This window comes from Harpia harpyja, chromosome 19, assembly GCF_026419915.1.
Source record: "Harpia harpyja isolate bHarHar1 chromosome 19, bHarHar1 primary haplotype, whole genome shotgun sequence".
NCBI classification, from domain to species: domain Eukaryota; kingdom Metazoa; phylum Chordata; class Aves; order Accipitriformes; family Accipitridae; genus Harpia; species Harpia harpyja.
Window position 1 is genome coordinate 3744927 of NC_068958.1, and position 138155 is coordinate 3883081.

The window sequence follows — 138155 nt, forward strand, 5'->3', positions numbered from 1 at the left end:
CCAAGCAGGAGATCTAGCTGCAGTCGTGGGGAAGTGCAAGTGAGAAGACAACCCTGTTGTCGTGCTTGGAGAGGGGAAAAAAGGGTTTGAATCAAAGGCTCAGCTTTGCTTTCCCGTGCTGGGCTTTGCTTTGTTCTGTGGCTTCGCTTCCCCCCCCTCGGCTATCAGATCCTCTCCCCAGAGGAAGCTGGCAGCCGTGCCTGCTCTGGAGGCATTGCGCGGCTATTGTGTCTGCACAGATGGACAAACAAACCGGCCGTGGGCTCGGGGCGCTGGGGGCAGCCCCCTAGTCCAGCCCTGCATGCCTTGGGCTGGGGGGGGGTTTGTCGCATCCTTTCTAGCATGGTCCCCAGGGTCAAGGACTGCGGGGAAGCGTGATCTGTTGTAGCAGGAAAACAGGAAACGGCGCTGGTGGCAGGAATTTGTTTCATTTAGCGTGTCGTGTCCCAGGGAGGTGTGGGGCCGAGGCTTGTTGCATCACACTGCCGGAGGCTGGGTCTCGAGCAGCCACACGCCAGGCGACCCTGTCCTCCTTCATTAGCTAAGGTGTCTTTGCGGGGAGTCCTTGCACCCCAAGTGGGACTGGGTGTCACGGGGTCTGCCATCACCCCTGACGTACCCGTGTCCAACTCCGCTGGGGTCGGGGCACTGTGGATGCCATCGGGGAATGGGTCAGGATGTATCCAAGCAGAAGGTAATGCCCATTGCACATTCCGCTACTCCAGCTCCAATATAAACATGTCCTGCTGATGGTGACTCTAGGGTGGGTGCACAATGTGGGCCCTTGCCCCATGCTGTGCCCCGCACCTGCCTGGGGGGTCCTGGGTGCCCTAGGGGATGCCTAGGCTGTGAACCCGATCTTTGCTAGTCCAGACGCCCCATGCAGTGCAGATTGGCTCCCTGCATTGTGTGCCAAAGAAGAAAGGGCCAGGGATCGTTCATGCAGCCTGTGGGCGCAGTGCCGTGATGGGGAGGAGTGCATGGCCAGGTCCAGCGGGACGCCCTGTGTTATCTGCGCTCAAACATCTGCGCCGCACTGTTACACCAGTGTTTACTCTGTAAAGACACGCCGTGGCAGCCACGGGTTTTGCTCCAGGATGCCTTCCTGCGCGGCGGGCGCTTGAAATCCTTGCTGCTGCTGGGCTGCTGTGGTGGGAAGTGCCAGGGTTGGATTTCTGGTTCCTGGCTCTGAATCGCTGCCTGTGGATGCATCAACCTGTCCCATGGCTGCACGGGTCCTGGCAAGCTGCATCTGGGGGAGCGGTGCCCGGTCGGAGAACTGCCTGGGTCCGCATGCCCCCTCGGACCCGAGCACTGGCCCCACTGCTCACCCAGAGCAGCCACCGCCCCGAGGCCCAGAAAGCCCTGCCTTCACCCGCTGATCATCCGCCAGACTGCCAGGTGGCCCTTGTATAAACCGTACTTGTGTTCCTGGGGAAACAATGCTGCTCGCATTGTTTAGGGCTGAAATAGTGTCCTGGAGAGCCTTGGAGCCCTTGGAAAGCTCTGGCATTCTATAAATATAGAGACACAGCTGGGAAGGGGGAATGGAGCTTGCGACAGTTGGTAGAAGGAAGGTTTCTGCCCATCTCCAGGTTGTCTCGCACTTGCTTGCGGTCCTGGGTCATCTGGACCACAGGGAGCCACGGCCAAGGTGCCAGCTTAGCATCCTTCGCCCGCGGCCAGACCCGGGGTTGCTGAGAAAGGACTGCGCCTGCCTGGGAGGACCTTCACGGGGCTCCTGGTTGCGACCTGCACCCCTCCCCGTGCGCACACAACTGCAGGCACACGCACACGCGCCCCACTCCCAGCCCCGCTCACACCAGCTCCCGTTTCCTCCCCGAGGCGGCCACAGCAGGCGGGATTAGTGATTTATTAATGAAGCGGAGTGACTGTGCCGCTGGGGCGTGCCAGGCGGAAATGTCTGCTCGGAGAGATTGGATAACCCTCTGGCCTGTTTCCCTTTGCAGCCTTCAAACGGCCGCAGCTCCCAGAAGCACCATATCCTTTTCCTCTTGCTGCCGGCTCGCTCCCTCCCTGGGGCAGGCTGGCTGCCACTGAAGGCAGAGGGGGGATGCAGGGACGTCCTCGCTCAGCCCAGAGGGGTAAAACGCCATGGTGGGAGCTGCTCAGGGAAGGGACAGGTTCATGAGTTGATTCTGGAAGTGATGTGCAGGGTGATGTGAGCCCTCCCTCCTGCACCCATGGGGTGTGGGAGTCCCACCGCCTCCACCAGCCTTTCTCTGAGTCCCGTGTCTGCACCCGAGTCATCTGGACTTGGGTTACTTTAGGGGATGTGGGGAACAGCTTTGCTCTTGGGCTGGGCTGGGTGGCAGCTAGTTCAGGCTCACAGGTAGGGTTTCAAAAGGAAAGATGCAAACTGCAGTACTTTTGATAGAGTTTCTTGGGGGAATAATTTAATTTAGTATGTCCTATGCAGTGGGCATCTGCTTTGGGCTCATAAGCATATGCACAAACATCCCAAAGCCAGTCAAAACCAAACTGTACAGACAGTTTTTGTAGCCTTCCAACCTGGGAGACCAGAGCTTTGCTTTGCACCCACAAACCTCAAACCCCAGACTCTGTACGAGGTATTCAGAAGGTAGATAAATGTTCCCTGAAGCCCTTGTCCGAGTGTACGGCCTCGGCCCATACGGGGGAGGGCAGGACCTCTGCTCTCTTGAGTTTAGCATCTGATCAGTGGCACCAGTTACAGGATCATCTTTTGTTATTTGGTTGCCACAAGATCCATAATTTGTTTATTATAATAATTGGTGATAACAGATATTGCCATTCCAGTTGCTCTAGGAATAAAGCTGTGTTTAACTCTGGGGAACTCTAAAAGTAAACAACCAGAGAAGAACTAGCTCAGTGAGCAATCGCTCTTGGGCTGAAATCTTGCCTGGGAAAACTGCAGCCAGGAGCAAATATTTATGGCTGAACTGTAAACGCCTGTGAGGAAAGCTTTTATATCGGGAGCCACAGCTGTCCATGCCGTGCCAGTGTACGCTCTGCTCCCATGCTGGGTGGGCTCTGGACTATGTACACCAGGACCTGTCTTCAAGGTGCTTGGGCCTCCACTTTATGATAAACATAAAAAAAGTCTTGCTCCAACAAAGATGCATTACCTGGGGTTTCCAGGCATGGAGAGCCAGTGGCAATGCAGCGTGTCCCCAGCGTGGCTGGAACCTCAGGCCATTGAGCGTGGAAGGAATGTCTGTGCACCCGCACGCACGCACGTGGCCTGTGCATCCCGCAGCAGCTCTGCTACGGCCCGCGGCCGGCTCCTGCCCACCTCTGTCAGCACAAACTGCTTCCAGGAAATGGGCTGGGAGAGGAAACAAGCACTAATGAAGAATCCCTTGGTGAAAAATGTGTTTCTAGGACCGTTAGATTATTTTGTCCTTGAGAGGCGGGGGAGGGAGATAATAAAAACGGCCTCGTTGCATTCCAGCCTTGGCTTTGGGGATGCTGATGCTGTGCTATCCAAGGGCCCTGTCTGGGGGTGCCCCATCGCCCTCTTGTTCCTATCGAGCCCCCCCTTGCCCTGTGCTGCTGTGGGAGCAAAAGCATCTGCTGCAGGGCTGCTGCTCTGCAACCGTGTGCTGCTCCTGCATCTGCCCTGCCTGCTCCTGGCTTTGGGGTCCGGGGGGTCCCACCTTGTCCCCATCGTGCAGCATCCCTGGAAGGGTCATCCTGCCCCGGTCCTCAGCTCGCGGCAAATGCAGCACTGGCTCCATGACGAGCAGCAGCCCCAGGGCCTTGGGCAGAGCTGAGGGACCAGCTGGTTGCTGTTATCCTGTACCGGGGAGGAAAGGGCATTGACTTAGATTTTTACTGAACAGAAACAGGGGTGGTCATAGGGTGAGCTGCATCCAAAGAGCCAAACCCAGAGTCCGCTTTTGAGAAGGAGCCTGGGGAAAAATATAGCCTAATTTAAAAGGTGGAAGTGCTCCTTTCAGATCAGAAGGGTCCCTCTGGGATTTATGCAGGGGACAGCAGTCCCTGGGGGGTACCCTGGGCTGGCTCAGCAGGCACCAGGCCAGGGACAGGCAAGTGGCAGGGACTGTCACAGCCATGAAATGCCCTGTGAGCACCCTCCGGCCATGGGCTGGGGCATTTGCTGAGGCTGGCAGGGACCAGTGCTGTGCCAGGAGCTGAAGGCACATGTAGGACAGTAGTCAGCACTGGGGCTGCTTGCTGGGGCTTGCTGGGTTCCTGAGTGGCATTTTCTCTGTGAGCCCCCGACTGCCTTTCATCTCCCGCACTCGGGAGTGACTCAGGCCAGGAAACCGGGAGACGTGGCGGCCTGTTTCCACCACGTTGGGATGACTTGCGTGTCCTCCTCAGGCTCCCGTGGCAGCTCCCAGCCCGGGGCTGCCGGCCGCTCTGCACACTGGGTTGCCCGGAGCATCCACGCCCCAGCTGAGCCGGCAGCGTGCTGCGGGCAGCGCGGCCGCTCGGCGTTTCGTGGGCGGACGGCAGCAACGACATTCCTTCGGAGATGGGACGTTTCTGCTCAGGAAGGCCTGAAAAAAGCCAGGGACAAAGGGGGGAAGTGATGGCGGCTCTATCTGGAGTTATCTTGCCGCTGCACTTGTGGGGGCCGCTGAGTGACAGCGCTTTTCTGTTTCACTCCTGAGAGTCAGGAAACACTCATCTCCGCCGGCTCCCTTCCTGCCCTGCCTTGCCCCGCGCTGCGGTTCGGCGGGCCCCGGGCAGGGGGACGGAGCCCGGCCGCCTCTCCCGGCGGTGCCTGGTGTCGGTGGGCACCGCTGAGGAAGCCCTGTGGGTCCCTGTGCCAGCGCATCCTAAATCTCCAAAGCTAAAGTGCAGAAGCCAAGTGGGCTTCTCGTATGTGGAGCAGCTCATCAGCCAGGGTGTCAATGGAGCGTAAATGCCTTTTACCCAAACTAGCTTGCTCCAGCGGGTGGGAAATCGGTCAAACAGCCCCAGTCAGCTTGAAGAGCCCCAAACCAGCTGCTTTCCACCGTTTCCTCACTCTTGTTAGTTCATTTAAATCAGATCATTTCTCTGACTTGGCTTCTCAGCAGAACCCTGAGTGAGGAAAGCCGGTAGCGGCACCGCTGGCAGTCTGCTGGCTCCCGGCCCCCCGCGCCGCGGGGCGGCAGCGAGGGTAGGAAAGGGCAGGGCATCGCATGTGGTCCCCCGGCTGGCGGGCACACGAGCCTGGGATGGGGGACCAACCAGCCCAGCCGTGCCACTGAGCTGCTGGAAGCCGGCACATCGCAGGGCTGGAGGAGGGAAATGAAGCCCCGTTCCTGCATCCAAACTGGCCCTGGGGGGACCCGGGGACGACTGCGCAAGGAGGGGATCCCCCCCAGCACAGCGTTAGTGCAGGGTGCAGGACCATCGTATCATCTTCCCTGAAATGGGAAACGAAGGAGTAGCAGTAAAAGGATGTTTAGCTTAACCCTGTCTGCTTTGGAGTATCCTGTGCTGAAATGTTGCTTTACAGCTTCTTCCAGAGCATGCTCAGCGCTGGATGCCAGCAATGCACCTGGGACTTCAATAGAAACAAAGGAATCTGTTTTTTCTCCCTTTAGGAGTGGAAGAATCGCAATAATATTTTCAGTTGGAAAGACTGTTTTTTCCACCATGGAAAAAGTGTTTTATTTTGGCTAATAATACTTAGCATGTCTCGAGCCAAAACCAGCCCCAAAGGTGTTGGCTGGACTGAGCTATAGCTTCTCCTGCTTTCCTGCTGCCTCTGTTTCAGTGAAGCACGGTCTGCCTGGCCTGGTGTCGTGGGGCCCTTGGTGCCAGCGGTGGGACAGGAATAAGGATTTCTCTTGCCCGTGTGCTCAGAGCCAGCGCACAAACCCCAGGTCCTGCCGTGGAGACCTGAAGGAAGGAGTTTATACAGTATAACAAAACACAATGGGAAACAGGTTTCTCACTAGAGCGAGTTTCAACACTCACCCTTAAACTGGTGTTTAAGGTGCATTTCAGTATCTTTCAAACAAGTTTTTTGTACAGCTCACTTGTCAGCCAGGTTCTTTGCCAGTGCTGCCCCAGCCAGGAGATCCCACATGGCTCCGGTGTGATTTCAACCCCACTTTTATTACTTTTACAACCGTGTTTGGTCTCATTTGCTTTGCTGTTGCAAACAGCAGGTTTGACAAGGCACCATTTGCAGCAGCTTCTCCAGCACGTGGGATTGATAAAGAGCAGCAGCGATAGCCTCAGCCCTGCGAGAGCTGAGCTGCCAGCCCTGAGCGAAGGGGAAGGGAGGCAATTAAGAAGCCAGCGGGAAAGCAAGTGATTTCTGTCACTGCCGCTCCATGCCTCGGCTCAGCATGAAATTGCAGCGGCCACAGGGGTCAGGGAGCCTTGGGAAGCTGCGGCAGCGTGTCTCCAGGCTGGGGAGGGCAGGGTGTGCTACACTGCAAGGATCTGCTCTTCCTGGAGTGATTTTTAGGGATCTCCATTTCTGGGGCAAGTTCAACCAGGGGGGTTGTAGCCAGGCCCTACTTCCAGGTAGTGAAAATACCATTGCTGGAGAATCTGGTTTCCTTTTCAGGCTTTTTAAAATTATTTGAACACAGAAGTTTCCACAGCGACTTACAGATTTGGAAATGTGGGCGTTGTGTTTTCGGTGACATTATGGACTTCAGAGAGTTGCCACATTTCAGATCTGAAACAGAGACGTTTGCTTGGGCACAGACTGGGGTGCACAGCCCACTGCTAACCCCACTGTGTCCAGAGATGGGGTACGGTCTCCTCCGCTGCTCCCTCGCTCTGAGCTGGTGTCGGCTCCCTGTGATGGAAATGTCACAGCGACTGGCTGCAAACCTGCCACAGTCTGTGGGCTGAGCAGTTCTACACTAATAACAGATTTTTCTAGGGCCAAGTTCCTAAAGTCCCGCAAAAACAGGGCTTTGTCATGGAAATGCTGAGACGACATTAATGGCAGTGTCCTGAACACAACTCTAATTAAAGAGAGGAAGGAGAACTGAAGCAGGATGTCCTGTTTGGCTGCCCAGGATGGAAAGCTTGTCACAAATACAGTGCATTCTCGTACTTTGTCTCCGTCCCTCTGCACAAGGCTTTCCCAGATTCTGCAAACATTCATTTTCTTATCTCTCCTGGATTCTTGTTTCTTTTCTTTTGAAATAGCTCCTCACAAGAATGTTTTTTCTCTGCTGTATTCCCCACCGAGCTCTCAAACACACCAATCAAACAAATGTCATCTCCTCGAACACAAAGTGAATGTGCTTTTTATTCCTTGAACAAAATCACTTGGGCACAATAGCTGGTTGGCTCCGCACAAAGAAACTTTCCTATTAACCTCTCAGAATAAGCTCTGGCAAGCAAGCAGGGACAGGCAAATCAAAGCTGGGAGCAAGATGGCAAATGTTTCCTTTCGAAAACAGGCTTTCCACTGAATTAGCCCAGGGTATGTCACAACCGATCTCCGAGCTGCTTCCTATGATAGCAGAAAAATAAATCAAAATCAAAACAAAGCCCAAAAAAGAAAAAAAAGGAATTCAGAAGTAACAGACAAATAATTTAGTTCACTGTGCCACAGGAATCCTGATCCAACTGATTTTTGTGCTCATATAGAACTTATTGAGTGTTGGTGGCTTTGCACCTGGGACTAGTCTCACTAAAGCTCAAATTTAAAGCTGATACTTGAGCTCAAAGCACTGTCCCAGCAGCGCTCTCCTGCAAATCCCGGATGCAAAATCTGGTATGTTTATGGAAAATAAGATGCACGATCCGAACTGAAGCGTTCATTTGTGCAGCAGGAGGAACCGGGCACGTGACGATGTGCTGCTCCAATGACTTATTTCTCTGCTACCAACTGGCTGATCTAGATGTTATCGCTCCCGCTGTGACATTGGCTGCGGTGCCTTTGCTGACGTGCTCGTTTGCCTGGAGTGCAGACCCTCTCTGGGCTGGCGCCAGGGAGGCAGCAGCTCCAGGGCTGGTGTGCAGGGTGGATTTCTATGAATAAAGCAACTGAAGGCTCCCTGCGGCACGCTGGGCTGGCACAGCCTCCAGCAGCCTCACTGAGCCCTGGGTCCTCCAGGAGTTGAGGGAAAGTGCCCTTTCACTGCTCAATGAAAGTTGGGTCGTTCCCAGGGTTTCTGCTAGACGAGTTGTCTCCTCTCTGTTGGGGCACTCGGGTGACACTCACCTGCCTGGAGTGGGGTAGAAATCCTGATGTCTGTGCACAGCCCTGGTTGGGACTGAATTCTGCTGCCTTCTGATGGGCAAAGCAAGGAGTGGGGAGGGAATGAGCTTACTGCAATCCCACAGGGGATCTTGCAGCCCTACGGGTGATGTGGACCTCAGGGCTTCTCTCATTGCACCTCCAGCTCTGCCACTATCCCTGGCCTTGCACAAACACTCATGACCCTGTGACGATCCACCCTGCTCGGAGTCCCCATGGGGCACAGCCTGCCTGGTCCCACCACAGTAGCGCTTGTCCTCCCAGTCTGGCCTGGACTCGCAAACCCAGTGCCGTGACTCTGCTAAACCCATCCTTCCTGTGAAGGGAACAAAAAACCTGCTGGTACCCAGCCTTACACATCCAACTCCACCAACACCAGCTCCGGGCTCTTCAAATAACCCACCACTGGCTTTTACACTGCAAACCAGCAGTGCCTCTGTGTCATCAGCCTGACTGTTACGCAGCACTTTCTCTTGGCCGATGGGGATTGCCCCACCAGGGAAAGCCAGCAGGTACGAGCAAGGTGAACTGGGATTTGTGTTGTCTTTTCCCTGACCATGCCCTGAGGGTGCCCTCTGGGCTCTCCTGGACTTTGCGCCTTTCCCTTGTCCTTCTGCAGCCCTCCTTCTCCTCGAGCCCTTGCTCAGAGGGTGCATTCCTGCAGAGCTATGTACACATCCCCCACATTGCTGGCACTGCTCCGAGAGCCTGTCCCCGACACACCGGCATGACTGTGAGCTGTCGCAGTGACTAGGGGAAAGTTTAAGCCTCCTCATTCTTGCAGGTTAATGAATTACCTTTATGCACCAAGGTGCTGGCTGGGAGTTTAAGGGGAACAGAAATAAGAATAGAAAACCACGGGGCTGGCAAATTCCTATGCACATGGTGCACCGTAATCCTTGCCTCCTCCATATACCACTCACACCGCTCTTCTGCTGACATCCTGGGCTGGACCTGGGGATGGGCTCACCCAGCTTGGCTCCCTTGGTGTCAACAGACCCATAAGCAGAACCTGAGTTTCACTCAGGCTTCACGTGGGGGGGCTTGGTCTGAAACTTTTGGTAGTAAAAGGTAAAAATGCGTGTTGGAGGTGGTAGCGGCAGTGGAGGCGAGGGACCAGACCTGCTGCAGAGAGCTGGAGGATGACACCATTTCCTCATGCAGTGAGTCATCGAAGCCACGGCATTTCCAGATGCACCTTTGCCCAGCGCCAGGCTCTGCAGACGTATGACCTTAGCAGAGATGATGCCCGACCCATTCAGAAGCGATTGTGTTTGTCCCTCTGGCTCTCCATCGGCTCCGGTTTTGTCCCTCTGAGTGCTGGCGGGGGCATCCCTCCAGCTGCACGCATTGAGGCCGGACAACTCTGGAGAAGAAAAGTGGAAGCCTGCCAAGATATATTTGGAGAACCGCAGCTTTAGTATCGAGAGGTGATTTCATCCGAGCTCAGCTGTGAGGTGTCCGTGATGTGCTGTCAGGGGACTCCGCACCCGGGTTGCTTTGCTCCGGGGTAAGTCACCGGAGCCAGGTGAGCCGCTGGGCAGGCAGGCTGGCTCTGGCCAAACTCGGTGAGGCTGCCTGCCTGGATAAAACCAGGATGGAGGCAAAAAGAGAGCACAAAATAATCTATTTAACCATTAGGCCACAATCATCCTTCCTGCAGTGATCGCAGAGGAGCTCCCCCCGGGAGAAATTTGGCCCATTTTGTCTAATTAGTTTCTTTCCTGCTGACACTTGCTGACATTTGCTGCTGACATTGCCCAGCCGCGGCTTCACGTTCTGAGCAAATATTTTGCTTGGATGGGAGAAAATCAGCTCCGAGGAGTTTGTGTGAGTATGTGGGAACCCAAACTGGAGCTGGATCCCCTGTGCTCCCTTGGGCCCCTGCTTATTACCTGCGGCCCTGGAGGAAAGTGGGCCTGGGAAAGCGATGCTCTTGCTGCAGCCTGCACAATGCGAGCTGTTAACCTGAGCTCTGGTTTTAGGGTAGAAACCCCTCATGCAGGTTTGTGCCGGGGATTTGGCACAGGTCTGACTGATGCTGTGAAAAGTGGTGAGAAGGAGGGAAGGGCGATGAGTCCCTCGGCTGCAGCGGGTTATAAGCTAATGCTCTTTACTCAGGGTTGCTCTGGCAAAGCGCTGGGTACCATGGGGAGGTCGCAGACTGTGGTACTCACCTCGACTGGTTCTGGGGCTGCCTGCCTCAAACATCCTAAAGTGCTTCGTGCCCTTGGAGATAGGATGCTTAAGCATCCTATCGAGGTCTAAACCCCTGTATTCACCAGCTCTGGAGCTTCCTTGGGAATCTGGCTTGCATGGGGGGAAGAAAGAAATACAGAGAAAAACACTCTGTGGGTATTCAGGGCCCACTAAAATGGAGACTAAAATGGTGAGGACTGAAATGGTTAGGACTCATAGATGAGACCACACAGATAATGTATTGACAGTTAGTCAAGACCCTGAGGCCTCAGTTCACATCCTCTTCCCAGGGAAGCTGGGAGAGGGTTTTTTGGTTGACTGAAAAGGGACCAAAAATGGTGGGGCCAGTGTGAGGTCTTGACCACATAACAGGTTGAGTTGATGCCCTGCCTGCTTGTACAGACAGCTATAAGTAGGACTTTTGGGGAGAAAGGCAAGGGGATCCACTAAATCACATCCACCAAATCTCATCTGACCCACTAGCCTGGCAGCACTGGGGAGGGACAAAGAGAAAAATGGTAACTATTTTGCAGAAAACCCCAGGGACAGTCCCTCCCAGCCAGGAACTGTTGACAGGTTTCAGTGACGCTGTTCACCTAGGATAACTAATTGGGGAGCACGCGGTGCAGCGTTTGCAGTCGGGCCCCGCCGCCGAAGGATGGCGCGAGCAATTGCGGGAGCCCTTTGTCAGGAAAAAGCCTTTATGACTATATTTGTGCAGGCAGCTCTAAATGCTCAGACCTTTATTCTTTCAGGCTTTTAAACTAAAGGTCATTTTCTCTTCCCTTCCAGAAAAAAAAAAAAAAGAAAAAAAAAGTGAATTCCTCTTGACGCAGATCCCCTTCCCCTCTGGATGGGAGTTCAATTGTTCTTGCAAGCAAGCTTCAAATCTGCCCCTCGCATTCACTTCCTTTTTCCTGCCCGAAAGGAAACAGAGATTTCTGACTGTGTGAACTAGTCCTTTATTTAAGGATACAAGAAAATAGCTAAATGCTAATTCAGTGTAGCGCTATGCACTTTAGCATGCTGCATGGCAAAACAAAAGAAAGAGAAACATATCCCCGCCCTTCCCAGTTGAATTGTAAACTGCACACTGATTTGAGTATAATGGGTATTTATGAAAGTTATACTAAAACATTTACTGAAGTCCAATGCAAACCAAAAACTTCAGTCAGGAAGTTTTTAGCTACCAAAAATAATCACCAGGCCCTGGCTAATATTTTTAACGATCATGCGTTCTTGGGAATTTCCTCTTCCCTCCATGGAGATAAGTGATTAAACAAAATAAAGGCAGTGGCCATTTTGATACACTGCAACATGTCAGAGAAGAGACGTATCAACAGTTCTTTTTTTGTATCTTTTTCCTCAGCCTTGACTTCTGCATTCACTGTCTGACTTTTAGGCTGAATTCCACTTCTCTATTATGTTGCTGAAAACCAGTGAAGTCAGCAGAAAAGCCATGAAAGTTTCTTGGGTAGGACTTTTAAGCCAAGGTATTAGATCCACTAAAGGGCCGATCTATTACACGCCTTATTAATTTTACAAAAAAGACATTGAGTGCTATTCAGCTGCATGTTATTTGGCTTAATCATTTCTGTAGAATGCTGTTAGTGTAATGTCCTGTCCATTCTTCAGGTCTTCTCCATGGAGACCTCCTCTGGACTTAGTCCCACACAATGAGATCAGAACCGGCCTTTTGAGTGCATTTTTCAATACACCAAGTATTTTTGACATAGAAAACTTTTAATCAGTTGTAAGTGTTTTGTTCTGCAACTGGGCAGTTTTAAAATTTCAATTATTGTTGTCTGTAATGACCAGTAAGAGTTGCTGGGAAAGGGAGTGTCAGCTGCAGGCAGGGAGGAGGAGGGCTCTTAGTCCTCAGGACTTTGGTGGAGGATGGAAAAGCCCAGAAGACGTTGCCTTCTCAGGATCTAACACCATTTTGTGCCATGCAGATAGCTTTGTTGTGGTGAGAAGGAAATGTTTCCCCTTTTGGTGCCTTCACCCAGAAGCCAGCATTGTGTGAGCCAGCATGAAGGTGCTGCTCAAGCCTCCGGCTTTAGGCACCGGGAGGTTCGTGCCTCTGCACCACCTGAATCGCACAACTGCTCTGGTGTGGTGCATGGCTCTTTTGTCAGACCTTTCAAAGGGATGGCTTTTATTCCTTATCCTCTATTTTCATGATACGCCTTTTCCTCCCAGTCATTCCTGATGGTGTTGCATAAGGATTTCATAGAAATAAATGGTCACCGAAGGTCTTCCAAACCATGGCCCTTGTAGGGGAGGGGAGAGCACAAAGAGAAGAGCTGAACTCCCAGGTGGTGATAAATCATCCTGGAGAAATCCAGCTCGTCCTTTTCAAACACACACTTATGTCAAGGACATTAAGGTACGTGGCTTGTTGCAATAAGGTACAGTTTTCACTGACTCATTAAAACAAAGGTTAATCTTGATTAGCTCTCAAGATGTTCGTGTATCACCAAAGCAACCCATTAAGCTTTGAAGCAGGGAGAGGACGTTTGCTTTTTGCATCCTCAGAATGAAGGCAGGTCTGTGGTGGTCCTCACTTGCTTGATCATTTGGTATTACTTTGTGGGGAGAATTAAAAATGCATATGTTGGATCTTTGCTGAAAGAAAAGTTCTGCATTTAGGATTTGAACTCTGTTGTCAAAGGATAGTAAAAATAGAAGGATGACTGTAATTGTATCCATCTGTAGAGATGCTCCTGGTGCAAGAAAGGGGCAGCTGGATTAACTGAATGAAATTTTGGCAGTGGAAAATGTTCTCCCATCTTTCTGTGCTGGTGGGAGCTGGCTCCAAGGCAGGCACCAGGGATGTGCAGGGACTGCATCTCCTCGTACCTCAGGGAGTCGGGGGGGAACGTGCCATTTTTCCCAGCCCAGTAAGGAGCCCAGGCACTTGGGTCCCTATTTGGTCTGTGATAATTCTTCTCTGTAGGGACGTGCAATGAGAGAGGCTCTCACAGCCCAGTCCTCCAAGCTGAGGAAACCTGCTTTGTCCTTGCATGGACACGGAGACACTGAAACCCCTGCAGTGTAGATCTAATCCACCCTGTGTGTCTTTCCATTGCACATGGGTTTCAAAAAGATACGGTCTTGCTCAAATATTTTCTGAATGCCTGATACCTTTCTGCTGCAAGGGGAGGTATCTGTGAGCGATACAAAGCTGCTCCGGCAGGACAACACTGAAACCTTATCTCACACCAAAGGGCAGATAAAGGAACATTTTACCAAGCTGGCTTAGCAAAAGAGAGGCTCTGGGCTTTTTCCTGTCTCTGTTCTTGATGCTATCACAAAAGCAGCAGCAAGGCATGGCCACATCCCCGACCTTGGGTACACAGGGGTCCCAGTGGTACCCCAGACTGCACTGCTGCAGAGCAGGGGAGTTTGTCCCCCAGGCCAGGGTTAGCTGCCTGTGTGCAAGACAGCAACTTGCACAATATTTAGTCTACGCTCCCTGTCTCCCTCACTTTCTCCCTCTCTCTTATGAGGCTTTCCTTGAACTCTTTGTCAAGAGCAAGAGTGAGAGGGGAGGCTGAGCCTGCAGGGTCGCTCAGATGAAGCACACCAAGGGCTGGTGTGCCACTCAGCCTGCCTGCGCAGGAGCTGCCCACCGCCGGTCTTACAGCAATGTATTTTTCACGGGAAATCACACACAGGCTCTCCTGGTAACTAATACACAGTCCTTGGCAGCTATGTGTGTGGGAGTGCTTCAGTAGTGTCTTGAGGCAGCTCTGATTCAGGAAAGTACAGATGTACAAGGTGCTTTATGGTAAGGTCTGGCTGATCTTTTGGTGCCAGTCTTAATTTTTGCTGGAGTTGATTAATGGGCCTGGACAAGCTGACCTTGATGATACAAGCTTGCTGGCGCTGAGGTTCCCCCGCACCTCTGACACAGCACAGAAGCACTTGCAGGGTTTTAAGAATGCGCTCAAGCATTGCCTGCGATAGAAACACCTCCCTGGCTGGGGGCTGTGTCCCGCACGTAGCCTTTGCTTTGGCTTATTTCCATGTTAGAGACGCCCTGGAAGAACCTGCCAATCTTCTGTTTGAAACACTACTTAAAGTTGGCATTATAGAGGTCAGCCTCTAGCTTTCTGTCATCACAACCCCAACTCCTTGTGCAACAAGGTGTTGAATATCTAATTAACAAATTGGTAGCAATTAGCCTTTGGTGTTAATGAGCAGCTGCTAGTACCAATGGGAGGGAGAGGAGACCTTATAGGTGTCAGGACACCTTGAAAAATGTCTTTATTGCAAAAGTGGAGACTTCCATGAGGAACGAGAGACGTGCACAAAGAGGAGGGCTTTACCCAAAGTGGGCCCAAGCTGACTTGTCCTGGGGAAGAGACCCAGCCGCTCTCCGGTGGCATCTGCAGCCTCCAGTCCTGGCAGTGTTGGCAGCGGATCCAGCCATCCCTAGATGATGTTGCATGGTGCTTCCCAAGTGTTGAAAATGGGGAGTCTTTTTGACTCTTACTGTCGGAGATAAAATAAGCATTTACTGTGATATAAAAAAATCTAGAGACACAAAAAGCCTTGGGCAAGCTGAAACAACAGAGAAAGACCTCAGAAGAGGCAGCTACCCCAAAGCATCTCTTCTTTACCTCTCTTTATGATCTTTTTTTTAAATGAAAAGACTAATAATCAAAGAGCTGAGGGAACAAATATTCCCCAAACAGCTCTGCCAAAAGAGCCTTCCCCAGTGCTGTTTCTCTGTGCCTGGCGGGAGGGTCCCAGTGACATCACACAGCATCATCGTGTGCCACAGCTCACGGCCTCCCCAGATACTTCACCGGCAAGGTTTTGTTTTAACAATAATGCTTTTTTTAACCCTTAGGGAAATTTGAGTGGGAAAAATACAATTTCAACTAATCATTCAAATTTCAGGGCTCTAAATTTCAAAACTCAATTTTTGAACTGGGGGACTTTGATAGTTTCAGAGGAACTTTTTTCCTGAATTCCGATTTCTCTGAAATCTGCAACATTCTCTGTAAAGCGTGGATAAAATTCCTTTTCATAGAAGATTTTCACCAGGAGAAGACAGATCTGTTTCCCAGCCAGGCTGCGGTTGCCTGCCAGACTCCTGAGGCTCTCCCTGCACAGCGAGAAGCGCTAATGGAGAATACAATCTCTGAACTTGATTAATTACGTCTGCACTGCGCGGGTATTCCCACGGCACCCTCAAAACTTCTTGGTCCTGCCCCGGAGTGCAGGAGGCACACCGTAATCTCCGGGCTGGACTCTGCCTAACGCTGTCCCCTGTTGTTTTCACCAGCATCCTCTCCAAAAGAACAGGCTGGAAAACGGCCAAGTAGGGTTTAGAGGTGCCACTCCTCCACAGCAGCTCATGAGATCTGGGCGTGCAAGACCTGGTGCTTCACGATAAATATCAGCAAGGGGATGAGTTGGCTGGGGTGCAGCTCATCCAGGGTGTGGTGGGCTGAACAGGGCATGTAAGAAATGCCCCCAGTGCTGAAACCTGACTGCTGGTGGTCTTGCATTGGTACTGGTAGCTCTGAGCATCCTGGCCATGGCATGGGCACGCTGCAGAGCAGCGCCAGCACCTGGCTCTAGGTCCCCGCAGGTGCCCTGTGCATCCCATGTGCGGCATCTTCTGCAGCTGGAGAAATCAAGAGGTTGTTAAAGCATGAGGATGGCAACCTGGGTTCAGCGGAGGACGAGCAGTGAAAGGTTTTGCTTTTCCTCCCCCGCTCCCCAAAGAGGTTCAGGATTGAAATACTGTTTCCTCTTACACTTTCAGGCTCAAGCAAGCATCTGCTTCTTCTACTGAGAAAAGAATTAAACCCAGTGAAAGCTCATGACACCTAAAATTAGCAGTTAAATTTATGTAGCAGGTTTCATGCAGGAATCTAAAACCAGTTCATGGATGTTACTCGAGCAAGCAGCACAACATCCCTGTGATGGGACTGGTGCTTTTATTATCCACTGATGAGAAAGCAGGCAAGGGACGGTAAAATAGTTTTTCCATGGAGAATACAGGAAGTGGGTGGAAACAGCACCCGGGCGGCCTGGATCCCATGCCCCTGCCCGATGGCCAGGGACCATTCCCAGATGCAGTGTGCTCCCCAAGAAGAAGTCATCGCTCAAGGATTTGGAGTGGCCAAGCCTGGAAACAGTTGGCATGGTGTTTCTAAATCTGACGAAGGTCTGGGCCAGCTCTCTGGGGGTGCAGCAGCGCTTTACGCTGGCTGAGGCTCTGACCCTGTCCCTCTGCAAGCAGCCTGCGCACCCCTGCCAGGCAGGGCTGGGCTGCCCTCGGCTCAGTGCACTGGCAAAAGCTGTACAGACTGAAGGCAGAGTTTTTGCCATCTGATTTTGAGTGCTGCTTGGTAATTGACTTTATTATTTAAAGTATCAAATGTTGCTGTGGGACAGCATTTTCCCTGATACTCGTTGGTATGCTGATTAGACCCTGACTGACTGCAACGTCACAGCGAATGGCAGCAGGTTAGCAGAGAGCAGCACAAAAAGGCCAGTAAAACAAACCAGGCAGGACTTAGTTTCTCAGGAGTAGCTGAGACTCGGAGGGAAAAGACACACTTAAGAGAAAAGTTCCTGCAGCAAAACCATGGAGAAAAACCGATCATAAAACAAACACGGCCTCAAACTTAAAGGGATCGGCATGGGCAGGGGGTATTCAACGGCAGCCACATCAGCTGACAGGAGAGCAGCATGCCACGCTAATTGACTAGTGCTAATGAGGAGCTAAAGCCCCCTCCATCCCCCTACTCAATTCACGCCTGACAGGCCCTGAATGCCGCTGAGCCAGGGCAGAGCAACGGAGCGGGCTGCACGGCCTTTGGAAAAGCACGTGTCCCCGCTCGGGGCTGCCTGCCCATCTGCGTGTTCTGCCCACTACCACCTGCCACCGTGGGCTACCAAAAAGATGACCTTGTGATGGGCTGGGGAGGCTGCCGGGGAGCCTGCGCCTCGGCGTGTGCCAGAAGGGATGCCGGCAGGAGGTTTGGGGATGACAGGGACGTGCAGGCAGAGGCAGGGCTGTGGGCATGGTCCCGTATGGGCAGGCGTGCGGCACCAACGCCCTGTGGCTCCCTCCCTCCCTCTCGCACACCGTAACTGAGCCTTGGCTGATGCCCAGGTTTTCCCCAACACCGACTTCCACAGGAGGCTAGCGGCGGCTCTGCAAGACGAAGCGTCACAATTTCAAATTTAAAAATACCCGTTCATATGGCCCTTGCTGACCGCTTCCCACTCCAGCAGCTACTACTAAAGACACTAAAGACTGGGTAAACAGGAAACGTTTTCCACACATCCCGTTTCACTCCTGCAGCTCCGCTGCCAAGGCCAGAGCAGTCCCGCTCCGTGCCGGGCTCTGCGTGCACATGGAGGTGTGGGCGGCCGATGTCCCAGCCATGCACCGTGACCTGCGTTCGTCCTGGGGCAGAGGACACGGGAGACATGGCATAGGACCAAGTGGTGGTTGCTGCAACTGGTAAAATTTGGGTCTAGAGTTTTTCCCAAAGTTCATAGGCTTCAGTTTTGTGGGAGGATGCTAGGAGCCTTTGTGAAGGCTCTGTACATTGCAGGATTGAGCCTTTGTGTCTGCTGATGGTGGAGAAAGCTGTCGGCTCTGGACCTGAGTTTCCAGTGTCCAGCCTCTCTGATGTGAAAGGAGCATCCAGTGCTGCCTCTTCTCGCAGGCAGCACATGCTGTCCGTGCAAGCCCTGTAACTTTCCATAGCAAGCTGCTGCTTAAAACTCAGCTCTGCACTGAGCACAAAAATGGATGGAGATAGATCCTCCCTACAGGTTAATGTAGCATGCACGCACAAACATACACGGCGTTTCATACACAACTGAGCACAAACACACGCTTGTGCCTAGAAGTGACTCCCCTGGACAGTTGCACTCCCGTGGAGTCCGTCAGCTGGCAACGCTTGCAGCAAGCAGCACGCAATATAAAGTCACCTATTGCTGGAGAGAGTGATGGGCGGCAGAAAACAGCCTTTAAGAACACGTCTGCCAAGGAAAACAAGTGGGGTCTTTCTTTAGCCATGCATTTATATAAATAAACACAGGAATATTTTGCAACTCCCAAGGGACTTGCCCAGAGTAATATTTTGCTGAATAAGGGTGGGAGTAATCCTCTGCTCACCGTAAGCCTGCGCACAAGCACTCTGCGCTGCCCAGACCGGGAGGACCCAGGCGTGTGCGGCACGAGCCGGGGACACGGCTCGGCTCCGGGGGAGCCCCAGACGACACGCGTCCCCAGACCCACGCCGCGCGCTCTGCCGAGCCAGGAGGAAAGCAGACGTGCTGCCGTGGGCGGCAGCAGGCAGCAACGGCCTGGCAGCCATGGGGCCACTCGCTTGGCAGCCTGATCGTGTCCTCTGTGAGAATCAAGAAACAATTACCACCTTCACAGCCCTCGTGTTCCAAAATGCCTCCTTTCCTGCCATGAAGTCTGGATCAAAGTTTCAAATTCCAATCAAAAAGTGTACCATTCCTCCTTTGGCTACCCAGAGCCAAGGTCACACATCCACATATATTAAATTTGAAATCGCAGTGAGCTTTGCACCAGAACAGCCTTGAAAATTACAAAGTTGGGGCAGCTGTTTCCACGCCTCTCTCTGCTGCCCAGTGCTGAAGACGCCATCTTTTCTGCATGATGTCCTGCCGGTTTAGTGGCCCGAACTGCGTGTACCTCGCTCTTTCCCAAGACAGGGACAGTGTGACGGGGGTGACAAGCCATCCAACAAACTGACTGACCGCTGTGTTGTAACCCAAATTTCAGGGGCTCACAAATACCCCAGAACCTGCTCCGCTGGTGCCTAACATCAACATGGACCCCTCTCGAGAAGATGGCCGCCGGCCTCGCCACGCTTGCCGCGGGCTGTGAGGGAGGCCCCAGCGCTGCGGGGTTCCCCACTGGCCCCCTGTCCGTCCCCTCCGAGGGGGAATGAGAGGCGGCTGCGGTGGGGGCTGCCGAAACGTGCCCCGTGCCAGTGAGGCAGGAGGGCGGGGGGCCAGCAGCCATCTTAGGCCTGGCGTGAGGTGCAGGCGGGGAGCCCAGGCGGGCAGCCCTCTCCCTCCCCGCGTCCCCGGGGACGCGTGGCTGCCTCCTCTCCGTTTCGGCACCCCGTGGCCGTCCCCGGTGGGCACGGTGTAGGGGTGCCGCCCCGCGGCCCCTCTCCCCCTCTGGGCGCGGGGCGGCCGTGTTTGTTCTCCTCGCGGCGCCCGTTATCAGCGCACAACACACACAGGAAGTCCTGTCTGGGATTGTCCATCCCCGGCCTGATTTATACAGGAAGAAAAGCATAAAAAGCCGCCCTTCCACCTCGGCAGCCACCTCCTGCCTGTGCGCGGCCGGCGGCCGGCCATGCCGGGGGTGCGAGGCGGGTGCCCGGGCCCGCCAGACCCAGGGCGGTCAAGCGGGGATGGCCGCCGGGAGCCGTCGGGGAGGACGGCGGCGGGGCTGCTCCCGGCGCAGCGGGGGACGGCGGGGCGCCGCAGGTACCGTACGAGCCGCAGCCGTCGCCGCAGCGGGGATGGGGTGGACGGGGATGGGGAGCCGGCGCTGGGAGGAGTGGGATTGTGTCCTCGCCGGGCCAGACCCTGCAAGCTCCGGGTGGGTTTTTGCCCCAGCTCAGGCAGAGATGATGGTGGGATCCTCGGGGGCCGGTTGAACACACAGCACGGGCAAAGGGCTGCCGGAGCGAACGGGTTTTTAAAGCATGCTTCGGCTGCTCCCGGCGGGGCTGGCTCTGCTGTCAGCCACGCACGTGCTGAGCTGAGGAGCGTCTCCAGCGCTGGTTTGCTCAGAGCGGAGCTCAACCTGCAGCACTATTCTTTTTAATTCACCCCACTGGCACTCAGGCTGTTTTCTAGGAGCGGAGAACTCAGAGGGTAAATTTTACCTCCTGTGCGTGTAGAGGAAGGCTGCAAACGCTTGCACAAATACCTGCGAGATAGCTGGAAATTCTCAGCAAATCTCCTTTCTTTCCATAACTCATTCTCTTTTTCCATCTGCCTGCTCTCTGAACACCTCTGATACGACACCACGTTGTTCATCCTTCTGCCCGTGCTCCCCCCATCTGCTCTCTCTCCTCTCTGCACAGCACGTGGCGGTGCCGCTCGCTCTCGGTGCGGCAGGACCCTGATCCGTGACACCGCGCTGCTCATTTCAGATTGCACCGCAGCAGAGTTTGGCCCCCGGACGCGGGCAGGACGCGGGGCTGGACGTGGCTGCGGGCAGGGACCATCCCTGCTATCGCACACACCTGAGGCTTGCCCTGGCTAACGGCCGAGCCTGGAGCGTGCCGGTGTGTGCACACCAGGAGCTCAGCAAAGCCTCTCTAATTTATAAGCACGGAGCTGGGTGATTTGCATGGTATCTGTTTTCAGCTACCTGCAGACCCGTGCGTCCCGCCATCCTAATCTGTGGCATTACACAAGGCAGGCAGGAGGCTTTCTGTGAGGCACCTGGGGTATTTTGGGATAAAAGGCTGGCTGTGGGTAGGAGCAGCTGGGATACCCAGGCACTGGCTGGCTGTGCGGGAATATGGAGCAGGACCACACCAGTGAATGGCTCTCGGTAGAAATAACCAAGCAAACTTTTTCCCAGGGTCTAACATTCATGGAATCAATTCACTGGGCAGAGAATCAAACATAATAAGAACTAACAAGGCTTTGTCAGTGATAAAATTAAAAGCGGATTGGGAAGCTCTGCCACCGCTTGGGAAGCTGTGCGAGACAGAAGCCCAGATGCGGTGGCTGGACCCTGAGCCTTCTCGAAAATCCGCCTCTCCTCTGGGTAGCAGCAGAAAACACCGAGTCTGCCCTGTCAGATTTTTAATGTTGTTCCCCGTGACCCAGCATTCATTCTTCCAATTGAGTTAGTCCCCCACTACGCTGTTAAACTACCAGCTCTGAACAAGTTTCCCTAGAGGTAAGGAAGAGAAATTGAATCTGGGCTGCAGGCTCATTTGAGCCATTTCCCAGACTCTACTGCTGCAGATGGGGCTGGCTCTGGGGAGACAGATTTACAAACTGCAACAAATTAGAGTAAACGAACCTGACTCACAGTCACACCAGCAGCAGAAGGGCATGGCGAAACACAAGGGAAGATTTAACTTGAGGTTTCAGACCAGACAGAGAAAGAAAAGGGTCTCTGCAAGCAGAAGAGGATGATCAGAAACGTTATTTAATTCTCCGTCCTCTCTTCCAAAGTGAACGCTTGGATTCCCGTCCTGCCCCTAGCCTGGGAGGTGACTGCAGAGGGGAGCTCAACTTAGTGCAGGGTTTCTGGAGCTGGAGACTTTCTCCTGATAGAGAAGGATAATCAGAGCAAAAACCAGTCTTGTGAGAGATGCTCTCTCCTGAGCTGCTCACCGGGATGGCTGTGACGAAGGGACCGAGCCATGCATGCAAATCACAGAGATTCCCACCGCGCTTCCCGTGCGCTTCTTGGGGAGTGATTCACTGGGAAAACGCAGAGGGGAACGGCGGGGTGGGGGACCATTCCCTGCTGACTAATGCCACTTTTTGCCAGGGAAATTTCACAGAAAGCCGCGAAATTCAGTTTATTCCTGGGTGAGATGAATCATTTCCCAGCTTTTACACAGCAGCCATTACTGCCTCCTCTAAATGTAAATAAGAACTCATCTGCGTGCCCATAAGAGAAAATAAACCTGGCTACAGGGCATTGCCCTGTTCACGCATTTGTTTTTGCACAACTGCAGCTAGGCTGCTGTATGTCTCTGTGGTCACATTAAGTTATAACATACTGGTCCTGAGACACTTAGTGCTTGTGAAGTCCTTACTCAGGCAAAAAAAAACAACTTTGTGGGAATCAGATCTCAGTTGTAATATGCATAGCACTGGGCAACTGGTGTCAACAGACTGAGAGCTATGGGCCAAGTACTCTTCTTGGTTTGACCTGCTTTGATCCCACTGACATCAATGGACTCCTCTCGATTTCCACTGAGATAACTGGTCTTCAGCTGACGCAACCGAGAACAATATGGGACATAATAGAATAGTGGGAGGCTGTTTTTCCTTACAGAGCTCTGCAGAACAGGGGCGGCTCCAAAGCCTAAACTTAAGTGTAAAGTTTACAGGCAGCCTTATAAAAAGCCTGAGCAGAAGAGTGTGTCCTAAAGCAGGAAAAGCCATTCCCCCTTTTTTCAGAAGCACCAAAAATTCCTATTGCTTTAGCAAGTGCTTCCAGTTCTGTGCAAGACCCCTGCGGAGGCCAGCGAGAGCCCATTGTACACAGCAGGTATGGGGTCAGCCATGGCTTGTAGAGCTGAAAAGTTTTGCATCTGTATGTGTGTCACTCTTCCATCTGTCTCCCCATCCATCTATCTCCATCTGCCACTTCAGCACCTCTGGCCCCAGTTTGGGGAAGCGCTCGTGTGCTCGGGCATGTCCCATTTACTGTGATGGGCTGTAAGCACTCCTCTCTTAAGAGAGGGCTCCTGATGTGGAACCTTAGCGCTGATCTCCTATTAATTCTCCTCTGTTAATCATTCCTTTTTCACGCCTACAGAGCCAGAGCAAAGTTGAGTCCCCCCCACCCCAGCCCCAGACACCCTCACACCCTCCGGGCTCACCTACCACACAGGGGACTGGCTGGAAGCCCAGCACACACCTCCAGCCCTCAATCCACCACGGATGCTCTCAGCGTCACGTCGGATCTGTCTCCACTGCCCGGGCGGGTGCGATGTGCTTGGCAGATCTGCGGGATGGGCTTTAGGAAATGGGGAGGGGGGTGAAAATGTCACCTTTGCAGCCAGCCCGGTGCTCAGCCTGAGACCTGCTCCTGGGCCAGCACTCAGCGTGCCTCGTAGCTCACACTGGTGGTAAAACCAGTGGGAGACAAGGAGATTTCGACACTGTTAAATCCGAGAGGGAGGTTGGGCAGAAACATTTCTTTCTTGGCCTGGAGACAAGCATTAATATTAGATGTCGTGGGAGTACTCTTCTAGTGTGCAAGGGAGAAAGCTTTGGAGGAAACATGTAAAACACCGGTCCAGGGAGGACTTCAAATTCAGACAAACTTGCAGTCAGGAGCCAAAATCCCATACTGCCTTTGTCAGAAGCTCATCACGCCGATATTAACAGAGCCAACAGATCTGATCTTCCCCCACTCTGAACTGGCATAACTCCTCTGCTTTCAAGGGAACTTTGCCAGGCAGTGTCCTGGGGGATTTCCTCCCTTCATAATGAATATTAGCATATAAGACACTGAACCCTCCCTAAGAGCAGAGGATTAAATGCTCTTTTAATGGGCTATATGCAGTTCTTAAGCAGCTGATGTGGGCACTTGCTTGAGCAAAGATTTGACCCAGTAAATGGAACTGAAGAGCAAACATTTTGCAATTAAAATACTTGCAGAACTTTAAAATGCTGAGTGTACTTAGGGAATAATTGCCTACTGGCTGAGAAGGCTTTAATGGAGACCCTGAAAGGCGGCTTGCTTAGTCCTGTGCCAGTTGGTGTTGTCCCACAAGGAGCTGAAAGATGAGTGCCACTCATGCTGGGTGCCAATGAGTCCATCCCCTTTCTCGCCATCAAATTTATACTTGGGATCCCAGGGACTTGTGCAAAGGTTGCCTGGGCAGTTAGGGGTCTTTGTCCTTAAATGAGTGTGTGTATATACTGAAGATGGTAAAATATAGTGTTGGGGTACAGCAGATGGGATCACAAATCAGTGTAAGGGAACTTGGATACACCCAGGAGAATGTCAGCAGGAATGTGGCACCCCATTCTCTTGGATTCTTGGAAATTCCCAGCCTTGGGCACTGGGGAAACTGCTGGAGGGGATAGCTTGGTGTTCAGCAAAGCCCTGGCACTGCGTTAGGTGGAACCAGAGCTTCTGATCTGCTCAGCCCTTGCTCATATCCCTGCCTGCTCAACCCCAAAGGGTGCAAAGGCACCGTGGGTCTGCCTGGCCTTTCCCACCCCAGTCACAGCACAGTGACCTACACTGCAAGCTCGTGTGAGCAAGGGGAGGATCAGGACCCATAGGATGCTCCTAAAACACCCGCTGTGCAGCCTGCACTGCACAGCAGGGCAGGGATGGGCCTCCCTGTGCCCTACCACCGGTATCATGATGTCCATGCCTCTCTGGCACACCAGCGAGCCTTTGTGGTGTGAGCTCAGTGCCAATGCCATACACGGGTACTCTGTAGCCGCGATCCTGCTTTCATCCTCCACCCTGCTCTGCAAGGACCTTTGGGAGCATCCAGGGAATGCCACACCAGGTCCATGGGCAAGGGCTGGGTCACTGATTTCTGTCTGCATGACAAGGGGAGTGTAACAGTGGGCTTTTTCTGTTCTGACAGTAAGAAACCAAGATGCTCCTTAAGGAAAGGATCCCTGCCCAGGACAAATGATGGAGCACTGCGGATAAGGTGAGTGTCTTGGCTGCAAAATGAGATCCTGCGCTTTCAGTATGGTCAGATGGAGCAGCTTTCCATTGGCTTCAAAATGCATTTTGCAATTATTAAACAAGTTGAGTATCAGGCTCTTCATCTCCGCAATACTCCAGAATAAACAGTAACACTCTCTGCCTAGTAAGATAATTACCGTCCCTTCAAGGCTCTTGGGAAAAGTTGCCTGTGCTTCGTGCTTATGAGATTAAGTGAGCTGAAATCATTCCCCAGAGGTAGGCTGGATCCAGACAGAGCGAGCAAACCTGTTTGTGCCATGTGAGATGCTGTGTAACACGGAGTTGTGCTTCCACCACCATCAGCAAGCCTTTCCCTTGCTGCTGGGAGGGATTCTGTCTCCCACGCGCTCCGTCCTCCCTGGCAATGGAGCTCCGTCTTCACCAGCTTGTCCCAGAGCTGATTCCCCTCTGCTCTGCTCCCTTCCTGAGGGAGGATCTCACCAAAGCAGTTTATGCTCTTTTTATGTGGGTCCACCTGAGAGCCCCACACCAGCACATTTAGCACCCATCAGCTGCCCCGGAGGGTGCAGCATGACGTGAGACAACTCCAGTTCCATCAGCAACCTCAGTGCATCCATGAGGAAATACAGGGGATGGGCCAGTGATCTCAGTTGCTCTTTTGGAGCCATTATTGTTTAACTGGTAAATATTTCTTTTAAATGCCTACATGCTTTCAAAAAAATTGCAAAGCTTAATGGGAACAAATATTCCCAGGGGGTTGTATCCTGCCATTCATTTGCACATCAGACCCCTGCTATCTTTAAGGCTGGTTCTGTGCACGGGCAGGCGCCTAAGTCATTTTAAAAACAATAAGCCTCTATGCTCTAATTTCCCAGAGAAAAATGTAGACAAAACAAGTGGCATTTTGGCACAAACTGAACTGCAGAATTTGCTTTGATAAATAACCAGGCATTTAACTGGAGAAGCCTGTAGGCAGCTGGGGGATCGGCCTGCCTGATCTGTCCCCAGGCAGGTGTTGGCAAGCCAGCGGAGCTGCACCCTGAGTGGGTCTGTGTGTTGAATTTGGGCGTCTCTCTGGGTCAATCCTCACACTGCTCCACAGCTACGGGGGCGTCTGAGGAATACTTTAAGCATCCTTTAGGGCTCGCTGGAAACCAGCCTCCCCGTCCTGGCAGTTCATCGCCTGCTTCTGGAGGACTTTGCTGTAGTAATGAGCTCAGGGGGATTAACAGGGCACGGCAGGAGGCTATGGGCCAGTATGGCGTGTTAGGTCTCTAACCTAGGGAAAGTTGATGTCTCCTCTTATAATTATATGTCCTCTTGGGGAGTGCAGAACCAGCTACAGTATTTTTTAGCAAGGAGAAATAAATTTGCCCTGGCCACTGCACTGGTGATGGACCATTTCACCTGGGAGTCTGAACACCCCTGGGCGAGGGGCTGGGGGCTATGCTGGGATCTCCTTCTCTTGCCATTAATCCCCTGCCCACCCAGGCGAGCTGGTCTGTGGGGGGGGCCAGGGACCTTGTGTCCCTGTAGCATAGGGCATGCAGGAACGGGCTGGCGGGGCTGCGGGGCTCAGCCTGCCGTAGGGAGTCTGCAGGTAAGGCTCCAGACCAACGCCAGGGCAGGGATCCCCTGCAATCCCACCGCCACCGGGGTCAGGACGGCAGTGACAACATATGGGGCACAACGCCAGTATGTGCCCCCCACCCTGGGCTGGGCTTCTCTGGGAGGGGGGGTCCTGCCCTGTCCCTGCACGTCCCCCCAGGACCAGACTTCTCCGGGGGGAGTCCTGCCCTGTCCCTGCACGTCCCCCCAGGACCAGACTTCTCTGGGTGGGGGGTCCCCCCAGGACCAGACTTCTCCAGGGGGTCCTGCCCCGTCCCTGCACGTCCCCCCAGAACCAGACTTCTCTGGGAGGTCCTGCCCTGTCCTTGCACGTCCCCCCAGAACCAGACTTCTCTGGGTGGGGGGTCCCCCCAGGACCAGACTTCTCCGGAGGGGGTCCTGCCCTGTCCCTGCACGTCCCCCCAGGACCAGACTTCCCCGGGGGGGTCCTGCCCCGTCCCTGCACGTCCCCCCAGGACCAGACTTCTCCGGGGGGTCCTGCCCTGTCCCTACACATCCCCCCAGGACCAGACTTCTCCGGGGGGTCCTGCCCTGTCCTTGCACGTCCCCCCAGAACCAGACTTCTCTGGGTGGGGGGTCCCCCCAGGACCAGACTTCTCTGGGGGGTCCTGCCCTGTCCTTGCACGTCCCCCCAGAACCAGACTTCTCTGGGTGGGGGGTCCCCCCAGGACCAGACTTCTCCGGGGGGTCCTGCCCTGTCCCTGCACATCCCCCCAGGACCAGACTTCCCCGGGGGGGTCCTGCCCCGTCCCTGCACGTCCCCCGGGGCTCCGGGGCACCTCGGCGGGGGGCGCGGGGGCAGGTGGCGGCTGGCGGGGGCCGGCGGGGCGGGGGCAGGCGGAGGCTCCCCGAGCCCCGGCGCTTCCCCCCCGGCCGGGAGGCTCCGCTTTCCTCCCCGCCGGGAGCTCATTGGGCCGGGGCGGAGGGACCGGCTCGGGCCGGGGGAGGAAATGTGCGCGGGGGGCCGCGGCGCGGCTCCCACTCCGCGGCTCCGGCACCGCCACCGGTGAGTCCCGGCGGGCGCCCGGCACGGCCGGGGAAGGGGCGGGCGGGGGGGGGCAGCGGCCGCATCCTCCGGCGGGGAGGGACGGGGACGGGGACGGGGACGGGGGGCGGCTGCGGCGGCAGGGCTGCGGGCAGTACCCGGACCGGCGGGCGGGGCTCCGCCTGCCCCGGGGGGGGGTGCAGCGCCCGGGGGAGCGGGGGTCGGCCTGCCGGAGGACCGGGGTGGGCATCCCCACGCCCTGCTCCGCGGTGGCCGTGTCCCTGCTGATGGGAGCCGTGTCCCTGCCGATGGGAGCCGTGTCCCTGCGCCCTGCTCCGCGGTGCCGTACCCCCGCAGCCTGCTCCGCGGCGTCCCCTTCCCTCGTCCCCAAGTCGCGCCCGGGTCCCTGTGCCTGTGCTCCGCGGTGCCTGCATGCCAGCCTGCGCAGAGAGCAGCTGGAGGTGGTTTGTAAGGGAAAATCCGTCTCCCTGCTGCTGATGCTGACCCTCTCCAGGAGGGTTGGGCTCTAAGGGCACAGACCAGCTCCGGTGCGCGGTTGGGAGCAGCGGTTTCACCTGCAGAACCAGGCCGGGCTGTTTGAAAAAGCGCAGCTACCGTGAGGGTAATTGAATCCTCTTGAGGGACTGGATTCTCTTGCACCACTTTGCAGACAGACCCCGATTCCTACTGCTGCCATCAGCTGGAGTTGTAGCCTTGGTTTCATGGGCAGAGCTGGACGAAGCGCTGTTCACCCACACGGTGGGTTGTATTTTTCCCGTTGGTGGCCGTGGTGGGTTAGGCAAGAGCAGACTCAGGAGAGTAATGGGAACGTTTCTGGCTGGTGGGAGAGGGACCCCCAGACTCAGAGGAGCACATGGCCAGCCGAGGAGACCGCTGCCCCTTGAAACAGCAGAAGCTGAGATGCACCCACATAGTTTCACTTGCCAGACCATGGGGCTTCACCTCTTCATCTGAGACACTAGAAAGGCAGTGACAAAACCCTCTTTTTTTTCTTAAGCATGAAAGATTTTCCTTAAGTTATGTGCTTTAAAAGAGGAGTATTAGAATAGGTAGTGGCAACAGGTTGGAGGATCTTCAGTGGCTTTAAAAAGGCTGATTTTCATAAGCTCATAAAAAAGACAAGTACAGACTATCATATTTTCCACTTTTGAAACTTTTTCTGGTATGAAGCAACCATAATTTTATGACCCAGAGGGATACTCTGACCACTTGAGGTAGGGCAATGCCGCTCCATTTCAAAGCGAAAAAACAAACTGTCTATATTTTAGGCTTGTGCCCTGTATTTCTTGCCTTCCCCACAGGGAAAGCTCCCACAGCACTCACGGGAATCCTGTGGGAGAGTGGAGATGGTTGGCAGAGTCTGACTTACAGACTTCTGGAGAAGCACCGCTAGTCTAGGGATCTGTGATTGTGAGGAAAATATGTGTCCCAGTATAGCCCTGGGAAAAGCTGGCTGGCTGAGCAGTGGGGAGTTAGTACGCCTCTGTACACTAGTGTCCCTGGGATGTCTCCAGGAGGACTGGGGAGAATGAAGGTTTCTTCACTATTTTTTTAAAACTTTCCTGCAGGTCAACCAAGATTTGATTTCCTGATGGTGGAGCTACCATATATTAATCATTAGAAGATGAAATTTATTGCTACGTTTGGAGGAAAATGGAGGACTACAGGCTTTACGTCACCAAAATCCTCCTTACATCCTCAAAGCTGGGCTTGCACGGAGGTTAAGATGGGCCCGGGCATCTGCAGCTCCCTCCTGGGCTGTGGCTCCATGGGAATAGCTCGTACCACTGTAGGAGCAGGGTGGGCACGTTGCTATCCCTCACTGTCCTGGAGCCAGACCCTCAGCTTCTGAGTCCCTGGCTGGGTGAGGAGGGGAAGGGGCTGCTCAGCCAGCCATCTGCCTCACTCAGCGCTATCACTGCATGGAAACATGCACAAGACGTTTGATATTAAGGGGCAGGAAGGCACCAGGCTGGTTTCTCTCCAGATGCAGGTCTGCATCTCTCCATGCCTCAGTTTCGTCACCTGCACAAAGGAAAAGATGATACTGAGTCCCTTGGAGAAGGGCTTTGAGACCTGCAGCATCTACAGATTTGAGACGGTTATCCCTAACAATTTGGCTCGGAGTTAGGAATTGTCCCAAAGGAGTTTGGGGATGAACCTGCAACTCTCCAGTCCAATCCCACCCCACATCACCTGGGGATTTTAGAAAGTTCATTTGCAGCTCACCATATTTGCAGTTTCAGAAGGATGTTTCGTTTTGTGTTGCCTCCCCATAAAGCTACTCCTTTCCCAAGGTTTAATTGGAAAGACTGATTCTTTCTTTAATTGGCATATATTTAAGGTGGCTTGCTTTATTTCTTCCTGCTTTGACTGCTGCCATCCGGAGGCCAACTGTTTTGTTTAAATTAGATATTGTTTAAATTAGATATCATTATCGACCTCCTTCAGCCTTGTGTCATATTTGTCCTCTGCTAGAAAATCAAAGCCTCTTTATTCGCGACTTGGTTAGTACTGACTCTGCAGACAGTACATATGGCCCTTACAGCTCTTTTCTCTGGCAAGAACTTGTATTTTAAAGAGAAGAAGATCAGATTTCAGTGTGTTATGTGGTGGGAAAATGCAGCTTTACAATTCTGTATGGATTAAGAATTACAGGCCATTGTTTTGCCCTCGCTGCCTGGAATTGGCAGCGTATTTCAGAGCGACACAGGTCCCTTCCCTACCACTTGGTCCCCGGTGCCGTGAGAGCATCTCCTACGTGCCGGGCCAGGCATGCCCCTGGGGTAAATCACTGCCATGCCGGTGACTGGAGTGGAGCAAAGCTGGTTTATGCCTGGAGGAGCACCCGCCTTGCCAGGGGTTCACTGGTCCCTCGTGTCCCCTCTTCCCCTGTGCTTTGGCATGTCACGCTGCTCTGTTGCCACCAAGTGTGCTCCTGCCCCAGCCCCTTGCGCTGCCCTCGGAGGGTCTCTGCACACCCAACGCCGTCGCTCTTACCACGGGAGTGGGGGCTGGCCCTGTCCCCACAGCTCCATCAGATGTCACCGGCCGGGGACAGATGCCACACGTTCACACCGCTCTTCTCTTGGTTGCAGGGTTCCCCGCTGAAGGGCGAGACATGCGGTAGGAGCCAGCGCATCCCACCGAAGAGCGAGACTCGGTCGTGCCGCACAGCCTGGGGTGCAGCGGGAGGGACAGGACATGCGCCGCATCGGCTGCCTCCTCTCGGGACTCCTCTTCATCCTCAGTGTGACCAGCACGGACGGCTTTGCCCGGGCAGGGTAAGCCCCCTTTTTGTCTGCATCTCCCGGGTTTGCCCACCTGCACGTCACGGCAAGGCGCATCCTCTCTGGGTGATGAAGAGCCCTGTTCAGCCCGCTGGCTGCACGTGCATAGGCAGCTCGTCGGGCTGGCGAGGAGGCAGGAAAAGGCTCTGCTGAGTCCTCCTGACGCAGCCGGGACTCGGCAGCCCTTCGCTGGTGTTTGTTTTGTCACTGAAGCAAAAAAACCTCTCAGAGAAAATGCCCTGACTCCATTTAGCTCCATGCAGGGGACACAAAGACACTCTGGGCTTTTTGTCCGGGAGGGTCAAAAGCTGATCAGGCCCTGAGCTGTTCATTAATTATTATTGTCTCTTTCAAGCACGTCCTTGCACAAAAATATGCGCGCAGTCTTGCTATCACACCAGTCAAGCCTTGCAAACAAGCCATTAAAGGAGGATGCAGCCCCCCAGCTCTGAGCGGATGCACCGTCCAGGGGACACAGGCGTGGAAAGCCCCGGCGGATTGTTGCCTGCTGTGCCCTGTGCTCCCTGGGATGCTTCGGCAGCTGTGATCCATGGTCCTGCAAGCCCGGGAGTGGCAGCTCCAGAGATTCCCCTTCCCTTTGCGGGAAATGGGTCCGACACGATGCCCTGGATCCCAGCACAGCCTGGGCAGGCACAGCTCAGCTCCCACTGGGTCAGAGGAAGCCCAGAGCTCGGTGCCCCAGTTTCTTCCCCAGCCAAAAGGACCTCAAGCTCAACACCCTCTCCCCAAATACAGCTCACATTTTCTACAAAGTTTGTTTTCACGCTGAAATACTCTCCTCTAAATAGGAGAAAACCTAATAGGTTAAACCTATTGCATTCTGGTTGTGACTAAAACCGCAGGCTGAATTCCTCGTTTGCACGCACAGGCTGCAGCTATAGCTTTATTCTAAATTTTGCAAAGCAAACAATTGCCATTTAAAACTTGCATGTTCTATAGCATTAATCAGTGAGGCTGAGAGGAGTTTTCTGGAGTTAATGGAAGCCATCTGATGTCCATGCTAATTCCCAGGCTTTTTATTCTAGTTTCTAATTGGGCTGGGAGGCTGAGACAAGTAGACGAGTTCCTCAGTGGAACTGACCTGCTTGGGATGGAAAATGTTGGAAAAAAGAATTTTTAACCAAGACCACTTTGGCTGTTAACCTTGGGAAAGTTTTTGACTGGATCACAGTTATCTTAGGAAGACTGGAGGGTGACTTTCATCTGGCCTCTACTTTTTTGCGGTGAGCCTGACCCTTCTGTGAAATCATTAATTTCTTGGTGACCACAGGGACATCCATTTCAGGACTGCAAAAGTCTCAGAAAGGAAAAATCCACCCAGAAAGTGAGTGATTTTAGTGGAAGGGAGGCAATGAATGGAGGAAGAACTGCTTTGAGTAAATCTTCCCCTAAATCTGGGCCCCGACTGCTCCCCCGGGACGGAGGGACTGTGCCGGGGTGAGTGTACGAGGAGACGTCAGCGCCTTCGTGCAGGGGCTGGGTAGGAAGAGCCCGTGCAGCCTGCAGTGCTCAAGCTTTGTGTCGCTGCCCCAAAACAGCCTGAAGTAGCCTCCTGGGTCACTCGGGCAATTAGCCGCTGCTGTTTAAATAGCCCTCTGTAGGGAGGGACTGTCAGGCCACGTCCTGGGCTGATGTAAATCAGTGGAGCCCCTTTGCCCCGAAGGGAGAAGCAGTGGGTTGTTTTTTAGCCGGTGTCTGACCCGCTCCCCTCTCCGCAGCCGCAGAGTCTGTGCCGCTGCGCCGCAGAGCCGGACGGCCGCCTACACCGAGTCCCACGTCCAGCCCGTCTACCAGCCCTACCTCACCACCTGCCAGGGCCACCGCCTCTGCAGCACCTACAGGTGAGGGCAGCCGCCTGCACCCCGGACCTGGTCCCTGAGAGGGAGCCGGATCCGTCCCAGCGAGGCAGTGACCCATGGGGGCTGCGGAAGGGGCCTGATCCCTAGGGAGGGGGCTTCCAGCCCCTGGGCAGGGGGTGCCAGCGCAGGGGGTCTGAGCCACTGGCGTGGGAACGGGATGGGGGGCTTGGGGCAGATGCTCAGTCACCCAGCTCAGCCCCATCCTTGCGTTGCAGGACCATCTACAGGGTTGCCTACCGGCAGGCGTACAAGCAGCTGCCCCAGCCCGTGGCCTCGTGTTGTCCCGGCTGGAGCAGAGCTAACAGCCACACGTTCAGCTGCGACAGAGGTAAGAGGCTGCTGTGCCACCCCGGTGCCAGCGCTCGCCCTTCCTCCAGACCCCATGGCCCGGGTAGCTCAGGTCCCTGGACGAGGCCCCGGCAGCCAGCTCTCTCATTTAGCAGCACTCTGCCTGTCAGGCGGATTCTCCCTGTAGGAAAGCATTTAAATTTTCGGCATCACAACCAAATGTGGTTCAATTTCTGATTAATTCCCAGGCTTCCTCTGCTGCCTCGCAGGCCTTTTTCCTTTGGGATCGCCTATTAACTTTATAGTTACCAGAGGATAAATAAAACGAGTAAGTCCTTTCCATATAAATCAGCAGTAATAGAAGAGAAATGCTTTCAGGAGGCAATCATGATGTACAGCACAAAACAAATGCAAACCACATCAGCAGCTAGTCCATCCCCAGATGGGCTCAGAGCGCAGCACCAGGGGCTTCCCAGTGCCTGCTGCTGCCCGTCGGCCCTCCTCCCTGCCAGCTGTGCTGGCTGCAGGCGCCTCAGCCTCTTTCCAGGCTGCAAAACCAAGGTCCTGTTCATCCCACCCATCCTGTGCCCTGTGCACCCCAGTCAGCTCAACCCCACCGCTTTGGGGCTGGGGCAAAGCATCCTGGCCCTGGGCTGGTGCTGGTGTGTGTTTTGCTGTGTGTGTGTGTACTGTGTGTGTGTCTACACGTACCCACGGTGGCAGGGGAGGAAGCTCAGGGACCCCAGAGCTGCCCGGTGATGCTGTGCCCATGTTTTGTCTTGCAGCTCTCTGCTGGGTGCCGTGCCAGAACGGTGGGAGCTGCACGTTCCCCGGCAGATGCGCCTGCCCGCCTGGCTGGACGGGGCGAGCCTGCCAGACAGGTACGAGCTGTGCCGCTCCCCTCCAGGCTCCCTGAATCGGGCCTGCCCCACTGCTGCCAGGAGAACTTCTCTGGGGAGCAGCAGAGCTGCCATGGGGCTCTGGAGGTCTTCTGCCCACAGACTGAATCCTTGGTGGGGGACGGGGACCAGCACCGTGGCTCCTCACCAGGCCTTGGCACATGCCTGGTGCTACTCAGACCACAGAGGGAAACCAGCGTGTTACACCTCCGCACGCACGCACACATGCACACCTACACATATTGCTCCAGGGCAGCGCTGCCTGATGGTCTGGCCAGGAAAGGACGGGAAGCTTGGCTCCCAGGGGAGCTCTGACCTCCCTTTGGCTGCCTCAGTGCTCCCAGCCCTCATGTGCAGCCCTGGCATCCACGTTTTCTCTCTGCTGCTGCTCCGCGCTAGGTCAGTGTGAGCAGAGGCTGTACTCTGCCATGACTGTGCAGTGAGCGAAAGGCCTTCTGCAGAGCAGCCGTTTTACGCTTGTGGGGTTGGCCTGAGATTGTGTGCTTGTAATGACCCATCTCCCAGGCTTTGCAAATTCTCACTGTAAACTAAGACACCCATTTACTGCAGAGACTAAATCTGTGAACTGAAAATATCTGGGGGTGGAGGGGAAGCCTGGCGATCTCCAGGCACAGAGCTCCTCTCCAGCATGAGCACAGCCCGGTGCTCCTTACGGGAGCACAGGGAAATCAGGCAGCATGGTGCACACCAGCATGGTGCAAGCCCCTGCCACGGCATTTCCCGGCTTTTCGCCCTCCTGTAAAGCAGAGGAGGAGCGTGTGGCATTGACCCATGCTGGGCCAGGCAGAGCTGAGCACATCGCTGACAGCTCCGGCTCCAGCGCAGGGGGGAAAGGATTTTCCCACTGCCTAAAACAGATTCGCCCGGGCGTGGGAAGCGGTTCAGCTCATTTTGCTTTGTGGGAACAGCTTTAATAACTCCCCCGTGTGAGGAGAGGTTACTGGGTTTTGTACACACTTGAAAGGCTGATAGCTCCTCGCCACGGCTGGCTGGAACCAAAACCCCGGCCATAAATCCAGGATGAGAGCTGAGCACTGCCTGCGCCTGCCCAGCTAGAGCTGGGACATTTCTGACCACAGCTTTTGTTTCTGGCTCTTTTGTGGGGGGAGCGGGTGGAGGTGGGGAGGCCAGATCCCCCTCGGGGTTAGCCCAGGTTTACTCCAGCCGGGTGCAAGAGGAGAGGCTGTCCCAGGCGCTGGCGGGTCTTGTCCTCACACCCTGCAGTGCTGAGAGCACCCAGAGCTGTCCCCAGCACAAATGCCAGCTCGGTTCGGGGTCCCATTGCATCCCCACCCTGCGTGGCTGAGCCATCCACGCCTCTCGCCCCTGCTAAGCACCTCCTCACCACCCCTGTCCTCGCTGAGCCGTACCTGTGGTTTCAGACGTGGATGAGTGTGCCGGCCAGAGCCACGGCTGCGGTCAGCTCTGCATCAACACGGCTGGGAGCTACCGCTGCGCCTGCCGGGATGGCTTCAGCCTCGCTGCCGACGACAAGGTGTGCCAGCCCCTGGTGCCAGTGCCCGAGCCAGAAACCTTCAGCCAAGCAGGTAACCTGTCCCACCCCTGTTGCAGGACAGCCCCGGCTGCTCGGGGCCTTCGATGAAAGCTGGGATTAACACTCAGCATCACAGGGTGGCTGGAGCAGGAGTGGCAAGAGACAGGAGAAGGGATGCCAGCCAAACCCCCTCAGCTTTATTCTCAGTGACCCAAGAGTCCCTCTACCTCCCAAACAACCTCCCCTGTGCACAAGTCCAGCCACTGCTCCATCTGCAAGGGTGACAGAGCCTGGCCGTGGCATGCGGTGTCCGGGATGTGGCTGTTCTCTCCATCATCATCATCCTTCCCACAGGGCAAGTCCGGAGCCACGAGGAGCGGCAGACGCCGCTGGTGACGGCCCATTATTACTTTTGGTACGCGCTGTGACACTTCAAACTCGTACCGTGAGTAATAATGCGCTGTGGCCAGCACAGGCATCACGCAGTAAACACCTGGGAGAGCAGGGCACCATCTGCATGTGCCCTGCAAGCCACCTGCCTTTATCCCCTGTCCAGGGCCCTCAGCAGGGACAAGCCTTTGTGCCCACCCTGGGACAGGGCAGACCCAGGTGCTAACTACTCTGACAACACAGGCACGAAAGGCCAGGCTTCACCAGATGTCTTATCCTTTAAGCATCACCCCACTGCCTGAAAAATTCCCCACTTCGTTGCAGGTACTCCAGCAGGAAGGAGAGGCTTGTGCGCGTTAGCAGCAGGACTAGATGCCAGTGCTTGCAGCAGGCGTTGGATCCCGTTGATGCTCTGGGGGCTGGTCCCAGCGGGACAGACCCCGGGGGTTCACTAGGAGAGGAGTGGAAAGCAGCAGAGCTTGGCCTGAGCTCTGCAGCAATGTCTCTCCCCAGCAGCTTCCACTTCACCTCAGGCAATGGGCTTCTACCCACTGACCTTCTCTTGGTCACTTTTTCAGGTCCCCCCGGTGAAATGAAGGAAGAAATGAAAGACCTGAAGAGCAGAGTGGAAGCGCTGGAGCAGGTGAGCTTTCAGCACACCCCTCTGTCCTGCCCTCACTGCCCTGTTGCAGCTCGAGGCTGCTCTCAGCCAGCTCCCACCCTGGGCTGTTTGCAGCCAGGGTTTCCCTCCGCCCCGGCTTTATTTTTAACATCATGCTGGCCTCACGCCGCAGCGATCCCAGCTGTGCTCCACGCTGCCGGCAGCGCCCACGCAGCAGCTCTTCCAGCCCAGCGGCCCTTTGAATGCAACCAAAGCCCCGCAAGCCGGCTGGCATGCGGCCCCGGTGGGGTGCACCCGGCAGGCAGCATGCTACGTCCCACCGGGTGATCCTCCTGGCTGGGGAGGACACGCTCACGGCTCTCCTTCTCCCTGCAGAAACTCCAGTTGGTGCTGGCCCCCTTCCACAACCTCATGCCATCTGCGCCGGAGGATGTCGGCGCAGACCCCATCAGCCGGCTGTCCCACTCCCTCCAGCAACTGGACAGAATCGACTCCTTGAGCGAGCAGATCTCTTTCCTTGAGGAGCGGCTGGAGACATGTAAGTGCCTGGAAAAAGCAGGGTTGAAGTATTTCACTCCACCCACACTGGCCATGGTGAGCAGATGCAGGCCAACAAGATCAGTAACACATAAACCACTATTAATCTCTATCTCCCTCAAGCTCAGCAGCCTGTAATTAGTAAAAGATGAACACAAACAGCCCATTAGCTTCATTTCAAAGCTGTTTCTATGGCTGCACCATCTGATTGTCCTTGTAGCAGCCAAATCATAAGATCGGCACATGGAAATGTGGCTCTGGGGCAGAATCAGAGGGAGCCCACTATGAGCAGTGGGTCACGTCTCACAACCTGCACCCTCGCCGGCTGTGTTCCCTTCCTGTACTGTTATAACTTAGTCCATAGAAAAGAAACCCTAACTCTTACGAAATTAACAGCCCAAAAAGTCAATCAGGAAAGTGCAGGGAGCGTGCAGAAGTTGGCAGATTTACGAGCCTGGGAAGTTTTAGGCATTTTTTTTTTTTAAGTCTACAGACCAGTCCTTTGCCAAGCAGTGGACCAGAGAGGGTCTCTTAAGTAGCAAACTCTGAAGAAGAGACACTGCTGAGAGCTCTCGTGTGAAATGGCTGAAGGTGGGGGAGGTCCTGCCTGGCATGCTGCCCCACAGCACGGCAGAGCAGGGCAGCATCTCCTCGGGTCCCTGAGGTATGTGCAGAACTCTCCCTGGAGCACTGCAGCTTGACTCAGAGCAGAGCACGAACCATACGAACACTTTATTTGATAGGCAGCTCTTTTTCCCATTGAATAATTCCAGTCAAACACACCCAGAAACTAGGCACGGGTGGGCCAGCTCAGGAGGTGGTGTGCGGCAGCAGCCTGGTGCTCATGGCAGAGGGGTGAGGATGCTTGGAAAGACTTAATGGGAAACTGTGTTTCAGGGCATATCCAGTCCCAGTTCACTGCTTGCAGTAATGGCTTAGATATAAAAGACTTCAAAGAACTTGTTTGAAAACTAAGTAGCAGCAAATAGACACTTAAAAAACATCTCAGAAAGGGGTAATCATCATGAGTGTTCCAGCAGAACGAGTTTCCTAGTACTGCCCTATACATATCATTAGTGACAGCACCGAGGAATGTGAGCAGTATCACAAGGTAACATGGATTTATTCCAAGGGATGACTCCAAAGTCCTGAAATTAACTTCTGCCAAGCCTGTTCCGGCAAGCAAAACTTGTTTTTGTCCCTCTCATGGTCCTGAAAGTCCCTGGAGGACTCAAGACTGTCCTTTCATACTCCAGCAAGCACTGGGGCTTGAAGGGCATCCCGTGGAGAATAAAGCAGCCATCCATTTTCTGTGCCTTGTGAAGCATTTTACAACTGAATGCTAAGATACAACTGCACCCTCCAATTATTTGCCCAGTGGGGATGTGTGTAAGGACTAAAAATAATTTTCTTTTCTTTAAACCACCAGTGAAGGCATAAGACCTGATCTCGCTAAGCCATAACCATTTTAGCCCCTCTAAGTCTGAATTACCCCCAATTCAGCACAGACTGTCAATGCTCGGCTGTGACACAGCCAGTTAACAGCAAGACAGACCCACAACTGCATGTGGCTGTGCCACAGCCACCCCATGTGGTCCCTTCCCCAGCCCAGGAGCTCCCTGGGTGCTGGGGACTTCGGTGACCAGCAGCACCTGCTTCTGATTACTGCCACACAGAGCCACTGGCTGCGTCCGTGGCAGGGACAGGCTGGTCCCAGCCTCCCGTCCTGGGGCAGCCAGTGGTATTGTCACTGGCTTCGCCCCCCACCTCCAACCTTGGGATACTTTGCACAGGACTTCCCAGGCCCAGGCGAGGCTGGCGAGGACTGCAGCACGCTGGGGAGGCGAGAATGACGCTCCCAAATGTGGCAGGACAGAGCCAGCCTGGGGTTGTTTGGCAAAGGGAAAGCATCAAGTGTGGGTGACACTCACAGAGGTTGAGGTCAACCTCATCCTTCTTGGGGAAAGAGACAAAGCAAACCCAAGCTAACAACATTACTGGATTGTTGGGTTTTTTTTTTTTTTCTGTCTTCTCAGGTTCCTGCAAGAATGAACTCTAGCCGAGCACCCAAGGAATTGGAGCAAGATGCATGCATCCGCAGCTCTTCTCTCACTCTCCAGCCCCAGGCTGGGGCCGAAGCCACATCATCTACAGGAAGGCACAGGGTAGCAGGAGAAGGCTGGTTTCCCATCAGCATCTCCATCATTTTCTCTTCCAGCTCACCTTATCAAAGGTCACACAGTTACTTCCAAACTGGACTCTGAGCCCTCAGCATCTCAGCCCCTTCCTGATGGAGAGGCAGAAAATAAATGCCTTACCTCGTGCCATTAGTGCCGGTCTGGCTGTGCCAGAGAGACAAGCTGTACGTGAAGCCGTGTGGTGCTTAGCTTTGCCTGGCTTTTACTTAGCATTACCCTGGGACGTCACCTCCCAGGGAGCAGGGGGCACAGGGCTGGTCATGCTGCCTGCCCAGCCGAGCACAGACCTGGCCCGGGCAGGACAGCTGCCCCCACCATGCTCCCCCTACCTGCTCCCACCCAAGGAAGGCAGAGACAAGTCCTGCGTTTGGAGGACTACGGGCAAAAAGGACTTGTGGCAGGAGGGTAACCCCAAGCCAGGCATCGTGGCAGGGGACGGGTGCAACTGGTCCCTGCAAAGGTACGGCGCTGGCTGGGTACAGGGAGCGGGTGCCCATCCCTGCCGCTTCTGTTCTGCTCTCTGGGACCAGCCTCCCTCCGTGAGCGCTGGAGGTGGGCTGGTGCCTCACCGCTTCTTAGCGTGACAGCTGCAGCAGCTTGTTCTGAATTTACCTGCTCCTGCTCGCAGTCCTCTGTACCATCCCTGGGCCCTACAGAGCAGTAACAAGGCTGATGGTTTTACATGGACCTGAAGGTGCAGAGAGTCTGTTTTTACTTGTTTTAATAGAAAAACCTTTCCCTGTGACACTCCCATCATCGGCACAGAGCAGACAGGGACAAACCTCAGTAGCGCCAACAGGGTGAGGCCAAGGAGGGAGGGAAAATCCTTTGCATGCCTGCATTGAGGACCGAGGCCTGGCAAGCCCAGGTGTTTACACGGGCACGAGCACCGGCTGTTGGGTTAGCCGGTCTCTCCCAGACCCAACAGCCACTGTGCTGTCAGCCCACAGAACATGTACCTACCCCCCCCGCCAGCACCGTTTGCTCAAGCCCAAGGACACTGCTACAGCAGAGCAGGCATGACCAACCTGGTACGCTTTCCTCCTTGCCTAGAGCAGAGATGCAGGAGGAGCCACGTGGGCAACAGGGTGCTGCAGGGGTTGTACCAAAATAAAGCCTCCTGCCGCGCACGCTGAGGCTGTGGGATCGTTGCTGGCTGGGCCGGTGCTCGCTCCAGGGCCCTGCTTTGATGTGGGCTCCCTTCCATACAGGCACCACCCTCCTCTTCCCCTGGGCAGGTCCCTGCCTGCATTTGTCCTCCTAGTTCAGGCCAGGCTGTGGCTCAGTGTGAGGCTGGGGTGCAGAAGCACAGCCCTTCTGCCTGTGGGGCACAGGGTGGGGACAGGGACCTGCCATTGCTCCTCAATCACCAAACCCCCCCCCCCCAAGAGCTGACAGGTCAGCACCCTTCTTCCTCCTGCAGCAGCCCTCCTCCCCCAGCTCCCACACAAGACCAGGAGTCTCCTTTATTTAAATAACCAAAGGTGTACTTTTTTTTTTTTTTTATTTAAAGAGCACATAACATTATTCTCAACCCAATTAAAAGTGAACAGCAGACAACTGCACACAGAGGCACTGCTCCCTCCCCCCAGGGAAGGATGCTGCAGGAATCACTCCACAGACATGGTTATCCCCCCCAGGAGCCCTCCCAGGACCCTCCTGGGTTTAACCTCCATGACAGCCCTTTATCTGCCACTCTTAGACAGTGCTGGTTTGGTTCCCATCCTCCCACCCCGACCCATCCCACAGCGGGTCTGACCCCTGAGTCTGTCTGTACTGTAAGGCCCCTCTGATAAAGCCCCCTGGCCCCCACCAGCACCAGCTCAGCCCGAGGGCTCCCTCCCTTGGGGACCGCTGGTTCTACAGGAACTCCCTGCCTTTCCCAGTTGAGGCTTTAACACCAAAATGCCACATGACAGCAATTCCACCAACGCAGCCCCAGACAGGCTGCAAAAGCCAGTTGCATTGGTTACCCGAGTAGCCCAGGTGGCTTATCTCAAGGTTGTATACACCCTGCACCACAAAAAGGAGAGCTAAAGCCTCCCTGAACCCAAATTGGAGGTGAAGGTTACCCCCTGGAACCATGGACCTTACCCAGCCTTGCTCTTCACAGAGGGCATCAACACTGCTGCAGCTCCCAGCAAGGGATCCAGGAGCCCTGCTGGTCCATCACCCCAAAGCACAGGGGAAACCCCTTTATACGAACAGGGAAAGGAGTCCATTTCCCCCAAAGGGAGAGCTGAAGCTTTCCAAGCCCCATTACAGTTGCAGCTCACCCACCCTGCGGCTCTGCAGGAGTTTTACAAGCCTTGCAGAGCAGCAGCTCCACTGAGATCAGCAAAGACACACGAGATAGGCACCATCTTTCGGCCAGTGCTGACCATGACAAGTGGCAAAACGAGCATGACAGAGCCCTTTGCATCTGCAACGGGTACTGTAGGCACCAGCATGCCTGCTGCAACCAGGCTGAACCACCACCACAGCAGGGAGTTGGCAGCACAGTTTCCCGACACCAAGGAAGCTCTGAGCCAACCCAGGTACATGTCACACATGGCATCCAGAGGCATGCCACAAACAAATCACATGTGAGGACAGGTTTTCCCAGGACTCTGACAGATCTGTGCAGTTTTTAAAATCAAGCCGGTGGCTCTGAATGGTAGAAACAAGTGTGGGGTTTCGTTTAGAAGATGACTAAACCAGCAAGGCTGGACAGCATTCAGCTAAACTCTGCCCAGACCATATATGCTGGCATGGTCAGACTGCAGCTTCCCTCTCCACTGCTGCACCCCTCAACGAGCAAGGACACTTGTTCAGACAAGGCAATCAAGCCTGAAGAGACACTATAAGGCTGACTGGCCCCACACATTCCCATTTGCAGCCCAGCTGAGGTTACTGGCCCTGGGTGCTTCCTTCAGAAGTAAAAGACTTGGCTCGAGAGTACCTGGGCAACGCAGAGCCCCAGTACAAGATGCTGCTGTGACCCTAGGGTGTCTCCCAAGGAGAGAGGCCCTGCCCCAGAGACCACCCATGAGCTTCACCATGCTGGATAGCAGTGCTCCAGGGAGGATGCCACACCTCCGGTGCTGCCAAAGAGCCAGAGTCTGGACTTTCATCTGATTCTCAGCCCTGTTTGAGCAGCACCAAGGTCATGCAGATACAAACTGCTGCCTGGTGGTTTCCATCTGGGAGAGCACAGGGCCAGGCCAACACTAGCTGAGCCTGCAGGAACACAGGTGCAGGGACACTCACATGAGGCAGAGCCCAGCCTCCAGCCAGGTTTTCATTGTCACCCCACACTAGCTGCCTGAGCTGTGGGAACTCACCTCTCTGGTCATTCAGCCCTTTGGTAGCACAAGTTTGATGCCTGAGAAATTCAGAAAAAGGAGATATTTCATTGCGAAATAATGAACCCATAAGAGAAATCCACTCAGTGGGGAAACTCAGCCCTGGCTCGACACCCTGCGTGTGCCAGTCCATGGTGTTCCCAGAGTTAGAAGTCACTGCAGAGGAAGAGAAGTTCCTTCGGTATTTGGCAACAGACAGGTCCCTTCAGCCACCACCACATGGTGATGCCACTGGAGACGCATCTAGGATGAGTCCTTTGCCTCGCTTGGACAGCCTGACAGCCTGAAGAGGGTCTCCCTCATGGTGCGGAAGCATCTGTCAGTGAGGTCAGAGACATCACCTGATGTCAGGCCTTTGGTCTCTATTGCAGGCAGAACCTCAACCTTGATTTTGCCTGGGAACAGGAGAAGAGCCTATGAGAAACCCACGTGCCACAGTAGCACCATTCTCTGCCCTCCCAGGACCCCTGCTCCCCCTGCCCTGGACAGCCCCCGCACAGCCCTCTTTCCCCCACAGGGCTTCAGGCATCCATCCCTGGAGCACAGTCAGAGGCTGCACTGGTCTCAGGGGTAAGAGATTGCTCTGGGGATTAGACAGGGCCCTTGAACAGCTGCACCAAACAGAGTATATCCATTGTGCCCCAAACTGACAGACCAGCCAGAACGTGCCCTTTTCCAAGGCCGGTGTCCCTGCTCTGCTCCCATCTGCTGGCCAAGAGAGTAGGGGGAGCCCAGGGCCATGGACCCACTCAGCTCCAGGGCCATGCCAGGCACAGCCTGCACCCGGTGCTCCCTCCATCTGCTTCTGTCTAACCCTCCTACCTTTGGCTGGCTCCAGGCATTCAGGCAGGGAACATGACAAGCATGGCTTCCTCCCAGAAATGAGAGTTACTGCTCCAAGTTGACTGAAAGCCAACTTTCTGCCCAGCACTTGCACTGACAGACTTCAGAGCTTTGATATGACCAGCTTGCTTGGTTTGCTTGCAGAGAGGTCCTGGCTTTGAAAGGTCAGGACGCAGAGCATGCTTGCTTCTTCCCCCAAGCCCTCACCAAACGACTTGGGCTGTGCCAGTTATGAGAAGGAGAGGTGGTATCCAATTTTTAATGAAAACATCCCTCACTGTACTTAATTACATTCTTTCCAGAGTTAACCCAGCTCAGGCTCTGGTGCCAAGTGACTCCACACATCTCCCAGAAGGACTCCTCCTGTTCACCCTAGCTCTGCTTCCCTCCCACACCCTTGTGAACCAGATCTCCACATGGGTATGGCATCAACCCTGTCTCCGAGTGACTGTAAAGACCCTCTGGCTCTTTGGTACCTGATGTAAATAGATTCTTCTTTGGGTTATAGAAGGTTGTGAAGGAGGAATACACCACGGGGATCACTGGAACCTTGGGGAAGAAGAGGAAAAAAGAGGAGTTACTTGCACTGCAGCAACTCAGGGCAGGCCAGAGATAAGCAGCAAATCCCATGCAGCAGAGCTGACCTGGCCCGGCTCTCAGACACAGAGGGCACGCACAGCCCCACAAGCAAGACCCAATTCCAAAGGCTGGGACAGTCAGGAGTCAAATGGGATTGAAACCACTCCCCAGCAACTCAAGGCACAGGGACATTCAAGGCACTAGGGCCAAGTTACACTTCAGCCTCAGGTCAGCACTGGCTCTCAGGGCTTCTCATCCCAAGCCAGGCTTCAAAACTCAGGTATTTTCTGACCTGGAAACATTGGAGGATGCCTGTGTTGACAGGCCTTGCCATGCTGTACAAGCACATGTTTGGGGCAGGCTAGCTGGTGTGCCTTCAGCTTCTAAGAAAAGGAGTCGCCAGCTGCAATCAGTTGCTCCCAGGAAAGCTTCAGACAGGCAGAGACACAGCCAGGAGGGCAGTCACAGAGTCATTATTTCAGTGCTGATAACACAGACACAATTTACAGTCAGTGACTCAGGGGGAGGGTTAGCAGAGGTGGGTACCATTTCCACTGTTGTCCCTTCCTTCTAGCAGCAGCCAGCCCCTGCTTTGGTTGCATCACCCTGGCAGGAATGAGGATAGTACAATGCAGGCTACACCCTGGGCTTGGCCAACCGAACCCAGCAAGAGATCTGGCACCTACTCCCTTCTCCAGGATCCCTGCTATAACACCTCTTTTAGGGAAAGCAGTTTCCCCTCAGGCCTCAAGTCATCCTAGTTCTGAGAAGCAAGGCAGAGCATGCACAGGAAGGCAAGGCACCCATCTCCTCCCAGCCACCTCTCCAGCACCTAGTCCCCAGCACCTGGGAGCCGAGCAGGGTGGCCCAGCTTCCAGCAACCACCTGGGCCCAGGTAGCACAGCCAGGTCTTCAGCATCCCTGGCACACTGCCCCAGAGCTCTGCCCAGGCAAGCACCACCACTCCTTCAAGAGTGCGGAGAGATCTAGCTCTCTGAAGCCAAGGAGCTGTCTGTCTGCTCCTCCACTAACTGCTCATGGATCTTGTCATTTTGGAGAAGGCATTTAAGCAGCACCATATGGCTGTCTGGGAGGGAGCAGCTATTTCCACACAGACCAAGCCCAGATATTGTTCTAAAGCACTAGCATTAACAATTCTGAATCAACACTACACTATTGCAACCTGGGGGATTGAGAAATGCATCAACAGCTTTAGGATTCACCAGGCAAGCTCACAAAGTGCAGCACCCACCGGGCTCCCGGCCAGAAGCGAGCTCTGTGCTGCAGCTGTGCTCCCAGGAGCAGGTCACAGACACTGCACCGCCACACTGCCAGGCAGCTGCCTGCAAAGCCTAGAGCTAAGGGGTCAAGTGTGCCTGTCCCCCACTCTGCCCTCCAGATGGGACCCTGGGAAGGCAGTGCTGGGGCAGTCAGGAGAGAGGACGAGGCAGCTTCTCCACTGTCTGCAGCCACCCGTCCACAGGAGTCAAGTCACTCCTGCAGGGCATGGAAAAGGCTCCTGCTGGGCAGCACTTATGACACCTAATGGTGGTTTGGCTGAGGAGCTCAGCTGTCACCTGGGAGCACAGCTCACTTGAGAGCAAATAAACCATACCACTGCACGACCAGTCTACAGTGCCACTGCAAAAGCATTCAGGGTCCCCGTGCAGGAGCAAAGCGCTGTTACCTGTGCCTGGACAGCCAGGTGAAATGCTCCTTTCTTGAATGGCAGCAGATCCCCAGTGCAGTTCCTTGTGCCCTCTGGGTACACCCACACCTTCACCTGCACATGGGGAGATAAGGCTCTGCTCCAGCAGTCCATTTGCAGTGCTCCCTTCCTGCTGGCCAAGCCACCAGCCAGCCTTGCCAAGAGGTGCAGGTGGCTGTAACTCCAGGTGAGCCAGCACCAGGAGTTCCACATCCCCCCATGCCACCCCAGGACACCCAGACATATGCCACTCCACCCAGCCCCACAGTCACACTCACGTTGTCAGCTGCCATAGTCTTGGCCACCTCTGCCATCACCATCTTGGCGCTGGTTGTGCTCTTCCTGTTGATGAAGATGACACCACCGAGGTAGATGATGAGCCCCACAGTTCCGGCATACATCAGCTCCTTCTTGCCCACCTGGACACAATCGTCGGGCAGGACCTCCATCAGCCCTAACGTGACAACAGAGGGTGAGACCCAGCAGTCACCCCCCCACCTGCACTCAGATGGGACAAGAAACACAATCTGGGGTGTGGAGGAGAGTACCACGGTCAGGCCAGTGCCTTGTTTCTCTGCTGGCTTCTGCTGCCATCAACAGAGCAGAAGGAGACTTGGCACACAGCAGAATTACAGCGGCAGGGTGGCTGCAGGTCATAGCAAGACCCTCAAGAGGCAGCTTGCTCCTTGGCCCCAGGGTGCCCAGCAGGGCCACCGGGCACACTGACACACATGCTAGGCCAGCCAGGCTATCAGCGAGGCGGGGATGCAAAAGGGAGCTGAGAAGCACCTGAAGCTGAGCAGTACCTGGGGTGCTGCACAGGGGTGTGATAGCTCAGAGTGAGGGGAGACCCTTCTGGTAACCAGCACTGACAGAGAAAGTTGGACCAGCTGGCTCAGTAGCACAGACTGGCCAGGGCAGGGGGCTGCTTGGCCAGGAGATATGAGCAGGATTTCTCTGATGGTGAGCAAGAGAACTGCTCCCTCCCTCCCACCAGCTCCTCACCCATCATGTCGAGGATGCTCTGGTGGTTGGACACAATGATAGCAGGGCCCTCCATCTCGAAGTTCTCCAGTCCCTTCACCTCAAACCTCACGCCAAAGAAATACTTGAAGGTCTTGACCACAGTTTTGATGATTCTGCAGAAGAGAAGAGCAGTCAGCAGCAGGGCAGGGAAGCCACAGGGTCTGCTATACCCAGGGTGGGTGGAAGCAGACAAGAGCTCTGTGAGAGAGAACATCCAGTCTCTTTGCCCTGTGGTCCACCCGGCTGTCTGTCCTGCATGGTCTCATGTGCACAAGGTGCGTCAGTTGCATGCTAAGCCCTGTCCACTCCCAGTGTGGGAATTTTACAGGAAGCCTGGGGGAAGCTGATTGCAACTTTGAGGCCAGTACAGCCAGACTCGACAGTCCATGCTTCCTTCAAGCTGACAGCATCAGCTCACAACCAGGCTCACTACAGGCTCTTCAGAAGAGGCAAGTCCAGCCTAGTGCAGCTGCAAGAGCCCTGCAAACAGAGGGCAAACTGGAAGCCCTCCAACATCCAGGAGGGATGGACACTGGTTTCAACACTGGATCAAGGACCACTCCTCCTGCTGCCCCTGTGTGCTGCCAGCTTCTGGCATTTAGTGCTGTTTGCTTCCCCCTATGCCATGGCTGTAGTCTGCTCTGACGCTACCAATGTTTTCTTCCTGAAATCAGCAGAGCCCCGCAAGTTTTTCAAACATTTCTCCTAGGAGCTGCCACTCCACAGCACATGGGTATTAGCCTGCATACCCGTCACCCAAGGAAGACTCCGCCAATTCCGCTCCTTGCACTGCTGGAAGATGCTGCTTAATGAAACAAACACGGGGTGCCGTTACCCCAGGGGATTCCAAGAACAGAGGAGAATGAAGGTGAAAAACACTTCCCTTTACAACGCAAGGATGCAAGCAGCAAACAGGATGCTCCCCACGTAGCTTGGCAGAGGCTAGGTGCCCCTGGCAAACCCACCTGCAAGCAAATAGCTTCTGCCTGTCAGTTCACTTCCCCAGTGGATCTACACGTCTGTCCACAGAGCTCACAGCTTTCTTCCCCTGTGCCGAGGGCTGGGGGCCCAGCTGGCAGGAGACACCAGCAGCTCCATTCAGCCCTGCCAATGCATCGAGCAGGTTGCCATGCCCTTGCTGAGCACAGCCAGCCCAGGCTCACCAGCCCAGACCCTGCCAGCCCATGGGAGCAGGGCCCATCTGCGCCACCCCCAGACAGGTGGGAGCTGGGGACCCTCCAACTGGGCCAAAGGACGCAGCCAGAAGCTGGCAGCACACAGGGGCTATTTTGGGCAGGGGAGCAGCCATTTGCCGGGATAGGAGGCAGAGGAGCGTGCACATGAACAAAGATCCCAGAAGCAGCCACCAGCTCTGCTCTGCTCTCACTGAGAGCAGATTCAGGAGCTGACCTGCCCTCTGGCAAGGATCTGGATGCCTTGCCTCAGGGCCCACCTTCTCCCTGGCAGACAGGGGATGGAGCCTTCCTCCCTGCAGGAGGAGACTGAGGGACAGTGTCAGCTTCTCCCCCACCACAGCATCCAGCCAGAGAGCTGTGTATCACCATCAGCCTGGAAAGCACCCCTGTCACCCTGGATGGGAGATGAGCACCTGGCCAGCATCTCATCCTGGCTTGGCAGCAGCTCCCAGCATCTGCTCTCCAAAAGTATCCCCACCCCTGCCATCAGCTCTTCAACCACACGCCTCTGTCTGCACAACTTTCCCCAGCATGCTCCTACCCACAGCAGGGTTCCTAGCTCCGTGGGGTGCCCCACCATGCAGATGGCCCAGGCGCTGGCTTTGATGCTAGAGTTCAGGCCAGGCCAACGTCCGCAGGTGACACAGCTGAGTGATACTGCTGCTATCGGTCCCTCAGCATTCAAACTTGCTGCAAAGGTTAGAGCCACACTCAGGGAAAGGACACGGGGAGGTGCACAGGCTGCAGAGCCCCCAAGCACCACGGGCCTGCACTGAGGTTAGAGGAATGCAGTCCGGGTGAAGAGATGAGGGGGCAGGTAAGGCGAGGCAAGGTGACACAAATTGGTGAGGTCATGGGGGATGCCATGCCACCAGACTGACCTAAATCCCACTTCTCCTCCCTTCTGACTGCCAACCAAAAAAGAGGTCACTGCTCTGGAAGTCACACTGCTCAGTAGCTGCCGGGAGAGGCTGGTTACACATTACTCAAGACCAACCATCCAACTTCCTCCTGCCAGTAAGGAGCAGGCGTTTCCTTGCACAAGATGTGGCCTGAGCCACTGCAAGAGGCAAAGGGGCAGAGCTTAGAGCAAGTGAAGAACCACCGGGTGACTGGCAGCCCTGCTGAGCTGGCCACGTCATCCACAGGGTTAAGCAGATGGGTCCTACTCCCCTCCAACCCTGCAAGCAGCTTCTCTGCTGGTATGAACGATCCTGACTTGGTGCAGTCACAGCTGCAGAGAGCTGTAAATCTGATGCACTTATTGCCAGACACAAGGAGAGAGTAGAAAGAATGAGAGGGAACATGCCTTTTCAGTGCATCTGTAACAGCCTGAGTCTGAAAGCCAACAGCCCACAGCTTCATGTGCTCTGCTCCACAGCCTGTGACAAAGGCCTTTTTAGGATCCTCTGATTTTCAAGGATTAATGAAGTGTGCTTACCAGATTGGAAGCTCTTGCAAGAGGTTTCGCCGCTAGATAAACAGCTCTATCAGACACAGAGGGCAACCTCTTCCAAGTCACACCAGCTTGGCACTGGAGCCAGGAGCACAGCAAGGACGGGGTGTTCTGCGCCAGGCAGCGACGCTGTTATCGCTGTCTGTCCACATGCTCTGCTCCAACCCCCTTTCCCAAGCCGGAATAAGCAGACTGGGATGTTGTAGAAATAAGGAGCTCACTGAATCACCTCAGCCACAGACCTCCCAGGGGTTGGGATACATGACCAGGATCATCACCCAGTACCAGTACATGGAAACGATGGGCTTAAGTTACAGGAAAAGGGTGGTTCTGGCCAAAATTCAGCTCTGAGTTTCAACATGAGGAGTTGTCCAGTGCAAGGAGTTCTTGTTCCCAAAGAATTCCTTTAAGTTTACAGGAGATTTACAAAGTTTTAGGGGTGGGAAAAAGAAAAAAAAGAATGCCTCTATAACTGACATCATAAATTCTCCCAGCTGCGAAGCTGGCTGTGCATTGGCAAGCTGCTCCTGAGCGAGCCAAGGCAACCAAAGCTGGAGACAGACTGCTGTTTCCAGTGCCTGGGGCCACAGCACCAGAGTGGATCGCAGACCATCAGCTTGGGCAGGCAGGGCTGAGCCCACAAGGCAGCACACCAGTACCCTGCGCCCGCTCACTCCACCCCGAGTCCTGCCTGCGAGAGCCACACTGCAAAACAAAGTCCAGCTCCACCAGCTGAGACGCTGCCCAACCTTTGATCCAAAAGGATGTATAAAGGCAACAGGGCTCCCCTTTCCGCCACACCCATATAACCTGGCCTAGACACAGATGGTTAGAGTAGGTAAAAAGCTGCCTACGGGAGAGCAAAGCAAAGAGCCCAAGTTCTCCTGTGCTGCCAGCAGAAGTGCCGGCTCTGCCCTTAAAATGCGCCTTCGCATGTAGAAGAGCTGCTTTTCTCCAGCAGCTCCTCAGCCACCGCCCCAGGCATGCTGTCAGAGGACACAGGCAGCAAGGCCTGACAGCAACAAGCCCGCCCGGGGTGGCTGCATGGCCGCCGCGCTCCCTGCACCAGGCCGAGGGCAGAATATTAAACACCGTCTGCCAGCGGGCAGCCCTGCTGGCACAGCCACTGCTTCTGGAAGGGTAAAAAAAAAAAAAAAAACCCAAACAAAAAAACCCCACCAAATAAACACCGCTGTCGTGCAGCTTCCCCCAAAACCCGGCCAGCCCCTGGAGCATGGCCGCTTGCCACCATCCTCACACCTTCCAGGCCCCTCTGAAGGGCACTCATCCCCAAACGGGTCTCCCTGAAGCTGAGGGCACAGCTATGGGCCAGAGCAGCCCCCCAGCACCCTCCATGAGCCAAAAGATGCCACCAGAGCCGCCACCTGAGGGTCTGTCACAGCCCCGCGGTAAAGGAGGCCACCATCAGCCCCCCCCCCCCCGCCCCAGAGGCTGGGACTGAAACCGATCTCCCCAGTTTGTGTTTCACCCGCCCGTGCCGCGGCCCTGCCACTACACCCGTGTGTGTGTGTGTCCCCCCCCCACCCGGCGGGGCTGGCTCTCCCCCCACCTCGCCTCGGCCACCCCCTCCTCACCTCATGTTCTTGACGGTGCGGCCGCCGTTGACGAGGAGGCAGACGGGCGCCGCCAGCGCCGAGCCGACGACGCACAGCAGGCAGTAGAAGCCGATGCGCAGCGCGAAGTTGACGGCGGGGCTGAGCTCCATCAGGACGTGAAGCAGCAGCAGCACCCCCGCGCCCCACAACAACCACCCCAGCTCCATATCGCTGACACCCCCCCCCCCCCCCCCCCCCCACACACACACACACACACACACACACACACACACACACACACACACACACACACACACACACACACACACACACACACACACACACACACACACACACACACACACACACACACGACACGGAGGACACGGAGGACACGGCCGAGACGAAGAAGCCGCCTCACCGAGCGGCGTGGGCTGCCCCCGCCTTTATGTGGGCGGCGCGGACGGCCCAGCCCGCCCCGCCCGCCGCCGCCCCGCCGCTCCCCTCAGGGCGGGCCGGTCTCCTCAGGGCGCGGCGGGATCTTGTGGAGACCTGGGGGGGGGGGCTTGGGGGTCCCCTGGTGGTGCTGTGTGGGGGTCGGGTGCCCGCATGGCACGGCGAGGAGGGCTTTTGGTCCCCTCATGGAGCCCCGGGGGGGGTCTTTGGGTCCTTCGTGGTGCCGTGGGGGCCGTTTCGCTCCCTTCGTGGCGCCATGTAAGGTCTTTGGGGTCCCCTCATGGTGCCGGGGGGGGGGGTGTTTGGGTCCCTGATGGCGCTGTGGGGGGGTTTTGGGACCCTCACGGCGTGGTGTAGGGGCTTTGGGTCTGTTCATGATGCAATGTGGGGGCTTTTAGTCCCTCGTGGCCTGCTGAGGAGGACTTTGGGTCCCCTCGTGGTGCCATGTAGGGTCTTCGGGTCCCTCATAGTGCCATAGGGGGTCTTTGGGGGTCCCTCGTGGTGCCACGCGGGGTCTTTGGATCCCCTCATGGCATGGTGGGGGGGTTTCGGGTGCCCTCTTGGCATTATGTGCTGGTTTTGGGTCCCTTCATGGCACGGTATGGGGTCTTCGGGTCTGTCACGAAAATTCACAGCTGACCGGGGTCAGCATGGGTCAGTCGCGAATTTTTGTGACAGATCCCCGCTCGCCACATCTCCCTGCCCCTCGTCTCGCCCGCATTCTCCACTGGTGCTTGATGCTGGTTTTCCACCAGCACAAATGTGCTGAGCAGGATGGAGCTTTCCCCACTGGCGCTGGGGTTAGGCAGGATCAGGCCCAACAGCTTTGTGGGCGTGAAGCTGGCAAGGGAGATGAAAGCGTGTCTGCTGGAACTGACACAAACTGTTTCACTGGCCTCAGCAGGTTTTGCAACACTTTTTATAGCAAAACCCCAGTCCCGCGGGTGGCAGTGACTTCACCGGGCTAAGATGGGACCCTGGCGCTGCGGTCCCGAGCATCCTTTTGGCATCCACAGCTTTGCAGCTTGTGGAAAACTCAAGAAAAAGTGATTGTCCCTTTCCAAATAACCCTGGTTCCCTCGGCTCTCCTTCAACTCAACAACAGAGGTAGCAGCTGTTCCCAAATGAGCCGTCACCAAAATGGAGGGGAGCTCACTGGATTTTCACTGCCCCTCGGCAGCTTTAATGCTTGAAGCAGGAGACAAGCTCCTTCTCTCTGCTGGAGAGCTCAAGACCGGCACTCCCTACAGCTGCCAGGCAATGACATCTCAGAGCTGGTCTCATGATTCCTGCTAACGCCACAAAGAACCCTTATTGTATTAGCATCTCGACGCAGCATTAGATTAATCCCTCTGGCCTGCGTCGTGCAGGCTGTTCAGAAAGCCTTGCTCCAGTGCCGTGCCAGCCAGCATATGCCTGGGAAGTCACCGAGACCTTTTCAGCTGAACATATGCTGGCCCGGAGCAATACTGCATTATCCTCGTGACTTTCGCTTTTGTTGACACGGGAAGAAAGTCACTGGTGATCTGTCACTGGGGTATCCTGCAAGCCGATCTGCTCAACTTGCAAACGCCGGCTGACATTAGGAAACTGAATTGCGAATTCCAGCACGGCCACAGTGCCGACGGCAAACGGCGTTAGCAGATATGGCGTGGTGGGGATGGCAGTTGCGTGTTTGCTTCATGTGTGGGCTTCTGAAGGAGGTTGGCTGTAAATCCCTTCTCCCCACGCTCTCCAACAGGTTATCTGGAGTGTTGCAGATGAAATGTTTAATATTAGTCTGTATCTCAAGGAAGAGGAGTGATTTCTGACGCCAGATTAGAAGCCAGACATGGGCCTGCCTGCTAGCAAGCAGAGCTGTCACGCTGAGTTATTTCATAAGGCAAGCGGTTATGCTGCCAGATGACGACACCCGGTGCATTAACATTATCATAACAAACTGCCTGATGGAAGAGGGGCCTGTGAGCCTCAGCGCGCTGCGTAACGCAACAGGGATTGCGTCATCACCCCTGAAACATGGCTGGTTTTGGGCAGAGGCAAAGGCAACCCCTTCCCTGCCGTCCCAAACTCCAGCTGCCAGAACGAAGCAGTTCCGAATTCTTTTAAAAAAAACCCAGCTTACTGGATTGTGCTGCATGTTTTGCATATTTAAACTACTGACTGAATTATTTAGATGTGTTGCAAGTGTACCCTGCAGGTAGGGTAGCTGAGCGGGGTCCAGAAACACTGTCAGGGGCAAGCACCCAGCCAGCACCGAGCAGGCAGTAAATTCTCTGCAGTAGGCACTGCCTCTTGAGGGTGCGTGTGGCACCCAGTACCTTCCAGCATCCTCAGCGGGGACCTTGAAAAGCTGCCTTGAAAAACTACCTCGAAAAGGTAAAAGATTGCTAACTGCAAAGCACACTGAGCAGAAGGGTCCACACAGCATCGCTGATGGTGGGATTTCTGTGGCTGGGTCCGTGAAAAGCCATAAAGCTGAGAGCGTTACCCTTGGCCTTAGTTTTATGATGTCTTATAATAATCTGGCTGTGGTTTTTATCTTTTATTTGTCTTAACTTATTGCTTCCTTTGGAAACAACATGTGACCTCACTTTTGATGACTGTTTTCTGACTGGAAAAGAAATGGAGCCAGGGAGAATATCTCCCTCGCATGCAGGGAGAAGGTGAGTGGAGGAGGGAAGAGAGCGAAAGCACTCAGCGGGGTAGGAAGGAAGGAGAGACGTGGCCATCGCCTGGCATCACTGTGCAGGGCTGAGCAGGTTGTAGAGCAGCGGGAGGCTCAAGGCCAGGCGGGTGGGTGCTCGGCGAGGACCCCCCGGGAGGCACAGGCTGTGCCGAAGGAGGGCTGAGTCTGTCTGCAGAGCAGCGTCTCGCTCTCCGCTGCCTCACCGTGTGTCTGCCCTTGACTTCCCACGGCGTCTTTGGCAGCTCTACCCGGCGGCCTGCTTCACTTCGCCTCCTGCCAAGGGACATGTGTTGAAAGCAGCAGCTGGGTTTGGTGACGTTAAAAGCAGGGGGAGGAGGAAGCAACCAGCCAGGCTTCTTCGTTCTTGGCCGTGTCAAGGCATGCATGTGCATGGCTTGTGAGCCCTCCCAGGAAGGGCTGATAGTGCAGGTGGCATAAAGACCCGAATTGCTCAAGCGCCTAGACAGCAACCCCTCCTGCTGGGTGCTGCAAAGCAGCCTCGATTGTCAGGGACTTGGGGACAGTAAGATGATCCACGCGTCTGATATAACTTCTTCCAGACCTCTATCAGTCTATCCATCCATCCACTGATCCATCCTCTTCCCTCTTTACCTGTCTTAACTAGCAGCTGACTTTGAGAGATGTCTCGGAGCCTGGTGTCACGGAGTCTCACCTCTGCGTAGCTCGGGGTACACAAAAGAGCCCAGCATCAGATATGGATATAGTTACGCTGCTATACCTTGCTCCCACATAGCCAGGGCTACGGACTGGTAACCAGGACCATCTTTGCATCGGTAAGCAAGGCTGCCCTAAGGGCTGACACCAGTAGGATGGCATCACTGAAATCTTCTCCTGAAAGCGTTGCCCTGGCAAAGACAGCGAAGAGGTCTGACCTGGGCTGTGCTGTATCTACTGCTGTGCACAGCAAGGCCCGCTGGAGGCTGCTCGGCAAGGCAAGGATGGTGGCTAGGAGCAGTTTGTGCAAAGGATGTGGGTGAACCCCATTTCCCTCTCACTTGTTTCAGCCTAGAAGGGCACCATGGAGGTGAAGGGCATGGGAGGTGAAGCCCTCCTGCCACTCCTCATGTGGGTGGCATGGAAGCCCACGGCCGAGCCCACACTTGCACAGGCAGAGCTTCAGACTGACCCCCAACTGCTGTGTTGGCTCCTGCTGCCCCGTGGTCACATCCCTTTAGTTGCTGTGCTTGTAAGGTAATAACACGTCAGCGCTCTGGTGACAACAGAGTAAACACTTGGGGAGGAACCGGGCTGTTAACTCAGTGTGGTTTGTATGTGAGCGCTGCAGTTACCCTCAGGACTACGTAGCAACAGGGTTGCACGAAAACCATAAGCATGAGATTGCTAAACTGCCCTGGTGCTGGGCTTCTGCATGCACAGCCTCCACTGGTCACTGGAAAGAGAAAGAGCCTGGGGAGTCTGACTCTGGGAACATGCAATTAAGAGAGAAAACATATTGCAAAAGTCTATTAGATAATCAGAGCCTTCCTTCCTGTAATCTTTACTCACCTACAAGTGACTCTTCTGAGAAAGTAACTGTGTTATCTGCTCAGATGTTTGCTCCAGCCAGCTGTGGTTTTATGGTCCTGTTCGACAGGGACTGGAGCGTTTTGCAGGTTTCAGGCCCCGCGGAGCCCCGTAGCAAATGTCCCTGTGCTCTGCAGGTGCCTTGGGACACCCAGCCCTGCCACTCCTAACACGCCTAAACCTATTCCTCAGCTGTGCTTTTTGAAGACTTGCTTTCTCTGAGCTTGTCTTACCTCTGCCTTGAAAAACTCAATCAATTATTGAAATCCACGTAAGATACAAGGCTGATTTAGCACAATGCTTATCCACATGAGGACCGCCACACAAGCAGCCCCACTGAGTGCCAGGGCACTGCTCCTCTGGCTGTCAGTGAGGCTGGAGATGGGTGTTTGCAGAGTCAATGCACCATCCATCAAGGATTACTGCTAGGGCTTACACCCCACTGTGCCCCCCAGCACTGGTTTTTATTTTTTTCTCCTGGCAGACTTTGCCAAAAACAGGAGGCAGTGAAAACATGAGGCTGCAAGATCTTACTGTTGCATTTGCATTTGTACACCAAGACTGGAAATCCCCCTGCACCTGATGTTCTCTGCAAGTCATTGCACCATCCATCCCACACTAGGCTCTGAGTAAAATGAGAGTGTACCAAGCACAGGACACAGCCTGGGAAACAGCATCTTGTCTGGCTGCAGTACTCGAGCTCCTCCAGGCCCAAGGCTGTAAAATTGGAACTACTTTTTTTTTCCAGTTGCAATAGTATTAGGCTTTTTCCCAAACGTCACATGTAAATAAAGGAAATCAAATTGTTTCTAATGGATTTTGTGCTCATGGAGGGGGCTGGGTGGTTGACCTGGAGACTGATGGACTGAACAGGGAAGGCAAAGCCGTTAGCCAAGGGCTTCTCTTGATGGGCAGCCTGGGACTGAAGAGGGGTTTGCTGTATCTCCTACATCAGAGACTCTCATCTAGGGAGCCAGCAGCCAGCAGCACTATAACTTGCCCCATCTGGGCTAGATTCAGGTGATGGTGCTGAGCTCTGTGTGTGTGTGTCTTTTCAGGGCTGTGACTCTGTCAGATGCTTACGGCCAGCGTGTGCCTGAGTGTGCCTGCTGCATGCACCGCCAGTGCAACCTGCTTCTGAGACGGCAATCTCCTCATCCCCTCCTCTCCTGCTGCCTTTGATCCCTTTGCTGTGGATGTGTAGCTGTAATTACAGCAAAGATGAAGATCCCGTTTCCCCAGGGAGCTGCACTAATTACCACTACGCAGTGGCCCGTGAGAGCTGGAGTAGCGGGAGACTGGGGCTTTGGGAGTCGAGGCGAGATGTGTACCAGAGAGGAAGAGGAAGCCGATCTCCGTTGAGATCTCTATCCCCACCTCCAAAAGGGCATTTCCCTTACTCTGAAGCATCACTTGGTACCTGCTTGGTGCAGGTCCTGTTAGCAAGAGCCACGCTCTCACCCCGTGCTCCCTTCAATACACAGGCAGCAAGCAGCATGCCCTGTGGTGTTCCCATGTTGCCAGACCTGCCGGTGCGGTGCCACAGGGTGTGCCAGCACCTCGCGATGCACCAATACTAAAAGGTTTTTGGGCTAAGACCGCAAGTGCAATGAAATATCAGCACAGCTTCTGTGTCACAGGCTATTCCCCAAGCTGCTTTGTGTGGGAGCCCACAGCACCTCCACAGCCCGAGCTTGCCCCAGGGCTGCTCTGCCTGCAACAGCACACGCCGCTCGTGGTGAGCAGCCGGTACCACCGCCTCTCGTTGCAGTCACCTTTGAAGGTGATCCCGTCCTGCTCCCAAGCACGTTTTCCAGCTTCCTTCTCTGGCTCTCCAAGGGAAAATGGGCTCCAGCACCTGCACAGACACTTGCTGGGGCTGAGCACAGGAGCTGCATGGAGAAGAAAAATGGGTGTTGCCACCTCAGAGCAATGGAAATGTACTGACACCGTTGGGAAGGGCGGGAGGGAGGGATGCAGCCTGGGGCACTTCCAGCACGAAGACCGTTTCTCTTGCAAACAACTCCAGCTGAGCCACCGGGCAGGGCCTGAGCTCAAACGTAGCCTGGATCCCTGAGCAAGCTTGCTGGGACCCATCACACCACTGCCAGGCGGCAACTGGATTTAGCACAAGCACGATGTAAAACCAGTACCCAGCACTTTGGACACGTGAAATTAGTACTCAGCTCTTCCTGGGGTACTTGTGTGGGAACAGAGGGTCTGGGCGATTTGGGGTGCCAGGTAGGGTGCTGGGGTACCTGGAATTGGATGCCATGAACTCCCCAGCTGGTCCCCTCTCATTGCACAGCCTGGATGGAGCTGCCAGTGTGTTGCAACTGGCTCAGGATCTCCTCCAAGTGCCAGAGTCCAGCACAAGGTGAATTCTTTTCCTGGCAGGCCTCCCTGGACACTGGAAATAAAACATGTGCACCTCAGCGGGCTAAAATCCACACAGGGAATATGTCTCCATGAAACAAACAGTTTCTCTTTCTCCGTTTCCCCTGTTATTGATTAATGCCTCTTAATGACTCCAGCTAAAAAAATCTTGTAGTTGCCACCTGTCACGGAAGATCAATGGAGCAGCATTAGTGAGAGATATAGAGGCAAACTGTCCCGGGCGAGTTCGCTGCAAAAGCCATCTCTGGGAGCAGCACCGCCGTCTGCTCAATCAATAGTTCATCATGACCTCTCCCTCTTGCTTGCTTTTTTTCCCCTTGAGCTAGCTGGGCAGCAAAGTCTGCTCCAAGCTTTCACAAGGACTAGATTATAACCAACCCGATTGATCTGATATGTAAAGAATAAAGGGGCCTCTTAAGCCAGCTGTCTGCACTGGAAAAACTCAAGTGGCTGCACAGACAGGGTCAGACCCTCATTAATTCCTGGATGCTCGGGACCTCGCTCACACGATGCGTGAAACCTGTACCGCAGCACTGGAGGGAGTCAATTAGTCATGATGAATCCAATCCCACTTGCCCCGGAGCTTTCCTAGTCATCTGCCTGTGCTGCCGGAGCCTTTTCACGAGTCCATCACCACCGGAGCCACCATGCCCTGTCCCTCCTGGCCCCCCTTTCTGTGATACCTCCTTGTTTCTCCTATTTCTCTTTCTCCAGAAATCACGGCGCTCAGTGTGTGGGGAGGAGGGGGAAGCCCTTGGCTGCTTCCCGCATGTGTACCACCAGCCTGTGCTGTAACATGCCGTGGCGAGCAAGCGCCTGCCCCAGCTGAAGCGTGGCCATGCGTGGGGGTCCTGGGCAGAGGAGGTGAGGGGGGGGTCTCCTTTGCTCAGGCAGCTGCCACCTTCTTGAAAACCCTTGCTCTTTGGCACATCAAGTCTCCAAACTGGAGCCTCTCTCCTGCAGCCACCTGAGGTTAATAAACAGGGAACACCTGGAAGATGAAGGCTGACTTAAAAACCCAAGAGCTGTGTATGTGTTCTGCCAGCACAGCACCACTTAGAGATGCTGCGATATTTCACAGCTCAGATGGCCGTGCAGGCTGCAGCTCTGAATAAAATTAATTTCCTGCTCCGTGTTGGTGCAGCTGTGTTGTACCGATGCCGTGGGTTACTCGATGCGGTTCAGATATCGGCTGGGAGAGCCCGACCCCTTGGTAACACAGCAGCACGCTGGGCACGACCCCAGGAGGTTGCAGGGGTGTCTGTGAGCATCTGAACGGCACTGGTGGGGCGAGGGACCTCCAGCCTTTGCCTGGCCTGTGCCACGCCGTGCTGCCACCGGCTCTTGTTTGCCAGGGAGAGGAGCGCTGAACGGCCGGCTGCGAGCCAGCGCGTGTTTGGATGCTGTCCCTCTCTGAGCACACTGGCCTGTGTGTGTCCGCACACCGCGGCCGCGGCTGCTCATCCTGCCTGCACACCTCTGTCTCCTCTGGGGCCAGCTGAGCCCCGTGCCTGCTTCCAAGGAAAGACCCCCCTGCCAAGCCAGACTTTGGGAGCCAAATGCCCAGGGAGAAAGCCATGTCCTGGCTCTCGCAGCACCAGGAGTGCTCTGGCTTGGGGAGGGCGGGGGGAGCTGTGCGGAGGGGCTGGGGGCTGGCAGGGGCTGTCTGCGGGCACCAACGAGGGAGGAATCCCCCGGTTGTGTCTCCTACCGCGAGCCGTGACGATGAATAACTCCTTAACCAGCTAAGCCTGCGCAGGGATTTGCTTGCTCAGCCTCCTTGTCCATGCTCCTTTGCAAGCTCCTTTTTCTCCTCGGCTGGGAAGAACCCCCGGTTGGCACATGACAGAAATCCTAATGAGAGCAGCTCCCCTTCCAGAGCCGCTGGGCTGGCAGAGCCGCAGGGCTCCCGGCCACAGCCACCACCCTTTGCCTTTAACCCTGGCGCTGCCTGCAGCGGAGCGCTCAGGCTGCCCCTTTTACACCCCACGGTTCAGTCCCGTGGCTCTTGGCGAAGGGCAGGGGTGTCCCTGGGGTGTCCCCCGTCCAGGGGGCTGGTGGTGAATGGAGGGTGAGACCCCCAAACCGTCCCCAGCAAGCCAGGAGCTCTGCAGGGGCTGCACGCCTGGCCCAAAGCATGCAAAGAGCCCCAGCAGCCCCAGCTTTTGACACCCCCCCAAATTCCACAGTGCTTAATTACAAGTAGCAGGGATTTGGAAAGGAAGCGGAGGGGGCGAGCATAGGACAGATTGGAGGGAAGATTGTGCTGGGGGTGGCAGGGCTGTCAAGCCAGAAACACAAGAGCTGATTAGCATTTCTAATTATAACCGCTGCGCTCAGCCCCATCAGGGCCCGTCAGGCAGGCCGAGGCAGCTGACAGCGTTGTGCGGAGCCAGCTGCGGCTGCCATGCAGGAAGCGCGGGCGATCAGCCTCAAATCCTTAAAGGATGCACAGAAAAGAGCATTAGAGCCCTGATCCGTCATCTCCTGAGCTGCGGCAGCGCCTGGGAACACCGGGTGTCATCACAACCCCCCGGGGACAGAAATCCCTCTGGTTTGTGGGCACGGGACTGATCCTGACGGCACTGCTTGGAGAGGGGAGAGCGTGAGCAGGGGGTGAGCACGTGCCCCGCTTTCGGTTCTGGGTCTTGCACCCCCCTGCCAAGCAGCGGCTCTGGGCACTGCGGGCGATGGCGTCGGGACACGCTGTCCCTGGCTGTCACCCACCACTGGCATCCCACCCAGAGGAAGGTGGGTGGCAAGGGGTGCTCTGGAGGGGACGAAGGGACGGGTGGGTGGAGGTCCTCGCTCACAAGTCAGGGCTGCTCTGTAATTTGCTGTTAGCACTAGCTGGCAAGATAATTTATTCAGCAGTGAATGACGTTATCATGTAATTGGGTAAATATTATGGGCCAGTAAATGACCGTTACAGGGCTGTGGGTGCCCTGAGAGCTCCCATGTCCCGAGGGCACAGTGCTCTCCGGGATGTGCCTGCAGAGCCACCGCATGGCTGGGAAGTGATCAGAGGCGAGTGTGCCGCACACCGTGGGTTTAGCGGAGATTAGCAGGGCTGTCGTGGGCTGAGTGACCCAGGAGAAACTGAAGCGACTTAATCAAGGGAGTGAGTGAAAGATTCCCAGGGACGACATCAGCATCGACTACTTTCAGCATCTACTGGATGCTGACAGCTCCTGGGGGACCACGTTCCTCACCTCTGTGACACACAGAGCAGCTCTGGATGCCTGCCGGCTGCCGGGAGCCTGGCCTGGCAGTGCCGGGAGATTTCTGGGAAGGGGAGAGACCCCTTGGACAGGGGCAGCCCAGGCTGTGGGAGCGGGGCGGTAATACGAGCATCTCTGGTGGCAGGTCCTCCATGTGCCTGGGATATGAACGGGAGACAGGCACCAAGGGGAGAGATCTCACTGCCCTTGCGCATTGAATATAAGATATAATCACACCTGCAGAATTTTTATTAGTCTTTTGATTGGATTAATTAATCATTCAGTGATAACTGCTCATTAGGCATTCCAACGATCAATACTAATCACTTAATTACTTGGCGTATTACGGCTCGGGAAGGCCTGCTCATTCCTAATTAGATTCTCTGGACAATCCACCCCTGAACGTTGCAGAGCCCCACAGCAGAGGTCCGTGGCATTTCAAGCCTCTCTCATCTTTGGCGCAGGTGTGTCATTTCCCATCCCCGATGAGGGTTTAATCCTGCTCACCCCCCGAAATCAGGGCTCAAGGCGCAGGGAGCCGCAGCAGGAGGGTGAACCGGGGGAGCGCTCGTGGGCAGCATGGGATTCTGCTGAGCCCAGGCAGTGGGAGAGAATTTGTGCCATGGGCACTGTGGGGACTTCACTGCAGGCAGCTGCCCTGGCAGGACAAATACCAAAAGGCATCTCCGTGCTTAATCGTGATGGGGCTGGGCAGCCAGGAGTCGGGACAGAGGTGAGGGGCCTGGGGTGGGCAGGGCAGGAAAGCTGCCTGCTGCTGCTCAGCCTCCCGAGGCGGCACCAAGGGTGGTGAGAGCCAAATCCTGCTGAGGAAGGCTCAGGCGAGCGTGAAAATAACCATCTTCAGGCTGGGAGGGAAATAAAGAATTTATTGGTGCTTGAGTAGAAGAGCTATTTCCCTGTAGCTGCGAAAGAAAGCAGCATGTCGCAGCAGTGGGACCCCTGGGGACCCTCCTCATCCTCACAGCTGGCTCAGCTATCGGGCACCCAGCAATGCATCTTCCTGTCCCCGCTGTTTTCCAAATTACCAACCCCACCACAAAAAAAAATAAATCACAGAGGCTCTCTTTTTTACTGCGCTAATTAAAACTATAAATAAGCTGTGTAAGCTCCAGAGAACCATCCCGGCTTCAGCAGGACGTAAAAACATGCACGAACGAGAGCTGCAGGCAGACGAGGCGACGTTAACCCGGCCCCGTTACTGAAGCAATGCCGCGGGCAACGTCTGCTTGTTCCGAGGCGAGTGTGGAGGTCAGGGTGCTGCGCTGGCTTTGCACAGCGTGACAGCAGCAGGGATGTCCTCGATGTTAAAAGAAGGCAGCAAACAAGCCGCAGGATTTGGGGTGTTTTGGTTCGGTTTTGTTGTGATGCTCATTATTTATCACCGCTGTTCAGATTAGGCCAGCAAAGGCTTTTGCTCGTTAGTCCTTGGGCACCTGGTGCTCGACACCGAGTAGGAACCGCTGGGTATGAAGCGACCAGCTTGTTTTCAAAGGTCATTTTAAGCCCAATTCAAATGGAAGGAAGCAATCTGAACCACGAAAAGGGGACAAATGGATCATCCGAAGACTTACTAACAGCGAGCGAGGAATTATCTTAAACAACGGCCTCGTGACTGACCCTCCCAGACCGTTTTCCATCATATTTTTGTCTCTCTTTCCCCCTTGCTCTAGCTCGCCTACGCGTACTGCAGCCCCCCTGGATGAGAGGCTGTCCCTCGGTGCCGGACACAAAGCAGCCCCTGTCTTGCCTCGAGGTTTCCCTGCCCAGAAGCAATGCAAACAGGGGGGACAGCCGCTGCTGCTGCTCGGCTTTGAGATTGAGAAGGGAGACGGCGAAGAGGCGAAAGAGCAGGGGCCATGGCCGGTCTCAGCCCTGGGGTTGTGGGGGGGATGCAGCCCCCCCCCGGCCGTGCTCGTAGGTTACCGGCTGCAGACCGGGGAGGGGGCTTTTCCAGGCTGCCACCCGAACTAGCTTTAAATAAAACCTGAGCTGCTGCGAGTGCTGAGGGCCAGGGCGAGCGGCTTTTGCATGAACCCCGCTCTGCCGGGGTCAGCAACCGGCCCCGGGGCTGGGGGACCCTGCGTGGGACCCCAGGACGGTGGGATGAGCCTGGGGCTGGGATCCTCGGGTGGGGAGAAACCCCGGGGCTGTGGGGTAGGATGCCGGCTTAGGATCCCCAAATAGGGAACCCTGGAATTGGGTTGACCCGGTGTGGATGCGATCCTCCCGGGACCCCGGGGCGGGTGGGGTGAGGACTGATACCGCGGGGCCGTGCCGAGCCGAGCCCAGCCGAGCCGAGCCGAGCCGAGCCGAGCCCAGCCGATCCGATCCGATCCGATCCGATCCGATCCGATCCCGGCGGCAGCCCCCCGCCTCCCCGAGCTGCGGCGGAGCTGCGTGCGCCGCCCCGCGCCGAGCCGGGCGGAGCCGCGCCGAGCCCCGCCGGGCCGGGCCGGGCGCGCTGCGGCGGTACGAGCGGGCGGCACGGCTCGGTCCCCGCCTCCCCCCTCCCACCAAATCCCGGTGTGTGTCGTGTCGTGTGTGTTCCCCCCCCCCCCCCCAACCCCGGCACCCCGGCGGCGAGGCGGGGGCCGCGGCAGCCCGGCCATGCCCCCCGGAGCTTGAGGCCCGCGGCCGCGGGGCGCCCGCAGCATGCGGAGGATCCGGCGGCTGGTGCATCTGGTGCTGTTCTGTCCCCTCTCCAAGGGCCTGCAGGTAGCGGGGGGGGGGGGGGGGCGGCGGTGGTCCGGTCTTGGCGGGGAGGGGGGGGGGGCTCGGTGATGCCCGTCTCCGCATCCTGGCACCGGTCGTGCACAAAGGGATGCTCCGCCGCGGTCCGGTGCGAAGGGGGCTGGGGGGTCGGGGAGCGGCACCGGGGGGGGGGGGGGGGGGAACCTGGACCGGCACCCGGGGGGAACCTGGACCGGCACCGGGAGCCGCAGGCGGTTGCATAACCCGCGCCGCGCTCCGCGGTGCTGCGGGGGGGGCCGCACCGGCCGTGAAGCACCAGGGCAGCCCATCCATCAGTCCGCATCGGTGAATGGAGAAGCCGATGCAGCAGTGCAGGGCAGGGATGACTCCTTCCCTCTTTTCCTTTCTTTTCTTCTTTTTTTCTCCTTCTTCCCATCCCTGAGCTGGCGGGGGGGGGGGGGGGGGTTGCTGGGGATCTGTCTCAGCGCTCCGAGGACCCAGCAGTGATGGGGCCGGGGATGCTGTCCTGGGTGTTTTCTCTGCAACCATGGGATGAGAAACTTTGACTCTGGTGAAGGTCCTGGACCAGAGAGGTCATCCCGCTGGAGGGGAGAAGGGGGGACACGGGAGGGGATATCTGGTGGGCAGAGGGTGCTGGCAGGAGGTGGGTGCAGAGCTGGAGCAAAGCCCTGGGCTCACTGGGTGCGGGAAGGGCTGCGTGGTCAAGGGGAGCCTTTAGAGAGGTGGCTTTGTGGGTCCCCAGGACAGCCGAGAGCTGGATGGGTGCTGCAGCTTTGCTCCCAGGGGAGATGGGCAGTTGGCTGCTGAGCCGCCTCTGCAAGCTGTCTTCTTCCAAGACAAAAGGCCTGAGGAGCGGTTGCGTGGGGCCGCGGCGGTGGGCAGGGGCTGGGGACTGGGTCTGTCAGGGAGGGCGAAGCTGGGCGCAGAGCGAGGGTGGGGTGGGAGTTGGGGGTAGCCCTTGCACCGGGATCGCCCGCGCAGATACCCCATGGGAGGGGAGGTGACAGCCACGCCAAGCCGCCCCAGGGAGCACACCAGCTCTGGCATGGTCCCCACCGCTGGGACCCACCGTGAAACAACCCCCGTGTTCTCAGAGTGCTGCAAGGGAGCAGCGGGGATGGAGCAGGATTTTGTGATGCTGCATCCATTTTGCCTTTGAAGTCAGCTCCAGCCCAAAGTCACTTCCCAGTCCCCCAGAGTCGCCCTAAAACTAAACACAGCAACTGACACAAGCGAAGGATAACACCCTTCGGCGCAGGCTGCCAGCCAAGGTGGTGGGCAGGGAAGGCAGCAGGCAGGGAAGCCCCCCATCCCCTGAGACTGAGCCCCTGGAGGAAACCTCAGCACCGGCTATGAATCCAAAATACTACCAAAGCCCAGTGGAACATCTCGTTGCAATGCATCCCCCACCTCCACGTTTCTTTCTGCCATTTAGGGGACGATGAAGCCAGTGCTCCCTATGCTGTGCTGAGGTTGCAGTCCTGACCCCCCCTTCTGCCCCAGGAACGTGATGGGTTTTAGGTCTGAATAAGCAAAAAGGGACATTTTGGCCATTCCAGGGCTTTGCTGCCCCAAGACGTGTCTCTAGTTGGAAGTCTGCGGAAAGGGCCCCTTTGCTGAGGGCAGGGGACCTGGTGGGCCATGTCCCCACCACTGGGCAGTTTTTGGGGGGCTGCTGTGTTGGCGAGGATCTTACTGGTCGCAGTGGTGTATGTCTGACTTCAGGGACTTGAGCTGGTTTTCAGCTCACAGGAGCAGCCACCCATCCTTTGCCTTTGCCAAGTCCTTGCCATGGTCAGGTTTTCTTTAACAGGCGTTATTTAGCGGTGCCATTGCTCGACAGACAGACTGGGCATCGTGGCCTGCTTCACACTTCGGCATTTCCAATTAACATGCAAAATGTCATGATCTCGAGGCAGACCTGCCTGCTTTCACCCTTGCCTGCCGATTCCTGTGAAGCCCGTTCATCGGGTCCGGGGCAAGCCGAGCTGCTGGCTGCAGCCAGTGCTTCAGGAGGGCAGCAGGCTCCACCGCCTCTGGTTGCTGCCATCCATGGGGCAAAACCCTTACAGTGCTTGGCGAGGGGTCAGGGTGGAGGCATTTTGGAGGTGGGAGCAGTTTTGGGCTACAAGACTCAAGCGAGGATCCCTGGCAGGTTGTAACGGTGCCGCATCCGCTCAGATCCAGCCCTGTCCCAGCAGCAGGTCATGGTCTCACCGGCTCATGCAGTGCAAGGAGAGAGGAGGGTTTGGAGATGGCCACTGGCCAAGGGCTCTCTTGGCCTGCTGTGAAGCAGGAATTATCTATAGAAACTGGAGGGAATGGGGTGTTTGACGCAAGGATTAACTCCCTGCCCTTAGGAACTGCCAGGGATCTGCGCCATGCTATACGGGTCAGGTAAACAACTTATATTGCAGGGAGGCCAGATGACAGCAGTGCTGCTGTTGCAGGGTCAGAGGGGAAGAAACGAAGCCAGGAAAACAAAATCACGCTGCGAGCCTCTGAGTTGTTTGCACGGAGTATTACCCATGTGCTTCCAGGTTTGTTACTCACCCGCTCCCACACGGGAGCTGGCAGTGGCAGCCTCCCATGTCCACGGGGCTGTGCAAGGGGGGGTCTGCTGAGAAGGGTCTCCCCGGGCAGGAGCAGAGCCTCTTGCAGCCCCGACGGTGAACCCGGGGGTTGCAGAGGGCAGCGGGCTCTCTCCTCGCACTGGCAGGAGAGCGGGCACACGCGGCTGCAGCTCCCAGGCACGGGGATGTGCGGCATCCAGCTCCTCGCAGCCCAGTGCTGTAATCTCCCTGCTTTTAGGGAATTTTAAGTGACCTACTTGCAGCAGGAGTTGCATAATAGACTGGTGAATATATATAAAAAAGGCTGAAGGTTTCACCAGTGCTCAGGTTGGTTTGTATAAAAGAAGTCGTCCTTGTCCAGCCACTGCCAACCCGTGCAGAGCCCTGGCCTTCACCAGCGTTTTCTTTTCCTTCCAGAGTCGCCTCCCGGGCATCAAGGTGAAATACCTGCTGGTGGTGTGGCTGGGCATCTTCGTGGGCAGCTGGGTGGCATACATGCATTACTCGTCCTACTCCGAGCTCTGCCGCGGCCACGTCTGCCGGATGATAATCGTGAGTGGTGGCCAGCAGTCTTCGCGGCCGTGCTGGTCCCAGTTTGGGGTACCGGGGTGAGCGGGGCTGCAGGAGCCCCATTTCCAGCCCCCCAAGCCCTGTGCCGTGCCTTGCAGCCGGGCAGGCAGCGCCGGGGCAGCATCCTGCACTAGAGCTGGGCCGAGGAGCCCTCCTGGCAGCCGATTCCCCGGCACCGTCCCTGGCGTCACGCGGCACTCGGAGCGGGAGAGGTGACCTTATCCTGCCAGGGCGATGGCGAAACAATTTAATGAGATGTCGGAGGGAAGCAGGCCAGGGCAGGCCAGGCAGACGTGGGCAGATTAATGTCTGTGGAGATGAAGTTGCAATGTCAGAGCAGGATCTGCGGGCAGGGAGAGCATCGCGCCAGCACCCCCGACCTCCCCAGAGCCATTGAAAAAAGGGGAGCAGCCAGGCCACGGGTACCTATCTGTAACTGCTGGCATGCCCTAAAGAAAGCACCAGCATGCACAAAGAGCAGGCCCCTCACGAGAGCTTGGCTTGATGCATTTTGCCCCTGCCGGGGGTTTGCGGTGGGGTGCAGCCTTCTCCCCACAGCATCCCCAGGGCTGGCAGCCAAGTGAGGCTTCTCTGGGACTGCGGTGTGAGCCCCGTGGCAGGGGAGCAGGTCACCTGCCCAGCCTAGGCGAGGAGGGGGACGCCAGGCTCTGTCTGAAAATGCCTCGTTCATCAATCCTTCAGCACAGAAGGGAGGCAGGAATTGCCATAACAACAGCGACGATCGTTTAATTTGATTTTCTGCATGACTCTGACCACGGGGTCCCAGGCTCTAATTCCTGCTCTGAGCTTGGGGTTTAAGATGCCGCATCTGGCCGTGTCCCCTGTGAGCAGGTCCAAGGGTTAATTCCCATCCACGTCGGGGAAAAAAAAAGAGGGAAAAGATGCAGTGAATTTCTGCAGCTCCTGTTTTCAGCCCTGAGGCTGTTGTGCCCTCGCTGAGAAGCTGCAGCCCCTCCTGCCCAGGGATGCCTCCAGCTCCCGACCCAGCCACCCCGCTTGCGGATCAGAGCCACCGTCTGTCCCTGTCCCTGCCACCGCCTGGACGGGAGCCAGCCCATTTTACAGCAGGGGCTGCTGCTCCGCTGAGCCCGTGCATCCTCATCCTCATCCTCACCCAGCCCCACGCTGCCCTCTCCTCCAGCCCTGGCAGTTCCCCTAACCCCCTGGACTTGCAGCGGGAGCACTCAGGAGCAAATCCCCCTGCGGTCCCTCCAGCAGCTCGGGGAGGGGGGTCCCTGCCAGCCCAACCCCACCTTGCCCAAGGCACCCAAAGGGCCCTGCCTGCAGCCGGGAGTTCTGCCCACAGCTGCTGCCCGTTTGGCCGGGGCTCAGCCCCAGCTGCTCCTACACACTGCTCTCTCCGTGTCTCCCCCATTAAAGTCCTTGTTCTGGGGCTAGTAGAAATCTTTGGGTCTTAGAGCAGAGAAGATTTTGGGCTGGGATTTCTTTGGAAGACAGAGTGGGGAGTTTGGGGGTGCTAGAAGGGGCTGGACTTTGAGCAACTGGCACTACAGCTCCCCAACGAAAGTCTGAGCACCAGGCGTTCCCCTCTCCCCCAGACACCCTGAACTGGCCGAAATGGCTGCCAAGGTGCAGACATCGCCCGAAGGCAGCTGAATGCTGTGCTGGCATGGTCGGTGTGCCCTGCAGCTGGTGGCACCCTGCGGGCTGCCAAATCCAAGGCCAAAGTGATATGGGGGTGGTGACCCTGAGCAGCCCCTCTGTGCTTGAGGACCTTGGAATCCCAGGAAGGAAAGAAATGGTCGGCAGTTGGAGATACTGTTCTTGCCTCCAAGCAGCCTGAGTGGGTTTGCAATCAGATGTGCCTCTTTTAAGGGGTGTTTTTCTCTTGCATAAGAGACTCACATGAACTCAGAGGAAATGCGCTCACCGGGGACGCAGTGACATTGATGATGCTTTCCGTTACACATGGTAAACTGAAAAACCAAAGTGCTGGCCCCAGCCCTGCTGCAGGAACGGGGCTTGAGGAGTTTGGGCACGGCAGGTGACGGGAACAGGGCTGGCCACAGCATGGGAGGCTGGAGGGGGGCTTGCACGCCCCCAGCATGTGTGCTTGGGGTGCCGCAGATCATAAGCTGTGGGAATGTGCCTCGATCTGTCGGACTTCTTTGGACGAACAGGGAGCTGCCCCTGCTGAGCTTCTCTCTCTGCCTTCCCCTCTCCAGTGTGACCAGTACAAGAAAGGAATCATTTCTGGCTCCACGTGCAAAGACCTGTGTGAGGAGCGCAGCCTCCTCTTCCAGCACTGCCTCTCCTCCTCTCCCACCCAGCAGGTAGGTCTCTGCCACGCCGGGGAAACCACTGCACAGCAGGGAATGGGTACAAGCATCAAACCCAGGAAATGTCCTCCTCCCTGCACGTCTACTCCTCACCCCATCCCTGGTACCCATCCCGAACCGAACCAGAAACTAGTTCTCTGCACTTGCTCTTGTTTTTCTCCTGTCTTGGCCATATCCCCTCTCCTTTGCTGTAGGTTTACAGTGGGCTCTGGAGGGAGAGGGAGGTGATCATCAAATGTGGCGTCGAAGAAGCCTTGAAGGCAGACAGTCACCCAGACTCTGTGCCCAAGAGGGACGTGGTCCTCTTTGACAAACCGACACGAGGGACATCAATGGATGAGTTCAAAGAAATGCTCCTCAACTTCCTGAAGGTCAGTGCGGAGGGTCCCTCCGGGATCCTGTGGGCCTGGGATGCCACTTGTGGTTCAGAAAGACTAAATGCGTCTTTCCTTCCCCTTAAACAAGAGCTCCTCTGGCTCACGCTCCCCCATCAGCTGCTGGGTGCTGGGCAAGGCTCCTTACGGTGTTCTGTAGAGCAAGTGCTGGATTAGCCGAGAAAAACCTCCATTCCCACGCAGGAATTCTTATTTGCAAGATTTTAGTAGCAGCAACCCTGGAGGCCACTCTACTGCGGCTGTGGGTGGCATCTGTGCTGGGCAGAGCTTATTCACAAGCCCACGGCAGCCCTGGCAGTGCCGGCACCGCTGAAGCAGTTACCCCTGTGCAGGGCTTCTGCTGCAGCGGTGGGACAGCAGCGCTGCCTGGTCTTTGCTCTCAAAAGCTTGCTCCCACCTGGGTCTAGAGCAGCCCCGAAGCTGGTAAAATTCTGCTGGAGCTGAATCTATCCAACCATACATAATGGTATGGCACTGAATTTGCTCGAGCATGGTGGCTGTTTCCTCCTCTCCCAAGCTCAGTTCTTTGCTTCTCCAGTTCAGTTTTGTGATACGAAGCCCAGAGAGAGCTGCAAGGGTCTGATGCCACTTCTTGTTCTGTTCACAGTCCAAGCTGGGAGATCAGCCTTCTCTTGCAGCCTTGGTGAGCCGGATCATCACCACAGCAGATGTGAACCGGGATGGGAAAGTGTCTTTAGCAGAGGCCAAATCCATCTGGGCGCTACTTCAGCTCAATGAGTTTCTTCTAATGCTGTCCTTGCATGAGAAAGAGCACACTTCCAAGCTGCTGGGGCACTGCGGGGACCTCTACGTCACCGAGAAGATCCCCCACACCTCCCTCTACGGAGTGGATGTCCCCCCCTTCCTCCAGTCACTGCTGCCTTCAGTCGTCCACCAAATCATCCACCAGTGGTTTGCACCAGCGTGGCCCCGGCGGGCAAAGATCGCCATCGGCCTTCTGGAGTTCGTGGAGGAGATATTCCACGGGACCTACGGGAACTTCTACATCTGCGAGACCAGCTTTAAGAACGTGGGCTACAACGACAAATACGACTTCAAAATGGTCAACCTGAGGAAGGTGGCAACGGAGATGACAATCAGGGGTTTCCTCAAGGGACGTCACTGTGAGCAGAACGTGGACTGCACCTACGGGAAGGACTGCATGGCGACATGCGACAAACTTATGAAGCAGTGCAAAAGCGACGTGGTGCAGCCCAACCTGGCGAAGGTCTGCGGGTTGCTGCAGGACTACTTGCTGTACGGAGCACCGCTGGAGCTGAAAGAAGAGCTGCAGAAACAGCTCCGAACTTGCATGACCCTCAGTGGCCTGGCCAGCCAGATGGAAGTGCACCACTCCCTCGTGCTGAACAACCTCAAGACCTTGCTCTGGAAGAAGATTTCAAACACCAAATATTCCTAACGGGGGAAGCACGGCCCTGGAGTTTAGAATCTGCAATCTTGGAGTAAAGTCCAAGGCTTGAAGGCCTGTTTCTCCATCCTCTCCCCCACAGGAAAAAAAACCACCCTGCACAGGGAGTCCAGCATAGCTGCAGCCCCTTCTCCTTCATGGAAAACCAAGCATCATGACTTCCACCGCCCAGCAGGATCATCGATACAGTCGGCAAGAGCGTGCTGCGGAGCTGGGACAGCAGGAGCCGGGCTGAACGGGCTTGGGGGAAGAAGATGACACGGAAAGCGATAAGGAAGCGGAGCCCAGCTGGACGCATCTAACCGTTTCTTGATTAACAGGAAAGCAGTGCAGAGAGATGAGAATGAATCATTCATGCTGTACTTGTCACATCTTCTTTTGATGAACGTCTCTGATGTAAATAAATAGCTTTTACGTGAATCACACCAGTACATCAATAGCGAAACAGCAGCCTTTTAAGTAACCAGCTTGCTTGTGATCTAAAATGGAGAAAAAGGTAGATTTCCGTATTCAAAAGTCTCTCCTTAAGTGTTTGAGTCATCTACCGTCAGATCCAGCTGTAATTTAGGAAGCAGATAAGCTGTCTTTTCCACAGTGGAGAATCCTGGCAATTCTTTCACTCCTTTTTTAAGTGCCTGACCCCAGACGGTGATGTGATGGCTTGTGTGAGGCTCCCACCCAGCTGCTCCTGTTCACGGTCTGAAATTGGCAGCACAGGCCATTCCCTCTCACGTGCCGGCTTCCGAAGCATCTAGGGCCAAGGAAAAGGGCTAAACATGAACAATCCTGACCAGTTAACATATGTGTTCCGTGTGTTACTTCCCACAATACTTAGAGCAGGGATAAGCCAACCTCTCGGTTTAATTCTCCTAAAACTAAGCTGGGCTTGCACTGCCAAGGTTAAAGATTAATACCAGAATAATCCAGTGCTTCTCTCATTATTAAAATGAATTTCCAGGCAAGCTTTCAGCTGCTTTCAAGACATTTGTTTGACTGTGTAAATACTACCGGGTCTCCAAATATAGTCCATTCCCTTTAAATACTCAATTATAGCAACCTTTTAAAACTATGGGTAGAGTATGTAAACTACCCCGAGCTTGCTGTGTTCCCAGCACAGTCGTATTCCTGCTGATGGACCGTATGCCAGTGCTCTTGCCAACAATTGCTTAGTGAAGTGGAGCGTGTATCTGAAGTACAATCACCAAGAAAAAAATACATCTGGCAGTATATATAGCCTGTGAAGGCAATCGGTGGTGTCATGGCTGCAAATTTATGAGGCCTTTGGAGGAGAGATACCAGTATTTCCTTCTATTAGTTCTATAGGATCATCATTACCTCTCAGTATTATTTATGGAGGAAATGTTTCAGTGTCAACAGTGCTCTAAATCTAGCAGGGAGCCAGTGTAGCTCACTTCCCACAGAGGAGTTCGCTTCACAACATAACTCATCTGTGGGAAGGTTGAGCATTTGTAAGGTTTCTGTGTTTGAAGGGTGGCAAGTTCCTCAGCCCCTCGGAGTCACCCTTAATTCAGTACGAGCAGTCCAGAGGTGGTCAAGGCCCCACCTCCAGGCACAGCACTGGTGGGTGCAGGTGCAGGTTCACCTGCACCGGAGTGTTTGGTGGAGAGCAAAGGCAAGGGCTGGAATTCGGTAATGAGGCTCCATGCAGCCACCCCAGCTCCTCGTCTATTGTCCTGCATTCCCATAGCAACCAGCTCCCCTGACAAATTAATTTTCTTCTGCTATTAGAAAAAGGAACCTAACAACCATGCCAAATCCTCTCCTCAGATTTTCAGGAAAGCCATTTTTCACCCTCCTCTCTCCATTTGTAATTTACTAGTAAATTTTGTCCAGGTAAGCAGCATTCCCACTACACTTAATCCCCACTGCTCCCATCCCCCAAAGCAGTGTTAGATAAAACAGCAGGTAAGCACCTAGAAAAGAGGGAAACAACCACGTTCCTTGCTTATCCACAATCTTAAATATCAGAATCACTTTAAGCATTTATGATGAAAGATGACGTTCAAGGAGAAAGACAGCCCCTGTACTTTAAAGAACTAGCCAAGACAGCTTTATTCAAATAAAGACACTTCTGACAAGAACTGTCACATTACCGCATTATTAATCTGCACACCCCAGCAACAGCAGTGGACGCTCCAGGCATCACTTACGACTCACACACCCCAAGAGCACCAAGTTTTGTTCATCACTAATAAAAAGCACAAGTGTTTTCAGACACGTGCTTATGGTTTACAAGCTACACTGCAATATGGGAGAAAAATGACTAAAGGCAAAGCTATTTTACACTCATGCTGTCTGCAGATTTCCCACATTAGCTGGAAAAAGAGGAAAAGCCAGAACATTGAAAGACTGACCTGATCTCACCAGATGCTGCTGCTTTAGCAGCACAGATTTGTGCCACAAGGGGATGGAGGTAAGCAGCAAGACTTCTACCTTTCATTGTTTAAAGTAAAAAAACCATTCCAGCTCTCATATCCACAAATAAAAGTCTTAAATCCTAAAATGGTTAAAAATTAATACTACTTGCAGTGCTACAAATACACAAGCATAATTATTTCAGACTTATTGTAGGTGGCATCTTTATTTCTTTTTTTTTTTTAAAATTCTTAACCATGTAGAGAAAACACAGATTGAAACAACAGTGCTTTTAGAATATGAGCCGAGATGACTGGGAGAAAGGCAAGATTGCAACCCCTACGGCTATTCAACAGGAGTACAGCAAAAGCAGAAGGGACACTTGGAGCAGAACAGCTGTAATTTTTTTTAGACAGACAGTTGAGTACACAGGTTACAGCAAACATTCAGAACCACAAGCTGCATCACATGCATTTTGGCTGTAGTGTGCTTGAACCCATGTGTGAGAAAAGATGAAGTTTCAGGAATCTTCAAATGCAGACACTGCCAACCATTTATTTTGCTGTAGCCAGGTTTGCTAGAAATTCTAAAACTCAAGGCACGATCTGCAAATAAAAAAAGCCCAGTATGTTAGACAATTTCAAATACAGCCAGCAAAAATTAGCAATAAGTGTCAATACTAGAGCAGCTAATTAATCCATACCATCCAGAGTCCTGCTGTTCACTATGGTACAGTACCTGAGCTAAGGCACTACAGCTAGTTGGGACTAGCTGTAGAGAATTGCTTTTCATTTCAGAGGCAACATTTTCAGCTAACTGAAGAATTACATCAGGTTTGTCTTGGGACCGTCCAAAGAATTTTCACAACCCAGAGGAAATAAAAAAGCTTCATAAAATGAAACCAAATTTTAGGAAAGTCATTAGCTGGGCTCAGTTATCATGATTCACAAGTAAACTTCAGAAAGCAATTTACTTCAGTCCAGAACCACAGGAACACCTTAACTCACACTAGCTGTATTCACTGCGGTCAGCAGAAGCCAAGTGCCCACAAACTTATGTGGATCAGGACCTAAAGCAGTGACAGAAAGCAGATGGCACTAATAAATGAGACTACTTTAGGAGAGGTTCTTTGCCACTACATCAGAAAGGTTTTGAAAAAAGTCTTCTGGCTAAGCACAGTGCACTCTGGCAAGTCTAGGAAAGTGATAATTTAACAGCATGATAGCTGGAGCCTGCTCGTGGTTACTCTTTCACTCTTACGGTCCCTGAAAATCAAAGGTGAGTTTGCCAACTTCAATGCAAACTATTAATAGTGCAGAGAAAGAAAAGCTGGGCTTATTCCAGCGTTCAAAGCCATGACATAAACCAGTTCTAAATGATGAAGGGCTAAGTTCATGTGCAGTAAGATTTTTAATTTCTCTCAAAACCACTTTAATACAAAATATTAATCTTTTCCACAGCTGGCAGCCAGGTAATTCTTTCAGTAAAGCAATATTCATAGCCTGGGATGGCTGCTCAGTCTTGGGAAGATGGTTAACATCAAAAGCTATTAGGAAAATTTTAATAGCTATCCTATGCCTCACACAGTAGAGTTCTAAAGAGAGACTCATTAGGCACTCACCACCCCTACAGGACCCTTGACGCGAGTAAAGTCTGATGAAAAAACTCAAATATGTATTTCAGGGTTAAAAGAAAGTCAGGAAATTTAAATAGAAGAATCACATCTTAAGGCATGCCTCTTTGCATAACCATATCCCCAACAACCTTATTAGCATTCTTTTCCAAAGCCACTGCTGGTAGGCAGTGACTTTTCCCAATTAAATGGCTCATTTTGCAGCCAGCAGCTACCCGCTTGGTTAATGGCACCTTTGGCCCTCATAATGCCCATTTAATGAGGACATTTTCCACCATTTAGCACTGCCAGATTTGTCAAGCTATTAGTCACTGCAAAGCCTCTCAGAGTTTCACAATACTATCTATGTGTAGCCAGAGCTTCTCTCATCACTTGTTTTAATAAGACTGGCACAGCAGAGGCTCATGTGTGCCACATCACCCGAGAAAGGACAGTGACACACGCAGCTATTAGGATATACTGATACCTGTTCTCCCTAGCAGCTCACTGCCTTGGGGGTCAAGTTCCTCTGCCATCATGCTAGCACATAAACACAGCGGAAACCAACTAAAAAGTCACATTGTGCTCAATTATATTTTTGCTTTTTGTCTGCTGTGTTACTAGCTAGAACATGATGCACAAGGAGACTAGATCTTGTCTTGGGAAGAGCAGGGGAAAGCATTCCACTGCTGCACTTACTGAACATTAGTTTAGAAGGACTTTTAAAAAAAGCACTCCACCTGAAGTAGAGGTTTGTCAGCAAAAAAGATGAAGAAATACTGCATTTTTAGTTCTTTCTGCAAGTATGCACTAGTAGCATTCTTTGTTTTATTTGTCCGTGTCCCATAAGAAGTCAGAAGGACAAGATGTACCAACCCAAGGACTTCTACCCAGACACTGGCTGTTTTGGTAATGCATTGAGGTTAGGTACATTTCCAAGAAGTGACGTAATACATACCTTCAATATTTGAAGCAAGTTCCAGAACTCAGTCCTGTTCTCAAAAGTAACTGTAAGAAGGAAAAAGACCTTCAGTTTGGGTTTTTTGGGGGAAGGAGTGTTGGGTTGGGTTTTGTTTGTTTTGTTCCCCACCCCACCCCAAAAGCAAGCATGATTATAAAGCTGCATTTCAGAAGATTGCCGATTGCATCTTCTGGTCAAACTTAGTCAGCACCCTTGGAAGTCAAGATGCTGTTGGCTGAGTGTTTTATTAGTGTTGGGAATAGGGTGCAATTTTCTCCACATGCTAAATCCACACCCATTTGTTTCTAGATCATGCCAACACGTTGGAAACAACAAACTTGAGTGCCTTTTTCCCCCATCTCCTCCACTCCCTGGTGTGATTCTTGGTATCTACATAATGCTAAACCCTGCAACACGCAAGAGGTGCCCTTTCACAGACAGAACAGGCAGCCAGCAAGGACATCTTGCAGGCCATAAAGGATTGTTGAAGGCAAAAATAGAATTCAAGAATAGAGCTGTTGCTTCTGTTTGTCCTTGCAAAAAAAAGGACGGACTTTCCCCTGATGCAGTTAAAATTGCTCCATCTTCCGCTGATTCTCTGGAGAAAGAGGTACAGATGGAAACATTGTAAAGCTACTAATCTCTGAGCAGTTAACGAGTTTCGGGCACAGGAAGCCTCTTCATCTCTGACCCCTAATGATATTAACGTGTCAGGAGAGCAAATCTCCAAGGACTCAGGACTATTGGAATAAATAGTGCTGGAGTTTGCCATTCCTCCATAACAATAAAAGATATGATAGGCGAGAAATCTGAATTAGCTTTTAACACAGGGTGTTAGTAAAACATAGAAGTTTCACTTCTAAAACATAGAACATGACAGAAGAAAAATAAGTCACATCTCTTATCTGTCACATAAACAAGGTATTCATTAAGAGAATGACTGTCTGCCACACTGAAGGACAGGGCTAGCTTCTGTACCCTGTCCCTCCACAGCTGTCCATCCTTCACGATTTAAGATTAACATTAAAGGAAAAAAAACCAGGAAAAGCAAGAAATAATTGTCAGGTTGTTCATCATTCCTAAGTGCTCACAGGTTTCAGAGCACTAGCAAAGACATTGCCTTTTCTTCTCTGCCACCTAATGACACAAACATGGCACTACAGCCACATCTGCAACACGACTTGGGGCATGGAGCTATTTAACAGGGGAACTTGCATCCGCTGCTGCTCACCTCAGGTCTTTGAGAAGACCTCCTGGGTCTGCCACGTCACACGGCTTTCTCTGAAAAAGAAGTGGAAGATACATACAGCATTTATTTTATATATTTAGACACGCTTCAAAGCCTAGTTATATGGTTATTGTTTCACTGACAACAGAAATTTTTAAGGCCCAGTACGAGAGGGAAGGTAAAGAAATAAATGCATAGCACAGGCATATTTTTACTTTCGGAGAGGAACAGGGTCGGGGCCGCCAGCATGCAACTCCAAGGATGTGCTCCCAGTGATGTCACCAACTTGCCATGTGGCTTTAGACAGATCACTTCAACTCATTCTGTTGTAATACAAGTCTATGTACCAAGAGGATCCTACGGTTTTCAAGGCTAAATAATCAGAAAGCCACACACAGCCTTTCTGCTGCACAGCCACTACAGATCAAACAGAACACCTTTCCGTTCTATTACGTACAGCCCCCACATTTAAGGCAATTTAAAAAAAAAATACGGAAGGCTTAGTTTCTCAGGAGTCTCCTATTAACCACCCTATTTATAAATAATGTCAGGCTATCAATCACTCTGAATGCTCACAGGTTTCAGAACAAACGAGCGTAGAATATAGCCTGTCTCTCTCTGCCACCTAATGACACAAAGATGCCACAGCAGCCACCTTTGCAACGCCTGTGGCAGGTTGAAAAAAAGCCCACAAAGACTGAAAAAGGTGATAGTTAAAAGGTATTTATAAGAACAAGATTATATCACCTACTCAGAGAGTAGTATTACAAAGGTATTTGGTGCACGTGTAGATAGTAAATGTAACACACCTCTTAAGAGAGTTACCAAGGTGGCTGAAGCTTACTTGGACAGCCTCTGTGTTAAGCACCACTTACCCTTGATTTTTCAAGGCACAGAATCTTTTTTCACTTCACCCTTTGTCTTCTGCCAGGCTGAAGAGAGACAAATAAGAAGGAAGAATGCAGTAAATAACAAACGAGTGTTCAGCTGATTGTGTAACAAGCTTCTTTGTGAACTGCACCACTTCACAAAAAACCGTAAGATTAAAATATAAGAAAAAAAAATAATTTGCTTAATATTTTCACTTTAGTTACTCAAATCGGTTTTTAAACATTTCCCTCGAAACCTGGAAAGGTGGCAGCCCTCTATTTTCTCCCCTCCTTCACTGGAAGCATATCCCTTTGCCTTATTCACCTTAATCCTAGTACCTTCCTATACATCAGTTTATAACATACACCGAACATCGCAGTGCCTGAAGGAAACTGAGCACCGGACAGGGCCCAGGGGACCTACAGGTCTCTCCCTGACCGTCTCCAGCCATGTGGCTGCGCGGGGCACGTTTTGTCCCGTCTGAGGCCCAGAAACCTGGGGAGGGGGAGCAGGCCAAGACTGGGGACTAAAGCCTGATTTTCCTGGCGGGGGTCACCCAGATCAGTAAGACCAGCAGCCCACCCAGCTGGACACAGGAACGACCCGCACCTCCACTCACACCTTCCTCCTCCTCCTGCACAGCGAGGGGGGGGGCGTCCTGCCGGTCCGCAGCCATGTCCTCACGCCGCAGCTTTCCCTCGTTCAGCGACGGGGGAGAAGAAGCGAAGAGGAACCGGCCGCCACCACCCTCAAGAAGCTTCGCTGCAACATGGCGCGGGAAGGAGGACCTGGGGAGAGCAGCCGGCGGCCAGTGCGGCAGGAGCCCTGCCCAGAAGGGGCCTACCTCGGCCGGTACCGGCTTCCCGCGCCCGAGGCCTCCCCGTCGGCCCCAGCCTCCCCGCTTGAGGGGGCGAAAGCATCTCCCCAACGCCCGGGCGGTTGCGGCCTCCCCCGCCCGAGGGGACCAGAGACCCTCCTGTCACCCAGCCGGGATGGAGAGGGACCGAGGGAGAGGCCGGCCCCGCTCCCCGCGGAGGGACCCGCCGCCGCCGCCGCCGCTCCTCATCCGGCCGGGCGCCCAGCCGAAAGGGCGGCCTTCTCCCCGCCTTCCGCTTATATAGGGCGGGCGGGCGGAAGCGCCGCGGCGACAATCCGCGCAGCGCCTCGGCTCCCGGCGAGCGACCCCTGCTGGGCGGGAGGACGCAGAGCAGGGAGCGGCCGGTGCGGGGACCCGGGATCGGGACCGCGGATCGGGACCCGCACCGCACCCGGGACCGGGACCCCTGGCGCAGACCTCTTCCCCACGCTGGGCCTGACCCCCAACGCTGTAGGACTGCCCTGAGCCCTCCCCCAGAGACACAAGGTGTGTTAGGGGCTGGATTTCCCTTTTCTCAGCTGCACCCTGCGGTCCCCTACGCCCCACGGTGACAGCAGAGGTTGGATGCTGGGACAAAACAGGGACCCTCCAACCCTGTGACCCACCGGCACCGGTGAGCCTCGCAGCCCCCCACACCACCCTGGCCTGCAAGGCTCTGAGGGTCCCCAGCCTGGGGACACCCTTCACCCCCCCCATCCCATCACCGTAAACATTTGCCAGAGACTCCCCCGTACCTTCCCATTTCACAAGGGAAGAAAGAAAAAGGATCACGGGGGCCTTTATTTGTCAAGAAGAGGCGCAAGATACAAGCGGTTTCAGGTGAGGTCACAGCTCGGGAATCGGAAGGCCACAGGACAGAGGCACCTCCTTGCAACAGGGACAAACACAAGGACAGGAGCCGGGTCTGGCCTGGCTCCGTCTCCCCTTGCATCGCTCCGGACAATTTGTATTTTGAGCTAGACACCCACCGCAGCCGTGACCGCCGCGGGATCTCTGTGCTGCGGCAGAGCTGGCGGGGGTCCCTTCCACAACCAGCCCAGCTCTGCCAAAAGCTGGTGCTCTGGGTGCAGGGTCAGTCCCGCAGCGCCCGCGGGAGCGCAGCAAGACGCCCGTCACCAAGCTGCTGGGCACGGCCGAGCCTGTCCCTAGGGCTCTAATTGCCCTCCGCTTTGCTCCGCAGCTCGTTGAAGACCTCGCTCTGCCTCCTCTTGTCCTTGGCGCGGATGATGGTCATCCTGAAGAGCTTGCAGTAGAGCTCCATGGCAGTGGGGCTGTCGTCGTTCCCAGGGATGGGGTAGGTGATCAAACAGGGGTTGCAGTTTGTGTCCACCACCCCCACCGTGGGGATGTTCATCTTGGCAGCATCCCGGATGGCCACGTGGGGCTCAAAGACGTTGTTGAGGCTGCTGAGGAAGATGAGGAGGTCGGGCAGGCGGACGCCGGGCCCGAACTGGATGTGAGCGTTGGTGAGCAGGCCGCCCTGCCAGTAACGGGTGTGGGCGTACTCCCCGCACTCCCGCGCCGTGCTCTCGACCAGGTGGCAGAACTGGCGTTTGCGGCTGATGAAGAGGATGATGCCCTTGCGGTAGGCAATGTGGGCGGTGAAGTTGAGGGCCAGCTGGAGGTGCTGCATCGTTTGATCCAAGTCGATGATGTCCTGATCCAGGCGGCAGCCGAAGATGTAGGGCTCCATGAACCTGCAGTGGCAGAGGGAGGGCGACACAAGGGGACGCAGGGACAGGGTGCTACAGGCATCGAGCAGTGTTTCTGAACGTGGCGTGGCCCCACCAAACCCTTCCCACACTCCAACTCCCAGCCGATTCCAGAGGTGCTCTCTGCAGAGAACCCTTGTGCGCAGCGTCTGTCCCACCCGGCCTCAGGGGGCTGCAGGTCTCACACACAGTACTAGTCCCTGTACTTTTGCAGGGCAGTAACCGTGCCCAGGCAGAAATGCGGGTCTGTATGGGCAGGTCCAGACCCAGACCCATCTAGTGCAGCCCCCAAAGGCTGACACGGCCTAGAGAAACGCTCCTGATGTCAACGAGCGCTGGATCACGAAACAGGGTCACTCACCTATGCCGACATCCCTTTTTGTGCCCCAGGTGCACCCGAGCATCAAAGAGATCTTTCAGGGAGAAGAGCTCCTTCACGTTGAAGAAGTCGGGGTGGCTGAGAGGCTCGGACAGCAGCTTGTCATCCACAGCTAAGAGAAAGAAAGAAAAAAATAAAATAAATCATTGCTTCCTCTTGTTGTGTTTGCAGGGGACGAGCCGGGACTGGAGAACGAGCCCTGATGCGCCCACGGCCACTTGACTGCAACAAGGGCCTGGCGATACCAGCAAGGACACCGCTCACCGCCCGGCCCCAGGTGCCGGGGCCCGCCTCGGGGGACCCCCCCCTTCTTTCCCCGGGGAAGGGGCCGGTGCGCGGCAGCACTTACCGCGGGGCCGGGCCGCCGCCGGGGCCGGTACGCTGCTGTAGAGCCGTGGGGCTGCTGCGGGGAGAGAAACACGGGGGGGGGGGGGTGGTCACACGGGGCAGGGGGGGTCACACGGGTGGGCCGGGCTGGGAAGGGAACGACCCGCTCACCTGCCCGCAGGAGCCGCGGCACCGCCATGCTCGGGGCCCGGCGGCCGCAGGGCGAGCAGGAGGAGGAGGAGGAGGAGGAGGAGGAGGAGGAGGAGGAGGAGGAGGAGGAGGAGGAAGGTCAAGCGGCGCCTTCCGTTTCCTGCGCGGCGGAGCGGGGGCCGGGCACGGTGCGTGTGCCCTCCTCCCCGGGGCGGGGACGGGGCTCGGTGCGCGGAGCGATCGGTGCCCGCCCGCAGCATCCCGTCGCCGGGCAACGAGCGGCCCCGTTCCCGTTCCGGCCCCCATGTCCCGCCCGGCGGCGGCGGGCAGCCCCGGTCCCCGCACCAGCGACTGCTACCGCACCAGCCCCGGCCTGCCCGGCCGCTTCCAGCAGCCCGCCTGCTTCCGCGGCTACGGGTGAGCGCGGACCCCGCGGAGGTGTTTTTTTTACCCCCCCCGGCACCCCCGGTCCCATCTCTGCTCTCTTCCCGCAGGCAGCCGGAGCCTCACCCCCGGTACCGGACCACCAACCGGGCCTACGGCAGCAAAGCCCCCACGGTGCACGAGGTGCCGGTAGGTAGGGGTGTGGGGTGATGGAGGGGACCCCCACCCGCGGGCTCAGCTGGGGGTTTTGGGGACAGCGCCTCAAAGTTTTGGCCTCTGCACCATCCCCTGGCAACAACCCCCAAGGAGCAGATGAAGTGCCATCATCGTTGCATCCAAACTTCTGCGCGTGCAGGTGCTACCGATGTTGGCATTTAACAACATCTTCCTCCCCTTTTCTTGCTCCCGCAGACCTCCTTCCACGTCACTTCGCACGCGTTTTCGAATACTCTGGCACAGTGTGGCATGTACAGAAATAACGGGCTCAACACCTCCCTGGAGAAGAGCCACGTCACCGGCCCAGACAACTTCATCACCGCCTACGACCACCTCAACTTCCATCCCAGCTACAACCCAAGCAGCCCGTCGCACTGTTAGATCTGCAGCAGTACCAACGACAGCACGAGGCCGCTGCGATATACTGCTGGCCGCCTAGATCAAAACCAAAACCAAACAAACAAAACCATGAGCAAGCAAACGGCACTGACCTTACCCTAAATCTGTTGCTAAGCCTCATCTGAAAGCATGACAGCAGGCACTACACCATTGCACCGTAGCTGCTAAATGGCTATTTCATCAAGAATAAGGCAGGTTTCCATTACAGTCGTGCCCTGTGCCATCAGGCTGGGACAGGGTACTCTTGTTAGAGCCCTTGGCTTCAGGTCACCTCTCCTGAACGCAGACTTGGGATGTCACAGTTGTTATCACTGAGGAGAGTAAAACCATAGAGACCAGCAGGAAAAGAATTCATGTGGCCCACTAATTGGCAGCAGATTAACACACATGCTTCACACTATTAACCATGTAAGTCACGATTTAATGAGAAGTTTTCTCCTGAACACAGGGGAAAAAAAATCTTTCACCTTGGTAATGTGAGACTTGCTATTACAATGTGATGAACAGCTACAAAATTAGCAGGTTAAAGGTAGCAGTCCATTTCTAATACCCCCCCTGCCCAACCCAAACTGTTATATGTTTTGGGTTTTTTTGTTTTTTAAGCAGGACTTCCACCAAGTTAAGGTCACAAATTTAGCTTTGGGGGAAAAGCAGTTTAAGACTGTGTTATCAAACCTGAGTTCAGTCATTTGTTGGGAAAAACACATACAGCCACTTTGGTACCAGATGAAAATCACTAATTTACAGAATGAATGTTATTAGGAATAGTATCTTAATATATAAAGATTGAATGTGATTAAATGTCAGTTGAATAGCTCATATGAACCATTTTACTTGATTTATAGGCAGCATATAGTTATAAACACTAGAACAATACACATTACATATATATGTATGTTCCCTTAACCTCTTCTCTGTCACTAACGATCCTTTAAACTCTTGGCTCATGTACCACATATTAAAATTTACAATTTCTAAACTGTTTCTGTACTATTTAATGAATAACCAAACTGCATGTTTTCCAGCCTTTGGATTTCTTGTTGAAAACATGTTCATCTCTCTTGACTCTCAAAAATAAATGTTTTAAGAAATTATTCAAATAAAGACAACTAATCAAAAAGAAAATGTATTCTTAAGTTTTATTGTAACAACTGTAGTTACACAGCCAGTGAAACTGCATCGTTTAGACAGTAAAGTAACTGCTTAAAAACTAGTCTTGAAGAGAAACTAGTCTGCCTGTTTATGAATGAGAAACGGTCCTACCTTACAGGTATAACATAGTGATAGCATGCATTAAAATGAGCATAATACTATCCTAGCTGTTTGCTAAGAAAATAAAAAATGAGTGTAATAGTATGTCCAAGTACCCCTGCAAATGATATTCTTCATGTTAGAAATATTCCCTGTTTGTGTCATTTTTATATAGTCTTATAAACTGCACAGGAAGCATGACGACGATGTATTTAAACATACTTGCAAGGTAGAGGTGTTCTGTTTAGTTAATAATGTCACTAAGCAAAAATCTCAAGTCCAAAACTGAGCAGGCCTGTACTTGTGCTTTTTCTAAACATTCAAACCCCAGCGTAGCTACATGTTCCTGGCCTCCCCCCCAAGATTTCAATCACGCCTACCAAACAATTCCAGTTTTCACTGCAATGCATTTGGTTATCTCAAACAGAAGAATAGCTGCCTAAATTCACCTTTGCTGAAAACACACCAATACATTGGAACAAGTAAATATACCAAGCAGAAATGGGCCTGAAAAGTTAACTTTTTTAGTATTTAACATAAGAAAATAAATAAGCAACCCTCTATCATTCACTGTTATTCTTCTATTAGACTCTACACAATACCTTGAGCTTCTCATAACTTCCCTCTCTTCTCCTGAAATGAAAAATAACATCAAGAGCTGAATTAATATAAACAGTTGTGACAATTTTACATATATTTTTATCCACAGATTTTTCTGCAGGTGGAATAATTTAGGGATAAGACTGCCTCTTAAAAATAGAAATTTAGTGGCTTTTGTCACATTTTCCTCCTGTTTTCATACTTCATCTAAAAACACCCACCTCTTTTCTTCCTTGCCTTAATTTCTTCCCTTTTTGTTTTATTCTTGAACTTAAAACCAGTTCCCTTGAACAGTTTTGCATGCAGCGTACGTCACCTTCATATAGACTGTGTTCTGAGATACTGTACAAATTCAAAGTACCATCCTAAACATGGCACGTTTTACTGCAGAGAATCTTACCTGAAACAGTCTCTTTCTACTCTGTATTTTGAAAGCAAGATTTTCACATTTGCAGACAAAATTATGTGAGGCTGTACTATCAAACCGAGAGAAACTGCAGTTCTTAAAGGTTTGTAAAATTAAGAAGCATATACGTTAATAAACGAAATGGGGGCAGAGGTGGTGTGTTCCTTCCTTGTATAAAAAGCAGCTACACATTGAAACACATGTTTCTAAAATAGCAGCAAAGAACTGTTTATAAAAAATTAAGGTAGTCCTTGTGGTCCCCTGAGGATCCTTGAAGATTGCCCTTCCTGAAGCACAGAAAAATAGTCACTGTGATAAAAATAAAACAATACACCTATTTTCAAAGTCCTGAGCGAGCACAGAGTTGTCTGAGAATTCTGGTATTGTAGTCAGGATGCTGTAACTAACAAGTAACTGTAATAAAATATACTGAGTAGTTCAGTAACTTAACATCCAAATTAGCAAGTCCTGTGCTCTGACTGAAAAAGAAAAAAAAAAAAAATCACTGTGCATTTTTTAAAAATATAAACCAGCACTCATTAAAAAAAGTAACAACTTTACACGCTTGAGCAGACCTGAGTTCATGGTTCCGTGCGTGTATCTACTGCAATAGATAAAGGATCAAGTTAATGCCTCAGGAGGGTTGAAATAATGGAAAAAGGAGCTTGTTCTGGGCACTTACCAGAGCTATCACTGGAGTGCTGAAAAGGGCCAGGAGGGGCCTATAGTCCGTGCCTGCTCTACGTTTGGCTGCCTGTTATGATCAGTATCAATAGGAAGAAAAAAAAAATGCTTTTGGTACTGCATGAATCAAGATTCAACCTCAAGAGATTTGTACTGCAGTCCCAAACTTGGTACCACATGCCTGGGACTCTTGCTCATTAATTTATTCTCACTCAATACAATCTTTCTACTCTTCAGCTGTTCAACCGTTAATCCGTAATGTGTAAGAGCGATTTCTTATTCCTCCAAGACACCAGACTTCTCTTTTTTGAATGAGTGATGAGAACTGTACCCAGAATGACCATACTGCCAGCAGAGCTATGGCACTTTCCTTATGGCTGTGGCACCAATTCCAGAGGTGTTCGTTGACACTAAACTATTTAAGTTACGTCCCCTGTGGGTGCTCGCTCCTCCTTGGCAAGTCAGCAATTCTCATGGGACAAAGCATGGAAAAATTAATTGCTGACACCAAAGACAACTGGAAGGACTTGGAGGTAGAAGGGAAGACCCACAGCATATTGGTACAGAAACACCAAGGCTGACAGGCAGGTTTGCATATCAAAACAACAGTTTTCCTTCCCTCCCTCCCACCCTGAAGACTAGCTCAGAGTCTCCTTGCCTTCTAGGAGAACCTCAGTGCTAGGTGTCACAATGTCACCTGTGAGCAAGAAAGCACATTCATCCTCTCCTTGCACCATCAAGGGCTCCTAGACTCCCCACCACCAGTCTTTGACAGTGGGGCAGAAAGGATCATGAGCTAATCCTGGAGGCTGCAGAAGCTGCGCTGCAGAGGATGCCATTTAGAAATACACTGAGTGCCTTCCAACTGAATCACAGATCTCACCTGCCAACCTCTGCCTCAAAAACAAGGAACCCCTTTTGCTAACCCTTTTGCTGCTAATGGAGAGGAGCAAGCTCAAGGAAAGACTCCGCTTCTTGACCACAAACACCAGGAAAGAAAACTGCTGTTAGGGTTTTGCTAAAATGACAAGCACCATTCTCACCTGCCAGAATACCCACAACTTTTTTTGCCTATGTGCTTTGTAGACTCTCCTTCTTAATTTTTTGTTATTAAGAACAACATTCCTTTAAACAGACACACCTTGAAAGATGTGAATTCTGTTTCACAGTCACAAGGAAATCACACGCTATTGTCACATAGGAGATTACAGTCTCAGACAGCGAGTGGCTGAAGACAATAGGAGACAAGAAGCAAGAGCAGCAGGTGAACTGAGATCCTGTTCCTAGGTTCAGCCAACACAAACGCTGTGATTGTCTGCAAGGGTGACATCCTTCACTCACAAACGTTACTGGCACAAATGAATTACATTACATCTTCTGACTACAGTCAAGAGGGAAAAAAAGATAACACAAAAATACTACTCACTAAAGATGATGACACAAACCATAGGAGCACTCTGGTTTCACGGTCCATGGTCAGAACCCCATTTATTAAACATTATAAACTTATCAATGTACACCATTTCCTATATACAAATCAAGTTTATCAATTTAAAAAAAGTGCTGTTTGAAATTAGGTTTTATTTAAAGCACATGGTAATCGGAATTGCATCTAAACTGACAGCGAATCAGTTCACGACTAGTATTGAGAACACAGATACATCGACAGGGGCACAAAGACACCTTTTAAGTCTTAACGATGATTTACTGAAAACTTTGAGGAGAAACATTCAGCTTATTTTATACAAACAGTACATAGTGCTTCCATCATCTCTATTAAAATTAAGTATACAGTTTAATCCTTTTAAAGCAAGGTACTCTGAAAACTTCTATTTTAAAATACCAGCCTATTTACCTATTCCAAACAAAAGGCCCAAATCCTGCAACTGAATCAAGGCAGACAAAAATATATGCCTGTGTAGACTGACTGCAGGCACGTGAGCTAAGTAAAAAACACTTTTCCAAAGTATCCTACCACAAAAATGAGATGATCTAGCATACTGATCTTTTAAACAAACCAACCAACCAACCCAAGAACTATAAAAAGGTGGCCGGACAGTAAGAAATGTCAAGTGACCACTATAAACATGTTTAAAATGTAACTGCACAACAGTATAAACACACAAAGGATGTTGTTTATTTCTCTACATGCCACAGTTACTTGTTCTACTCTATGCTACGCCGTAGTTTGCCAACATTCTGCAAACGCAATCACACCAGGGGATACTACGCGATACTGGATCCTTTCTTGACTGCTTTTGCTCCATTTTGCAATATTAAGGCCAGCCTCCAGGAACACTGCTGAAGTGATTGAGAAACAAAGTGATACTGAGTGATAGTTTGGCTGAGAGAAGTTCTGTAGAAGGCTAGATAAAGAGAATATCGGATCAATTCACAGGGACAAGATGTAAGAACAAACTACTCAAAGGACTTCACTATACACAAATGAAAACAACCAGCCAACAGCTTAAATTCACACTTTTTGGATTTTTCAGTGAAACCAGCGTGGGGGCACTTTTTTTGTGATAAGTACGTGCTACTTCAATCCCATTTAAAGTTAGTACAAATAAAAAGATAGTAGTGAAAAATTGCTTTATTCTGGCTGCTGGAAATGGAGGCAGAGAAAGCGTTACCAGTATGAAAGAACAGTGCTGAAAATATCCTTGGCGTTTTACATTAGGGACTTCCTACAGCAAACCTAGCTTTGTTCTATTGCACAAAAATTGTAAATGAAAATAAAAGTTCACAGAAATGTAACATTTTAGAAACCACTTTTGAAAAAGGGAAGTAAGGGCACTCGATTCAAGAAAGTTCATTCAGGAAATCAAAAGCCATTTCTGGGTAACTGCAGGGCGTCAAAATGAGACTTGAGAAGAACGAGGAATTGTTTCAGCCTTGCAGGCCCAACAGTACGTAAATCTAGCGAAATCCACAGAAATCATGTTGTCTGAACAGACATGCTCCTTCACTTTTCTTGAACTGCAATTGTGCTTGAAATCATCTGCTAGCAGGAGGTTTCGAGTATTCAAAAGGTACTTTCAGCAGCTGCTGAGATCGCTTTACATAGGACGTGCAGACAGACTGATCCACTTTATTTACCTGAATTTGCATTTGTATCTTCAAGGATGGGTCTCCGCACCACAGCTCTGCTGACTTCACTGGAGTTCTGCTTACTGAACTCGACCACCAGCCCTCGGGGTGGGAGAACTGAGACCCCAGCATAAAACCACGACATAAGCTTGTCCTAAGGCAGCTTGAATGTGAACAGATGTCAGATAACCTGCTTCAAAAGCACAGCATTGCTATCAAATGCTGTGTTTTCCTAGGATCTCTTAACAGATTGCCAAATATATTCTGTGTGCAAACAGGTTTCCTTTTGATATATGATTAGAGGCCTCATAATTTAAAGCGTGATTAGCCAGTATCTTCTTATCTACAGTAACTACAGCATCCTGTAGTAATGCAAGCCCTAAAAATCATTATAAAAAATATTTCCTTAGAGCACTTTAAATAATTTACAAAATTCTAGAAAAACTATGTATGTTTATCCATGATATCCTTGTTAAATAGAAGCATTTTTCACATTAGTGTGTATATGATATACAGATATCAGCATTCTCCCACTGTCTATCCTTTCACGTCTCAAGTTCTACCAAGGTAATTACAATGATAGTTATTTTCCAAAAAGACTGTTCCTGTAAAAAAAAAAAAAGTGTACTTACATATCTGAAACCTTTCTTATTAAAAGGGAATCTGGGCAGTCCCCTGCAGGTATGTCAGTAAATTTTGCACAGGTTTTGTCTAAAACTTCCTGCCCTTGGTCCACTTCACAAGCAATTTCCCTATTCTGCAGGACAGGTATTTTTCCTTCCAAACTGGAGCTGGATACCTGAATTTCTTCCTGCCTGTTACTGTCCTGGCATGTAACATTTTCCTTCTTAATGCACATCTGCATGCTGTTATCTGTACATGCTCCTCCACCAGTTTTGTCCACTGTTACTGCTGTCACATTTAGTTCCTGCAGTGGGCAACCTAAACTTGGATCTGGCCTCTTGTCCTGCTGGTTATCCTCTCCCTTACTGCATGCATGCATACTCTGCTGAGACGCGTCTCTGCTAACTTTATCTGCTTTTACCACTGCCATACTGTGTTCAGGGCATGGGCGATCTAAATTTGAATTGGCCCTGCTCTCTTTGTGGATATCTCCTTCCTCGATCCACATCTGTGTGTTCTCAGCTTTGGATATTCCTCTGCAAACCTTATCTACTTTTACTGCTGCCACACTCTGTTCCTGCAAGGGGAGACTCGAGTGTGAATCCAACTGATCTCCTGAAGCATTAGCCTTTCTGCAACCCTCTGCTTCCTCTTTGATATACAAAGGAGCAGCCTCCTGTCTTTCGCATGTTTCTGCTACATGGGGACTTGGCACTTCCACAGTGAGCTTCTGAGAAGAACTGGATTCTTCTATTGCTGTCATAGTCTCCCCACTAAATTCACCTTTTGGCAAGGGGGCTCCTCTTCCCTGGTTAAGTACGTCTGTATCCTGGGAAGCTACCTCCAGTCCTAACACACTGCTCTGGGCAAGCAAACGCTCCGCTTTCTGCCTTTTGTTCAAAAGCATGGATTTCTTCCTGTCCCGAGCATATTTTAGACCTGCAATAAATTTACTTGAGATTTTTAGGTGAAAGGTATTCTTTCTTTTAGATCTAGACTTTGCATTAATTACTTTTTGTACTTTACAACCTCCATTTTTGCTGGTTTTAGGTGGAAGCATTTTCTGCGCAGGGTCTGTATTAGGGACAGCCTTTTTACCTGTTGCGTTTCCAGATAACTCAACACCAGCAACACCTTTAACCCCCGCCACTCCTTGCTTAGCTTTTGACTGACCAGTAGTATGAAAAGTAACATTCTCTGCAGAGGAAGCAGATTTCCCACTGCCTTGTAACATTGCACTTTTCCCTTCCGTTCTCTGAGAGTCCTTCAACTCATTAGCTTGCTGAGATACCTCAGTCTTTTTGCTCTGACCCAGCATGAGGTCAATCTCATTTTCAACTGGCTGTTGCTTTGCTTTTCCTTTATTAGCAGTTTGTTTGGTCACTCTCAATAGGTCCAGAGTTGCATCATCTTTTTGTACCTCTGAATTGCTTGCAGAGTCTTTAGCTTTTTCTGCCAAAAACTTCCTAATTTCTTGTTCGATGCTGTCATCGCTGTCCACTGAACTGCTGTCATCAGCATCTGACGCAGCTGTGAAAGTACATTTTTTATTTTTTGCTACTCGCAGGTTATTCGAGTTTGAACTTGGTTTAGGTTTATATCCTTTTTTAAGCTGTAAGTTAAACTCTAAGTTCTTCATGGTTTCTGGTTTTTCATTGGTAAGTTTGACATTTATGTTGTCTGGAGGATTTCTGATTGCATTCTCTTTCACAGCTTTTCTAGGTTTTGAGAGGCAGCTTTTCAGTAGCATGGGATTTTTACATTTCCACTCGTTTTGTTGGAGGCTACTAAATTCATCTAGCAGCTGAGTTTCTGTCTCGCTAAATCTGACTCTCTTCTTGCACTGAGATTTCTGGTCCTTGGACTTCTTCTTTAATTTTCTTTTAGACCGTAAAAGGTCCTTGATAGCGCTATCAAGGTCTTCATCACTATCCAGAGAACTGCTCTCATCATTTGAACCATCCCTCTCTTGAGCTTGGATGGTATTTTTCATAAGCTTTCTTGTGCTACTCTGAACCTGCATAAAAGGGTTTACAGAGTCCAAGGCCACGCATCTGCCATCAGACCCAGACAGTTTGGAAGACATCAGCTGCTGCTGCCTAGTCTCTTTAGTACTGAGCCTTTGAGCATCAGAGAGTTCTGCAGGACTGCTCAGCGCACACTCCTCTTGGAGCACAGGAAATTTTGAATAGTTACCTGGCTGGAAAAGTCCTGTCTCCAGCTGCTCAGGTGTTTTTGATGCACCTTGTTTCACTATTCTCTCTTCCCTTTTAAGTCTCCTTTTACGACTCAGTGATAGCTTCAGTGTTTTGGGAAGTGAAGGCTCGAGGGTACCAGCGAGGCTGTTTTGATCAGAAGGCAAAGGCATCTGGATTGAGTGCGACAGGCTGGGAGGCTTTGTTCCAAGGTTTCCTGACTGTGCTTTCAGAGCCAAAAAAGCCCTGATTTCTTGCTCTATGCTATCATCACTGTCCACAAGGCTGCTGTCACTTTCACAACGAGAGGATGAGAGAAGCTGGGGAGAAAAGAAGGAGTCTGCAGTGAGTGATTTGTTGTCACTTCCCATTTGGGATGGCATGATTGTCTTGGAAATATCAAGGATAGCTTCCGCACACATGAGTTCTGCAGATGTGTCTGCTCTGCAAGAAGCCTGCAATGTGAGCTCACAAGCAGCAATCTTGTTTTCCGGAGGTGCAAAATGTCTGGCTTTTTTCAGTGGTTTAAACAGGTTGTTAAATTCACTGCTGGTGCTTTCTAACTCTGTTGACTTTGAATTAATTTCTTTTCTCTTGTTGCTTACAGGGCTTTTATGGGTATCTGGTGAGGCACTTTTTGTTGAGCTAATTGTCAGGCTTGCAGAAATGTCTGCCATTCCCTTTGTATCAAATTGTTCCCTCTGCAAAGGGACACAGTCTTTTGTGTGACCTGCCTCCTTCCTGATTTTCTCCAGCTGATAAAGCTGAATGGCTTCTTCAATGCCATCATCGCTACTCGAGTCAGATGTGTGCATGCTCTTGTTGATAAGTGCTCCCCTTGTCTCCCAGTAATTAGCTCCACTTTCTTCATTTTGCTCCACTAACCAGGGCTGGCTGGCAGTGGCCATTTCTAGATACGCTTGGTTCACTTGGCTGAAATCACTAGGCTCTTCTTGGATTTTAGACTGCAAACACTTGGACTGCGTGCTGGTTTTCTGTAGCTTGGGATGGTGTCTCAAGAGGAGCGCATTACAACCTTGCTTTATAGCACCACAGTTTGTTTTGTTTGTTGTTTCTTTGTTGCATTTTAGGACAGGTCTCACATGGGAATCTTTTTTATCCTCCCCAATTACACATCTACTAATTTCTTGCTGCTTCTTCTCATTCAAGAACTGCACTATTTCAGCTTGTATGCTCTGTTCAAAAGAGTCATCGCTACTGATACTCTGAGGGGAAGCAGGCTGTAGCCTTTTACCAATTCCCAGGTGGTCAGTCAGGTACTCTTCAGAGAGCATCTCAGCTTTAAATTTCACAGGGAGAAGGTTACTAGCCATTTTGTTCTGGGAGAATTCTCTCTTAAACCTTTTGTCTCTGGTTATATTCTCAGAACACTCTGCATTCCTTTGCAACGACTGGTCACTTTTGCTTTTTGCTTTCAAGTACTCTTGAATGGCTTCCTCTATACCTCGGTCAACAGAATCGTCGCTATCAGAATCGAGCAAGAGAGTCCCAAACCCCACATTCTCTTCCACTTCAGTGTCGTCCGAATCAGCAGGGCACCCGCACTTGGTATACTGAGGATGCTTCCGTAGCAATGTGGTGCTAGATGCGACTCTGTTACTAGTGCCCTTTTCTCCCTTTTGTTTCTTCTGCATAATACAATCATACTCATTGTTCATACCCAGGGGAGACTCTTGACTTTGCAGGTTGTTTATGATCATCTGAACTTTTGCACTTACAGAGGTTCTAGTGACGTCCCCTTCAGATTCAGAGAAGCAAACGGGGTATCTACAATTCCTTGCTGGTCCAAAGGACTCCCATTTTGTCTGAAGAGCTACCAAAGGAGAAGCATTCATAAGGAACATTCTAGCAGACAACAGCAAAGTCCACAACGGAACAGTTTTTCAGACTGGTCTCTCTTCCATCCTACAACAACAACAAAAAGAGAGGAAAATATTTTTTTATTACGCATCTACCTTCTAGAAGTTCCATGTAATAATACTGGCAACATAAATTGTAAATTATTAATGCTCAGACTTACTCTGCCAGATAATCACAAGAGTTACTCCTCACCATCACTTTAGCGGGTAAATCAGTCACTACTGCCATTAAGGACAAGACAGAGCACTCATCATTTGTGGTTTTCAGTATTTTCTGGCACAACCATAATCCAATTCAGGTAATTATCTTCACTTCCGAAACTCTTCCTGCCCTTTTCATTGAAGGTCATGCTGTCTTTTGCACATGCTCCTAAATACCCATGGATTGTCAAGACCCACAAAGAATCACTCTGATGATAGTTCAGTGCACAGGCGTGTGCGATCCCCTTCTGCACTGATGTTGCCTGAATATTTTTGCAATGAACTTTGTGGCAAGAGAGAAAGAACAATTTTAAGGGAGTATTTCATAATAAAGTGGAATCGGTGGGAGCGGAGAACCCTGCAAAATATTCTGCTCCCTGTGTTTCCTTTGGCATAATTGCCCTTTTTAAAGAACTCCCGCCACGCATAGCTCAGCTTTTCAGTTTTACAACAAAAACAATGTTAGCTATGTCCACGTGGTATATAATGGGCGGATGTGAAGCAAGCTTGCCCATGATCTGAGGTGGTGGAACACAAACCAACTCTTATTCAAAGAGCAGAGTAACTGTGTTAGCATGCCTGGACTCACACACTAGCCCAAGACAGCTTTTACCAGTTCTGGCCTGGCATTAAGCACACACAACTGAGGGACTTCGGGCAGCTCAAAGAGAATGAAAGGAAGCTTATTTCTTTCTGAAACATACTATACAGTAATAACCCTGAGACACCAGTCATTCTGGCCTCACTGCAGGATAAAAGCTCTTGGTAAACACAAATCTTTAGGAGTTTGCAAAAGCAGGATAAAGACTATGAACTATTCTTTGTATTATAGTAGAAAACACAAACAGAATGAAGCCCTGTTTTGTGGAATAGTGAAAAAAGCCATCCAGAAAATGCCACGTAACACCCCGAAGAGTCCACAACTTCCATGCAGTCCCAAGAGGGCTGATGGTTTCACCTGCAGCATCACTTGGTAGGATCAAAACAGTACCTGGCTGACACAAGGCATACAGCAACCCCAACAAAAAACTACAGAAGTAGCTTGGTTCTTCAAGCCACAGAAACCCAGCGAGCCCTGACTGCAGCGTGGCATTGGACTCTACCGACCTACAGAGACACGCTTCTGCCTCTGAATCCCCTCTGACCTTGCCCTTGTCAATTATTCTCTAGTTCTGGTTTCAAATTAATCAGTGGCAATAAGTATTTTAAAGAATTAATGATTCTAAACTCTTTAAAACTTGTAAGTATATTTTCTACTGAGAATAAGGTAACAGACAACCAGGGAAGAAAATTCTTTATCACTTTTAAAAAGAGCATGGTGCTCCAACAAAGAACATGACAAATGCTTTTGTCAAAATTATTCTGGGACCTGTGCTCAGGGAGCAGTTTTACTGCCATCTTGTTAGTAGACTAGAATATTCTTGAAGCCTTATTGACCAAGGCAGTGTCAGCCTGAACATGCCTTACATGACGTCTGCAGAGTGGTTAGCTCTGAACACACCACTGATAACACTTTTGCCGCTTTGTTTGCCAGTTCTCTGCCGCAGAACATCTTAGCAGAACACATTGTAACCCAAACTCTGAACATCCATTTCTGTTTTGCTTTTCCTCAGTGATAATTCATTTCAAAACATCATTCCAACAGAATTAAAATGTTAAGTGTGGCAATCAAGAACATCCCTCCTCACTGGCTGGTACCTGGAGCAACCCAACACACGCTGTTTTAACGTCCACCTTTTAGTCAACTGAAGAGAGTTTAGACTGACTCCTGCTCTACGTGCACCAGTAAAGCACAGTGCTCCCATCCGTTCGTGTATTTGGCCATGAACTAACTGGGGAAGCACTTCACGAGCAGCCCGACACAACACGGGTCAGAACCCAAACTTTCAGAAACACGTGAATGAATACACAATTTCTAAAGTAGCCTCCAACGCATTCACTAGGGCAAACATAAATCAAAAACATTCTTCCTTGTAATAAGCAGCGAAGGATCAAAAAGACAGAAATTAGAATACCTAATTATCCTGAAGAAATGCAATTAACACACTTAAGCTCCCACCTTCATTAAAAAAAAAAACAACCCAACTTATTTCCTATTAACCTATTTCCACCGTTTCCAGGAAAGGGCCAGGTGCCTTCGTTATCCTACGCTGGGATTGCAGTCGCCCTGCAAGAATTACGCGGGACTGGGATGAACTTTCCCGCCCCAGCAGTGCTTCAGGCCAGGGCACCTACCCAGGGGGTGCGGGCTGTGAGGGGGCACCCACCCGAGGGCACCCACGGAGGGTGGGAGGGGACATGAGGGGACACCCACCCGCGGGGCGCCCACAGAGGGGCTGTGAGGGGACATGAGGGGACACCCACCCGCGGGGCGCCCGCAGAGGGGCCGTGAGGGGACACCCACCCGGGGGGCACCCACAGAGGGGCTCTGAGGGGACGCCTACCCGCGGGGCGCCCGCAGAGGGGCCGTGAGGGGACATGAGGGGACGCCCACCCGGGGGGCACCCACAGAGGGGCCGTGAGGGGACGCCCACCCTGGGGGCACCCGCAGAGGGGCTCTGAGAGGACACCCACCCGAGGGGGGACGCCCGGAGGCGGCGTACGCGGGGCCACCGCCGCGGGGCGCCCCGCCCGCGGCCAGCCGGGCCCTGCCCGCGGCCGCCATGGCTCCCCCTTCCCGCCTTCCGCCGCCCTCGGCCGGCCGCGCCGGGCCCGGACCTGGGCCTCGGCGTTAGCCTCGGCGGAGCCCCGTCCGCCGCGCCGCTGCCCGCCCCGTCCGCCCCCTCCCCGGCGCTCACCTGCCGCCGACCGCCGCGGGGGGGGGGGAAGGCCGAGAAGGGGTTGTGGTAGCGGCGGCGCCCGGCCCGGTCTCGCCGCTCCTGCCGGGCTCCGCTCCGCCGCGGCCGCTTGCCCGCCGCGCTGGTGCAGGGGCGGGCGGCGCTTCCTTCCCTGCCCCCGGGGAGCGGGAGGCATGCGCCGCAGGGCTCCGCCGGGGAGGCGGGGGCGACCGCCCGGCCCTCGGCGGCCGCCGGCTCTGCCCGCGGGAGCGGCGGGGAGGGGACGAGCCGAGCCGAGCCGGGCCGGGCCGGGCCGGGCCGGGCGGCCCCGCCGCCGGGGCACAAAGGCAGGCGCGGCCGCTCCGCCGGAGCCCGGGAGCCGGAGCGGTGGGGGCGGGAGGCTGGAGCCCGTTCAGCGATTGACAGCGGAAGGTCCGCCGGGGAGGAAGGGGCACCCCGCCGGCCCTGTGGAGCTGGGGCCTTTTGCGGAGTCCAGGGCAAGATTTGGGGCCCCAAAGCCTGATCCTGCAAACGCAGACCGGCTCTGTCCCGGCAGGGACTTTGAAAACGCACTTACCGGGCGTTCGCGCCATTTACTTTTGAGACAAGAGCCGAGTACAACGCGCAGGAGGAGAATTGATTCCTCACGCTCCCCTCCGGGGTGCGATGGGGGCTGCCGAAGGTGGGGAAAACTCAAAACGTCGGCAAAACACGCCGCTGACTGTCCCGAACCCAAAGTTTGGGGATGCAAAACTAGAACTGAGGCTAAGAGAGCCGAGGCCTGATTTTCAGAAGCTGAAGCGGTTGGTGCTTTGGCTGCTGGAGTTACCAGGACGTTGGAGATTTCGTGTAGAGAAACAGAAAAGTTTTAGCGCTCCGTTTCTTTGTTTTGCTGGCGAGCAGGCTTTCCCCGACAATGTGCTGCCAGCTGTGTCCTACCGGCCCTGCACTCCCTGAGCGGAGCCAAGCTGCAGAATCCGTCCTTTCGGGACGCCCGTTTCAACCTGCTCATTCACTAAAAAGCGTGGAGTGAGTCATAGCTCTCGGTTTGTAAATCTTCACAAGCATTTCCATTCCTAGTTTCTGGCAAACAAAAACCTGGTGCCTTAACCCAAAGTGCTGCCTATTTTCACTTTGCCAGTGCATTCCCCCCCCCCCCCCCCATGGTGCTTGAACACCTGTGGTGCTACAGAGGAAACCAGCGCCTTTTGGCTGGGTATTGCTAAAATCACAGGGGAAATGCTCAGGCTAGATGTCAAGCGAACAGCAGTGGAGAACAGCAGGTACGAAGGGTCCCAGGCTGAAAATGGGGTGACAGCTTGTGGCAGTGCAGACGAGGCACCATGCTCACACCCCACTGGGCTCCTCTGCCATAAGGGGCATTATTGCCAGTGCACGAGAATGTGGTGGATGTCAGAATCAGGCCCGTTACCCTTAAAAGGTGTTATCACATACAATTGTTCATTTTCTGTGTCACTTTTCATTCAAAGCTCCAGACACCTTGCTTGACTGATGTTGCCGTTTCTGCCGCAGCTTTGACAGCACGTCGCAGCATAGCTCAGAAGTTTAACTCAAGAGTTAGAGGGCAGTTTTCTGATGCGGTGTTGAACACTGGTGAGAATTTAGCCAGGCTCCAAGGTGAATCTGTTCTGTCCTTGCAGAAAGAGAAGGTGCTGCTGGAGCTGGCAGCGCGGCTAGACTGAACCTGCCCTGTCCCTGTCTCGGGTATCAGTGCGGGATAGGTGCCGGACACTGCAGCTCTGAGCTGCAAGGCTCTTCAGACATTTTTGTGCTCACTCTGAGGCAACACATCACAGGATATGGAGCTGATGTATGCCGAGTGCTGTGGGATGGATTTCCACCTGCTTTTACCCCAGAGATGCTTGTTTTGGGGAGCACGTGGATTTTCATGCCCTGAGGAATTGTGCCCTTTCCTGGACTCCAACCTCACATTCTAAATTTTTGTTTCCCCAGGAGTCCTCTACCTACCAAACCAGGTCTGACCCTGGGGATGTGGGACAGGATGATGCTTCAAACCGTCAGACACAGTTATAGACTCATATTAATTTATCTCCTGCTCTTACAATAGATAAAACAGAGCCGATAAGACATTCGCCTCTGTGTTCTTGTCCCTGGGATATGTAATATGCTTTTATATTCTGAAATGGCTCACTTGAACAAGACTGCTGAAAACAGCACAGCCAGCATCTGTGTGCAGAAGGAAACAATGAACTTGCTTTTCCTTAGCTGCAGAATTGCAGCCCGGAGGTGAGGAAACTTTGCTCCTTTCACCATGTTCCTCCTAATGCCACGCCAGAGAAAAGAAAGAGCTCTTGTATTCATGTATCCTCCCGGGCCAAGTCAATTTACATGTGAATGCTTTTTAAAAATAAAATTAAAGTCAAAGCTATGGCCAGAAGCCTGATAAATGTTTTTGTGCACATGCAGTTGCTTGGAAGGGGGGAGGCTGGCTGCTGCTGGAGAGCTCTGCTGTTACCAGTGGAGGTGGCATTTTATGGCTCTGCTGAGCAAGTTGCATCCATGTGCAGCCTTTGACTTGAAAGAAGAGCAGAGCCTCTCCCCGAGGTCCCATTAGGGATGATTTGTCTTCCTGATCCATGATCTTTGTGGAAATGAGAGCAGTGGTCCCCGTCCCTGTGTCCCCGTTGGACGGATGACAAAGTCACGAGCACTAATTGGACCCCTTGTTAGGATGGCTGGAATGGCAGGGAAACATTCATGTTATCAAAATGAAACATCTTCCCTGACTTCAGGATCTGCTCATCCCATTTGCAGCTTATTGCAGGGGGTAGGAACAGGCGCTCATTATAGGTGGCTCTGGATACATTAGAGGTGAAAGCTGCTGTGGGTTATCAGAGGCTGAAACCGGATCTCAGGTGGTGACTTTTTTTTTTCCCCAGCAAGAAAAAGGGCAAGATTAAAACCAAAATAGTAAGAATAAAAGGACTCACCTTGCAGCTCCTTGTTGTCAGGTAACCTGTGGCTTCATGGCCAATTACAGTTCCTACATGGAGCCGTGTTAAAGCACCAGGCATTTCTGCCACGCTGCTGTTTCACTGGGAATATGAGTCATACCCGATGCTGGCCAAGGGCACAGCCGTGTCTAGGACAGGAGGGAAGTCGGTAGCCTCAGGTTCTGCAAACCCTTTCCTCTGCTGGTGGCAGTTTTGCATTCCCCAAGCACGTCTTTGGGTTTTGGGGCAAAACCAATCCACAAAAGTGAAATCCTGCTATGGCCATTGAGTTTTTGGTGGAAGAAACAGCAGGAAAGGAGGTGGATGGAGTCTAATCTAAACCCTGAGCTCAGTCAGTATTTGGGGTCTGTATATCATGTGGCTCCACTGAGCTTCAGGAGGCTCAAAACTGTTCTGGAAAAAGTAGTGCCAGCAGTGACTTTAAAATAAATCAAGCGGGCTTCTTACCTCTGGTTCAAAACAGGGCTCAGGTGTGGCTTGAGCACTTGTTTCCCTCTTGCATGAATTTGCTCATGCTAGGAGCTGCAGTGAGCACTGGGCACATCCCGGGCGGCAGCAGGTCTCTTGGAGCAGCAGGTCGCGGTGGTGGCCCTGCTCCTACGTCCTCCTGCCCTGTTCAGCTCCTTCGGTCTGATTGCAGGTGGCATATTAGATGGAGTACAACTGGATCATGTAGTAACACGGTAAATTGAAGAGTTTAGTTGTTATTTAATAAATGCCAAAGAGACTCATGAGGCCTTGAAGTTATAATAGAAAGATCTAATTTAGAAAAAAAGGAACAGGGATGCCCAGCAAACGGCGCTGGATATTGAACATTTCTATTTACCCTCTGAATGGAGCAGAGCTGGTGTGAGCTTCCTCACAGCAGGGCTGGATGCTGCCCGGGGAAGCAGCATCTGGGGCAGGAGAAGGTCCGAGGGCAGGAGGAGGTCCGAGGGCAGTTCTCAATGGAGCTCAGTCCCGGGAAGCTCTGCTGTGTCTTGCCTTAGAAGACACCGTTGCTATAAGTTGCTTTTGGATGCCAGATTTTTTTAAGAAGAGACCCACTGGCTCCATGAAACACATCCAGTGGAAAGTACAGCACAGAGACACGGTTACAGAATACATTTAGTGTTTTTAAGTCAAATCTGGTGAACTTCCCATTCATTACTGACCATTATACAAAACGTAGCTGAAGGTCTCTGTGGAGCACAACTGTCTGGTTTTGAAGATGTTCCTTCTCAGTGGCAACTCCCAGTGTACCTGGCATAAGAATACAACCCGAGAAATACAATTTAGTGCTAAAAGCTTTGATTGCAACCCTGATCTTTCCTTGCTTTCCTGTAGCACAGAGCTGTAAAATGTCAAAGGAAATGCTAGCACCTCTCTCATATTCTGTACCTAGAACTTTTTAATAGTTTTCATACAACTCATTCTTATCTAGGTTAAATTACAAATTTTTCATGTTTACAAACACGGAAATGTGCCGTATGGGCTCTTAAGAGTTTTCTTTACCCAAGTCTTCCCTTTCCGTCCAGGTCTGTGGCCTTTGCTCTGAGGCAATGCTGTCTGTATTCCCACGAGGACATTTCCAGCTGGATCTTGTTCTTGTCACAATTCTGCTTGTGCCCATTAGGTGTCAGACTGTTATCGGCAGAGTCTCCTCCAGTTTCTGGGGTTTCGAAGAGAAGAGAGTATGAGAAACCAGGAGCTGGTGTAGCTTGTCTAGGGTGCCGGCTGCACGCCCACCCGGGGGTCCTACCCAGAAAGGGCAGACTGGGTGGAGTGGTGCTCACTGGGCCACCAAACGGGGACTTTCTGCTGGCCTTGGGCCATGCTTTACCAGCTGCGGTTCCTCCAAAGCCACAGCCAGCTCATCCTGGGGCTTCAGGCTGAGCGTTCACCGGCAGCGACTCCTGCCCCAATACTGCAGGGTTTTGCAGTGCGTTTCTATTGTAGATCACGCGTAATTGCATTCCTCAGGTCAGCTCTTCACGTTGCAATAGCTCCTTCCTTCTGCTCACGGAGCTGCAGGGTCACTGAGGAGCTGCCAGAGCAGTGACGGGCCTCTTTCCACCTCGTCCATCATCCCCTTGGGGATGAGCAGTCGAAGTTGAGTGTTGAAGGTTGGTGCCAAGCCATGCCAGCAGCGTGAGCACAAGGTGCCGGGACATCTCAGATATTTCCTGCATCTCAGGGCTTGGGAGCGCTGATGAACACACGGGGGATTCATTCAGAGACAGAAAGTCAGTCCTTTTTTTGTTTTTAATGAGCCATGTGCAGAGTTTCCCACGGCAACACTTTGATTTCAGCCACAAGCCAGGATATAAACACAGGCATTAGGTGCCATAAGCCAAGGTGGACGGTGATGAAAAGGGGTCTGTGAGCTTTAAAATGGCCTATTTAAAGGGCAAGATCAAAGATGCGCAGTGGGATAGATACCTTCCCAGCTACACGAAGAAAAGCCATAATGAAACTGAGATGCTTCACTCGCTATGTATTTCAAAAGCAAACTGTTCTGCTTTGACTTTGCACTGCAATTGCTGAGAGCTTTAGGGGGCTGGGGGAGGAAAAGAAAACACATTGTGCTCCAGCTCCCCTCATTACTGCTCCTCCGACACTTCTGCTGAGAAGCCCCAGCACAGCCGTGGACTTGTCCATCTGCAATTATCATGTCTTGCCTTTACAGAGCGCCTTTCCTGACCGGCTGCTTGCTCAGGAGCATCCCTGCAGCCACCCGTGAGGCAGGGGACTGCCGGGTGACTGTGGAGCAACTCCTGATTCCCGGCAGAGCCATCCCGAGCACCGTCCCAGCCCTTGTTAGCTCTAAGCTAGTGTTTTTAAAAGGCATCTTCACATGTAGGAAAGCTTTTCAGATCACCTTCAAGGAGTATTCTATTTTTAGCATCCGTGGACTCTCTTGGCTGCAAACAAGCGAAACCTCTCTGCAGTGAATTCACAACAGGGCAACTGGCAGGTGTTCAAAGTCTCCGATGGAAGAGCAGCACAAAGGAAGCGACTTGTCCCCAAGGTGCCTGTGGAGTGGGTTGAGTCCACGCTACCACCACGGGACCCTGCCTGCCGGGTTATGCTGGGGCAGGCAGCGGGGAAGGCAGGGACCAGGGCTGCAGTGCACAGCAAGTCTCATTCACCAATGCCTTTGCAATTGCAAAATGCACTTTGCGCAAGTAGGCTTTGATTAAGGATTTGCAAACAACTGCTGTTTGTTTCAGCAGTCAAAATGCTTCCTTAAATGAGTTTTGGATCAAACCAAAGATCACCACTGTTTTGAATTTTCTTCAAACTGAAAAAACATGCTGGGACAGAGAGTCCGTGCAATCCTTTGACTTGGGTTCTTCTCCAGCAAACCAGCACAGACCAAATCACCCTCAGCAGAGCAGCCATACAGAGCGAAAGCCTCCGTGCTGCTCTGCAGGTGAAGGGACCTCCCAGGAGCAGTTTCAGGCTGGTTGAAGCAGCGTTTGGCAAACATGCTAAGTTATTTTAAGTATTTATTTTTCCCCAATCCTCATTCTGCTCTCCTTGTGGGCCAAAGTCACCTCCCAGTGCTGCAGCCAAGAGAGGTGGAGGGCAGGAGCCCTGACCACCCTTGCTTTGTGCTAGCTGCAGCTGCACACACTCCACATTCACACCCATGTGCACTCCTGCTTTTACACGGGGCTTTTAGGGCCATGGCATATGTCCAGTGATGGTAATTTTGGACTAAGTGCAGCATCAGATTCACCCTCCCATTCCGCAGAGCTGTCAGAGATGGAGGAGTATTGACTGGGCGCTGCAAATGCCTTCAGTGCAAGAAATCCATAACAGCTTTGGAAACAGAGGAGGAGATCAAATCCTGTCCTTCTGGTAAGCCTTAAGAAAAACATGGTATTTAGAGAGGCACTTTCTCCTGGATGGGGCTTGTGCTGACGGCATTAACGGACAGCCCTTTCGAAGTGTTTCCTCATCCTGGTCTTGAATCCCCTGGCAGTGGTCTGAGCTCCTTGGAGAATGACTCAAACCCTCTCCCATCTGTCCAGCACCCCTAGGGCAGCTGGCTCCATGGCACCAGAAGGCTGGGAGCTGCCAAGCTGAGATGACAGCATGGGGCTACAAACCTTCACCCAAAATGTGGCTCACAGAGAATGTCTAACGATGCACTGATACCTGGCGCTGCCCTGACTGGCCTGGGAGAATCAGAGGGGAAAAAAAAAAAAACCCATTCACATTTGCATTTTGCTTGCTCCTTGCTGTACCTACGCTGTACAGGGCAAGGGCTGGATTTGACCCTTGGCCAGGCTTCTCTGCCTGCCATCCAGCTTGGCAGAGGCTCAGAAAATCCATAAGCATGGAAGGCAGGGAGCAGAGGCAGCGTCCCAGGCTCCCAGCACCGCCTCGGGCGAGCTGTGCGTGCAGCCGTGCGTGGGACGGGAAAGCCGGAGCAGGTTGCAGATGTACGTGCCGCAGACCGGGAGGAAGGAACCGGCTGTGAGGAGCTCGTGGGAGGAGGAGGAGGAGGAAACTGGGTGTCAGCAAACGAGGCAGATTGAGAGCTGAGATGTGTTAGTGGTTGTATTTGGGATATGATCAACGTTTCCTTGTGACTTGCACAATCTGCAGGGGCCTGAGTGGTACAAAAAATAAAAAAAAAGATAAAAAAAAAAAAATCAGTGGGAATGGAGCTCCTACATCCCCTTATGCTGCAGGAGGGTGAAACCCTCACACCCTGTGCAAGGGCAACGCAAGCCAGAGCGTGGGCTCATCTGGCTGCCCCAGGGCAGGCGGTGGGCGAGCTGGTGGGTGGCAGAGGACAACCCCTGGGTCCTGCAAGCTGGTGCCTGCATGGCTGGTGGGTGCTGCTGGCACAGCCAACCCCATGGCGTGCAGCCTCCTTTTCCTCTGGATACCTGTGGGTATGGCCCTGATGGTTTGGTCCCCATACCTCTCTCTGGGGAGATCTCCAGTGCAAGGGAAGAGCTGCCGTTGGCAGAAACCCGCTGCTTGTTTGGAGTGCTGGGCAGCAGCTTGGCCTCAGCACCCTGCGGAAAGGGGAGCTGGGAATGCAGAAAGGAGCAGCACTGCTGCCAGGGTGGGAGGATGGGGGGGGGCTTTTCATCACCCGCTCGCTTTTCCACCGTGGTAATTCATATGAGTGTCACTGGCACATCTGTTCAGAGAGAGAGGAGTAATACAGGTCCAGCTGAGCGACAAAATTGCTTTCAGGGCTGTTGATTCCCAGCTCGGGGGTGTGCGGTCAACTTGACTGCAGACTGGGGATTTTTAATTTATTTTTTCCCCTCTCCCTTGCCCTGTTCCTTGCAGCCAGCAGAGATCAGTCACATGTAAAGCAGCTAGGGCCAGCATCTTTGAATCCTATTCCCCCTCTTCCCTTTCTCTGGCAAAGATGGGCCATCTGGGCTCATTCATGAGACCCTGAAAGCCCTCACACCGTGCCTCGCTGAAGGATTTGCTTCTCGCTCACGACCAGGCTGCTCTGCTCATCTTTTTCCTATAGCCCCTCTGCCTGCCTGGATTTGGCCTCTGCTCTGGGACTGCTACCCGTTTCTCCTCTAGATGGTGCAAATGCCATTGAACACCAAAAAAGCACCGAACTGCAGCCAGACCCCAAACCCTGAAGCAGAATGTGGGGTGCAGCCAGCCCTGGGGTCTGCTCCCAGCTCCCCGCGACCCCTTCCAGGTCTCTCCCACTGGCAGGATGGGTGCTGCGGGGCACAGACCCGCACAGATTACTCACCCGAGGGTCTCCGCCAGGTACCTGTGGAGCATCATCACTCTGCCAACCGTGGGCACAGGGCTACGTGGAACCGAGGGGATGAGAAATCCATCTCCTGCTATTCCTGGCATCTCTGTCCTTGGCAGAGCACATCCCGGCAGTGCCCGGGGGAGATGCTGGCAGAGCTCAGCGGAAGGCAGAGGAGAGGGGGACAGATCCTGGGGGTGACCCCGTGCCTTGCGACAGTCAGGCTGTTTCCGTTCATGCTGGGTGCAGAGCAAGCCGGCCGGAGAAGCCGCAATGCCATCACAGTCTTTTGTTAGAAATCCCGCTCACCTGCCATCCCCTGACTCATCTCCAGGCGAAGAGGGATGCGGCTGCCAAAACCACAGGACTGGGCAGGAGAATAGCCCCTGCAATGGGCAGCTCGAGGCTGGTACACGCTGAACAGCATCATCCCACCCGGAGATTCAGCCTTTCCACCCATCCCGTGGCAGCAAGAAGGGCACACACACACACACACAGATGCTCTTCTCCTTCAGGGCCACCGCTATAGGAAGGAGAGCCATCTCCTTGCAGCAGCAGGACATTTATGGCTTATGGGGTTGTGTCAGGAGAGAGCGGGCTCAGCTGGGTTGGCCAGCCCCTGTGAGCAGGCGAGGACAGCCATCGGCGAGCTGAGCAAATTGGATTTGGGACCCTGCGGACTCAAGGGGAATCCTAGGCACAGTTCTCCCTGCAATACTCCCCATTTGTTTAGGCTAAACCCAAATAAATACAAGGTTAATGATTTGAGTGAAACAATAGGAGAGATTCCAGCATAAAGAAAGATTTCCTGCTATTAAGCTTTGCTGGCAAGCTTTAGAGACTGTATTTTAAATAAACGTTATGGGTGCATTTGAAAACACACCATATGTTCTCCCATGGATCTTTCTGGTAGCTGCTATAGTGTGGCTCTCGACTGGATCTCCTCCTCCCCGCGCTGTCAGCTTGCCTGGGTGTGTTTTGCCGTGCTGCCCACGGTGCCGAAGCTGGAGCAGAGCCCCGCGCCCCGACTCCTCCTCGCACTGGTGAAGAAGTCACGTGCGGGACTCCCCGTGCCCCGTGGCACGGGTGCCGGTGTGTTTCATGAAGTCTCCGCTGTGAGCATGGGTTGCAAAATAAATTATTAAAAGTCAGGGTTTTTTTTGCCAGAGAGCTGATTAACTTGCTGGCGACCTGCTCCGCATCCCTGCCATGATTCCTGCAGCTCTGCCAGCTGCAGCCTCACCCCAATTTTTGGGAAACACCCCAAAACCCATCCAGGCTTTTCTGTCTCCAGCGAGGTCAGGGAGCGTGCTCCCAGTGGGAAGGATGAGCAGAGGGAAGGAAGGGCCTGGAGCTGCAGGAGGATTTTGGATTTCTTAGTTCTCCCCGACCGCTGTAGATGGCACTCGGGCCCCGCCGCCTGCCCAGCTGCCAGTGAGCTGTAATGCATGCTGGCAAGGAGTCAGGGGATGAGCTTTAAGTTTACAGCAGATTTTCCCTTCTGACAGATTACTGCTTCATTTGTAAGAGGAGAACTTCTCATTAAGTACATTTTTGACATTTTGTTGAGAGAGGGGGAAAAAAAAATAAAATCCTCGTGATGCCGAGTGCGCTGGAGCACGAGTGCGGCTGAGTCTTCGCAGGTTTGGGGGCTGGGGTTGAGTTGTATTTTTTTTTTCACTTTGGCACCAAAGTCCCTTTTCATAATTATTCAGCTCCGAGCACAATTGCTGCAGGTGGGAGGCATGTTTAAAACAGAACCCAGCTGAAAAGCCAGGAGGACTTTGTGGTGGAGAAGCGGCAGCTCTCCATTCCAGCAATGCTCGGATTTCAATGCTAATCCAATAAGGTTTGATTAAAGTGTATTTTCAAGGCAAAATCAAATCTAACTGCTATTATCATTGCTCTTGGCGCTGTGTGAGTGCCTGGGCATGCCAGGCTTTGGCTGCGCTTGGGGTTGATGATCACAAGGCATGAAGTCGGTCCCGGCTCTACCAGAGACCTGTGGCTGCATGTCGAGGACCTGGGGACGTCCCCTGTGGGGACCCAGTTTGCCTTGGGCGAAGGTCTGCTCTCATCAGGCTCCCTTTGCAAGCTGTCCTAATCATTAGGACAGAATGAAGACTAATTTTAGTGTTAATTATGCAAATCAGCCTTGATGGGAAACTCTGGAGTGAGGTTGTTATCACTCTTTTTTCCAGGGTGGGGAATAGCCCTTTTGGAAAATCATCCTTCTTGCACAACCATGAACCTTTCTTCCCCTTGGGTTTCTTTCAAGTGAAAAAAATGCTGAGCAAGGTTGCTGCCATAAGATCCTAGGACATTTTCATTGATCCAAATCATACTTTTAGAGAGAACAAGTATCAAAAAGCACTGGGTGACGTTATAGATGTATTTTAATTATGAAAAATGTTGCAAGCAGCTTAGAAAAAGCAAGTGCTTCACAAGAAAAAAAGCATTTCACTTCTTTTCTCTCAGAAAACACTTTTTCTCATTACCCAAACTGCTGAAACCGGGTGCTCCTCAGGGGCAAGGACCACACTGGCCTTTCCCAGCTCGTGCTGAGTGCAACAACATCAACAACAAAATTGTATTAAAGTGCCCTGAGATTTTTCTCTCCTGCACTAATTGCCTTTCCAGCCTGGACTCTTCCCACCCCCAGTGCAAACGCAGGTATAAATCACCTTGTTGTTGTTGTTGCTTTGTACAGCCCAAGCAAAAGGAGACCGCCCCGGTGATGCCTAATGCTCCTGCAAGGAGCCGCGCTCTTGTTTAGGTGCTTTCTTCAAGGAACGCTTTTTAATCAGCTTTTGAAAAGCATTTCAAAACCTGGTTTCCTTCTAACAAGAGCTGCAGATGCCGGGTGTTTCTCGCTGCTCCCTGCCCTATCTGCCTTTCAAAGCTGGGATAAACCCTCAGCCGCCGGCGGTTGAAACCCTTCCCCTTCCCTCCGCTGGTCCCTGGGGGATGTCAGCCTCGGCGGTGACATGGGCTGGCAGAGGTGGCTGCGGGAGCAGCCCGAAACGGCGATGGGCTCGGGGCTGAGCTCGTCTCCGGGCGAGCTGCCCTCTCCTTGGCACTGCCAGGTTTGTAGTTCCCCTTTTGCAGAGGTTGCTCGCTCTGTGCAGAGCACCCGTCTCAGCAAAGTTGATCAAATCTTTCTGCCCTAGTGAATGACAGGCTCCTGCCCGAGAAAATCAGATTATAATGTCTTTTACCCATGACGGCTTGAAGTACTGCCGCTTACCTGTTTCAGGGAAGGAGTCTTGTAGACAGAGATGATCCTATTGGTGTTTTACCCTGGAAGATGATGTTAGGGCTGAGTGGTAAAGACACGCATGAGAAGGTTCTTTAAGCCACGGACCTGGTCACCTTCTGACCCATGGGGCCATTGCTGCAGACATGAGGGGCATCTGCAGGGGGGACAAAAAGGAGCCACTTGCCCCCCCCCGGGAGAGATGCAAGGACTGCTTAAGTGCAGATCTGTTACACCCTGAGACATGCCGAGTGGGCCCAGGGAAAGGGTTTCAGGGTTTCTCTAGTGAGGGAGGGATGCAGCTCTGCACATGGCGGCATGGCTTCCAGCAGATGGTACACCCGTCTCATTGCACTTGATGGGATGGTGGGAGAAGTTATTATGAAAGACTGCTGTGACATTCACAGCACAGATCTGCCAAATGGTGTCTAGAGGAGATGGAAGGAGCACATTGCAATGCTGCATAAATTGGTGCAGAGATATATCTGATGCTGTATTTCATAGCAGGGTGGAAAGAAGCTTTCGGCTAACAGTGGAGATGGTGTGTCCAGCCAGTGCCCTGCTCGAGGCCGGCAGCGAGCCCTCAGAGGGACAGAGCACTTGTGTTCCCATTGATGCCTTTTGCCATTGGGATGTTCATAATTTCCAAAACCTGGTCTTTCCGTGACAGTGCCCAGCTTCCTCAGACAAATGCAACTGGGGGTCCTCCCGGTGTCCCCCCTGGCTCTCAGCTGCACGGACCCTCCCAGATGCCCTGTCCCAGATGTGGCTTAAGGTCTCATGGAGCCACACGGATCCTCCATCCCATGGGCCTGTGCTGGGCGAATGAGGGCTGCCCGTCCCAAGCCGGTGTCCTTCACCACCTGCACTGCAAGCCTGGGTCAGAAGCGGGCTGTGCCATTGCTTTCTCTGTTTTGTGGAGACAGTTTCTCCTGGAGTTCTCATTTCTACTTTTTGGGCAGAAAACAAAACAAAATTCAGAAAATCCCAGCCCCAGCAAGAAGATGGTCCTGCTCAGATTTAGGCGGGATTTATTTCCCTGCTTTTTCCATTGCTTTACTTTCAGGGTCAATTCCCCTCCACAGCTTGCCCACCCTGGGCAATGGAGCAGAAGCACCGCAACGATGCTCCTCTTTCATTTTTGCTACTTGTTAATTATTTCATTAGCTTCCTCTGAATCTTGACAAGGGCTTTTATTTTTCCATGGCAACTGCATCCGCGAGACCTCCCCACCCACGGACCCACGCTGTGCAGGGGTATCGGAGGGCCACTCTGCACCCAACTGGGCTCCGAGGAGGACCCACTCCCCGCCAAAGCACCTGCCCTACAAATGCAGGAGGTCAGGGCACCAGAAAGACTTGCCCTTGGAGGGACTTTTCCCACTGACGTGGCAGAAGCAGGAGGATCCATCCCTGAGATGCCCTGCGCTGCTGCCTCGGTGGGCTCCGCGATGCAGGGGCGGCTGGGGGGGTCTCCCCGCAGCGAAGGCGAGATGTTCCCAGCTGGATGTGTGCCATTGCCGCGGTGTCTCAGCAGCCGGGAAGCATCACCCTGAGAGCAGAAGCTCGTCCCATTCACATAAACAGCCGACGAAAATCAACGCCCACGAGGACGACATACATACCTACCAATTATCTCTGCCGTGGAGCTGCAATTAAACATGCCTCTGCTGCAACAGCAGTGTAATGAGAAACCTGTGCAGCTCCCGCCCCACGGTGCCTCCTGTCCCCATCGTTGTCCCCATGCCAGCTCCCCCGTACCCCGAGCTCCCTGGTCCTCCTCGCCCGGGGCAGGATGGGTGCTCCTGACCCCTCCGAGCAGTGCAAGGGCTTGCACAGGGGGGCTATGCATGCTTCAGGCTGCTGCATGGGGGTGTTTTTAATTCTCCAGGGGGTTTCTGAGGGTGATCGGGAAGGAATCTATCTTGTAGGTTGCAATTCCCTAGATCGACAGCCACAAAAGTAAGACGTAAAAGGGCCTGATCCTGCCCTGACAGCCAGAGAAGCACCAGCTTGAGGAAGCAGACAGAGGAAAAACAACCCTGCACGTGTGGCCAGGGCTGATTTCTAACCCATTTTGCCTATCCCAGCAGGAAAGCCCCAATTTCTGACCGTTCGCTGCCTCCCAACAAATGCCTCTTGGCACCTCCCAGGCGGTGGCATCCTCTGTCCCCGGCCCAGGGTACCCGAAATGTCTCTCTGCCTCAAAATGACAAAGGAGGAGACAGGGACAGGGGGTTCTCAGCAGAGCATGTGGCAGTGAGGGACTGCGGGATCTCAGGGGACCACGGGATGCCCCAGGGCGAGATGTGAGCCTGGCTCCCTCGGGCTGCCCAGCACCGGCGAGGCAGAGCCCCACCAAACTCCCCGTCGTCTTTTGAGGGATTCTTTTCACCCTCCTCAAAGAGCTGGCGGTGGTGGGGGACCCCCAGGATGCCCTAAATCAGCTCAGTGGGATGCCAGAGCAGAGGCGAGCGCTCCCAGGCGCATTGCGGAGAGGGGGAATTTTGAGCCAAACTCTAACATTTGCTCATTGCAGCCTTTTAGGAAGAAATAATTAGCTCTGTTTTTCACCAGGAGCTTCTCCCCCTCCATGCCCTCTTGTGCCAGGATGATGTGTCATCACGAGAAGCTGCAGGTTCATTTCCATAAGATAAAAAAATAAAATAGCTCCTATTCATCATCGGCCTTTGTGCTAATAGCCCGTGCTCTTTAAAGAGGGAGCGTGGCCGGGGCTGTTCCTGCTTCCATCTTGCGGGATAAAGGATCTCTTTGCACTCCTATAATAACCTCTTTCATTTGATGCCCTCAAAGTGCTTTTGGACATAAATTAATTAAGCCTCACAACACCCTGTTGAGTTCAAGCTCCCTCAAGGGTTTTCATCATGTGTTCAAACAATTCATCGCATTTTTGCGTCGCCAGTTTTCGGCAGCCCAAGGGTCACGTCCAGCTGGGGTGTGAGCGGGGCCTGTTCAATTATTGCTGCCACGTGTCGCCTGCTCCTGCAGGGCTCGAGCTGCCCTCCGGGGTTAATGCTCCGTCCTTAGAGCCTCATCAAAAAGCATCTCAAAGCCACATGGGCTGAACCCAGAGCACAGCAGCTCCCCGAGGCTGTGCAGCGTCGCCCGAACCTCTCGGCAAGTACCGAAATAGCCCCACACACGCGACTTTTCATATTTCAGCATTTTGGGATTTATGACCCACACAGTGTCCCATTGGCATCATCAAGGCCAGCTCCAGCCGTCCTTATGCCGTGCAAGCTGGGGTCGCATCCTGCCTGAGGAGATGAGCTGGGCCCTGCTCTGCTGCAGCTGAGTGCAGTTTGGTAGCAAACACGCCGAGGAATAACTTGCAAACCCCTGCTGCTGCTTACTGCGCCTGCCCCAGGCCAAAACCCCATCGCACGGGTGTTGGCATCTCATTGCAAAAAGCAAAATGCAGATGGGGGCAGCGACCCCTCGGTGCTGGCTGCCTGCAGCTGTGTGGGGCAGAGCGGGGCAGGGAGACAGCCCGCCATGCCCATGCTTCAGGTTTGCTCCTCGTTTCCTATCACCTCTGATGAGGCTCTTGCAGGATTTGGGCTGTGGAGGGATTTGCCGTGTGTCCCAGCTCGGCGGAGCGAAGGGTCCTGCGAGAGGAGAGGGGGGAGCGGGAGCTGCCTGTGCGGAGGCTGCGGTGCTGGGGATGCAGAATCGCTCATCAGTGGCTTCAGAGTCCTCATTATATCTCTTTAATGAGCACCCACACCATTATCAGGGGTTCCTCTGGGGCTAAGCGGCGATCCAGGCTCTTCTAATTACTTCTGACTCTTAATTTTCATGTCTGTGCTAATCCTTCATAGTTCCCCTTCCTCACTTGATGCAAAGGACTCATTACCAGGAAATGCATCCTCCTCCTCTCTGCTCCTTGCACAAGCTCTTTTTTCCTTCTTTTTTTCCCCCCAGATCTTACAGAAAGAGACGGAGCAGGTAGAAGCTGCCCACCCGCAGGGCCCAAAGGCAGGGAGTTAGGTCGGGGGGGGGGGTTAGCTTTCTGGAGGAGGTATAGGAAGGCGGTTGGGATGGAAAGCCCATCTCCCGCTGCTGCAGAGCCTGGAGCCAAGAGGAAGCCAAGCCCGGAGGCACCGCTCGCTGCTGAGCGGGTGGGCTGTGCTCGCACCCCCCGAATCTAAGCACGCCGAGCACCCGTATCAGGGGCATCGGGGCAGACGCTTCTCCATGGGCACCGGCTGTGCTCAGCCCCATTCCCCAGCACAGGCAAGCGAGGGGCCGGGCACCAGCTGCTCTTTGTGCACAAGCACACCTTGCCCAGGAGCTCCCTGTGCCGCTCCAAGCCGGGAACCCCAGCAGTTTGGGATCCCAATGGTCCCCGAGCGCTGGCTTTGCTGCTCAGCATCCCGTGATGCCCGAGCATCCAGGCACCGGCTGCTGGGGAGCGGCAAGGGCTACCCCAAATGTGCCATCATGTTGCTTTTCCCCATCCTTCCCTCTGCTGTGCAGGGACGGGCAGCCTGCGGGCAGGTCTGGCAGCTGCCAGGGCTTGGCTTGAGAGCGCACAAGTGTCTCAGAGAGGTTTTAGTTCCAGTTTTGGATTTTTCTGGCCAGTGCAGGGAGGGGGCACTGATGGATACATGAAAGCGCGGAGGTGCTTCAGAAGGATGGAGGAGAGGAGGATGCTTGCTGGGAGAGTAAGCCCAGGCTCTTAGTGCTACCCCAGCGGTCTTTGAAAGCAGACTGGGAAGGCGTTTGATCTCCAACCAAGTCCTCGATGTTTTTGTGATCGTGGTGAGACCTCTTCTTGCCTGGGGCTCTTGTCAAGCCTCCTGCTCGGGAAACCTTTCTGCAGGAGAAAACCTTCCCCGGGACTCGCAGGCGCTGCTGGCTTTAAACTCCCCTCTCGCAGGCTGGCCTTCACAGCAGGGTCCTGGGGAGCGCTTGGAGGGGGAAAAAGTCTTTGGGGGTATTTCTGCTGCTGGCACCGGGGCGGGAGGGCAGAGGTGGTGGGCTGCCACTGGCTCCAGCGCAGCCGGGAGGGCAGGAGGGGCTGGGGGGGTCTCTGTGTGCCCCCCAACCAGGACCCCAGGTGCTTGTGCTGGTCGCCACTGGGCAGTGAGAGGGGATGCCCGTGTCCTCGCAGAGCGGTGACGATGCTGGTGGCTTCAGTCCTAGAGAAAAGGACCAACTGAGCAGCAGGGACAGAGCCTGCTGTGGGTGGTCGGGGGAAACTGAGGCACGGAGATGCTCTGAGCCTTACAAAGCACTTAACTTAAGCACTTAAGCACTTGCTTAAGTTAAGTTGGTGCGTGGGGGGTCCGCACCTGAGCTGTCCTCCCCCCACACTCTGATGCTTTCCACAGTATTTTCCCTTGACTGAAGCAAAAGGGTTTTCAAAAGTGGGACTTGGGCCTTGAAGTGACAAATAATTGAAGGTGGTAATTAAAGGCACAGCCGAGCACTGAGTGAAAAAAGGAAAAATAAAGGAAAAGTGCCAGTTGCAATTTTGTGATTTAATTAGGTTCGCTTTCTCTCATAGCAGGGAGCATGGCAGGCAAACCCCGAAGGCACGGGACTTTCTGATGCTGCTGAAAACAGGGGGGAGGTGGCAGAGTGCTCTGCAGTCAGCTTTCCCAAGGATAACTGCACAACTCCGCCACACATTAAAAGGCAGAGATTAGCAAAAGGCCCTTTTAATATTTTTTTCCCCCCTGAGAACGGGAGAGCTTCTTGAAGCAGAAACTTTCAATAATTAAAAAAGGAAAAAGGAAAAATAATAACTGTTGGTATGGAAAGTATATGAAAATAGATCTCTGCTGACTTCCCTGCTCTGAGATATCGTCAGCTGGCAATATTTTAAATTTCTCTAATAAGAGAGCTCCAGTTGGTGTCTTTGCCAGCACTGGGGGGTGGAAACCACTGACTTGCCGGCGGGGCTCACAGGGACCGTGTGTCCCTGGAGCCACCCGGGCAGTGGGTCGAAGCCAGGGGGTCTGTGCCAGCCTTGCAGTGGCACCCTGGGGTGGCAGCTTGGCTCTTGTGGGGCACAGCCCAGCCTGGGGGTGAGCGGGACCCTTGGCAGAGCGGCTCTGACAGCTGCGGTTTGGCATCGGAGTATTCTCACTTGTATAAATTATATAAATCATCCCCCCAGATGAGGGAGCGTGCACATAAATATGTAGATTCAGGCTCCAGCCCTCATGACTTATTCACCAGCAGCATCATATTGTTTCTAACTTCGGAGCAGTTCCTGGAAACTGTTCGTTCTTCAAATTAAAAAAAGATATATGGGCGCTGCTGGAGCGGCCCGCAAGTTCTCTGAAAGTGCTGGCTTTGCTGGGGAAGGGCTGAGCAGCAGCAGTCGCCTCCCACGAGCTCGGGTCGGTCCGAGGGGTTGCACACCCACCCGGGGAAGGGAAAAGGGGAACCGGCCAGCTGCAGAGCCAGGGTTTGCAGGATCCTGCCCTGGCTGCGTTCCCCACTTTCACAAGGCAGCGGCTCTCCTGCCGTGCCATTTCTGCAGTCAGCCCCTGCCCTAAACCTCCAGCTTGCAAATAAATGGGTGGAAATCTTCACTTTTGCAGCAGTCTCAGTTCTCCTCCACCTGAAGCACCCTTGGTGATGGGTCCCAGGTGACCCAAGAGCTTCTTCCACATCCCCCTCCCTGCCCGATGCTCGTGGTGCCGCGAGGTCCCGGCGATGCTCCCCGTACCTCCCGCCTCGTCGGCTTCCACCCCGGCTGCTCACCACTAAACTCAGCTCTCGTTTTACGACATTTTCCTGAGATCAGGACACGAAAATGCGGTGGTAGCAGCATCCAACCCGCAAAAGAGGCGGTTTCACCCGAGATGGATGGGTGAGTGTCCTCTCCGCCGGCTCCCCGCACACGGGGCCATTGCGCGGTAAATGAGCAGCCCTGAGAAGGCTTAACGACAGCGATTGTTGCGCATCCCAAAATATCCCGCTTAATAGACTCCATCAAGTAAGTATTGTCCTAAATGGTTCAGAGCGAGGAGCGGCGGAGGTAGTAACAATGCGGACATGCCATTTGCGGAGAAATTATGCCTTGCTGAGATTTATCAGAGAGCTCAAATTGCTGTTAATAAAACCCGCTTTTGCTGGTGCAAGGGAAATTGGTTTTCACGGAGGCTGGAGGGATCCAAGTAGAATATTCTGGGTATCATCTCCAGCCCAGCAGGAAAATGAGCTCCCTGCTTTCCTCGCCTAATGTGGGGAGGGCCAGCGAGGCCAGATCCTTCACCCTGTTTTGCCTGGGCTGGAGCTGGGAGGAGACCCCGAGTACAGGGGCTTCGCCTCCTGGCCAGCTGCTGGCTCCCTATCATCACTTAATTCCTTCACACTGTTTTGCCAGCCCTTAAAGCTTATATTATATGTTTTCAATGTATTTTAAATTTCTGTCCATTCCTAAAGGCTCCCCCAGAAAATCCCCCCTCAGCAGCCCCTTCCAAGCTGCCTGATTTCCTCCCGAATTTCTTTCCCTGTGGCTGGCAGCGCTGATCTGCGTAGCACCGTGCTGCTTTCACAAGCTGGGACAGACTGTCCCCTTGTTTTGAAGCACAAATAAAGAAGCCATCCTGTAATTTCTCTGCTGTGATTGTGTTATTTTCCTTGCCTAACCCACGTGCCTTGTGCATTTAGGGGAGCGGGTGCTATAGAAAATGTCGCAATTTGATTTGGGAATCATTCTGCTCAGAGAAACCGCAGAGGAGAAGAGTGGAGCTCTCTGGCATCAATAAATCATGACAAGTTGGGAATTTTGGAGCTCTGCATAACACATTGTATGGTGCAGGATGGATGTGGGCATCCCTCACCCCTGGCCCATCCGTGGTGGGACCCTCACACAGAGACACATGAAATGGGGGATCAATATTTGTTTAGTTTGCCTGCTTAAGAGGCAAACATTTGCTGATGTATTCTTGGCAAATCTAGGACATTAATTACTGGGTACCAGAGCACTGAAGTGCCTGTAATCCACTCCACACCTCGGCAAGTCCCTGCTCTCATATCTGCTAATCCAATATTTGGAGGACAGCCCGCATCGAGAGCATCGCAGAGGAGGCTGAGATTGAGTTTCGGGACAGCCACTGGGGAAGCCCCATCCCAGGAGATGCTGGGCTCTGCTGCCAGCTCCAACCCTTCAACGGGACCTTCTGCTGCCGTAAGGCCCTGCGGTGGCCTTGGGAAGCCCAGGGCACTGGGCTATTGTGGGCTTTTCTGCTCCTCTGCAAAGAAGAGAGGCTTTCCCTGGGGAGGGACAGTGGTGGGCTCAGTCTCGGGAACAGGCACCGGACCGTGGGCTGGGGATGCTCAGGACCTCCTGCCATCTCCCCTCCCGGGGGTGTCGGAGGAGCCGAGCAGCCTGTGCCGACAGCAGTGACCGGGAGATGGCTGGAAAATGTTAAAGCAGAGGAAAAGCCACGTTTCCTCTCCCCTTCTCGTGGAGATTAAAACGGAGATTGAGCCACTCCAGAGAACTGAGCCGCCCTCACTGCCGCCGCTGGAATAGCAATGACTGCGAGAGATAATTAGTTGAGCTCCTCCGATCCTGATAATCAATTGAACCCCTCCAACCCTGATAATTAACTGAGCCCCTCCAACGCCAATAATTAGCCGAGCCCCTCCAACCTTGATATTTAGCTGAACTCGTCCACCCCTGCTCAGGGCTGGGATGCCCAAGGAGCTCCTTGTTCGGGGGGGATGCTGGGGGGCACAGAGGGTCCCAGGGAGTTCCCTGGCTCTGCCCAGCCCCGGGGACCCCCCTGCACCAGCCGGGGCCGAGCTCCTTCCCAGTGGCCCCCAAAACCATCACAGCCCAGGAGCAGCAGCCTTCTTCACCGCACCGGCTCCTCTCGGCCAGAGGAGACTTAGCAAAGCGCTGAGAGGATCGCAGGGAATTTTTCTGCGTGATTATTCATGTCTAACAAGAACTGGCAGCTTTTTTATTTTCTGCTCTCCCAGGCTTATCCAGAGGCGCCGTCCCCCCCTCGCCCTGCAAGGGCTTTCAGCAGGTTTCTAAAGTTTTATTGCTTTGATCCCATAATGTGCCGTTACGCAACGAGACAAGCTCTTTCCCGTCACTTCCCTGGCTTCAGCCAGGCCTTTTGCTGTAATAGGCACAGCGCTGGCTTGAAATATTAACGAGTTTTACCTTAATTACCTTTCGGGCTTCTCAGGGCTCTCTTCATTTCTCTTCTCACTCTTTTTTTAATATCAGCACTGAGCAGAGCCAGCTGCTTGGCGAAGCTGGGATTTATCCCGCTCCTCTCCACTCTGAACATCAGATGCTGCCATGGCGAAGGACGGTCCTTGGAGGTGTGGGCAGCCGGTGTTCCCCGGGCACCGTGCTGGCAAGGCGATGGGGGCATTTTTTATCTTACAGTAAAACATTTCCCCTTTGAAATTTGGCTGCTAAAAAGAAAAGAGTGCCTCACATTTTTCCCGCATTTCAGATAAATTAACCTCTTACCAAACATGGAGCGTGGGATGCCCCGACCCGCACTACCCAGAAACAGCCTCTCCATCCTCCCCAACGCAGGAGACTTTTCCCCTTTCCCCGCAGCTCTGCGCCCATCACTGTGGCCTCAGTGGCCGCCCCGGGCTGTGCGGCAGGAGGACAGAGCCAGAGCACTCTCCCCAGCGGGTCCAGGCCTCTTCTCCTTGAGAAATTTGAATGAATCAGGCAATTAGCTTCAGCAGTGCCTCAGAAGGACATGGTGAATTGACTTCTATTACACACCCCAGCCCTGCAAACCCAGCTCCTTTTTAAGACATAAGCCAGGTGGGAGGACTGGATAATCGCTTATTTATTAACATGCTTTTTGGTCCCTTTGGTTTAGTTACACAAATATGACACGTTTCCTGCCATGAAATTCAGCACGGAGTATCTGAAGCTAGGGCAGGTTAGACGCTAACAGCTCTGAACAAGGAGGCTGATTCATGGCTCTTTGCTGCAAAACCCCTATTTGGTTCCACAAAGGTTAATTTTACGTTCGCTGTCACGTTTCATCAGACATGTGGATGTGGGCTGGGTGCTGGGGATGGCGAGATGCGGGGGCCTGGTGGGATGCAGGGGTCGGTGGGATGTGGGAGCCCAGCGGGATGCTCGGCCACGGTGCAGCACTGCACAAGCCCTGCGCAGGAGCAGCCTCTCTCCTGGCCTCTCCCTACGGCTGATGTATTTTATCAGAGTTTTTCTACCCATCTGCTGGGAGCAGGGCTAGCAGGAGGGATGGTCTGGGAGAGGACAGCATTTCCAGGTGCCAATGTGGGGGCAATGCCAGGCAAGGCACCAGCCCACGAGCGTTGGCATCCATGGCACCGGGTGCCGGTGGCTGTGTGTCCCCCCCCGGTTGGTGACTTCGGTGACGATGACAGTGCAAGCCTTGGCTGAATGTCCCCAGGACTTCGGTGGTGTCTAGGCGTTGAAGAAGTCCCGAGCCAACAGTAGCTGTTTGATTTCCTCCCCCACATTTTAAAAATTCATCCAGGACATCCCAGCCTCTTGCGACAGCCAAGAGGTGTCACCAGCCTGGCTCCCCGGCACTTCCCAGGCAGCCAGCCGAGAAACATGCCGCATCGCTGCCTGCCAAGGCAGAGCCCGGCTCCGCACCGAGCCGTGCCTGGCAGCGCGGGAGCCGGGGGCCGAGCGTGCCGGCTCATACCTGCTGCTGGGAGCCTCGTCTGAGCTGTACAGCTGAGGCTCCGGTTCCCAAGCCCTTGCACAGGCTCGAAGGTGCCCTAGAGAGAAAGAAAGGTTTTATATCCTGAGCCCTGGCCCAAATCTTCCTCTCCATCAGTCAAAACTCAGCGTTATTCCCCAAAGCTGCTCGTTTCAGCTCCTGCCCCAGATGTGGCTGTGCCATGTTGGGCAAAGCAAACTTTTCCTATCCACCCAGCCAGCGTGCTGGGGCAGCGGGGAGGCGGGCGGCGATTATGTTATTAACGCCACAGACAGCTGTGAACAGAAACCAGCCACTCTTAAAATGGCTTATTTTTTTCCCATACAACTTGATCATCTCTTCTGCTCAAATCTGTGGCCGCTCTAATGAGCTGTCTCACATGGCTGAGCAGTCGGGAGAAAAATGGGGGAAGCAGAAAACCAGTGTGTAACACTGCAGAGAGCACTGGCGCTGGCAGCTCCCAGCCCCATAACCCACTCCCAGAACAGCAGGAGCCCCTCCGAGCCCCCAGGCCTTTTCCTTTTCTTACTTTCATAGATATTTTTCTAAGCAGCAAAGTGATAGGTGAAATTCCTTGTATCCTGTCAGCACAGTGGACTGCCACATCAGTACAAAATAAATGATAGATCCTGCTACAGGGGAGTCAGTTTCTAATGAACTATCTGCTTTTTCTGCTGCTATATTTTATTTGACCCTTAATTTTTGGAGTGGTGGGGGGTTGTGAAGGTGGTCTCAGGTTCTCAGGTTCTCATTTAAGCTACTGGGCTAGGGGCTGCCCAGGATGCGATGTACCCAGCAGACCCTCTGTGATGCTTTGTACATAAAAGCTGAGGAAGGGGACAGGGATGGGGACACAGACCCCCGCTGCTCTGGGGATCACTGCTCCTCGGCCCAGAGCAGGACTCTGCATTTCAGCATCCCAGCCCTCCTCGTGGGTTTTTATTTCTGCCGGAGCCTCTCTCCCTCCCGTCTTGTCCCCGGCAGCCCCCGGCACTGCAGACATCGAGAGCAGCTGCCACCTTCTCAGCCTGCCTCGACTCAAAAAAATGTGCAGATCAATACGTTCAGCAATAGATTTTCCTTCGCTCTGTTCCTTACATGACTTCATCAGTGAGAGCTTCTGTTGGGGCAATGTAAACCAGCTCCGAAACAAGCAGCACTGAGAGCAACAAACAGCGGCGCTCGAAGCGACTGAGGCTGGAGAAGGAGAGCACAGACATAAAAAAACCCAATTCTCCCCCAAATCTCAGCATGTATCACTGACTGTGATGCAAAGCAATACAAACAGACAACTGGGACACAGGAATGAATTAAACATTCCCCGGTAGCTCCTGGGGAATAATTCCCTGAAGCCCAGATCCATGGGTTTTAAAACCAGGAGGGACTGTTGTCATCATTTAATCCCACCTCAGTCACTCATGTGGGGCTGGTGACAGCCAGGGATGCCTCTAGCATGAGGCGAGGGGAGAGCCAAGGGGACACGAGGTGTGAGGGGCTATTTGGGGGGGACCCAAAGCTCAGGGGCAGCAGCCCTAGATGACCCCCCCCCCGCTCCTGCAGTGCTGAGAGCATCGCTTGGCGGGGCCATGCATGAGGCAGGCAGGATGAGTCCCTGTTTCGGAGCTTCCTCATGTCCCAAAGTTAATTTTTCCAAGCAGCTCTGCGGAGGAAAGGACACTGCGTGGACAGGGGCTGATGATACATCACCCAGCCGGCTGGCTCCCTTGGCACATCTGTCACCTCCCCGCCGTGGCTGCCAGGGAGGGGACATGTGCTGCCAGTGTCCCACCGACATAGGACGATGGCTCAAACCTTCCCTTGCACCCGGGGCAGCAGCAGGGGCTCGTGCCCCCGAGCCGGGGGATGTTCTGCAGAGCAGAGGGTACGGCCGGTCCGAGAAGCAGGAGTGCTGGCACCAGCACCCTTCCCTTCTCCTTGGGATGCTCCATGTTTAGCACAGCCCACTGCCAACCAGTCAGGCAGCCCTGCCAGGCTGTCCCTCCGCTCTGTCCCCCCCCATGGCCATCCCCCGTGGGGGCACGATGCTGCCGGGGCAGCTGCGCCGAGGGGCGATGGGATGGAGCGGGGAGAGAGACCCGCGGGCAAATCGGGGCCATCCCTTGGGGCAACAAGTGTTGGCGAGAGGGGTGAGACCCCCTTTTGCAGCTTGAGCATCATCTGCAAGGGTGCGGTAGTGGCACCCAGCTCTGCTTTTCCAAAGAAGGGGGTAGCAACAGTCCCTGTTGGATTTTTCCTGGATCTCTCCTGGTTTGGAGCATCTTTTCCACCCGCAAGTTTTGCTGAGAATGAATGGGCAGCATCTGAGAGCACACTGCCTGCGCGATTCTTTAATTACTCAAGTTATAGGGCTATTACAGCGAAGAAATTGCATTATTAAAAAGAAATCTTTGCAGACCCTTCAAATGCGTCAGCCTATTCAATAGCTGACACTGGGTCATAATTAAAAGTAAAAAGTATGGGCCAGAAGGGGACAAAAAATGGCAGATTTCCTGAATATGTCTAATGGAAACATTATTAACATTAGGAAATTGCATACAAGAAATCACTGGCTCCTGGCCCAGTTTAAATATGCATAAGGCTCCTGACGTGTGCCTATGGTGATTAACAGCATTAACAACAACAAAAAAAAATTAAATTCATCGAGCCACCTTCAATGGCTGCGTCTGCATGTGGCTCCTTTGTTCCCTTCATTACAGAAGGCAGCCAGCAAGTGGGCAGGATTGCTCCCGTGCCCCTGGGATGCTCGTGTCCCCGGGATGCTCGTGCACGGCAGCGCGAGTACACGGCAGCTTTCTCGCTCCTCAGCAGCTTTTGCAGCCAAACTGAGGAAAACCCAGAGCCCAGGGCTGGGTTCCTCCTGCGGAGGAAAGCTGGGGCTGTAGAGAGGATGAGGATGGGGGAAAATCCCCTATTTGCTCCCCACTGAGTTGCTCCCAGCTGGGCTCTGCTGCCCATTTGTGTCCCTGGGGATTTGAAGATCCTCCATGTGAACAAAAGCCTCTGCCTAGGTCCCTTTCGTGCCCCAAAACAGCCTTTGGGTGAGGCTTTCGCTCCCTTTTTCTTGGCTCAAAGCTCACGGTCTTGCCGGCGCTTTGCTTTGCTTTCAGGGTTTTTTTTGCTTTTTTACATTTGTTCTTCACGAACGTCGCTGTGAATCAATCTGGCATGAGGCCTATTCGCCGCCTAATATTTCTCAGTAATTTATTATCAGCGGTTTAATCCTCGTGGGAGCTCCCTCCACATTAAAGTCTGTTGTTCAGTCAGGTCATGTCCCAGACTGGAAGCACTTCCAGCCCTTTGATTTGTTTGTTTTATGTTTTTGTTGGGAGAGCAGTAAAAGATATGAATTTTTCTCCCTCTTGAAATTAATTTATCGTCTTGGTTGTTTCCTTTATTCTCTCCAATTGAACCATAACTTTCTGGTTGCTCACGTCTCCCTCGCTAGTGGCCCTGTTCCATATGGATGCTGTGGGATGCAGCGGGATGTAAATACGGAGCAGAAATCAGCTGTGTGCACCCGGTACTGGGGCATCCTCGCTCCCCTGCACACCCCGCTCCCCCTTATCTCTGATATATTCCAGAGGAGAACAGCAGTTTGTTGAACCTCCTGCTCTGGTTTGCTCATGTTGAGCTGGTCGACATCCCTCGCTCCTTTCAACTGAAACACAAATTTGGGTTCAAAAAGGTTAAAACGTGCCAAGGAGCTGAAAAGCTGGCCCGAGCAACCAAGGATTTGGGGTGGGCTTGTCACTGCCTTTGAAAAAAGACTTATTTTGGGAGTAATTCAGCCATTAAAATTAAAAAGTGCCCAACTTTCAGCCAGCCCTAAGAAGGGTCTGCCCCAAGGAGACATCATTTCAGCCCCTCTGCTTCATCCCTGCAGTTCCCTCCAGACCAGCACAAGACAGTGGGGCCGGACCCTGCACTGGTTTTTAGGGTAAAGACCAGCTCATCCCACCAGACTTCCTCGCCCGGTGAAGATCTCCATCCCTCTTCTCCTCCCAAAGTTTGAACAGAGTTAGGGCAACTCATCACTGGTAACAAGTTACACGGTGCCGCTGCCAAGTGTTTCTGCGAGGCTTGATTAAAACCATTTATGGAGAATAATATTAATCAATGTTATTACCCTCTCCCTACAAGAAATTAGGTTGTACGTGCTTCTCTCTCTTGTTCCTCGGAACAGTTTTTAATCCTACGTGCAAATCAGCGCGCAGGTGCTGCCTGTGTCTTTGGGCAGGGAAAGAGCTGCTGCCTGCAGTGCTGGAGCCCGGCATGGTGCCCAAAATGCCGGCCAGGCCGTGGGGAGCCAGGATGCGGCCCCTGCAAGCCCCAGAAAAGCAGCAATTTTAGCATCCCCCAATACAACATAAATCCCAGGCACGGTTTTCTGTGCACAAAGCAAATCCTTGCAGACGTTTCAGTGCAGAAAAAGACGAAACCTGCCCTCCATCTCCTGCACCCGCTCTGAAAAGGGCCATTTCTTCAGCTCCAAAAAAGAGTTTCTTTACCCACAAGGAGGGTCGCTACCAGGTAAAACCTGGTTAACTCCAGGCACAAGCTTGGATGGCTGCAACCTGCTGCCGCGTCGTGGCTGTCACCCGGAGAAGTGGCTCGCGGATGAATTGCAGGCACAGAACAGGGACAGTGGCACTGGCAGGGGACGTGGTGCCATCCTGGGTTCATCACACACTCTGTCACACCGCTGACGGGCTGCTGGAGAGACCGAGGGGAGGGAAAGATTCAAAAGCATCCAGAAAACTTGGAAAAAACTTTGGAGCAGCAGAGGAGCACCGCACCTATTACGTCTGTGCACCCCGGAGAGGAGTGTACAAAACAAACAGCTTTAAGCAGAAACAGGGGCAGAGAGCTGGAGATTTCCATATAAAATATTGAGATCCTGAGACCGTCAGAGTGGAAGGCAGAGCCAATGTGGCTCCTGAATAAATCATCGGAGCTAACACATGTGCACGCTCGCAGTGACGTCTTTGCAGGAAGAGCGTGGGACTAGGGAAGAGGAAAAATAAAATACAATAAAACAAAATACAGGGCACTTTATCCCCCTAAGAGCTTTTGTTAGTGAAATAATTAGCTCATCTCAACCTCCTTTAACATGTCAGCCTAGATCTGTTCCCTCGTTTGTCTCTCATCAGCCCATCCACCATGCCCTCCTTCTTCACTGCCAAACAGGAGTGTGCCTTGGCAAACCGCAGCATTCAGTTAAAATTTCATGGTCTCTGCGTAACCAGTGGCCTGTTAGGAGAAACGCTGAATTCCTGGGACCACAGTGCTTCCCCAGAACTGGAGGACTGCTGGCAGGGGCTGCAGGCAGAAATGATACGCAGAGACCACCACACGTTCAAACCTTTGTTCGAGGGATGCTCTAAAACCCAGCGAGCTGCCAGGTGAACCTGAAATGCGCTCCCATTAAGTGTTTGATTGCCTTCCAGTGCATCTGAGGGGCAGGTGGTTGCAGCAGAAGTGAATATTTAATTGCAAAATAAAATAGACTGCTTGTTTTGCTAACGTGCTTCAGCATTTTGCGTGAGAGTGAAAACTGGTAACAAAACTGACTTGGGAGTGATCTGGTTTTTATTTTGCCTCTGCCTGGAGAGGCAGGCATACTCCCCACAGGCTGCTTGCTGGAAGAAAAATAATTTTGGTGATTCTAAGAAAAACTCCTTGTTTTCCATGCTGGGCAGTAAGGACCTAAGAAAGGCCATCCAGACTAAGCAGATCCTACAGTCCCCCCAGCAGCACCCTTTGCTCTTCTGAGGTCCTTCCCCCAGCCCTGGGCAGGGCCCCCACCAGCACGCACAGCAACAACCTTGCGCTGGCCCTGCTGTAACCAGGCTCTCTTCAGCAAAGTTTCTCCCTGAGCCTCAAATGCTTTACATAAATGAAAAAGGGAGGCTGAAAGCCCTAACGAACTTCTAAGCCCTCTTAACACCCAAGCGTTAAGAGAGGCAGGGAGGGGGCAAAGCAGATATATGTACTGCAGGTTGTTACTGAGCTTGAGGAGTCCAGGTGATGCTAATCCCGGTGAAATGGAGATGTGCCCTTGTTAGGAATCAAATGTTGCCCAGGGTGTTAATTCTTGTCTAATTAACAGCTTTGGAGATCCACAGAGGACTGGTTTCATCTGGTTCTCAGCTCTCCCTGGAAATGATGTTTTCCAACATCTCTAGCATCATCCTCAGAAAATGTCTCTAGAGTTAAATTCTCAAGACAGACTAGGGCTTTTAAAAAATGCATTGCAAGTGCATCATCATCAGCACCATCACATGAGCAGGAAAGTAGGACAGGCACGATGTGTGCCATGCGCTTTCCTACCCCTGCCAGTGCTGGGTAGCTGGTGCTGCTTAGGAAGTCCTGGATCGTCCGAGGTGTTCCGTCCCATCGATGCCTCACCTCAAATCCAGCCTCAGGGGAGCCTCTGGCTGTTTTTTCTCCTGCAAAAGGCCCAGGAGGCATTGCAGTGAGTTTATTTATCTTCTAACTTGAAAAACAGAAGCAACAGAAAACCCTGCAACTGGCAAAGGCCACCGGCAAATGTACCGTCAAAACCATTTCTGAGGTGCTGGGCTGGAGGGTGCTGGGTCTGGTCCAGGCTGCGGCAGTGGGGTGTGCGCACAGCGAGGGTTTGAGCTGGGTCATGCAGTAGGTCTATATAATCACAGCAAATTAATGTGATTATTGGGAAGTTTTTATGTGCTTTTGAAGTTAAGCGATCAGGGTTTGCATGCTAAATGGGGAAAAAAAGTCTGCTGCAGAATTGAGCCATGCCTGGATGCTGGCAGTGTGTGTCCCTGGGATCCCCATGATTGATAGGGATCAATTAAAAAAAAAAAAGGGGGGGGATCCCCTGTTTTCACCTGCCTCTTTTTTTTGCTGTGCTCCTCTCTATAATTAATCCCCTGCTGCGATGTCCCCGTGGGCCCCTGCGCTGCCACAGGACATGGCCACAGCTCCTCAGGGCATCAGAGGACTTGTTTGCTAGCACACCCTGTACAGCGTTAGGTCTCATTGCTGTAATTAAGGTGGCGCTGGATGGTACGTGTTGTGATAGGAAGCAATTATATGCAAATAAGAGACTGCGCAAGTGTGAGTAAACATTAGGGGTTGTTTTTTCCCTGTTGAACCTCTGTGATTTAAAAGCCATTAAAGGGCCCAGCCAGCACACTGATGTCAGCAGCTTCCCAGTGCCGCTGGTGGCTCCGAAAGCCATTTGCTCACTGCTGTATGGCTTCACTAGCACTCAGATCCTTCCTCTCCCGCAGCTCTGCGGCATGGGCATCGGCTGCCTCTTACACCATCGGGCACTTCCAGAGGGCTGGGCTGAGATGAGCTGGCCATGCCGGGGACAGCCTGTTGCTCCGCATCCTCGGGCTTGCTCATCCCCTGCATCCTCGGGCACGCTCATCCCCTGCATCCTTGGGCACGCTCATCCCCTGCATCCTCGGGCACGCTCATCCCCTGCATCCTTGGGCACGCTCATCCCCTGCATCCTCGGGCACGCTCATCCCCTGCATCCTTGGGCACGCTCATCCCCTGCATCCTCGGGCACGCTCATCCCCTGCATCCTTGGGCACGCTCATCCCCTGCATCCTCGGGCACGCTCATCCCCTGCATCCTTGGGCACGCTCATCCCCTGCATCCTTGTGCTCGCTGCTGGTCGCTGGGCTCCTGCAAGAGGAGCAGGTATTTTTCCATCATACTCTGCCCCGCTGACTTCCATTTCTGGGGAAAGCACTGAGCAGGGCTTGCTAGGCGCTCTCAAAAAATAAATTAAGTCTCTGCTCCTCGGTATCTCTGCTAATAAAGTGGCAATAAAAACAGCAGCTGCTGTTAATGGCAGGATGGACGTGTGGGGGCTGCGGGACCAGTGGGTTATTGCCTGTGTTTGTCTGGTGTTTTCTGCTGACGCTCAAGAAACGGAGGCTGTGCTCCCACCTGCGAGGACCGGACACGTCTGTGCAACGTGGCCGGGGGTCCGTGGGGATTTCACTGCTCCGGTAACGTGCTGGGAGATCTGGGAAGGGCCAGCAAAGAGCCTGCTTGCTCCCGTCGCTGGGCGAGCGGTGGGATGGGGTCTGGGCAAACCGCCCTCCGTGGGAGAGGGAGCTCAGGGGAGCAGCAAAACGCTCGGTGAAATGCCTGTGGTTGTAATCCTAAAAGTTGCTGCCGGGAAGGGATTTTCCGATGGGATTTTTTGGGGTGAGGTCCAGCAGGTCCTGCTGGTGGTCTGGGGGAGAGGGAAAGCAGCAGCTGAGGAGCAGCTCTGTTCAGGGGTCGGGGAACGGGCCTCGGTCCCCCGGGGCAGATCCCCCCTGCACCTTCCAGCACCAGGGAGGAGCAGGTCCCCGAGCCCCTGAGAGCCGGTCCTCGGCCACGGAGTCTTCTGCTGGTGCATGCACGGGCATTTCCCCTCGGCGTTATTAGGGATAATTACAATTTCATCTCCCCTGCAGCCTCCCTCCAAGAGGTGATGCAAGATTGATCCTCGCATCCTGTCCTAAGCTGTTGGTCAAACATTCATCTCTCCGGTAACTGGGGACGTGTGTTAGTAAAACTGCAATTTAGACCAAGGAAATCACAGAGAAAACAAATATGGAGCCCCCATCCAGCCATTTGTAACGCATCACACTCCTGACAGTGCCGCCAAATAGCCAAAAAAAGCTTCAGCCTTGAAATTTTTCTAACGCGAAGATAAATGAAGGAGATTCATGTCTCTGTTGGTGCTACATTGTTTTGCTCAGCTGGCTGCAGAGCAAATAAGATATGGTGGCGCATTGATTTGTAGTCTGAGAGCTGTCCTCGCAAATAGATGGGCTCGGGAAAAACTTCATTTGTGACTTAAAATGGAGAATGCAGCAAGTGTGGGGAGGGGACTTGCTGCCCGGACCCTCGGTGTCCCGCTGCTCCTCCTCCCCGGGGGCACATGGCACGAGGGGGTGCAAAAGCGGGGGGCTATTCCTCCAGCTCGCTCTCTTTTTCGGGATGCTTTTCCTTAAGGCTCTGCAGGATCTTCCCTGGCTCAGCTCTTGCTGCCCCATGCCTCAGACCCAGCGCCAAGAGCAATAAAAAAATGAACCAGCCATTTCCAGTGGGTTTGGGGAGAGGGAAGGGGAACCAGCCCTCTTTTTCGGCTGAGCACAGCCCCACTTCTCCACCCCATGGCCCCCACCAGCCTCGGGCTCACCCCATAGGGAGGTGTTAAGGGGGGGGGTGACACCATGAGGGCCGGATCCTGCACCAACCTCAGCGGGGTGCAGGTCTGCGGGGCAGCAAGTGCATCGCCATGGGTTGCGCCTGGGGAGACTCCGAAGGTCCGTCACCGCACTTACGCCTCTCCCCGCCCAGCGCGGCCGAGCGCGCCGCACTGCCTTCCCGTGGGGCAAACAACGCTCATTAGCATTAATAAATGCATAAAAATATCAACTCAACATGCAGAAAAAAAAAGAACATTGCAAGGCTGGCACTTCCCCCAGGTTTTCCTGTAGAGGATCCGGGGTGTCCAAGGTGGCATTAAATGAGGCTCCTCCAACGCTCACCTCCATGTGAGGACAAGCAGGGCAGCACCCGGGAAGAGGGCAGAGGGAGGATGAGGAGGAGCGAGGAGGGTCATCACTCGTGCGACTGCTCCTCTTCCCTCCCCATCAGCCCTGATGCAGCTGATGCAACCATTGCTTAAGAAAAATCCCCCACCGCTCTCGCAAGACAGGAGGCGATTTTAAAGACCCAGCGTTTCCAAAGGAAAGCGGTGCTGGCTGCGCCCTAATGGAAAGACAGCCAGCTTTATAGCAGAATGCAAATGAAAAGGTATAAATAAACAATCGCTCACAAATAAGTGCTCGCCTTTAATGAATATTTCATATACAAAAGAAGTCATTGACATTTTGCTGGATTGCTTCAATTAGCTCTAGAGCCTCGTGTTCATGCAAATAATAAGCTTGCTTTTCATAATGCTTTGTTAATCTGTTTCATAGTGTGAATTTATACAGTAATGTATCACACAGACCTCCTGCTGCAGCCTTTATTGGATATAAATGACTTAGTAATTGCTATTGATCATTAAAGAACTGTGATGTTATTTTGGAATTACAATGTGAGGAATCTTTGAAAGACTGAAGGAACTGGGTGATTTGCTACGCACAAGCCTGGTTTATATTCAGAGGAGTGACTAATGGGTCCTTGGGAGGAAAAGCCAAAGTGTGCCAAGATTGAGTCTGGGGAAAAACACTGCTAGAGTCATTGCTGGCTTCACATCATGAAATGCTCCCAGCTATATATTCAGAATATATCTCAACATATTCCATTTCACACATTGATCCCTATTCCGATTCAGGCTTCGCTAAGATTAGCCAGGAAAATACTAAGGCTTGCTGGGAAAGTCAGCAGCAGGCTGGACCCGGGGCGAGTACAGCAGCGAAACACGGCGTGGCGGCTGCGGGAGCCCCGGGCTGGTCCCTGCTCGTGGTGGCCATGCCGGGTGGTTGTGGGTCCTTAACCTGGGCTCGCTGTTCAGCTGCACTATGTGAGTAATTAAAGCAAATGTTTTACGATCACCCGGCTTGCAATATTGGGTGTATTGATCACAGCTCCGGATTCTGAAGTCGAGGGAGTGTGAAGGTCTCTGCTTTCCCAACAGGGATATTCAAGCTGAATCTCCTTTCCATCACTTGCTGGTTGTCTTCCAGCTTCTGGCATTAAAACCTCATCGCTTTGAAATGAAGAAAGCTGGGGTTGCACTTTAAATTTATATTTTTCATTTAGAACCCCCCTTTTTTTTGGTTGCCGTTTTTGCTTTTTTTCCAAACTATTTTCCCTCTGATGCTATTTCCTTCCCCTGGAAAAGCTGTTGTTGGCTTGCATGCCCGGGAGACCTGCATTCAGCGCTGACTCTTGGCTTGCTCGGAGCACAGCGAAGCTGCGAAATCACTGCTTCTCCAGTGCCCCAGGAGGGCACCCCGAAATGCTCCCCCTTCCATGGGGTGAGGTGTTTCAGCAGGCTTTGACGTACACATCCATCTGGAAAATAGTTAGGGGCATTAACTCTTCTCTGCCTCGAAGGGATGTACTGGGACTCAGTTAATTAACATCTTGAAAGGACTGTGAGATTCCTCCATGACACTGTTTTTATTAAAAGCTTATATGCACATTTTTCCCCTTCCAATTTACTGCATTTCCCCCCTGGAATGTGCTTTGATTTTTAAGCAATTTATAAGTCCTCAGGCTTTGCCTGGAAGGTAATTTATACTAGTTTGTGTTTTTATGTGTCTGTACATGTGCTGCAGTGCATTGGGAAGAAACACAAAAAGCAATCGACTGTACTGAGGCTAGTATTGATGGAATAGTGGTGGAGGAGTTATTTCCAGAAGCTGAGAGCTCACTCCAACCTGCCCAGGCAGATCCTGCGATGCCAAACTGCAAATCAAACCAGCCCTGGAGGGAGATGTGCATCAGCGGGACCCGGGGAACATTTTCTGGGCTCGGTCCTGGGAAGGGCTCTCTGTGCGGGGTCTGGATGCCCACCCTGGCTGACCGGCCACGCACCGGCTGAGATGCTGCTTGGAGGGGGTCACCAAAGCCAACGAGGGTCCTTTTGCAGCCCCCAAAAGACCTCTGCAGGCATCCAGCCACGCGCACTGTGTCCTCCCTTTGCTCTCTGGCGGCTTTGGTGTGAGCCCCATGGCAAGTCTCGTTTGCCCAGATGGTACCCAGCAGGTGATGAAGCAGGCTGGTTCTCCAGAGAGGTTGTTCTCGGTCCCATCAGCAGAGGTCTGCTCCTGCCTCGTCACTGGGAAAACTGGAGCGTGATGCTGACAGCATTAAGCAATGCTGAAATGCTCCCGAAGTCACCCCGGTGCCCTGTGGGCCATTCTGATGTGAACTTTTGCACCACAAAAGTAATTTGTTTCAGGGAGTTTTATTTATGCAAATCTCCGGTAATATTTCATGCCATTCACATCTCCCGAGGCAGGTTTTTAATAAAGGCTGGGAGGCAAGAGGACGGCCAGGAGGCGAGCGGGTCAGAGCTCCGGGAAGCGAAAAGCTGCCTGGGATTTAATGGCACCACATCAATTTATGTCCACTGGGGATGTGACCCTCCAGCCCCCCGTGACTGAGGCCATCTGCATTTCTAAGACTGCTCTTCAGAGCAACCTTTCTCTTTTTATTTGTGTTTTGGATCAAACCGCTCAGGACCGCTGCCGGATCCCCACCTGCTGCAGTTCCAACCCCCTGGGTATAATTCATTTCCTCGCCATGCCGCCTGGTTTCTCTCCCACCTAGTGCCGTGAAGCAAATCTCCAGGCACATTTGCAGCGGGAAAAGGTGAAGGGAGCTGGGGGAATTTGGTTTCTGGGCTCAGGAGCCCTGGCAGCACCTGAACCCCAGCACCCCGACAGAGCAAACCCTCTGATTCTGACCAGCAATGGAGCAGGATCCCAATGTACTGGAACAGAAGTGCTGGAGAGGAGTGTTGGCTGGAAGCTGTTAAATACTGTATTTTTCTGGGACAAGATTAGATTTTTTTTTTTTCCCCAGGAAGAGACTGAGAGAGGCTCAGATGCCTGAAAAGTGGATAAAGAAGTGATGTCCGGCTGGCACAGTGGGGCTCAGTTCACTCAATTCCTACCAGAGTATTTTTCTCTCTGCAGGAATAATTGCAAGATGTTAGAGTTCACGGCACGTGGTGGAATATATCCACTTGGTTTTACCCTTATCAGCATGAGATTCACGGGAGCAAAGGGGCCAATGGGATGGTGCAGGAGGGCAGAGGAGCTCAGAAATCACAATTTTTAGCCCAAACTGGCTAAAACCTTGGCTCATTCCCACAGCTGACACTCAAGAGCTGGGTTTTCCCACAGCCATGCTAGGAGACGTTGGTCACTGCAAGGTCACAACAAGGTCACAAGTACCCTGTGCATCCAGCCTCCTGCCTGCCCCGACCCTGGAGCACGCAGCCACCCACGGGTGCCAGGAACATGCCCTTTGCTTTAATGTCCATTGCTGCAGCTGCCCACTCAGCTACACAATGCTGGATGTATTCCCAGCCTGACCCCGGCTGAGTGCTCCTCTCTTGTGCAATTACTGGGAAAGGGTAGCGTTCATGCTGCAGATGCAACACACCCACCTCTTCTGGTTCCTGGGTAAATAGGAAAGATTTGCCATTAACTCCTTGGGTTTTCAGGGGCATTTAAATGCTGGAAGGAGATTCCAATCCCAGCTCAAACGTGTGGAGAGCTGCTGTTCATATCAGCATCCCGTGGAGGTCAGGGTGCTGTCGAGAGGCACCCACAGTACCACCAGGCGCAGCACCGCGAGGCTTTCGAACAGCTAATGGGTTGGGTTTTTCCTACTGCGCTTTGAGAAATTCTTGTGTTTGACTCGGGCTTTCCAGGCAGGATCAGAAGAGAAGACCTGATCTTACCCAAAGCCCTTTTAGCTACGCAGACATGGATGGGCACGTCCCAACTTAAATACAACAACACCCAGTGGGTGCTGGGCCAGTGCTGGGGGTGGCTACGAGCCCCGGGAGAACATCGCTGCCTCTCAGCCACCAATGGATTTTCCTCTTCGGCTTTCCCTTCTGTTGCTTTTATAATTTATTTACAACTTTTATAGATGTTTTCAGAGGTTCTTTTTTTAAAATGGTTTTTCAAATAGGAAAAAAAGAGCAGTAGAGGATTTCTCAGCCTTGTGCTCGCAGGGAAACACTTTTGGTGCTTTGAAGAGTGAGACTTTACGCTCGCGGTGGATTTCCATCAGTGGAAAGCCTGACTCCACTCACCATCCCGCACCACAGAGTCCAGCCCTGCTCTCCCTCCTTGTTGGCATGCTGAGGGCAGCAATTATTTCTTCTACCTGCTTTGGTGATGATGCTTGCGTTCAGGTTAAACCTTTGCTCCCACAGCAGCTGACTCAGACCTGCTCGGCCTCTCCCCGGCAGCATGGCTCTGGATCTCCTGCAGGATCGTGCAAACTGATGCTTTGCACCCAAAGGGGCCCTTTTCCCCCTCAGGGAACTCACTCTCCCTCTCCTACACCCAGTTTGCTCCAGATATTGGCATTTCTCATACAGCATAGAGCATGCTTGCCAGCAGCTCAGGCAGGTGTGTGGACCCAAGCACAGGGCACGTTGTGATGCTCCGGTGCGGTGCGGCAGGCGTGCATCGCCCTGGCCTTATTTCTGTTACTTCTTTGCATTGCCTGTGCACCAGGTCCTCCCCCACACCCTGCAATGAGAAAAGCAAGGACAGAAAGAAGGAACCCTCCACCCTCTGATAACAGATTGAATTGGAAAAATACAATTGCCACCTCCCAACCACAGGGAGAGAGTGAATGAAGAGTGCCAGGGCTGATCTGCATTTAAAAGAGGGGGGATGAGCAGAAGGAAGAGGAGAGAGGTTGCAGAGACGAGAGGGGAGGGGGATATATAAGGGAGAGGGGCCTGAATTTGCATGTTGTTTTTCCGTATGGCACAAAATAATTTCAAAGCTGATGTACTGCCAAGAGGAACAAAAAGAGACCCCTTGGCATTGCTCCAGGCTCCTCATTTACTCTTTCACAGGAAGGAATACTTATAAAAACTGAATAAAACATCTAATAAGGCTGTTTAGGATTCCTTGAGAGATGTCTCCATCAAAGCACCCTGGGTCAGCCTTGCTCTCCCTGCCTCCGCTGCGACACCCTCGCTGATGCTCCTGAGCCCCCGGTACCAACGCATCCCTTCCTGGGAGAATGACTGGCGTGCAGGGCAGCACACGGTCCCACCAGGACATTTTTTGGGAGAGTGAGCCATTCCTGGCTGCCTCCTGCCTGCGGTGGGGGGTCATGAGGTTTGCAGAGGCCAGCCAGGAGAAACTTCTAGGGCAAGCAAGGCTCGAGGCTGGACTTTGGTGAGAGGCTTCAGCGGCGTTTGGAGGATGCACCGCGGGCGATGGTAGGTTTCTGCCAGCGTGCTGTGGGACCTTGCTTTTCATTTTTCATCCATGCAAAGGACAGGATAACACTGCCCTTGGCAGTGTCCCGTGTCTGCTCCGAGCTCACTGCCTGCCTGTTTTATGTGTTTGACCTGGCCTAAGCCTCAGTTCAGTCTGGGTTTCTTGATTTTGGTGTAATACAAATATAAAATACTACAGCCAATCTGGGGATTTCAGGGCACTTTACAGCTGCGGAGCTATCGGGACCTCAGGATGCCGGGATGCTTATTGCTATGCCCCATTGCCATCCCTTACTGGGGCCCCCTTCCCACAAGTGGCGGGACATTGGAGCAGAGGTTTTCCATGGTGGGCTCTAACTGCTGGAGCTGTATTCTGGGATGTGGCGCCAGCATTCACTGGCAGAGCAGATTTTGCTGGTCTCAGCTCCAGTGCTGGTCTGGAAATCGGAGCTGGGTACAGTCAGACATCGCCGTCTCTGCAGGGTACAGCCTTCCTCTGAAGATGGACAGTGGGTTAGTGCTTTTGGGGTGGGTAGTGTCACCGTGGTCTTGAGGATGGGCCAAAACAGTGACCAGAAATGCTGTGCAAGACCGTCCCGTGAAAGAAACCAAGAAGGAAGGGTGCGGGTGATGCCCGAGGGGCAGAGGCAGGGCGAACAGGGCCACTTTGGTCTGGTGCTGTATTTCATGCTCCTCTAAGAAGTAATAAAACCCCTAAAAGGCGAGAACAGCTCTTTACTAGCACAGCCCTGTACTTTCATGTCAAGCTACCAGCAAGGTGGTTATAAGAATAAAAAGCCTCCTGGGTTTGCACACACGGGGGGGCTCTGCAGCTTGTGGTGTCAGGGTAGCTCCAACCTGCCCGTGCCTGGGACCAGCACAGAGGGCTGTCACGCTGCAGGTAGTGAATCAGAGCTCACAATAAAGTGCTGCTGTTTTTCACAAGAAAATTAGAAAAAATACAACAGGCAGAAGCAGTAGATAGCAAATCCTGATTTTTAAATATCCTAAAGAAGCATGCTACCCTTTAGAGGAGAAAGACTTTTGTGATATATTTGGAGGAGCGATGAAGTGGATGGGGAGAATCCCTAGGGTAGAAGAGATGCTTGTGGGAATGGGTGTTTACAAGTGCAAGAGCATAGGGAGGAGGCAGAGGCAGGCAAAAGAAAGGTAATTATATTGCAAAAACACGACCCATGAGCTTTGCAGTACTCATCACCCCATTAGGCGCTTGTAAAATTTGCAAACCATTAGATGGGGCTTTCAAACGCCCTTTTTATCCTGCAGCTGCAAAACACTTTTGCCCTGCGTCACCTTCTGGTTGCAAAGACAAGACTCATTTCACCTCCAGCTGCTGCGGCATGGGAATGGTGACCAGGGCAGCGTGTCCAGCCTCTGCCTGCCACGGTCACTGGCCAGGGGCAGACTGCGTGTCCGAGCCCAGGGATGCTGTCTGCATCTCTCCGTGTCTCTCACACACACTCCTACCTGGAGAAAAACCTCTCTCCCATACTTTGCTGTGCTAGATTAGCCAAGGGGCTTCATTAGTGAGGTTAAATTAACCAGGGATCAGCTGGATCCACTGCCTCACCAGCTGTGACAGTGGGAGGCAACCAAAGCTGGGCACCCCAGCATGCCACTGTCCTGTCCCATAGAGACCCCATGGGGCAGCCGTGCCCCTGGGTGCAGGATGAGACCCATGTGGCTTCTCCCTGCTCGGTGGGAGCTGCAGAGCAGTTCTCTGGGAGGGAAGCATCCCTAAACCACAGGCACTCTCCCCTCAAGGCCGGTAAATCCTTGGGGGAGCGGGAGCATGCAGCCTGCAAACTAGCCAGCTATTAGAGAGGCTTTAGAAAAATCTGGCTCATTTTGTGGAAGCGGGTCAGCCAGGCTGATCACAGGGGATGGGGATGGGGAGGTGGGTGCCGAGGGGGGCAGATGGGGCTGGCGATGGGGAGCTGTGCCCGTGGTCGCTCCTCTTCACCGGTGGCACCCAGTGACTCCCCGATGTGCTCAGCTCCATCGGCTGCAGTGCGCGCTGAGCACGGACCTGCAGCACCCCAGGGAAATTCACGGTGCTGCCCGGCACTGGGGACATCCTGGGGTCTTTGCTATTTTTTCCCTTTCCAATACAAAGGTCCAAGCCCTCGGACTGCAGCACGTGCCTGGCCCCGGGAGGCACGTCGTGCCGGTGCCGGGCTTGGAGCCATGCATGTTTGCTCAGCCGAGAGCAAGAGCAGCATCTTCCCTGGGCCTCAGGATGAACACACACCAGCTTTCCAATGCAATTTTTCTATTGCAGAATAAATTTGTCTGCAGCAAGCTTCGTCTCCCATAAGAAAACGCAGTCGTTGATGAAATATTACAATTTTTACCAAACTGATTAAAACAAACAGTGAAAGCACGGAAAAACAGGGTTGTCCCAGTTTTCTCCAGTTTCACATGCACTGAGAAATTTGGGAAGAAATGGCTGAAGGACAGTGCTGTAACCCAGCGCCTGCATTGGCAAGTTCCCCGAATGGGACTTCTGAGCTGCCTCTCCCATGCTGTGTCCCCAGTGCAGCTGCTTCTGGGCTGGTCACAGGGATCATCTGTCAGGGAAATCTGCTTTTTCCATGACTCTCTTTTCTCCCGGCATTGAAGACTGTGCAGAGGTCCCCTGCAAAGCCCCAACACTTTCAGCACCGCACGAAGCCTCCCTTTGCTTTGTGCTTTGCATTGAAGTCAGAAGCTGCTGCAGTGGTTACAGTGATGGAAACATCCACCAGAAAAAAATAACCTGGCCATAAACTCCCAGGCTGTTAATTACTTCAGTGTTTGTGAAGGATCCCGCACAAATATCACTGCCCTGCTCCACCTCCCTTGCTCTCAAATGGGGAGAGGGTTTGGGGAGGAAGAGAAATCACTGCACTTAATAGGTGTAAATATTTTACAATTTTTAATTAAATATGAGAACCCTGCTGGGGCTGAGAGCAGGACCATCCTGGAATATGAATTATCAAGAATCCTCCTTCCCAGATGTTCACTCTTTCCACCTCAGCCCCCAAGCATTTCAGACAAATATAATGGAAAATAAATCCCAGTTTAAAAAAAACCCCAAACCACAATGGCAACAGAACTACCCAGCCCCCAGCAGCTGAAGAGCCCTCCCAGCCCACCGGCTGCTTCGACGGGGACAGCTTCCATCCTGCCTACTTTTAAATTAATAGATTCAATGCTATTTGCAGTGAAGGCTGTTTGGGGTGGGAGCCAGGACAGGGGGGGTGTTGCTGGTCCCGGCATTGCAGGTGCCGGCACCTCGGGGGCTGCCGACAGGGACCACCAAAGCAGAAAGCCAAACCACATCGTTTCGATGCCTTTCTCCTTCCCAAAACAAACCTGTCAAACCCCAGCAAGTCCAACACTTCCCAGTGGAAACTCATCAGCTGGAGACATCTGTGGCAGTTTGCAACCTCCGGGAATTTTTTCCTGCTGTGATATGAAAAATTAAAAAATGATTTATGGGGGAAAAGGGCTGTGAGTGGGTGAGGGGTGCTCACCAGCAGTTAGCCGTAACCCTCTGGAATAAGCTGATGGTTTTAGGGGCAGCTGGTTCAGTTTGACGCTGGACCAGCCTGGTTCGGCAGCGCTGGGTGCCTGGATGCCTGGCTCCCCACCCTGGATCCCAGCCGAAAGGAGCTGCTTCTCGGCTCTCTGCCGGGCGGACTGTGGCACAGGCACTCAGAGACGCTGTTTAAGATGTTTCTATTCTGGTACTTTTGGGAAGAGGTTTTGAGTGGGTTCTGAAGATGGGTGGGTAGCGGAGGATGCCTGGCAAACGCAGCCCGCTCCCTGCAAGCTCTGCAAATCAATTAAGTGGTGCCTCCCGAGAGAAGATTAAGTGGATACAATTGGCCAGGATTGACCTCAATGGATCTCTCTTGATTTATACCAGCTGGGGAGCTGATCCAGTGCGTGCTGGGGGCAGACGTTACACAATGCCTTGTCCTCAGAAACCTGGGGCATGGTTTCGATGGCCAGCTTTCCCGTATGGAGCGGAGCAGCAGACAGCCTCGCTGAGCCCATGCCAGACACACGGTGCAAATGCAGGTCATGATAAGGTAAAAATTCAGCCTAGAAATCATTTATACCACTTGCTTTCCACCCTGAGTACAGCGGGGGAGCACGTGCATTAGACTAATCTGAGCAACCAGCTC

The 138155-nt window shown here is 53.1% G+C and overlaps 6 protein-coding genes, 3 long non-coding RNA genes and 2 other non-coding genes across 15 annotated transcripts; 5 read left to right on the forward strand and 6 right to left on the reverse strand.

Moving 5' to 3' along the window:
- Positions 1 to 19768: 19768 nt before the first annotated feature.
- On the forward strand, positions 19769 to 39769 carry EGFL7 (EGF like domain multiple 7). Of its 2 annotated transcripts, XM_052814872.1 has the most exons (10): positions 19769 to 19918; positions 24754 to 24822; positions 30555 to 30740; positions 32486 to 32608; positions 32842 to 32954; positions 33700 to 33795; positions 35217 to 35381; positions 36298 to 36362; positions 36717 to 36879; positions 38915 to 39769. In XM_052814872.1, the coding sequence occupies exons 3-10, from the start codon at positions 30661 to 30663 to the stop codon at positions 38935 to 38937; spliced, it is 828 nt and encodes a 275-aa protein (XP_052670832.1). In that variant the 5' UTR covers positions 19769 to 19918; positions 24754 to 24822; positions 30555 to 30660; the 3' UTR covers positions 38938 to 39769. The 2 variants fall into 2 exon arrangements, with proteins under 2 accessions (XP_052670832.1, XP_052670833.1); XM_052814873.1 differs by lacking the exons at positions 19769 to 19918; positions 24754 to 24822 and adding an exon at positions 27366 to 27456.
- Positions 39770 to 40541: 772 nt separating this feature from the next.
- AGPAT2 (1-acylglycerol-3-phosphate O-acyltransferase 2) lies at positions 40542 to 51037 on the reverse strand. Its single transcript, XM_052814874.1, has 6 exons — positions 50824 to 51037; positions 46556 to 46689; positions 45829 to 46004; positions 45530 to 45625; positions 43740 to 43812; positions 40542 to 42815 (listed from the first exon to the last, which is right to left on the reverse strand). The coding sequence occupies exons 1-6, from the start codon at positions 51009 to 51011 to the stop codon at positions 42664 to 42666; spliced, it is 819 nt and encodes a 272-aa protein (XP_052670834.1). The 5' UTR covers positions 51012 to 51037; the 3' UTR covers positions 40542 to 42663.
- A 2585-nt stretch (positions 51038 to 53622) lies between these two features.
- LOC128154452 (uncharacterized) lies at positions 53623 to 56284 on the forward strand. Its single transcript, XR_008239344.1, has 2 exons — positions 53623 to 53903; positions 55956 to 56284. It is a non-coding gene; the product is annotated as an uncharacterized LOC128154452 (long non-coding RNA).
- A 3981-nt stretch (positions 56285 to 60265) lies between these two features.
- On the forward strand, positions 60266 to 63127 carry LOC128154515 (uncharacterized). The gene is made up of 2 exons (XR_008239362.1): positions 60266 to 60484; positions 62781 to 63127. It is a non-coding gene; the product is annotated as an uncharacterized LOC128154515 (long non-coding RNA).
- A 537-nt stretch (positions 63128 to 63664) lies between these two features.
- DIPK1B (divergent protein kinase domain 1B) lies at positions 63665 to 71530 on the forward strand. Of its 2 annotated transcripts, XM_052815117.1 has the most exons (6): positions 63665 to 63825; positions 66240 to 66362; positions 66813 to 66947; positions 69173 to 69280; positions 69481 to 69657; positions 70289 to 71530. In XM_052815117.1, the coding sequence occupies exons 1-6, from the start codon at positions 63763 to 63765 to the stop codon at positions 71099 to 71101; spliced, it is 1419 nt and encodes a 472-aa protein (XP_052671077.1). In that variant the 5' UTR covers positions 63665 to 63762; the 3' UTR covers positions 71102 to 71530. The 2 variants fall into 2 exon arrangements, with proteins under 2 accessions (XP_052671077.1, XP_052671078.1); XM_052815118.1 differs by lacking the exon at positions 66240 to 66362.
- Positions 71531 to 73868: 2338 nt separating this feature from the next.
- Positions 73869 to 79188, reverse strand: LOC128154447 (uncharacterized). 2 transcript variants are annotated; one of them, XR_008239343.1, is made up of 5 exons: positions 78779 to 79188; positions 78163 to 78219; positions 77291 to 77340; positions 76057 to 76106; positions 73869 to 74091 (listed from the first exon to the last, which is right to left on the reverse strand). It is a non-coding gene; the product is annotated as an uncharacterized LOC128154447 (long non-coding RNA). The 2 variants fall into 2 exon arrangements; XR_008239342.1 differs by having other exon boundaries at positions 78767 to 79184.
- On the reverse strand, positions 77117 to 77250 carry LOC128154861 (small nucleolar RNA SNORA17). Its single transcript, XR_008239452.1, has one exon. It is a non-coding gene; the product is annotated as a small nucleolar RNA SNORA17 (small nucleolar RNA).
- Positions 77831 to 77963, reverse strand: LOC128154860 (small nucleolar RNA SNORA17). The gene has a single exon (XR_008239451.1). It is a non-coding gene; the product is annotated as a small nucleolar RNA SNORA17 (small nucleolar RNA).
- A 608-nt stretch (positions 79189 to 79796) lies between the features above and the next one.
- MRPS2 (mitochondrial ribosomal protein S2) lies at positions 79797 to 81712 on the reverse strand. 2 transcript variants are annotated; one of them, XM_052814832.1, is made up of 4 exons: positions 81624 to 81712; positions 81475 to 81528; positions 81108 to 81237; positions 79797 to 80731 (listed from the first exon to the last, which is right to left on the reverse strand). In XM_052814832.1, the coding sequence occupies exons 1-4, from the start codon at positions 81649 to 81651 to the stop codon at positions 80188 to 80190; spliced, it is 756 nt and encodes a 251-aa protein (XP_052670792.1). In that variant the 5' UTR covers positions 81652 to 81712; the 3' UTR covers positions 79797 to 80187. The 2 variants fall into 2 exon arrangements, with proteins under 2 accessions (XP_052670792.1, XP_052670793.1); XM_052814833.1 differs by lacking the exon at positions 81475 to 81528 and having other exon boundaries at positions 81624 to 81666.
- PIERCE1 (piercer of microtubule wall 1) lies at positions 81699 to 83070 on the forward strand (the record flags this gene model as incomplete). The annotated part of the gene is given in 4 exon segments (XM_052814834.1): positions 81699 to 81743; positions 81745 to 82019; positions 82097 to 82175; positions 82398 to 83070. Coding segments are annotated over 4 exon segments (585 nt in total), but the record flags the coding sequence as incomplete, so codon positions are not given.
- A 3928-nt stretch (positions 83071 to 86998) lies between these two features.
- PPP1R26 (protein phosphatase 1 regulatory subunit 26) lies at positions 86999 to 96736 on the reverse strand. The gene is made up of 2 exons (XM_052814831.1): positions 96331 to 96736; positions 86999 to 93377 (listed from the first exon to the last, which is right to left on the reverse strand). The coding sequence occupies exon 2, from the start codon at positions 93314 to 93316 to the stop codon at positions 89261 to 89263; it is 4056 nt and encodes a 1351-aa protein (XP_052670791.1). The 5' UTR covers positions 93317 to 93377; positions 96331 to 96736; the 3' UTR covers positions 86999 to 89260.
- Between the last annotated feature and the right edge of the window lie 41419 nt (positions 96737 to 138155).

Bases quoted from the DNA above. Each gene is read 5' to 3' on its own strand.
- EGFL7 (XM_052814872.1), top strand. From the start codon at position 30,661: ATGCGCCGCATCGGCTGCCTCCTCTCGGGACTCCTCTTCATCCTCAGT. The intron at 32,955-33,699 runs GTAAGAGGCTGC...TTTGTCTTGCAG, and splicing joins CACGTTCAGCTGCGACAGAG to CTCTCTGCTGGGTGCCGTGC. The intron at 36,880-38,914 runs GTAAGTGCCTGG...CTGTCTTCTCAG, and splicing joins TGAGGAGCGGCTGGAGACAT to GTTCCTGCAAGAATGAACTC.
- AGPAT2 (XM_052814874.1), bottom strand. From the start codon at position 51,011: ATGGAGCTGGGGTGGTTGTTGTGGGGCGCGGGGGTGCTGCTGCTGCTT. The intron at 45,626-45,828 runs GTGAGTGTGACT...CCCCATGTGCAG, and splicing joins AGACTATGGCAGCTGACAAC to GTGAAGGTGTGGGTGTACCC. The intron at 43,813-45,529 runs GTAACAGCGCTT...TTCTTCCCCAAG, and splicing joins ACCTGGCTGTCCAGGCACAG to GTTCCAGTGATCCCCGTGGT.
- DIPK1B (XM_052815117.1), top strand. From the start codon at position 63,763: ATGCGGAGGATCCGGCGGCTGGTGCATCTGGTGCTGTTCTGTCCCCTC. The intron at 63,826-66,239 runs GTAGCGGGGGGG...CTTATATTGCAG, and splicing joins CCCTCTCCAAGGGCCTGCAG to GGAGGCCAGATGACAGCAGT. The intron at 69,658-70,288 runs GTCAGTGCGGAG...TTCTGTTCACAG, and splicing joins TGCTCCTCAACTTCCTGAAG to TCCAAGCTGGGAGATCAGCC.
- MRPS2 (XM_052814832.1), bottom strand. From the start codon at position 81,651: ATGGCGGTGCCGCGGCTCCTGCGGGCAG. The intron at 81,238-81,474 runs GTAAGTGCTGCC...TCTTTCTCTTAG, and splicing joins GGCGGCGGCCCGGCCCCGCG to CTGTGGATGACAAGCTGCTG. The intron at 80,732-81,107 runs GTGAGTGACCCT...CTGCCACTGCAG, and splicing joins AAAAAGGGATGTCGGCATAG to GTTCATGGAGCCCTACATCT.
- PPP1R26 (XM_052814831.1), bottom strand. From the start codon at position 93,316: ATGTTCCTTATGAATGCTTCTCCTTTGGTAGCTCTTCAGACAAAATGG.